Raw genomic sequence first — 109,250 nt, forward strand, 5'->3', positions numbered from 1 at the left:
CACAAGGGATCATGTGCTCCGATTGAGCACGTGACAAGCTGCAGGGGCTTGCCTCCTGAAATTTGAGGCTTTTCCCCAGGTTGTTGCTGGTACTTTTCCATGCTAGCTTCCTTGTTAGCGTACGACTGATTTTACTAGTCTGTACTAACAGAAATGCCTAGCATGTGATGGGGTGTTATAATGCAACAGTGGAATACCCATTCATCCAATTTCAGATGAAAAAGATGTTTCATCCTTTCTGATGTGAGATTCTTGCAAAAATATAACATCAGTTATTTGAAGTTTTAAATAGAATCTTTCTAGGTTTAAGGGTATTTCACATCCCTCTTACATTCCAATATCCTTAAATTCAGCATGTGAAAAATTTAAATACAGTATAATTATACATAGAAACCATAGAAAATAAGCCACCCTCAAAAGATTAAATAGTAGCATTATAGAGATATAGATAAATAATACATGGCTACAAAGAATTATTAAGAAAATAATCTAACCAGGAACAAAAGAAGCTGTACCTAGAATTAAAAACATAAAACAAAAATACTTACACAAAAAGAAATTAAACCAACAAAATAAACAAAAACAACGACTTCCATAGAGAACAAGTTCACCACCCAACCCCCTTAGCCCCCATCCTCCTATCCTTCCTTGTTAATAAAAATAAAAATTAACATCAGTGCGTTTAGAATAAGACCCAGCAGAGGGCAATGCTGACTAACCCAAAACAAAACGAAGTAACTCTACCTAAGAAAGTGTGGTCACTTCAAGATGGCAATAATCAGTCAATGCACAGTTAAAAATGTCAGTGCTGGTCAGGATCCATAAAGTGCTTGATCTGGTTGGAGATGGTCAGACAGAAAACTGCAGGAAACAAAAAACAAAATTAAGTGATTCCTTTAGGCAAGGCTTCAGCCAAGGAAAAGTCCTTCCTCAAAGAGATTGCAGCAGGTATAAGATTGTGGAAGATTTGAATTTTATGACCTTTAAATTTCATTGAAGAGATCTCATGTGCCTATCTCAAAACCATGTTGTGAATTACAACCCTGCAAAATTTGACAATAATCTGAGGATTCAGGGGGAAAAAAGAGACAATGTAAAATGAGAAAGATGTTGGAGCAGCTTCAAAAGACAAAGGATGCAACTGTGGTTTATAAGAAGACAAAAGAGTCATGGTAGTTGGTAAATCACAGCTTTGAGAACTGATGCTGACCAGTTTCTTTGGCTTGTGAAGTGTGCTGTCTGGCAAAAGCATGGATCAGGGATGTGACAGAACAATTTTTAAGACTTATCAGGTCCATGACAACTTTCATGAATATTCCCTTTTTTGGGTCTGTTTGGACAGTAAGTGTGTAATACCTCTGAAATCATAGCAAGTTTTAGGGTCTATGTATATTAAATAGGTACAGTAATACCTTGGTTCACGAATGCTTCTGTTCATGAACAATTCGGTTCGTGAACAGCAGCGTTCGCAAAATTTTGCTTCTGTTTGCGAACTCCGCATTGGGTGACGAACATGACCCGTGGCCATCTTCCCTGCTCTGACACATGGTCGTGGCCTCCTCTAGGCGAGATTGCGGTTGCAGACAGACACTTGCTGTGAAGCTTTTTGGTATGCTTTTTAGCACATACAGTACATCCAGCATGGCTCCAAAGAAAGTGCAGAGCAAGCATGGTGGTAAAAAGAAAGTGCAGAGCTTTGAATGAAGGTGACAAGAATGTGCAGAGCAATAATGAAGGTAACAAGAAAGTGCAGAGCAAGAATGGTAAGAAGAAGGTTTTGAAGAAAATAACCATTGAATTGAAGAAGGAAATTGTAGAAAAGCATGAGTGTGGTATTCGTGTGACTGATCTGGCCTCGGAGTACAAGATGGCGAAGTTGACTGTCTCAACTATTTTGAAGAATAAAGATGCCACCAAAGGAACTGATGTGGCAAAAGGAGTAACGATGTTAACCAAGCAGAGGACACAAGTGCTGGAAGAGGTGAAAAAACATTTGTTAGTGTGGTTGAATGAGAAACAGCTGGCAGATGATTGCGTTAGTGAAGCTATGATCTGTGAAAAAGCCAGGAAATTGCACAGTGATTTACTGCAAAAAAAACCCTCTACAAGTGCAACAAGTGAAGAATTTAAAGCCAGTAGAGGGTGGTTTGATAAATTCCGCAAGAGAAGTGGCATCCACAGTGTGACAAGACATGGTGAGGCTTCCAGTTCTGACAAGGCTGCTGCAGAAGCCTACAAGAAAGAATTTGAGGAATTCATGAAGGCAGAAGGATACGTCGCTCAACAACTGTTCAACTGTGATGAAACGGCTCTTCTGGAAGAAGATGCTGAACAGAACCTATATCATGCAGGAGGAAAAAGCACTGCCGGGGCACAAGCCCATGAAGGACAGATTGACCCTTTTGCTGTGTGCGAACGCAAGTGCCGAGCTGAAGATTAAGCCACTACTGGTGTACCATTCCCAGACCCCTCGTGCATTCAAGGAACAGAATGTGAACAAGGCCAGACTGCCTGTCATGTGGAGGGCCAATGCGAAAGCTTGGGTCACAAGGCAATTGTTCATGGAATGGCTGCACGAGGTGTTCACACCCACCATTAAAAAATATCTTTCTGACAACCAACTGCCTGAAAGGTCCCTTCTTCTGATGGACAATGGTCTGACACACCCTCCAGCCTTGGTGGATGATATGGACACTGAGTATAACTTCATAAAGGTCAAATTCCTCCCCCCCAACACAACACCTCTTCTGCAGCCCATGGACCAGCAAGTGATCTGCAACTTCAAGAAGCTGTACACAAAGGCGCTCTTCACCAGGTGTTTTAATGTCACTGAAGAGATATCCTTGACTCTGAAAGAATTCTGGAAGAAACATTTCAATGTCTTCCACTGCATCAACCTCACTGACAAAGCCTGGGAAGATGTCAGGTACCGGACCTTAAACTCAGCTTGGAGGAAACTGTGGCCAGAATGTGTCACTGAACGTGACTTTGAAGGGTCTGATGCAGAGGTAGTGGAGGAGATTGTGTCCATCTGCAAGAGTATGGGTTTGGACATCGATGGTGCAGACATAGAGGAGCTTGTTGAGGACCATAAGGAGGAGCTGACCACGGAAGAACTTGCTGAACTCCAGAGTGAGCAGCAGAAGGTACTTGTTGAGCATTCCACTGAGGAAGAGGAAGACAGGGAGGAGGTTAGCAGTGATGTGATAAAATCCATTATGGAAAAATGGAATGAGTGCTAGGATTTCTTTGAGAAGCACCACCCCAACATAACTGTAAAGAACAGAGTGTTGAATCTGATGAACAATAATGTGTTCTCTCATTTCCGGAGGGTTATGCGGTGCAGGAAAAAACAAGTGACATTAGACAGATTTTTTGCCAAAACTGAGCCTGCAGCTAAGAGACAAAGAAGAGAGGAAACCCCTGAAGGAGATCTCCCCGATGTCCTTATGGAGGGGGACTCTCCCTCCAAACAATAATCGCCTCCCCACCCGCCTTCCTGTCCTCCACGCCAGAAGTCGCCTCAAGCAAGGTTAGCGTTCTCTCTCTTCATACCGTACTGTACTGTACTTTGTTTCATATTTTTGTGGTTAAAAAAAAAATACATATGGTTCAGAACGGATTAACCTGATTTACATTGAACCTTATGGGGAAATTTGATTCAGTTTGCGACCAATTCAGCTCGCAACCAGAATCGTGGAATGGATTAACTTTGTGAACCGAGGTACCACTCTATATTAAATCTTCATTCCCAGCCTTGAAAGCTGCCAGGCGCATTTGGTCATTAATAGGTAATCAGTAACATTTTGATCCTGAATCACAGGAGAAATTGACTTTGTAACATAACCTAATTTGAAAATACTGGGGAAGATTTTTTTAATAGAATGCTTGGGCTAAACAAGGGATCAATGCTTTAAATCAGTTGATTTCTTATAAAGACCTTATATACAATTCCATTTTTAGATTACATCAACAGAAGCATAATTTCTAAACTGCAGAAAGTAATAATTTTATTTTATTTTGCTGAGGTCAGATCTCATCTCAAGTATGGTGTTCAGTTCTGGATACCTCACTTTAAAATGAATTCAGAGAAATTGGGACAGGTTCAGATAATGGCAAGGAAGATGATCAAGAGACCATAACATTAAATTGTATAAAGAGAGATAAAAAGAGCTGGGTCTGAAAAAAGACAGCTGAAGGGGATATGATAAAATACTTCAAATACCTGAAAGGTATCACATAAAAGAAGATTAAGACCTATTCTCTCTTGTTTCATGATAAGAACACAGAATGGATTTAAGTCGCAGGAAGGTAGATTCCAACTGAATGTTAAAAAACAAAATTATAACAATAAGAGCAGTTTGGCAATGGAATGAGTTAACCAAAGAGCTGGCAGGCTTTCCTTCACTGAATACATTCAGGCAGAGGATAGGCAGTCATCTGTCTGTGATGCTTTAATTTGGTTCCTCTACTGAGTAGGTACAACTCTATGAGTACATGAGTTTTTTTATAATTTAACCAATGGAGAAAACACACAGACAGCTAGTTTTACTTTACAGCCATCTGGGTATTTTAATTGGTAGGATTCAAGCTTCTGTATCTGTATCTTTTCCTGGAACCAACGTTCCAGGATAATGCAAAACATAACTTATGCATAACTGAATTCCTCTGAAACAGCATCGTATGCTCAGACGCTTGGGGACTGCAAAAAGCCTCTGTTCTTTCTGCCACTTGCATCTTTGAGAGCCAAACTGTTTTCAATTCAGTGGCCGGATTCGCACATCATAATAAGTCATGAATTGCTTAACCAGTTTTCTTGAATAAGGGATGATTGGCTGGACTCCCCCACACACTAAGTCACAATGAAGCAAACTACATTATGGCTTAATGTAGCAGACAGCTGCAATAATTCTAAATAATGTTAATTTGGTGTGACTGTTTTTACACTTGCAAATAGCTCTCATGCGAAGGAGAACCATTATTGAAACAACAGAAATTTGGGAAGATGAGTTTAATCTTTTCCCCTCATGACATGTTGACAATGAAAATCACCTCTGGGAAATGTTATTTGCATTATGAGAAAAACTCTGATTTACACTAGTGGAACTTCCTCCAACTTAAAGAAAAGCTTAGGTAGAAGGATCAGTTTTCAGCCTTATCATAGTGTTAAAAGAAAGGGCTATACATCTGATTCAGTGCAACATGGTCCAGTCCTGGTTTCTTTCTCTTTAGCTGTGATTTGCGGTTGTAAAATATCCACTCAATTTAAGTGATGCACAAGGTGCCACAATATTATTTGGCTGTGTGCATCTTACAAAGAATTATATTGTTGCCTCACTTCATTTTGATTTCTAATGAGGAACTTGGTGTTCCCTTTGATTTCCTTTCAAAACAATCACAAAAACAAAACAAAATCCCATTATTTTTCTATTTAATGCTTAAAGAAAATATATACCATAACAAACTTAACTCAAGTTGTCTTAACTGGTACATCTTTCAATAACTGAAACCATATATTTCCCTTAACTCAGAATTTGTAAAGATGTTGAAGGTAAGTATAAAGACATGATCTCTTTCCTGGAATGTCCCTATGCTCTCTCATAATTAGAAGTTTGCAGGAACACTATTTGTGAGACTATAGTTTACATAATCTTCAGAAACTGAAGAAGCTGAAATGCCTTCTTTGCCTTGGCCTGGGAACACAGATCCCAAAGAGGTTTCATATTTAAAACAAATCTTTCTCATGCAATAAATGATGATTTCTTTCCAAAGTACAGTAATAAGTAATGCATCCAAAAGCACTAGTCCAAATTATAAAGCCTTGTTGAGGATGTAACTGGCCATTAACTTGACTGCTAGCATTATCTCTTGACAAGTTGGCTTGATCTGGGATTCAGGCAGAAGAAATCCATGTTTGCCCTTATCACGAAGCTCAAAGGTGAAGGAGTATTTGATCCCCTGCTTGAATGCCCAGTCATCAGAACAACCGGAGGAAGGATCTGTAAAGCAAGGCACAACAAATGGAATGACAGGAAACATGGCAGGAAAAAAAAGAGGGAAAGAAAAATAGAATAATAAAAATGAAGATAAGATACTGGTATTTGAATAACTGTAAGAGGAGGAGACTGTTGTTCAGTTGCAGAGTCCACAAGTAAAGTTGCATGTTTAAGATTAGATACTTCCATTTTTAAAATAGGATCAGGTATCAAAAGTTATGAAAGCTCTCTGACAACCTGGATAGCTGCCACTGGCCACAGGAATAAAAATTGGTCTAGATGGAAAAACAGTTTATGTAGAATGCTATAGGAACCTATAATTCATTTCCAAGAAAAGGAATTTTATGGTTCAGTTGCCTGGTTCTTCTCTAAAGGGAGAGAAACAAATAAATTCATTCCTGAACTCAACAGTGTGGGAGTGATCTAATATTAATCCCTTTGATCTGTCCTCCCCCTCTTAGTACTCCATTTAAACACCTGAAATTTCATGCTTCCACTGGTTATCTCAATTTTCATCCAAATCTATTTTGACTGTCTTGATCTGTGTTTCACCTCTGCATTCCATATACACTACCCTCACAAAATGTCACACATGAAGTCTTTTCAGGCTACCTTTGTTGCAACTGACTTATTCATGTGGTTTTTTGATTGAGCCTCTGGGTCCTCTTCCTATTTTAGTGGCTTGAATCACACATAATACAAGTTACAAGATAGATTGTGCTTAGTTTATGGGGATATGTGAACTCTCAACAGTTCCTTGAAAAAATATATTATATTGTAGACAGTACAGTTAGTCCTCAGTAAACAACCATAATTGAGACTGGGAACTCTGTTGCTAAAGGATGTGGTCATAAAGTGAAAAATCATGATCATGATGACTTACGATGGCAGTTCTGGCAGTTCTGGTTGTGGTCATTAAGTGAATTGCATGTGGTCATTAAGTGCAATGTCATGTGATTGCAACTTGCAACTTCCTGCTGGCATCCCCATTGACTTTGTTTGTTGGAAGCTGGCAGTGAAGGTTCCAGATAGCAATCACATGACATGGGGGTGCTGTGATGGCTGCAACTTCGAGGACCAGCCGTAAGTTTCCTTCTTTATCACTGTTGTAACTTTGAAAGGTCGCTGAATGAGTGGTCATTAACTGAGGACTACCTGTAAGTGCTACATCTCCATCCTACAGTTTTCTCTTCCACACATAGGAAGAAAGCCCTAACACTATCCTGCATTACTTATAAAATGATGTAATATGTTTTTATAAGGATATGTAAAATACATACAGATGGTAGATGCTGATGTCCCGTACTTGTACACTTTACCATATAGGCTGGCTATAGCTTTGGCAGCTGTTTTCGCAAGTTCATTCTAGTATCAAACAAAGAAGAGACCAGCATCAGTTGGAGCAAAATACATATATTTTAAAAGTAAGCTTTCTGTATTTTTTTTTAGCCACAGAATCTATCATACCTGGATGATTTTTGCTTACCACAATTCTGTTTCATTGAGTTTCTCATCTTATTGACCTCATATTCTTTTCATTTCCACTGCTTATGAATTCAGCAAGAAAAAGTTCACACAAATATTCATATGAATTGTTTTAATTTTAGCTTGTTCTAGAAATGTGCAGTTCTAATGTTCCTGGTGTGAACTTCTTGCAAGCACATTTTTCTATTATAAAATGCATATTTGAAGGCATTTTTCCTAAAGCACACATTTTTGTGCACATTTTTTGAATTACAGTGGTACCTCGGGTTACGAATTTAATCCGTTCCGTGACTCTGGTCACAACCCGATTTGTTCGCAACCCAAAGCAAATTTTCCCATAAGGTTCAATGTAATTACCGTTAATCCATTCCAGCGTCCGCGGACCACGCGTCAAGGGCAGAAAAACGGCCGTGGACCACGTGGCAGGGCGGAAAAACGGCCGCGGACCGTGCGGCAGGGCAGAAAAACGGCCGTGGACCGCGCAGCAGGGCGGAAAAACGGCCATGGACCACGTGGCACGGGCGGAAAAATGGCCGCGGACCACGTGGCACGGGCGGAAAATGGCCGCGGACCACGTGTCATGGCGGAAAATGGCTGCGGATCTGGTTTGTACCCCGAGGCAGAGTTCGCAAACCAAGGTAAATTTTTGCAGCTGGAGCTGGTCGCAACCCAAAAAGTTCGTAAGCAGAGGCGTTCGTAACCCAAGGTACCACTGTAGTAGGTGAGGGGCAGGAGAAAAAGCAACCTTGATTTAATTTAATGTTATGTAATTAAAATTATGTTCATATAACTACTTGCCATTCATTTAAAAATACTCCTTCATCACATTAAATTTAACAATTTGGTGTTAATGTTTGGTAGGGATGAGAAACCACATGCAGTCCTAGGATCTCTGGATGTGCATCTCTTTGATAGATGTGTGAAAAAGACAATGATAGGGTTCCATCTCAAGATAACTAAAGAGATGAGTTGTCTGAGCACAAAGCAGATTGAATCAGATTAGGAATGTTAGCAAATGGGACAACTGCAATGCCTTCGTACCAGTTCATTATAATTAGCTGTTTTCTCATAGGTATAACCAAAAGGAAACAATATCATCTGAGAGTAAGAATGCATGGTCAGATAGGCCTTGATCGAAGAAAGGTGGCTACGGATGAATGATGCAACTGCTTTAGTTTCTGGTTCAGATTCTGGTGCAGATCCACAGTATATTTCTTCACAGGGATTTTTGGAAGCATCAACAGCTGTTGGTGGAAAGACACTTTAATTTCAGTTTATTACACATTTAAGTTGATCCTGGCTAGCAAAGAGAATAGTGAAAAAGGTTTGTTTGCTTGCCTTGAATCAAAACATTTTCTGCCGACCTGCGCTGATGAAGATATGACTTAGCATGTTAATTTGATTAATAGATAATAAACTGCCGGCCTTACTAGGTAGACCATATAGGAAACATAACCAGATGCGCTAATTCTACTTTATTGTAAAGCTACATTAACCGAATCTTGCAAGTCTGAAAGTACAATTCTCCCGCCATCTCCTTTATAGCCCAAGAAACTAGGGAGGGTCCCTTCTGAGCCTCTTGCCTTTCCTGCTATCCAGTTGCGGGCTATGTAGTCTCTTATCTGACCATTTCCTAGGCAGTGTCTCTTGGCCCTGTCTCCCAAGGTCTCCCAAAGTCTTTCGCACATACCACTACATAAACAGAACTATTGAAATTTGTTCAAATAACTCTTAGGGTTTGCCTGCGCAATTTTTTGCAAGTTTATTCAAAAGTAAGTCCCAATGTATTCAGTAGGGATTACTTCCAGTAAATGTCCATAGGATTACACTCTAGAGGTAGTTTAAATATTATACTAAAATATTACACTTGGAAATATTTTATTAGAACACTTGAAAGTATTTTAAGACATGGCAACTGAATAGGATACAATTTCCATACATTATTACATATATAACAGATAGAGGCTTATCTCTGTGTGTGCACATACATATACATGCATTTTATAGTGCTTAGTCATTATGTACAGTAATGCTTCAATATGAAACGATGCTTTTTTAAATGTGGATTTTTAGTCTTCAAGGAGTTCTAGTAATTGATATTTGATGCCCTATATCAGTGGAGGTAAAAGACTTTTTTAGAAAATGCAGCTGGTATCCAGATAAATAATGAGTGTAGTATAAAAATAAAACACTATCTTCATCAGCCAGAAAAGATTAAAAAAACAACAACACAAACACATCCAAGAAAAAAGCATGGAAAAATAAACAAAATAAAATAAAATAAAATAAAGGATTCCCCCCCCCCACTTAATTGGAAGCCTGACACTACAGTTTTGGTGGCAAGTTATATCACTAATTTGGGGTGACAAACTGCAATAGGAATCTGGGGAGTGTACAGTGGAATCATGTGAGTGACATGTGACATATGAGCTACTTTCCCTATTCTAGATATATAAGCTAAAATGGAAGAATAAAAGACCAGAGTTCTTTGTTTCTCACAGCAATTACGAAATGAGTGTAAACACTGGAGCAACCTTTCTAGGCCTGGTGCTACGGTAACAAATATTAAAAGGGTTTCTTTCATCCCTTAGGGCAGTGTTGTCCAAACTTGGCCACTTTAAGATGAGTGGACTTCAACTCCCAGAATTCCCCAGCCAGCCATGCTGGCTGGCGAATTCTGGGAGTTGAAGTCCACTCATCTTAAAGTGGCCAAGTTTGGACAACACTGTCTTAGGGCTTGGTATGGTTATAGACATTTCAGTTACATAGTAAAACAGAGGAGATGACATTTTATAACATTTCATTTTCCTCAAAGCTTCTAAATTCTTTAGATGGGGGGTATTTTATACTTGAGACAGTCATTCCTATCTGCATAAAATAAGCTTTCTCTGTCATCTTTTTTTTAATGATTTTAGTTTATAAGCTTATCTTTTCCATAAAGACCAAGGCCCAGAACTCTACCATGACCCTAACCCTAACCCCTTATATACTTCCAATGTTGTCTTATAACTTGTCTTACTGCTATTAAGAGCAAAGAATTAATGTTTGACTGTTTACAATTTGTTCTCCACACTAAATATATTTAGAAGTTTCACTTGTAGTATTTGCTTAATATTGTGCTTTTGTTATCAGTCCTATTTCTGTGAAGATTTCTATCCAAAATGTATGTACTACATTATGAGAGTAACAAAAATGAAGGCCCGTTCTTATATCTTTTTATCTCCAACATAAAACTGGCTGTTTATCATACGAGAAAGTACAACTGTGGTAAGATACCATCTACAAAATATTTTAAAGAACATTGCTTATATTTTTGCTGATAATGAAAATGAAGCATAGCAAGATCCATGATTTTTCCTCAGTCTTAGCTCCTAAGTTCATTAAATATGCTATTTTCAACCCAACCCTTTTTTATTTACTTCAAAAATCTAGTAGCAATCTAAGTAATTTTACTGAAACACCCTCTGGATTAGTCACATGAAAACTAATAACATGTAGGTACAGATTGAGTTACAAAGTCTACTTACTGCCCCATGCAATATCAAAGTTCCTATTGATGTCAACACCAATGCAGTTACTCTGGGATGTATTGGAACGATTCTTTCTCCAGAAGCGATCCTGCTTGACAAAAATCATTAGGGACCTCCATCTGACCCGTAGACATTGCTGTACTTTTTTGTTTGTTTATACTAATTATGAGTGGACTGCATTAATTTGGCTATAGTGCTCACTGCAGAAAAACAGTATAATTAAAAAGAGGGCAGTGAGTTCAGTGAGCTTTCTTTTGATAGCCTGATTCTCTTGCTTACAGTAAGAGAATCAGACTATCAGAAGAAAGGACTTTTACGGTACAGTAAGGAGTTGCTTACTGTAACTCCTTGCTATGCTGTTTAGATAAAAGGTTTATTCAGGTGTTCTGTAAAAGAATGCAGGCAAGGAGAAGTGAGGCATCCTCTGATCCATTAGGCAACTATCCCTGATGAGGACCCCACAGATGGAAAAAGCCCCATCCAAACTTTGGTTCTGTCAAGCTGCCCTGACAAGAGTGATCTCCAATATTTCACAACTCATCTTGACTTTTGACCTTGGCTTGGCAGAAAGTTCATAGACATGGCTTGACTAGTATTTCAAACCCCAAATAAGACATATAGAACAATTGATATCCCACTGCATTAAAAAATATCAGGAGCTTTTATATGTTCAAGAGGGTTTAAATCAAAAGATGCCTTAATTTTGCCCTTCTGAATTAATTGCTTTTTGATGCAGTCCTTAGTGGCCTTAAAGTCAGTCTGGTTCTTGCCTTAGCAGGATCCATCCTTACAAGGTTGGTATCTGAGATGGTTAGATATCTTGATAAGTTTCATTCATGGCAGTACAACTAATTCATTAAAGTATACTCCCAATAATTGTTTCTTCACACATTTTCATTTAGTGGGTCATTGATCTTAATGAGCATCCATTCCTGTCCTTCACTACTAATTTCATATTGATAGAAACATTCTGTGGCTTGATAACTATAACTACATTCAGTGAAATAAGTGCATTTAGATTTGCTTCACTGCAAATTCTTTGCAGACTTTTCTCATTAATGCCAGGGACATTAAACAGGCCAAGACCCAAGATCCAATCAATAGTCCCCCTACCCCCAACCTTCATGCATTCTTTTTTAGAGTCCTGAAGAAATATGTGTGTGTATGTCTGTCTGCCTGTCTGTCTATCATCTATTATCTATCATCAGATTTACAGTATGTGGCCACCCATCTCACACGAGGTGACTCTGGGCAGCATACAACAAAACCAACCATTAAAATTGAATATAAAAGATAACTAGAACAATTAAACCATCAAAATAAATAAAAACAAGATTGTGAGAGGGTTATGTCATATGCGGTGCAACCAATGTACAAGCTGTCTGCTGTCAGGGGATCTCCAGGCCTGATGAAAAGCACATATTTTGAGGGCTTTCTGAAAGGCCATAAGGGTTGGGGCTAATCTCACCCCAGGGGAGATGATGTTCCAGAGGGCAGGCACCACAGCAGCAAATGCTCATCTCCTGGGAAGTCCTTAGCAGACGGGCCTGCAACATGCCTCTCCTGCTGGACCTGATGTGACAGGTAGAAGTAATTGGGGAGAGGCAGTCCCTCAGATAACCTGATCCCATGCCATGTAGGGCTTAAAAAGTCAAAACCAGCACCTTGAATTGCACCCAGAACAAACCAGCAACCAATGCAGCTTACGGAGCAGAGGTGTAACATCTGTCCTTCTAGGAACACCCATAACTGCCCGTGCCGCTGCATATGATTTTTTTTCTTCATAGTCTCTTTGATTTTGGGTAGAAGCTGGTTAAGTTAATTAGAAAGATCTGCAACAAATAAATATAATTGAAAAGAGATATCGAATTGAGATGAATCTGGTGGCCTGGAGTTATGTTATAGTTTTATGAAGGTATTATTATTATTAATGTATATTGATAATATTATTGATATGTCTGATAACTTTTGATCTATTGTAATTTGTTATATATATTTTAGGTTATGTTTATCTGTGCCTTGCAGTAGAGATATTTGCAACCATTTCTGCCTTCTACTCATTTTTTTTTTTTTTGCTTTAAACAGCTTCTTCTATTCTTATCAGAGAATGTAAGGTGATGCCTCCAGTTGGATTGGATATAGACACAGAGTAGTTTACAGAAATGAATGGGATGGATTAGTTATAACTAACTTTTTTTCAAAACATTTCAGTGGTCTGTTCTACTTTTGATCAAATAAATACACTGAACATGTTTTTTTAGTATGCAAAATTTCTATTCTATTCAGAATTGAAATATCATCAAAGGATGTTTCACTTTGATGTACTCCTCACTTCAGAATGGCAGAAAATTCTGCATTCATAGTCAAAGTGGTCTCCAAAGTTATAACATAGGACAAGGGTCCTATGAAGCTCTAGGGTCACAGGTGCCCATGCCTGATATACAACACAAAACTGGAGATCTACTGATCTAGGCCATTCAAAATGTGTCAGAAGGCCAGCAGGACTTAAGATCTAACAGATTTTCAAACCTGTCCCCCCCTCCCCTGATGCTTTGTGAAATTATGGATTGTCAGCCTTTGAAACAGCAGGCAAGAGAGAGGGGATTTCTGATGTATGCTTTTTTTTTCCTCCCACAAATAAAGTTGATCTTTAATTGATGGTATTGCATACACCATGGAATGCTGCCCCAAGGATCATAGGAATGTAGCTTAAGTGCTAGATGTAGATTCTGCTGTTAAAAAGTATGGTCAGTACCTGAGTCCAGCTCCAGATATAGCCATCTATATTGACTACAGGAACGATGTAGAAATTCATATTATCCAATATGTATGTCATGTTGCTGTCCTTTCCATAGGTTCTGATGGCCTGATGATTAATTTAGAAAAAGAATACTTTTTTTAAAAAAAGTAGATTACTCTGTGATCCTATATACTCAAAAGTTAGGCTCAGTTGGACTCACAACTGAAGTGTACCTAAAATTGCAGCATTCTTCATCATACTATATACTTCATAGAATCTATTTTTCATATTAATCACCATGGGCTTCTCTGAGAATACAGAAATGTGATTCACATTCCTGTTTGTTTAGTGGGATACAAGGACTTTGATTTTTGGAGTTACCAACTCATCTGTAGCACGCAAGGATAGTCACGAAGGAGTATTTGCTGGCTAGGGATATTAGGAATTTAGTTCAACACATTTGCAGAGCATCAGTTAGGGGAAGGCTACTGTAACAAATTTAAGAAAAAAGGAATATTTGTTAATTAACCTCTTTCACAAACCACTGACAAAAGGCAGGAGAAATCCACTCTCGTGCGTGAATACCACAATCCATGAAGATGGCCTTTCCCTCTCCACTCTTCTTTCCAATCTGCTTTGAAAACATTTTCCAAAGTTAAAAAAAAAAGTTTTAAGAAAGTACACTTCAATACAAAACTTTCCCTTCAGATGCATCCACTCCATTCTGCAATCTTCATATTTAACTATGTATCATTGCGTTGTCACATCATGCTTATTCTATTGTGCAAAACAACATAATAAGCCAAAGATGCATAACTTGAAGTGGCCCTGAAAGTCTTGTTTGTGAGACTTAAGAGCTCCTCCAAAAGTTGCTGAGTTGTGATGTTCATTGTGACAAAAAAGGACTGTTCTTATATGCATGGAAAAATTGTATTGCTTACATTTAATTAATTTAGGTGATATGTGTTGTAAATGAAATGAATACAAATTAAATTTTTGTCTTGACAACACTCACTATTCATCCTGATCCCATCTGCTATGTAAAATATAAATATGTAAAATATACAGGTAATGAAGTATGGAGTTTTTGTTTGGTCCTCAGTTCAGAAAAAAGTTATACCCTTGTGTTCTTGGCCATAAGCCAGCCATGATTTGCTAACCACAGCGGCTGGACTAATGCAATATACTAAACTAAAACTGAACAAATTGCATGGTTGCTTCGCATGATGTGTAACTTCATCTTGTGGAGAGCTGGAAGAAGAACTCAGATTGAATCAATTATGCCTACTAATACAAATACATTATTACATATATGTATTTTGCTATATCTCTCTTGTAGCACTTCAAGAATGGAATTTTCTTTACTGTGCTAATTTGTGCCTGTTAGTGATTAATTTATTATAGAATTAATCTATAGAGAAGGCAGTAGATTCAAGGCATTTCCTTATCTCTCTTCTAGTAACAATTAAAGCTTTGGCGTAAGTCATATCAAAGCTTCTATGTAGCCTTTAAAGAATGGGTCTGTAATGTTTTCAAGCCATGAAGGATACCCACTTCTTCCTTTCTGGTTATCTTGTCTCCTTATTAGCTGTAAAGAAATTCTTTTGGCATTTGGGATCTTCTGCTAGTGTACGTGCAAGGCTGAACTATGTTTGATCAACATCCTATATAAGTTCAGTGTAACTTTGAGGCTCTTGCTGTTGGCTCATCTGAATCCAAGAAACCAGTGACTCACTATAACCTGCCATCTTTGGAACTAATAAAACATTTGTCTGAATCCTCTCCAGATGGTAGGGTGAGTTTTTCACCACAGTTTCAGCTGTTCTTTGCTTATTTTCCTGAAAAGGTTTTCATACCTGAAGAAGGAATATGGGTCGATTCTCAAAAGTGTTTCCAATCTGGAAACGGGAAACCAGTGTTGAGTTCCTTTTTGCAATTCTGGCAGTCCAGTCAGAAATCTGGATAAAAGAATAACAAGAGTTGCTTGAAAAGTATCTGATGAAGGGACCTACAGCTCATGAATTTTTATGCCATTAAATACATTATTTTAATTGGACAATGTGCTGCCAGACTCCTGTTTTTGGGGGTTGTTTTTTTTTGGTACCGTAGATTAATGCAGCTGTGTTCCTACAAGTTCAGTAAGATGATTTTCTGACTGTAGATAAGGTATGTAGTACCAGGCCATTAAATAACAACTGATCCCATACCTGTTACCACAGCCTTCCCCATACTAATGTCTTCCAGGTTTGTGGTACTACAACTCTTCAAATTCCCAATATACTGGCTAAAATTTGGGGAACTGTGGCCTTAATGCAGCTGAGGGGCATTGAAATAAGGAAGACTAATCTAGCATCTGCTGAAGGATGCCATCTTCACTGGCTTCCAGTCATCCATTTAAGTTGCTAAGATCAGAAAATATGCCTGGTCTGATCTTTAACAGCAGGTTTATCTATAGAAATTTGTAAGTAATACTTTTTACAGCATAGAAATATGCTGTAAACTCCCAGAATTCCCATGTATTCCCATGCTGGCTGGGGAATTCTGGGAGCTGAAGTCCACACAACTTGGCAACACACAAGTTGGTTGCCAAAACTTGGCAACACACAAGTTGCCAAGTTTGAAAAACACGGCTTTAGATGAAGCTTCTGCTAAATGCAGTAGAATAGAAACTGTAAAAACATTGGCACCCCTTTTGAAGAACACTGGACAATGGGATGATAATCTTACAGGACTAATTCCTCAGTTCATGTAGTTGTGGCTGTAGCTTACTCCTTGCATGGTTACACCTCTGAAATGTGTCAAGTACTAAAAACATGCATGTCCCATCCAGTGTGAAAAATGTTTGTATGTATATTTGATGGAATCCTTTCCAATTAGGTGATAGTCTAAACTAGGCCTGGTTTTAGCCACCAGCTGCACCTTTTATGCTTCACAGGATGCATGTACACCCAAGTGGCAAAGTCAAATACAGTTACAAACAAGTAAAAATGGACCAGAGTCTCTCCAATAAATGGGTATTCTTTCTGCTGAAGAATACTTCCTTTTTAGAGTATCACATAGGTCCTGTACCTCATCCCATTCATTATATTTTACGTAGCTGTATCCGTGGGAAAGATTCTTGTCACCATCAAGTTGATTTTCAATGTCTTCTTGTAGATTTTGAAATAATATTCTACATGATAAAAATAACAAGAAAATTATACTCTCTCTGGGCTAATTTTATTTCTGAGATTTAGAGGCCACTTGATTCCAAAATGACTTTGGGCGGCTTAAATCAAGTAAAAACAATAAAGAAAACAATGAAAAACAGCAAGAAATCCCATGCATTCAGACAAATCCACTCCCTCTAGCAAAAATGTTGCCTATAAACTTTTATTTATTTTACATTGATTCAATATATATTCATTTAACATGCACTATAATTTATACGGTTTACAGATTTTGTACAACCTTGAATTTCAGAATCATAGGGCCCATCCAACATAAATTAACTAATCCACAAATTGGCAACAGGCCTAGATGTGACAAAGGTATTCCATTGCTTTCAGTGTTATTTTAGTCATTCATATTTGTTAGAGCAGGCCAATTTATCTTAAAGATAAATTATTATTTTTTAAAAAGCCAGTCTTCTTTTCAGATAAACGTCATGTTGACTTCACAGGGAAATTTGCATGTTAGCCCTGCAGCCCTGCTCCACTTTATCTGGGAATGAATTTTTTGCACAATCCAGGAGAGTTGCTTTTTTCAGCCAGGGTGCTACAGTGAAGAAGAAATTTTAGAATTCCCAGCCAAGAGCACCATCTTGTAATAAGGGAGAATTAATTAATTGAAACACTGATACATAAATGTATCTTTTATACACATGTCACATGTGCAATCTCTACACAATTTCAAAGGTGTGTAGTCACAGACCTGAGAAATAGCTAGGTTTAACCTACTTGTAATGTATGCCATTCTGCTTCAAGAGACTCTCAACAGTATTACTTTGTTCAGCACTGACATGGAAATCCACTTCCATCTGTCTGACTATATGCAGTGCCGAATCTGGGTACCAAAAATCCATCTGCGTAGAAAGAAATGCAAAAAGACTTGTTACTGAGGTCAACATGGAAATTAAAGTTATGTCCAAAAGAACTGCTGCTTCTTGGGAAGTTTATTTCTCTTCAGATCTATTTCTGAGAGTAGAACTAAATTCAGATTTGTGTAAATATTCAGAAATATTAATTGATTGGTGTAAGCTTAGGCTGAATTTGGGGAAATAATTCATTTCTTAAATAAGCAAAGCTCTTATCTGATATGGAGAGGTGTGAAGACATAAACAAGTTCATATGCAATGACAAGTCATAGTTGAATGCTTTGAGAAGATAGAAAGGTAAATCTATTTCTAATAAATTTTGATTGATTATGTGCCATCAATTCATTTTCTACTCCTAGCGACCACATACTAATCAATTTTAGTTTTATATAAATTCATTGTGTCCTTTTTTGGGCATCTGTCTGCTAAAACAGCACGAAAATTCAATTATATGTTATTATATTTTAAAAATATAGCTCACTGTAAAATATACATTTAATTTTTTGTTTACATTCTGAAAGCCACATTTTTAGAAATAGAAAACCAAAGAACTTCATTCTGATCTATTACTCCCTGGATTGGGAATCAGAGTGCAATACTTAAAAGCGCAGATCCAACAAAATGCTCAAAGATCCCTAGCACTGTGATGAAAAACCTGGATAGGTTTCAGGCGCACTTGCTTCCTTTTCTCTTCTTGACTGCAATTATAAGAATGAAATTGAAAGTCTTCATTTCTTGTTTAATCCAGTCATGTTTTGGTTTTGCATCTAAGACAAACTCTCCTTCATGTAAATAATGTTTTAATTAAACAATAAAAAATCGAACTATGACAACCTACTATATGCAGGTTTGGGATACCTTTTCATTGTAAAGTCAGCTGAAACCTATTTGAGTCCATTTTCCAGTGTTAAACATATCAGAGCCTAACATAGGCAGGACCAGAGCTAAAAGTGGGCAGAGTTTCAAAAAAGACATTTCCATCCTAGCATTCTCTTTCCCCACCTGTGAAGTTGGGGGACAGTGCAAGAAGAAATAAACATTAATAACTTAGCATGAGTCTGGTGAGAGGTGGTAACTGCTGGAGTATGCAATGGTTATGGTGGAAAATCCTATACACTAGTAAGACCATTAGATGGCAGCATTATATCAGAAATACAGAGGGTACAACTCCCCCCCCCCATTTTTTTTTAAACCTGCTTATTCTATGCTGGTATGCATGTTTATTATGAGCCCTGTTATGCCAGACAAAGTTGCCTTTACCAAGGAAATGTCTTTTAAAGCTTGCTGTTTGGATCCTTTATTATCTGCTGTGCAATCTGCCCACTTAACAGTAGTTTGGGCAGAATCTGGGTGTCTGGAGTAAAATGCCAGAGGATCTCATTGGATCCATGGGAGATTTCATGGAAGGCCAATGGCTAGGAGTTGGCATGGAGCTGCAAAGTGGTTGGGTCACATCATGTCATGCTCATGGACATGGCTGGTATTTTCTGGAGTTTATTTTCATTCTACTGCAGTTTTACCATGATGGAAAGCTAAAAACCAGTGCTGTTGAAGGCTTCTGTGGATCATAAAATGGGTTGCGGCAATAAGCGGCTTAGAGATTACAGCTTCTTCAGTCCCTCTGCGAATCAGCTCAGATTCCTAATGACAGTTAATAGTTAAATTAAACCAGGAAGAGAACTTTCCAAACAGCCTTATATTTTTTGTGTATTTCTTGGAAGGAAACCTTGTTTTGAAAATAGATTCTGTGGCCAAGTTCTGCCACAGATCCAGCCCTTGGTAATGAAAAAAGATAGAGAGAATCTTTATGCAATGCAATTAAATTGGGATGATATATTTGGACTTTTTGGTTTCTCTTATTTGGTTCTCATTTCACATTACATGCTAAAGACCTTGAGTTGCAAAGAATTTTTTTCCCCCTAAAATCCAGATTGTACACAGGCAATAAGACATGATGAAAGAAAGCCCATGAAAATGTCAAGGCTTTTTGGTCATGTTTATATTCTACTTACAAAGCATTATTTGGACAGAAGTAAAATCAGGATTTACTGAGCTATTAAAAGAGCATGGAAAAGATCTGAAGCCAAACACCTATTTTCTTATTACATACACTAGATCATTTTATAAGTTTTGAACATTTTCCCCTTGTGATTTACAAAAGCCGTATTAGGCTGGGAAAAGTTTGTGTATGTGAATGAAAACAGAGTCTCAGCAGATGGAACTGTGTGGCTGATATTGCCTGGGCTGGGAAGTTAAGCAGGGTCAAGCCTGTTTAGTACTTGGATGGGAGACCTTTAAAGACTATCAGGGCTGTTAACTGGACTGGCCAGTGAGCTGCCTAGGATAATCAGGTATAAAATAGGCAGCCATGTAAGTTTTCTAAATAAATAAAAACACCCCAGCATAAGTCAAAGTGAAACCACATTTATACTGCTGCCAAGAAAACCGCATGTCCATGAAATCACCGGGAATCGAACTAAACTTGAAAGAGACTTTATTTAAGACAATGTGAATCTTTCAAATTGGATTTTCATGCCACTGTGGCATAAATTTAATTCTCATTATTTTAATTCTAAATTTATGAGAATTTTAAATTCTCATAAATTTAATTCTCTTAAGGACTGTATAAGGGAGAGGAGCGGGGGGAGAGAGAGAGAGAGAGAGAGAAACCCACAGGAAATTGTGAGGATATTCATATGGGCAATTGCTAATGTTTGCATCTTCATTTTTCACAATCATTTTCAGGTAGACTTCTCAAGTATATTTATTAATGCTCATTATGAAAATATGTGTTTCACCACCCTTAACTAAAATGAGAGGTAACATTCAGTGGATAACAGTAAGATCCACTATGTTACATAGTCTTCTCCTGTTTCTCTGATTTTAGAAATTATCTTATTGAGATTTTAAATTTCTGGGCCAGAATTTTTCTGTTGCATCATCTAGATGTTTACAATGTATGATGAATAAAATCTCTGTTCCAAAAAAGAAAAGCTTGCAAGGTTAATAAGAAGGATACTGCAAAGTACCACAAAGGCTTTGGAATAAAGGACAGTTTTTTTAACTGGGTTTACTAGGTATTCTTTTTTTCCTTTTTCCTTTATCCATATTTGTAAATACAAAGAAAGTACAAAAAAGCAAATATTGAAATACAAAGAAAGTTTAAAAAGCAAGATGATACCAAAAAACCTCTGCTACATTTGAATAAAAAACATACTGAAAAAAGAAAAAAAACTTTTTATTGATATATCCTCCCTTCCATTTGTATCCCCAACCACTAACCACAGTTTAGATATTTAAACTGTGTGTTAAACATTAGTAATTGTTGTTAGTTTCTCTTTGAGTCCTAAAAACCATATTCCAGATGTCTAAATCTGCCTTGCTCTGTGATATATTGTGTATAAGGGAGCCATTCCTGCTTTAATTAAACTTCTATTGTGGATATATGCTGGCATTTTAACAATCCTTTGAATATAAAAAAAAATTGGAAGCGTCCAAAACAATTCATTCTCTTCCATTAGGCAAATAATCTGTACTGTATGTATATATAGAGGTTTCTGTATGCACACACACACACATACATAATGCTTTAGTAAGTGGAAAACATTAATATATTTTTGAATAAGTATGCTTTTTACAAAATTCCTTAAGATAAAGGGGCACAAAGCATCTGAGCTGCAAATTTTTCTCACCTGTATAAGGCTTGCCAAGGATTTCATGAAGCTTACTTGGTTTTCATTTTGAGGTTTCACACGAAACACCTTTGCACTTTAGAACAGAAAGTCAAAGTTTGAGTACCATACTAAGGCATGGAAGCAAACAAGCCAAAAACCCACAAAACCCTTTAATGATGTAAAAGGCTGTACCTGTCAAAACGCAGAGCAGAAGTGAAAAAACACGTAATGGTCATCAAGCCCAGAGCCAACAGGGACATCATGGTCCTTTCTCTTTGCTGTTGTTCATCTCTGACATTTTTACTCTTCTGCTTGTTGATCAGATAGTATCCACAGAGGCATTCATTGGATGATGTGAGGTTCTGTTGTTGTATCTACATTTAGATTTCAAGCAATTTTATCATGGGTATTGGAATCTTTTGTAATACTTATTACCACCTTTAAAAAGTTGGGAAAATGGCTCTCACAATGATGCGTATCATCAGTGAGAAAACATTCCCATGGACACAGAATGCATTTGTACTTGTGTATATTGAGAGTGCAACTCTGAAAATTCTCATGTAGGTAGCCCCAATGCATCTATAGGACATCACAGTTTGGGGAAGACTTTTTGTCTCATTCTCAGGTGCTTTTGAATTTATTTAAGGCCTCATTTGATTATATTTTTGCCCTTACTTTGTTATTATAAAGCAATGGTAAGTACTGTTGTACTTTCACATCTCTCCATCTTTCTGCAGACCCTATGGCTGTCCCATCCCTGATCTGAACTCCCTCCACACCCAACCAAATTTTATTTCTTAGATTTATATCTTGCATTAGCCCAGGAGCTCAAGATATCATATATAGCACTCTTTCCACCTGAGTTTCCTCACAACAACAACTCTTGTGAGGTAGGTTGGGCTGAGAAAGAGTAAGAGATCTATTTGGGTTTAATGGAAACGTGGGAAATTAACGAGGCTGCAGGTCATTGGAGGGTTCCTTGTTCAGAGTAAAACAGGCTGCTTCATCATACTTCTGGACTACATTGCAGCTGAGATAAGTGCCCGAAGAACACATATGTTTCAGGTTAAAATATGCTAAAATTATAGATAACCTTTACGTTAAAGGAGATAACTGGGACACATCATAATTGGCCAACCAAATAGAGTATAGCTCATGAGGTGCCATGGGTCAATGCCGATTATGCAGGCTTTTATAAGATAAACAGTGGACTGTATAATCCATGGTTTGACTTCCAGTTTAGAATACAGGGAAAATTTTGTCAGAATCTGTCTTTTGGGGAAAATAGCCCATGCTTAATTGGGAGTGACATCGAGAGAGAGAGAGAGAATGTTTTTTCTAAAAAAACCTATTTGCTGATTTTTCTTCCTTCTAAGTGAATTCAAGAAAATAGAGCTTTAATTTGGTCTCTTGGGAGTATAGTTAAATGAAGTTAGAGTTGTAAACTGCTAGACTTCTATTTCCCTGCCTGTTCCTTGCTTTTTAGGATAACTCTCCTTCACCTTAATTTCTCCTTCACCTTAATTCCCTTCTCCCATCTAGGTTTCTTGCCTCTTGACTGCAGTTATTCAGAATACAAACCAGGAAGAATTTAATTCTTCTGGGTAAACCAGCCTTGGGAAGGAACATGACCTCATGGTACTATTTTTATTTTATATATGTTTAGGATCAGCATTGTGCAATCAAGTATTTTTTTATCATATACAAGCAGACTGAGTTAGAGTTTTTAAAGATATATTTTATTTTTAACTGGTTATCAGCCCTTATCCACATATTTTTGAACTGACATATTTATTTGCTGGGCAGTTTCTGATACCCCTAACTCATAGTAAAGACTTCTCAACTTCAGGATGCCTTTAGTCATGACTTCTTACTCAGCGTATAGGAACTGGATACAGAAAGAGTTGTCTTTTGACTAAGCACCTGCTGTGCCTTTTGACCTGATTCAGTGTAGTCCTGTTCTCTTTTATAGTTTTTAAACTGTTTATAACTTTAAGCAGCTACTTTTACAGGCTTTTACTGAATTGCTCTTGTTTTAATGGTTTTCAATGCACTGGAAACGGTTTTTAATTGCTTTTTTTTGCTTTGGGGTTGTTTTTAATGATGAGAACTGGATGAACTTTTAAACAAACAAACAAATAAAAGAGAAGTTCAGATGTTTTGGATGACAGTTCCCACTAGCCTTAGCCAATAAGATCAGTAATCAGGGATGCTGGGAGTGGTACTTCAAAATATCCATGGGGCACAAGTTTCAAAAAAAGTTGATGTGCTTTTTTGCATGTGTTGAAGGATGCGGAGAAGCCAGAGTCTTCCTAGGGCAATTCCAAGTGCATAACCAGGGAAGAAACCAGATAAAACATTAAGTGTCCCTTGCAGTTAATATACATTTATATGAATATAAATAGCAGTAACAGTATGTTTGACAGCTACTGGGATCTCAAGAAGTGGAGTGAGGCTTGGTCTTTTGTTTTCCTGGTAGGGTTATAATGAAATCAATCCCTTTCAAACTGCTCTTTGCTTTGGGAAGAAATTCCCACTTATGCCAGGAAGAGTCCTCTATAGCTTTTAAGTGCTCCTGCTAACAATTACATAAAATCATTTAAATATCCTTATTTTCCATTTTTAAATAATTTTTCATTTTTATTTCCATATTCCATTTTGCAGCATTTCCAGGATGGTTTTCCAAGCCAAGAGAAAATAAAAATGCAAATAAAATGTAAACTACATTTTCCAAACAGGATAATAAATGCATTAACCTCCATTAAAAAGCCTGGGTGGCTCCTAAAAAAAACCATTGCCTAGTGTTGAAAAGGTAATGCTGATGGTACCAGGAATTCCATAAATGGAATGCTCTCCAGTGTTTTTACAATTTGCTTTACCTCAAATGGCCAGAGGAGCTGAAGACAGGGTGACATGACAGCTATTATTTCTGTTCTTGGATTTTAAGTCACATACTGCTTTAAAAAGGATCACCTGTACTCTCTCTCGTACTTGGGATGGCCAGAACCAGTTAAATTATTTTAATACTGTGCATAAATGTTCTGGGAAACCAGGCCAGTCTGACAGCATTTTGATTTAGTGGTATCTTCAGTATCTTCTCCATGTGTAACCACAGCCATTCTAGATGTTTCTACTTCTCAGATAACTGTGATCAGGCAATACCTATGCTGAAGCAGCTGCAGATGTATAAACTGATCAAAGTTGGCACAGATACTAACTGAGCCTTTGGTGAGAAATGGCAGTTGCTTTTTAATGAGATGGGTGGTGACAAATTTGATAAATAACTAAATAACTAAATAAAATAAATCCTAGCATAGGTTATCCCTCTGAGCAGCTAAGTGTGTTTCTGTATTAAAACAGGCCTGAATAAAACAAGTGCTGGTAATCAGCTTTTGTCTAAAAACACTTAGCCACCTCATATTAGATTATCTTTTTCAAGAAATGACTAATCCAACTAATTAAAATCAAACAAGCACCAATTCTTCTCTAAAGACACCCATCTCTTAGCTAAAATAGGTGAGGGGATTAACCTTGACCACAGTTGTTGCATGAGATGATGGCTGAAAGGGCCCTATAAGGATTGTGCTGATACAGTTGGAAACATTTAAATATCTATCTGTCCTGATTTTTTCTCTCTCCAGATGCTACTGCTTCCCTTCAGATGTTTTCACCTTTTCAATTAAATATGTGCAGTTGAACCCTTTGTATAAATTTGAGCAGGTACCCTCTAGTTCTTTTCCTGTTTCTCCTAAATATCTTCAGAGGCTACGCAGTAGACATGATTTCTCAAGAAGACAAGGTCAGAATGTGAGGAATTCTCTACTATGTACTCAATTATCCCCATCCCAATCAAAAGGTATGAAATTCAAGTTGGAAATTAACTGTACCCCTTCAGAATGATTCGGATTGTGGTATATCTGTACAGGAAGAATGTCTAAAGGCCATTTTCCTTTAAATTAGTGCTTGTATATCTGTGTGTCATAGTAACTGAAGAATGCTTTCCCAACATTCTTTAGGGAGCTCCATCTCTCATCTTCCCAGTAGCTGGCTGACTCTAGCGGAATAGGTATCTATTTGATAAACCTGTAATCTCTCTCATTCTGACAGAAATTCCACCACGGTTGCTAATTGATCAGAAACAATGTGGTCAGATACTTTGCAGAATATCACAAAATGAACACCTTAGTGCATTAAATTATATGGCTGGACCATGATATTTTGCTGAAATGGGCAAAGTAAAAGAGTGCCCTCCAAGAAGATTCTGCATGGCTGGTGATTGAAGCTTATTTCAATACTGAAATTGGGAAAACATCTTCTGCTATGCTTAATAATGTGCTTAGCAGATAATTTAGAAGATAGGTTCTTTTCAGCATCTTGCTACTGCTTTGTATCACTCCACATTTGTTCCTGAGGTGACCATCTCACTATGCGTATAAGACAGCCATACAGTAAACTGCTTGTCTCCCATGCTGAAACTGTCTGTAAATGAAGACATCTTAAAAATGTGCTTCCCAGATTTCAATCTTTTCTTCAGTTTTGGCCAGGTGCTCTGTCTGGATGTGCCACTGATAGATGTTTTATATGAGCCTCTGTCTGTTGACTTCCCCTCGTATTTGACACCACCCATACTGTACATCACCAATTCACTGGTAATCAGACAAACAAACAAACACTCACCTCAACTTTACCTTCCTGTCATTTGGGCTTGAAAGGGAAAATGGCAGAACTCTGGTCAATTTCACTGATGGTTTTTAAAAAATGTAAAATGTCCCCTGTTGGCTGATGAAGAGTTACTAAACTTGCACAATGTTTGGTGACTTAGTTGGCCAAATAAAAACATTGTCCTGATGAGTATGAAGGATGTTAAGGTTATATTTCAATCATGGTTGAAATTTCCATGCAGCAGAACAAGGTATAATAGCACTTTGATTTAGGAATATATTTTTCAGAAAAAGTATACGGCTTGATGCACAGGATTTATCAAGAGAACTACTGTAGTAGCAATGCAGAAGACCATTGCTATTTTGACCAGTTTAGGTGACATAGTTTGATTCCTCCTGCACATATTAAGAAAGCTCACTTTTACTTAAAAGTGGTGGATGGGGGAGGAAAACCCTCAGAATTGTTTAGGTTAAGCACTAGCTTATCTATACAGTTCCCAGGCTCTGGAATCTTTTGATGAGATGGTATAACATCTGGTCAAGGTCACTTTCAAAGCCCCTGACTCCAAAACAGAGTCATGGGATTGCAGTGCCAGACTTCGATTAAAAAGCCCTGGTATTGCCCCTGGAATTTGGAGTGTGGACACAGCCCTTGGGACTAGGCACTCTGTTATTTAAGCCAGCATTTCTCAACCTTGGCTGCTTTAAGTTGTATGGACTTCTGGGAGTTGAAGTCCACACAGCTTAAAGCAGCCAAAGTCGAGGAACACTGATCTAAGCCATCTTGGGGTCTCTCCACTGCTGCCTTATGGTAGCTCCCGACAGTAGGGGAAGAGTGTTATCATTTTGCTTGGTATGTTATGCTTTTATATTATGCTTATGTATTCCTGTTTAAACCTGTTTGGTAGAGCTGACAATAAAACCTAAAATCTCCTTACCTACTGGGTCTCGGGGTCTCCTTACCCATTGTCTCTGGGTCTAAAAGAACTAAAAGCACCAATTGCCTGGGCACCTGATCACTGCCTTGACAATTGGCAAAACAACTACTGCTAAGCAAGTTTTTGTAAAAGGAAGGAATAACCATAATCAGGCAGATAGAGAATAAAATATGCATTCATTCAAATTTCCTTTTGCTACTTTAGTTAAAATAAGACCATAGGTTCGTTTATCAGAGCCAAAATGAATTTTATCCCTCCCTTTAACAACAAATTGGATCTAATTTAGGTAGCTGTTTTGCTAGATTGTATATGAAATGTAGATTAGCTGTTGCAAAGTGGATGAATGGTGGCACATTAAGTGGTGAACTGAACATGAGGATGCAATGAACCCATTAATACTGAATTACTAAATTGCAATATTAGATGCTTTGAAACAATCCTTTTATTGTGCAATTATCTTGCCTCATTCCCAGAATTGTATTGAGGGGGAGAGTCCAAACATCATTGTCTTCCCTTTGTAACTCTCACATGTTTTCCCATCTTTTTTCTTAACACAAAACAAATGGTTCAGGAGGAAAAGATGGAATAGCCTTACAATGCCTTCTGATTGATAGTGGCAAGACTTGTTCCCAATGTCAGAAAGAACTCAGCAGCAAAGGTGATTTGGGGACAGCTATATAGAAGCTAATTTCAGATATTTTAGGAAAGGATCATAAGGCCACACCCACACATATCAAGCTGTCGGGAACTGAGTCCTCCTTTCTTCATAACCTTCCATTGAACTATGATCTAAGTGTGCTACTTTTGATCTTCATCTGACTGACACTCTACTTGCAAGGAAGGTTTGCTAAGGGACTGGTGGATGGGGTGAGAAAGATGAATTGTATTTCTGTGTTTATGATATTTCTATATGTATATTTCAGCCACATGAAATAACATCAAAGCAAAGTAGGTCTGACATGGTTCAGAGTTTGTGTGCCCAGAGATGTAAAAGGCTATGTGCTAGATGAGCAGGCCAGGCCAGAAAATCAGAGATACCTTAATTAAGGGGCAAATCCAGAAATTCACTAAGAGGTGAGTTCAAGATTGCTCAGCAAATGTCTTCCATATGCTTGAATAAAATGAATCTAGCAGGAAATTTGTCCCTAAAATATTAAAAACTGCATTTTCAAAGTTTAATTATTATTGAAAACCATCAAAAGGAAAAGACAACAAAATATCAGTGGAATAGAAAAATCAGAAAAGGTAACCTATAATTACAGGTAGAATCGAGCCAATTTCAGAGCCCAAGGAGAAAATGGCAGCCAAGGAAGAGAGAATTTCTTTTGTAAGTAAGTCTGAGCAAGTCTTCATTGAACAGTGCTGACAATGTGATTGGCAATTACTTTGATTGCCAGCATGGTTTCCTTACAGGTAGGTTTTATCTGACTTTCAGGCAGGAGGAAATTGTATTGGCCACGGTCACGAAGCTCAAAGACGAATGAATATTTTATGCCTTCATCGTAAGCCCAGTCTACGGAAGTTCCGGAACAAGGGTCTGAAAAGCAGACAATGTTAAAAACAATGGGACACAAGAGGAATGGTGAAATAGGAAATGGCTATGTGAAATTAGGCTGAAAAATAGACAGAGTTACCTCTATTGGTTCAAATAAAACAGAAGGAGGACTAGTATAGGCACATAACATAGGTATTGCTGTTTTAGGGCACCCTACTACCTGTGTCTTTATTGGTACTTTCCAAAATCATGCTTAAATTAGCTGCTTGCATTCTGAAGCAAAAGTCATACATATTCCTTGCTAAATGCCAGTCAAGATTGGGACTCCTGTATATATAATGGAGTAAAAAAAATGAAAGGTACACTTAATCATTACCTACATCTTTAAGACAACATCTTCATCTGATTTAACACTTTTGGTCTGTTAAGTCTAACCTGATATAACCTGTTTGATTAATTGAAATGGTAATACATTTTCATATGAACAAAAGAGTAAGCCTGTATTTTGTAGGATTATGGCTCTTCTGATATTTAGCTATAGGTTCTTGTAAAATTTAGAACTCTAGGAATTTATCCTCACAGGAGTAAGGTCTTATTCATCTCTGGACGTCACCTTTCCCAGAGTTGGTTTGGAGTTGGGTGGCACTTAAATTGAATTAAATTAATTAATTAAATAAATGAGTAAAGAAACAAACAATCCAGATAGTGATTTCTGGCCATCTCTTGAGCAGCCTATGCACTGGCATTTACACGGGGCTGTCTATGAACAAGCATTGATAGGAGACAAATTTCTGAAAAATTTCTCCAGGTCTTTGTCACTCTTGGAAAACCTATTTGAATGTTTTCTTAATTGCTTCTGAAAGTGACGAAACCCATAATCTATGTGCTGCGTGGCATGTCTGTTTGTCCACTGAAGAGACTGCTTACCATGCCTCCTACCTCCCAGCTTCTAATTAGCATTTCAGTTACTCCAGGTTAAAAGCTAAGTGGGGTCAGTTCTGGCTAGTATTTAGATGAGAGGCCATCAGAAATTAGAGGGCTATATAGACTAGTTTAAAAAAAATCTCAGAAGACTATGGCAAAGTATTTCTACATTTTCTTTTACAAGAAAACTATGTAGATGTGTCAATGTATGGTCTAGGAATCAAGTTCAGTTTGAGTGAGTCTTTATCCTAATTACATTCCATTGTGATCCTTGCTGCAGAAAAGCCTTCAGATGCAATTCTACTGGCATGCTGGTCTCACAGGGTTTGCTGCTATGTGGTTTGGTTAGGATACTACTATCCTCAAGGCTTTCTAGATCTTTTTATTGGGATTCATTCTGTAGTGAAAGCCAGTTTAGTGTAGTGGTTAAGGCATCAGGCTAAAAACCAGGAGACCGGGAGTTCTAGTCCTGCCTTAGGCACAGGGCCAGCTGGGTGACCTTGGGCCAGTTACTCTCTCTCAGTCCTGGGAAGGAGGCAATGGCAAACCACTTCTGAAATCTTGCCAAGAAAACTGCAGGGACTCATCCAGGCAGTCACTAGGAGTCAACAATCACTTGAAGGAACCTCCCCCCAGCAAAACCCCATAGAACAAAACAAAACAAAACAAAACCTGTTATGCAAATCTGGTGCCAGAGTGAACAGAAAACTTTTGAGATTTTTCTGCACGTTTGTTAATAGTTTTAGAAAATGATCTCTCTAGAAACTATGGGGAAGAATGCTTTACAAACTGCCTGACAAATGTAAACAAATGCACATGGACAAATAAATATTTAGCTGTGTGTACTGTATGGGCTGGAGACTATACATTTGCTTCTCTTGTCATGAAAGGATGTTAGTTAACTCATAGGACGCTGAAAACTCTGTGGGTAGAATACCCAGTCATTGGCTGGCTTGAAACAGAAAAAGTGAGCACTAGCATTCTCTTTGCTCAGCTAATGGTTAGCTCACGCTGAGCACTGATTGACTGAAGGAGTGCCCTGCAAGCTCCAGACATGCAAATATAAAAGAGAGCTTGTTGAAAACAGTTGAGATCTACAGATAAACAGAATTAGATAGAAAAAAAATATCATGGGTTGGTTTTAACATATGTTGCAAATGTTTGGCCAGTGGGAAAGCTGGTGGCATGGCCAGCCTACTATCTTCTTGTTGAGTTTCTTCCTCCAGTGGAGGAAACATTACATAAGAAACTGCTGCACATTAATGACATTTGGTGTTAGACATGGGAATTTATTGTGCTACAATGTCATATGATGTGGTATTTCTTTGTAAAGATTACATCGGACAGCTGGAAGTTCAAATAATCAGTTGCAGTGAGAAAAGGGTAATTTAACAGTTAGCTGAAAGGCTGATATGAAAGTACACAATCAGATTTTGCTACAATCATAGAGAGCAAAAGGAAAATAGTACAAATGTCACTGTTTTTCACTTCAAGGCAGAAGTGGACAGAGTTCGGCAAAGCTTGCTCAAGAAAAAATATCTGAGGGATGAGAAACCAAGAAGTTTGTAATGATAGGCTTTAAATTAAACTTCATTTCCTGCAATTTTAAGATCTGTAAGAGATGAACTGCTTGAATGGAAAGCAACAAACTAATTTTATAAGGAATTAAAAAGTAAAATGAAATTCACAGTTTTATTTAATGCTGATTGATTTTGGAGAATCAATAGGTCAAAGTGGTTAAGAAATATAAAATATATTTTTATGATTAAAAATGAAATAAATTCATCAGAAAATATTGTGTTTTTATTGCTCCCTCAAAGGACACTGAAAAAGATTTTTTTTTAAATTTTAGATTTTTTTGTGTTGGCATTGTAAGAAATTTGAAGACTCTTTAATTCATATAATCTTGTCTTGTCCAGCTGTGGCCTCATTTTGGTTTTAAATCACTATCCATATCAATACAATTTTGTGAAGAAATATTACACTTAAGGACCTTAATCTGATATTGAACTACGTTCATAAAACATGGAATTTGTCATCTTATAAAAATATTTGCCTCTATTGAGCCTGGGGTACAGCAAAGAGAATATTTTTTAATGTAAATTTACCCTCTTGATTTTAAGGAATGGATCTAGGATAGGAGTCTATTATCTACTTTGAAAAATCTCTGCATTCTAAAATACAAAGATGAAGAAATATGCTTCTATGTGTAGATTTAATGATAAGGATTGAATTAATTATATATCGCTACAAATGGATATTATATGTATTTTTACTTTGTCTTTTCTGTTAATTATTTTTTTCCTTTTTTGTCACATTTAATATATTTTAATCACCATAATATAGCTAGGTTTTTTTTAAAAAAAACAACTGCATAGCTTTTTTTCTGTTAATGTAGTTTTTTGTATTTCACTCTTTTTTTAAAAAAAGAGATCTGTTTGGAGCATAAACAAACAAAAGAAAAGTGAACTTGCACTTAGACAGTACTCAGGGTAGCTTATGGTAATTAAAAATACAAATAATAAAACTTTAGAATATAAACAAATTACTTAAAGTCAAAGCAAAATGAATCACTATCATTAAATTTAATCACCCCTTAACAGCTTGGGCCTTTTCACAATTTTCCTAAATCCTGGGGGAGTGGGGTCCAAATTCTCTCTATGCATACAGTACAGATATGGGGGGTGCATTCCATACTTTGGGCCCACACAAGAGAAGGTCTATTTCCATGTATTAGATAGCAGAGGTTATGACAGGTAGCAAGGTAACTTCAGAAGAGCCTCCAGGGCTGATCTAAATGACTGGGTAGTTAGCAGAAGAGATGGTTTCTCAGACAAGTCCTGGAGAGAACAGTCTTATTTACTGAATGGGTGGAGGAATCCACAGCAGAACCTCCACTATATATTAGTTTCCTAGAGCTACAGCGTCAGGCAGGGATAAAGATATTTTTAGATGAAGAGATATTTCTGTAAGTTGTATACATGGAGGAGCCTTTTCCATGCTCTATCTGAATATTTGAAATCATCAGATGGACTGAAATGCTTCATTCAAGGCAATAAAGCTGTTAAGCCAAAATACAATCCCAACAGTTAACTCAGTAACACTATCTTCAGGAGAGAGCCAGTCTGGTGTAGTGGTTAAGGCACCAGGTTAGAAACCAGGAGAGTGTGAGTTCTAGTCCCATCTTAGGGGCAAAGCCAGCTGGGTGACCTTAGGCAAGTCATTCTCAGAAGAAGGCAATGGCAATCACTTCCAAAAAAGCTTGCCAAGAAAACTGCAGAGACTAGTCCAGGCAGTTGCTAAGAGTCAACACTGACTTGAAGACAAAACAAAACAAATGAATTTCAGGAAACAAAAAACAAAAAAAAAATGAAGAAAAAGACCCCCATAGTAGTTAAAGTAAAAGCTTATGTGAGAAGAAAGCATATGTGCAGAGGGGAAGCTCAAATGATCTTCTTGTCTCCAGAAGTCTCAGAATCTAAAAAAGACCCTGACTGTGAGGTACTTGTGGAGTTTGAGCTTTTTAAAAAAAAAAGAAATAAAAAAGTGTTTTTTTTACTTTGAAATCTGTCAAAGAAATGTTGGGGTCAGATTAGAGGAATGGGGAGGTCTAGGATTCTGTATGTTCCCAGCATAACTCCAGCCTCTCTCCACTTGTTGAGTATGAGGCATGGTTCAGATCTGGTGGCAGAAATTTCCACGTTCACACTGGGGATGTTTGAGCCATAAATCCTCTTCTGCCCAAGATGAATGATGTTTGCACCATCCTACAATGACTTAGTAGCATTCTCCCTTACGTATTTATAAGTTACAGAATATAATATCCCAACATGTCAAAGCAGATTTGCAGACTTCTCACTGTAAAAAGCATCTAAAGAATTTTGAAGCACAGTTTTGCTAAGACTAATACTTACAAATTGTGGTTGCAATTGCTCCATATACATAGTTTGTATTATAGAGGCTATATAGAGCATCCACAGCTTCCTTAGCCAATTCATTCTGTATTTGAAAAGAAGAAATATTAGATCAATAATCCAAATTCTCCTTTCTTTCTTGGCAAATTCAACTATATACAAATTCAATGATATCCCAATCACTTTCAGGAATAGTTATTTGTTCATCTAGCCCAGTATGACAAGCATCTGAGGTCCTACTTAACACCTGCTATCTGATCCCTATGTATTGACACAAGTGAATTAAATTTTGGTTGATTTTAAAGCTCTTGGACAATCCTAGATTTGGGCCCTAGTCCAGAGGTAATTACACAGAATGGAGCATTGATGTGACTAGAGGCCATAGGCAATGAATTTGGATTCTCACTTCTGTTGAAAGACAGTTGGGAATTTTATCTCTATCCAAGCTGTATAATTTGGACAGGAAACGTGCTGAATGATTCGTGCTTCATCTAGAGATGTGTTGTCATACAGATGTATGTCTAATATGCCCCATGTCCCCTGCTGAGTCTGCAGAGATAGTCTGCATGCAAGCCAGGTTCTGAATATAGCTCCCCATTTGTGTATTGGAGCATGCATGTAAATGCATTTTTAATCCTTAATAATACAAGGCCTAGGACCTTTCATTTGAAGGCATGCTGACTTCTATGTCTGTTTAGATGAAAGGTAGGTAATACACTTTTCTTTGTTGTATCTGTCCAAGGCAGTTCTTTAAAATAATCTGCTGAGCCTTTTTCTTCCTGTTTTGTTCTGTCAGAAATACAAAGATAATCTACAAAGATGGGCCTTTCTCAGCAGTTACATTCCCATTACGCAAGGCTCTCCCTAAAGAACTTAGCCTGGTGCCAACTTTTTCCATGCCAAGAGAAAACATTTTTATATACCGACACATTTTAACATATTTTACTGAATTAATTAAGTTTCCCCTGTTTTGAAGTCTTCTCTGCTATTTTTGTAATTGTTTTATCCTTTGAAATCTGATACGATGAAAAGCTGTATAAAAATGTACCTAAATTCTTTATGAGAACGTTAATATTATTATGTATTTGTTGGCAGATGACATTGCATCTTTTTTAACTTGGAGAAAAATGAATTTCGGAGATGGGAAATGAAATCCTAATTTTAGACAATTAGCATTTATTACATCCTGCAGTCTTAGCAGTCTTCTCCAACTTGATACCCTCCAGATATGTTGGGTTGGCAAATCCCAGAAATCAATCTCATTGGAAGGCAACTTGTAAGAGAGACCTTGTGCGTGGAACCTTTACCCATGGAGTAGATCAGCTATATATTTTGTGATCCATTGATTTGTGAAGCTTTAAACAGATGTAGGCTATTTGTATGATATGAGTCTGGCTCAATCCTATTCTATTCTATTCTATTCTATTCTATTCTATTCTATTCTATTCTATTCTATTCTATTCTATTCTATTCTATTCTATTCTATTCTATTCTTCTTAGTTGTATTAATCACTGACTTTGGAGTGATTTGGAGTAAACTGTTGGAGGTGCCTTTGACTGGTGCTTGCTGCTTTCAGGAGGTGGCTATGCTTCATCCCAACAAGTGAGAACAGTTTTGTTACATGTTTCTTGTTGGTTTATTTGCATCCTATTGCTTCTCTTCTTATGAGCTATGGCCAAGAGGGCATTTTTATTTATAGGTAAATAATAACCCCCTCTCAACCGCACCTTCTGTTTTTCGCTACATGTGAATTCAGTGGCCAATCTGAATGTTGTAGATGAGGAATAATTGTCTGGTTATTCCTGTCATTTTGCTCTATTAATTTAGAAGGTGGACTTTTGATGGTCATTGAGCAACTCAGTGCTTCAGGCTATAAAAGGAAATTGTTTCTTAGTCTGAGGTGATTGCCAAAATACAGACTATTTTAAAAACTAGCATGTACTTTGTGATAGTATATACTTGTTGGGAAGCTGGAGCAGTGGTTTTTACCAGACTTTTTTCTTGAGCTGGATGGTGTCAAGACTGGCATTGTTGAGCACCTGCCAAAGCTCCTGCTTCACAACGGGCCCCCTGCCAATCTCAGGACTTCTTGGCCCTGCTATAGCAACAGCTGCTGCTTCTCCTCCTCCTTGAATTTGCTCTACATGTGCTATCTCTCACCAAACAAGCAAGCAAGCAAGCAGGCAGAGAAGGATGGGGAAGAAACTGCAAAATGGTATGATCTGCCAAAATGGAATCTTCTGCGATCATTCACAGAATCCACTGAGGTCTGTCCTGAAATAGCACTCAGCTCAAAAATTGCATTAAAATGCATACATTGGGGAAACCGTAAAGAAGAGAAAAGAAAAAAGTCTCTTGGGGAAAGTCTGTTTCATTCCTAAGCCACCTAGAGTGTTTGCCAACTCAAAAAACTCTAGGTGGCTTACAACAGTATGAAACAATAAAACAAGGCACAAATCGGGAAACATGGTTTGAATACTTAAAATTAAATTAAAAACTTAAAAAGGGCAGCAGAAACTTTGGACTCCAAAGGTGCAATGAAAAAAATACAGTCTTCATCATTTTTCTGAAGGCAGGGAGAGGAAATTGAATATCGGGTGGCAGGCTGTTTCATGGGGCTAGAACAGTGTTTTTCAAACTTGGCAACTTTAAGATGTGTGAATTTCAACTCCCAGAATTCCCCAGCCAGCTGGCTGGGGAATTCTGGGAGTTGAAGTCCATGCATCTTAAAGTTGCCAAGTTTGAAAAACACTGGGCTAGAGCAGTGACAGAAAAGGCCTTCTTCCTCACTTCCACCTCCTGACTTCCTGTGGACAGGAATGCAAATCATCCCTTCCTGCTTTGACCATGTAGAGCAGGCAGATTTTACTTGGGGCAGAAGATCTTAAAGGTAACCTGAACCCATGTTATATAAGGCTTTGGAGATAATTATCAGAACTTTGAATTGGGCTCTGAAACAAATAAGCAGCTAGTGTGCTACCCACCATGCTGGTGTCAGTCTGCTAAAACAGCTGACCGCCCCAGGTGCTGGGCCACCACTTTCTGTATTAGCTGAACTTTCTGAGTTGTCTTTAAAGGCAGACTCAGTTTGAGCATATTGCAGTCAACTAGTCTGGAGGTAATAAAAACACGAGTTTCTGTTGCCATGACCCTCAACTCCAAAACCAATTGCTGCACCCAACAAGGTAGGATGAAGCCTCCCAACTGCATTCTAAGTAAGTCTGTATTAGGGAAAGCTGCATGTAAAATGCTTATCTTTGATAAAGTTGCATCCAAAATGCATAAATTAGGGACAGTTAAATATAAGCATGTAGAAAGATGTATTTAGAGTTTTAAATTCTAGAACAACTGAGGATGTTTTTGCAAATACTTAAAAGAATGATGCTGTTTTCACACTGGATATAAATGGATTCACATCTTCCTTCTCAGAGGCCACAGAACAAAAGCCAGGGGTGGTGAAACCCAACATTATATTTAACAATAAGGCATAAGATCATCTTGGAGAAAGTCTACCTATATAATTGCTAAGGGTCCACATCTTAATGGCACATCATCATCAATCAATCAATCAATCAATCAATCAATCAATAAGGCACAAGAGGGCAGCCTTCTATACAGTTTTGTTGACTTCCTGCCCTCTTTAGATTTCTTTCATGGATGATACTGGCAGGAGTCAAGTTATCCTTAGTAAACAAAACAGTTACTAGAACTGCTGATACAGGACTCTTGGAAAGGGAAAACACATTTCTGACAATGAAAGACCATGCAACCCTCTCCTTATATTCTCTTTAAAGTTCTTTCATATGGGCCTTTGGGAAAGAAAACACTATAGCCTGGACTAATCTGCTTTCATGCATATTTAAACATGACAGGGAGTAGAGCTGAGATCCAAAGTAGATGTAAGTTAAGACCGTTTGTTTGTCGGTTGGAGTCTGGGGACAGGGGGCAGGCTTTCTGAAGAAGCTTGTGGGCTGATTGGGGAACCTCTACTTGCTATCTTTCGGCTGATATCTTTCTTTATAGGGCTGTGCAGTTCAGATAATGCCCAGAGAGAGAACCAAGAGACTCTCTGAAGCAGCTGAGTGAAGGAGATGGCTGCTTTAATGCTCTATGGAGAGATGTTGTACTTGAACTAAAATGCTTTTTAAAAGCACCTCTTTTGAATGCTTTGCATAGCTCTATTCCTTTGTTTTAAAGAAAGGGTGGGTTATCCAGGTGGTCGTTGTTTTTTGTTTTTCATCAGGATAGGATTTTATTCAGACAAAGGCTCCCACAACCAAAGTAAGATGGTGATTTTTTTTCATTCTCCTGCTCCTTACAGCTTCCTATATCATAGTTAAATTGCTTTGGATGTTGGTTCACTCTATTTTGAAGCAGATTTCAGGTGACCAGGGAAAGGGAGATGATAGCAAAAATAACCTTCTGCTCCTGAAAGTATGAATTTCTCTTGGTTTGAAAACCCTGATGCTATTTCTTATTACTGACAAGATGAGCGCAACTTTTTGAGATGGCCAGGAACCATATTAAAGTTTGAGAGGAGGCAAGGAGAGTGGAAGATGTCAGGATTTTCCTTATTTTTTAAAACATGACATTGGGCCAGTTTTAGGGCTTCCACTGCAGTTTTCATTTATTTCTAATCTCGAAATAGCAAGAAAATGTCCTGCTGATATTCACTGTGGCTATCTAGTCCATCTAGTTATTTTTTAGCTCACAGGAGAGCTCAGGAGACTGCATATGGTCTTAGAGCTGCCCATTTTTGTTGCAGATTGATGAAAACATCCCTTTTTCTACATACCAGTTTGCCATGATTGGGTGCTTTTTCTTCCGTATAGCCATAAGGAAACAACAGCATCTGAGAGTAGGCATGGATGGTTATATATCCTTTGATACAGGCAAGGTGTGCGCGAATAAAGCTTGTGACTGCCTTTGTTTCTGGCTCAGATTCTGCTGAGGAACCACAATATACCGGCTCGCAAGGATCATGTAATCTATCTTCTGTGTCTACTGCAAGGAAAAATGTTAAGAAGAGATGCTTCTATCAAAGCTATTTGTATTTCTTCCCAATTCTGGTTCACAGGATGGTCTTTCATAATTTGTGCTTTATGTAACAATGCCTAAGAACTGAATTTGTGATATCAAGTTCATGTGACCCTTGAAACGTTGGTCATTTATGGAACCACACAGTTTGAGAACCCCAATCTTACAGGCATAGTTGTGATTCTTTTTTTGAACAGATACAGCTTTTTGAAAGATGGATTGGCACATCCTGATTATTAACTACTTTGCTATTTCTCATCATGTAGGGCTAACAGGACAAATTATTATTGCCATTGATTGTTGTCTTAGAGATTGCCCTTGATTCTGCTATGCATCCTATACATTAATATATTCTAGAGAAATATTAACTTCCATCCTGAAGGGACCTTGGAATCTACCGCTTTTATCCCAAAATGACTAAAGTAGCACTGTGTTATTGTGACCCAGACTCCAGACCTTTTGTATGTACATGTGAAATCACAATGCACATATAAAAGTGCCAAAGCTTCTGATGCATCAGTATGATGCTCCTTTCACCATTTGTTTCCCCTTCACCACCCTGCAGATGTTGTTGCTTCCTTCAACTTATTCTGGGGTTGATATTTGTTTGTGGGATGCAAGGAAATCACATCCCTGCCTCGGATATATCATACATTCTACTTACAGCCCCAAGAAGCTTTGAAATTCCTGTTCAGGTCAGTGCCAATGCAATCACTGTTGGAGTTATTGGAACGATTCTTTCTCCACATGCGATCCTGTAAGGCAAACATGATTGAAGTCTATTATTTCTAATTTCTTTACTTCTTAATTCTGAAAGTATTATCTACTTGTTTGCAAACTATGTACAACTAATGTAGGTCGGGTAGAAAAGGACTATGGTCCCATCACTGCTTCCAAGCATGTTCTCTTTTGCATTATCTGCCAATGGTATAACATACAAGTGACATATATGGTTTGCTAACCTTTAATTTTTATCACTATATACATTAACTCTTGGGATTGCTTATATATTACATTTATTAGATTTCAAATCTGGACATGTTGTTTGTCAGTGGTCTGGATGAGCATAATCCCACTGTCCTACTATGCTGGTATCTAAGTAAGGATGATATTTGAGTAGTTCAAAGATGTACTCATATGAGAGGAAACTAATAAGCACCTATGTGCTGCTTATTATGCAGTGTAATTTCTTATGGATTTCTTCCTGTTCTGAACGAGGAAGGGTGTTATTTATTTATCATATTTATATAGCCGCCCATCTCACACAAGGTGACTCTTGTGTTATAATCAGTTATAATCTGCAAAAGATCAGATAATAGTATACTCATTTGCTTTAATTTGCATGTTGCATTTTTTTAAACCCTTGGAAGTAATTAACTGATATGAAGACTAATGAACCCCTAACTTATGGCCTTTTGCTGTCTTTCAGTTAAAGAAAGGATTACATGAGGAACCAGCTATGCTTTTAATACTATACATGACAGAGAAAAGAATACCAGAGGATAGATATATTCCTCTACGATTAATGTGATTTTTTTTGGTGTATGTTAGAACACAAATAATCTTTACAGATAAAAATTATATTCTAACACACATATAGTCACCAACCGTCCTTTGAAAATTTCTGCTGCCACCACAATTCATTTTAGCAAAAGAAATAGTGTTTTCTAGAAAGGAAAGAAATATGAATAGTACTTTGGTCCATGACCAGACATAACCATCAATGTTGAACACTGGAAGAACATAGAAGTTCATGTTGTCTAATAGTTTTGTCATGTCCTTGTCTATTCTGTAAGTCCTGACAGCCTGCAACAGAAAAATACATTCATATATATAAAAAAAATCTCAACAAGTTGAGAAGTTTGGCAAGATTACAATAGTTATTTTTTAAAGTATATTTTAATTCTGCCCTTCCCCCATCTATCTATAGCAGTTTACAATAATTAAAACTATAATGTAAACAATCAATTACAGTTATTTTACAGTATTTATTTATTTATTTATTTATTTATTTATTTATTTTTCCTGGCATCTAAATGATGTCAGAATTAATCCTGAGCAAATTTCTTTTGGGAAGGAAAGCAAAGAACCCTCTTTCTTGAATGCCCTCTCCTGTTTCACTGAGAAAACTTCCAGGAGGGTTTCAGAAGATTATTTGGGGGCTGGAGAGATTGGTATGGAAGAATCTGAAACAAGACTTGGGGAATTAGACCAAGAGTCTATCTAGCCCAACATTCTGTATCAAACCTGTGACTAGCCAGATGCCTGCAGGAAACTCATAAGCAAGGGTAGAAAGCATACTTTTTAATATGAGGCCTAAATCAGCAGATTTATAATAACTTGTACCTTTCAGTTCCCCTCAAATAGCTGCTTCCTATAAAAATTTGCTATCTAAAAAGTTAAGGAAACAAAAAGAACATATTGTCTGCAGCAGCCCAGATAAGTAGAGATTAATACCAGACAAACAATCAAGCAGAAAACAATACCTTAATCAAGGAACTACCAAGGAGAAAATCACACTCCCACCAAAACTGGTGGGGCAAGCTACTGTATATAAACAGGGAGTAAACCCCACCCTTACTCGCACTGATCATGTTACCTACTTGGGTAATTAAATGTCTGCATACAAACAACCAAGCTCAGAGAGTACCAAGGACTCCACAGCTCAACCCTGAGCTACAGATATTCTCTCTATTGGAGCTGTTTTTTATTGCTGAATATGCTCACATGAAAACTGATGTTGCAGTGCCTGTCCTATCTTATCCTAAATATTTAATCTAGGGTGAATAAATTGGTGAGTTCATGGACAGTGTTGATTGAGCATATTTAACTAACCTCCTTTACAAACCATTGGCAGAAGGCTGGTGAAATCCACTCTCGTGCATGGACGCCACAATCCATAAATATAACTTTCTTCTGGCCACTTTGTTTCCCAACCTGTTTCCGGGGAAGATGAGATTTTATAATATTCTTCTGTTTACTCTGCACAGTAATTGATTTGTTTCTGGTGCTAGGATTAATTTGCATTTCCTTTGATTTGCCTACTTTTCCCAGCTTTTAATGAAATTCTCAGTTTAAAATTGCTTATTATAGGGAACTACATGTGTAAAACCATATAGTGAGAAAGTTGTATACTAAAATACATGTACATTTTCTTACTTTTTTAACAATACAGATAAGATGAACATTTGATGGAGTTTATAATGAAAAACATATGAAACTGAATGAACTAGAGGTAGGTTAAATCACATTTTCCATTGTAGATAAGTTTTTCCTGGTGTTAGTGAATGCAGCTCAATACTACAACTATTTGTTAATCTACTTTCTTATTATGCATTAGTGTAGATGTACACTTATTACTTGACTACTTGAATCAGACTAAAACTTATACCTTAAGGACATACATAGGTCTTTCCTCATAAGTCTTTCCAATCTCGATCTTGGAGATCAGTTTGGGATTCTTGTTGGCCATTCGTTCCATCCACGCAGTGATCTAAGTGGACCACATAATAATAAAATAAATATTAAAGTGATAGAATAAGTTTTGTTACTTTAAATTATCTAAGTAACTTAAAATAATCTTCTAGTACAGACTACCTTTTCCCATTCATTATATCTTGTATAGGAGTACTTCTTACGGAAAAGTTTCCCTCCATCAAACTGTTTTTCAATTTCTTCTTGTAGATTGTGGAATAAAATTCTGTGACAGGAAACATAATTACATTAAATATGCAGCTTTGCCCTCCCTGCACTCTTGTTTTTTTTTTTTCAGGATTTCTTTGGCCCAAGTCTACCCTACAGGCTCACATACATACATTAAAAAGTAGTCCTTCCTTCTCTCCCTTTCTCTTTATTAAAATGTACATTATAAACACAGTCTATGTGTTTTGCTTACATTAATCTGTAAATTTATAGAAGGAGTAGAGACAGCCAAGGGAATCTGTGTAGCGGTCAAAAAGTAAAGGTGGCATCCACAGTTGAATGATTAAAGCCCCACCCCCTTTTTAAACAGGGATAAGGCTTTGATTGCACAGTTGTGGTTGCCATCCTATTTTTTTTTCTTTTTGACAGATGTCCCTGAAGATAGGATTCAGCCCAATGATGCATTGTTTTTCACCCCCTGTGTGTTGCTGGAGGCAAATCTCAAGCCCTTCCCCTCCCCATGATATCACATAGCTCTTGGGCAGTTGATTCAAGGCCCTTGGAAGCAGTTTTTCCCTAGGAACTTTTGGATGAAATCTTCTCCAGCACCTTTTGAGAAGCACTGGCTCACTTTTTGTTTGCAGTTGAAATGTTTATATTTCCAGCTTAATAGTTTATTTTTTCTCAAATTTAGTCCATTGTATGATTTCTCAGTTTAGATAGCCCAGTTTGAAATCCATTTTTGTATGACTGCAATTTATAAATTTACTGGTGTGGCCTTTCATGACTGGCATCAATGAAGCAGTGATGAGCTTTTAGGCTGAAGACAGACCAATCGTCTTGAAATATCTTCAAAATGGATCAATCAGGTGAGGAACCAATCAGGAACTGACTTTCTTGGACTCCCAAGACATGGAGCAATCAGAGATCAGCTTGCCAGGTTTCTATATAAGAGCCCAGTCAGCCCAGTTCAGTTGCCTGTGTGCTGCTGAGAGGTTTACCATGAAGCAGCTCACTCTGCCTCTGAAGATGCCAGCTACAGCTGATGGCAAAACATCAGAACAAAAGAAAATTAGACCATGGCCATTCAGCCCAAAAGCTCATCAGTGCTTCAATTTATAAATTCTTGAAATAAATAGATGATGGATGGAACATAGATGGTTTATAGCCCGTATGTGAATCCTGGTGAACAGGTTCTTTTCTATCTACAAACGGAAGGAAAATACTAGATTTAAAATAATATGGTGAGCCTTTCTGAAATATGTTTTTAAACTGAGATATGTTTTTAAACTGAGAATGGTGAGAAATTGACTAATATGGATTTGTCATGGGCTGTCATATTAGTAAGTGCACCAGAAATACAATGTCATGTTATTCTATGCAACCTTTAATACTTTACTTCTAGTTAAGACAGGAAGTAGAGCAGCTTGGTAGAGGCAGAAATCAATATCTGATTCTGTGATATCCAGAAAGGACACATGCCCAGTGATGATGACATAAATTAGCTATTTCTATTATAAATGTACTGTTCAGTGCTGCAAAATAACTGAAAAATGAATGCCTGCTTAAGTATCATTTACTGTTTGCTAACTTCCTATTTTTCTGGTTTGTACTGGATTGCCCTCATTAAATAGAAATGATATTTAGATGAAATCAGTGGCAGAACTCCCACTGCTTCGAATGTCTCTGGATTTTAAAATCTGTAGTTATTGCAATACTACATCACAAGAGACAGTCAGGAAGTTGAATTGATATATTATTCAAGGAGCAGTAGTAAGAGAAGAGGGATATGGCTGTTTAAAAGAGAAAGCATGTCAAGCCTTTATGTTTATATAGAGAAAAGATAGATTGAAATCAAGCAGAATGAATGGAGAAATAGAATCTTAAATTGATTACCCTTTACTCAGGAACAGGGGGTTGGCTAGCTCCCTAGAGGCCTGGTGTTGCTACTATCGGCCTGCTGGATTTTTTTTTTCCTTTTATTTTGTAAACGTGTGCTGTTATAAATTTTAATTGTATATTTATTTATTGTTTTAATATGTTGTGAGCTGCCCAGAGACCCCCATTGGGAGATGGGCGGGGACAAGTTTAATAGATAAATAAATAAATAAATAAACAGCATTGACTTTAAAGCGACTTATGTTGTACATATGTACAAACATACTATCATATATGTAGATGTAGCACAATATATAATTTTAAAAACTGGATTAAACTAAGAGTGCAAAAGTATAGCCCACCATCAATCCTATTTCCCTCACATCTCAGCCTCTTTTTTTTTGTTCCTTTGTTCGTAATTTTCAAAGTTTGAAAGGAAGGTTAAAGAGCAAAATGGATGCCTTAAGCTTTGAAGAGGCTTAAAGCATCTGTTCTTCCCCTTAAAGCCCCTGACCTCCTATTCAGAAATGGGTCTTGGCCCCATCTACTTTTAAAGTGTGGTCCTTGATATGTTGTGTACTCTGGATTAAAGAGAGGTTCATTTAAGTTGGTTTAAATTCTCTTTAATTTATTGGCATGTTCTCACTCTTCATCTCTCTCCCCTTCCTTCTGTCTCCTAAACACATTTGTATAATTCTATTTGGATTGCATTTACATTTTTAATTAAATTGCTGATAATTTATTTGTAATCATTGTAGTAAACGTAACATACAATCTCATGAATCTGAATCGTGAACCACATACTTGTACTGCATTTGATTTTGCTCCAGGAACTTTTCAGCAAAGTTTGTCTGATCTGAGCTGACTCGGAAATCCACTTCTTTTCCAATGAGAACATGATGAACTGAATGAGGATGCCAAAAGTCAAGCTGGGCAAAAAAAATGTGTCAAGTTCATTTTTAAGAATGGAAACACAAAATAGGAATCGTGTAGTAAATGTATTTCTAGCTGTTAGAGAGAAACAACTTTCTTTCTCTTCCAAGGTAGAAGACATTTTGTTATTCTGAGACATTCTGAGACAGAATAGAATATTGTATTCTACCAACTGGCCCTAACCAGATTAACTGAATCCAACTTCAGCACTAATGATAAGGCATCTTCCATCTTCCTGTACCAAGAGATACCAGGAGATACAGAGGTCCAACATTTTACTGCCACAACCTACAGCATCAGCTGGTCAATGTAGCCACTTCACCATACCTAATAATAGGGTCATCCTGATTTATTTTCCTTACAAATGAATTCATCATCTCTATGTCTACCTGAGTATAGGAAAACAAAACTGACTACAGGTAGTCTCATTTAATGACCACTTGTTCAATGACTGAAGTTATGACAGTGCTGAATGAATAGTACTATGACCTGTCCTCAAAGTAACAATTATCATTGTTAACCAAGGACTACCTGTAAAAAACAGATAGCTTTGGGAGAAAAAAAGTGCCGATTGATAATATGAGGCCATTGAATGACAGTATGAAGCTACTAATAAAGTTGTATTGAGGGGATTCCTTCATGTACTGTTTTCTACTTTCTATATTCTAGCATATCTTCTAAAATAATAAAATGTCAAATAATACCCACATATTTGAATATTTGCCCCTTACAACATATCTTCATTAGTCTTCCAGTATTTGATGTAAATATTTTACAGTATATTAATGGTTGTTATCATCCATTAATAACCATGTTATCATCACCAAGATCAGAACAATAAAAAATGCCAAAGAGCTTCATGCAGTTTTTGTTTTGAGGTATAGTTTCACTGCAAGATTTTACATTTAAAATTAACATATAAAGATTTGGGTATTTGTTTAAGCTAAAATAGACTTCTTGGCACATCTGCACATATATAAAGAGGTTACCAGAATACCAGAAACAACTTCTCTTCATTTGCAGCTATCATTATGCATTGAGAGCACATTTACATAAGTGAAACATTTTTTATTTGCAAAAGCTGTTAAAATGATATGAAAAAAGATATGGTACATATGGTAAAAACCCCTCACCTGTATCATAGAGGCCAGGTCCTTCAAATCATTTAGTTGGTTTTCATTCTGAACTTTCACTCGAAATACTTTTTCACTTCAATAAAAGTAAAGCGTAATTAAAAAACAAGAACCATACCCTCAAAGTCATATTCTGTTCCATTTCCTTCCTCTCTCCATTGCAATGAGCTGTATGGTTGTAAATCATTCCATGAGGCTTACAGTGCTGTGCCAGATTGCATCTATTAATTGCTTATATGCTGACTTAGTGAAGCTAGTAAAACTAGTAAGTTTGCTTTCAGGAAATAAGCACAATGAGAAACATCTACCTGTCAAAACGACGTCTGAGAACAACCACCTGAGGTGTTAAAAGGAGCCCTAAAAATGAAAGAATGAACCTCATGATTCTGCTATGGCTGTAAAACTAGATCCCTACTTCTTATATATATGTGGTGCTATGAGCACCACAAGTAGTCAGGTGACTTCCTCTAAAGCTTTCACTGGATAGTATAATATGGGTTAATGCACTTTTAGTCTTAAAGTCATTACTACCAAATATGAGCAATGAAGGTTACAAGAATAACCAGAACTCAAACAGATGACAAAAGTGTCGTGTGGAAATGAGGTTGTATGGTGGAAGATAAATAGCTTTGTAGGATACTTCAGTACATACAAACCTAGATAGGTGTGACTCAGAATAATTTTGTTGTAATGTTTTTATGTTTTTAACTTTGTAAGCTGCTCAGAGTCATGTATGTGAGATGGATGGCTATATAAATTTGCCATATATATATATATATATATATATATATATATATATATATAAATAAATAAATAAATTTCAGTTTATTTTTGCTCCATTTGCTGGCCACTTTATCCTGGAACGTGTTCCCTCTGGGTGAAGGTAAGCCAACCCCTTGTGGCTGTATGGAAACTATTCAATTTAATCCTGGGACTTTGATCCAGAAATGTCCCAATCTTGTCTGGATTGCTGTGAATACAGTTTGGTCCAATTTGATGCCATGATCTGGACTGAGATCTGGAAAAGCAGAGTTTATATATGGCAATATGGCCAATCAGAGCATCGGCTGCTTTTGAACTAAAGCATATAACTACAACATTAAATAGGTATTGAATCAGGTCATAAATAGGCATTTATAAATTGGTATGTGGACTTATATTGGACAGTTTTGGAGAAATTCTACTGACACAGTGCTTTATATAATCAACAGATTCCTGGCTACATGAAGAAAGGTCAAGAATGGAGTGTGCATACCATATATCCTCTACAAATACACACACATGCACACACAGTATTAATATCCAAAGAATGCTAGTGTGTCTGCAGAAAAAAAATGACTACTTTGCTTTCCCTTTTTCACATATAGAGAAATATGTGGGAGAGACTACCAGTCTCCCACAGTGCTTTTAAGAGGGCTGTTGACCCTTGTATGATACTTCAAACAAATCTACTCTATTCATCTAAATAGGAAGATTTGAAGAACTTCAGCAGTTATGGTTTATATTCCTTCTTGACTAGTTATCCATTTCTTTCTTCTAGTCTGTCTGCTCTATCCTTAATGCCTTCATTCACACTCTGATTCTTTCCTTACAAGTTTGGTTTAACCAGCTTGAATAATTGAGGAACATCAAACTTTCCTCCCATTATTTTTAGCACATCCACCATTATTGGAAAATCACCTTTGCGAACTGCTTAATGTTTTGACTCAAAGTTCTCCATAGATCTTGTCTGTTTTATTTATGTACACTATCTTTTGGTTGAGTTTCATACAGTATCTCAAAAACATCTGAAATAGATAAGCCTGGAAAGAGGAAGAAATGACCAGCCTTCTAGGAAATCTAGATTAGATCATAGAACATGTGTCAATTGCATAAGAATCTGACTAGGGCCAATCTGGAGGTCTGTTGTGATGTAACATAGCTCTTGTACAAGTAGGAATTTCCAAAGTCTAATTTTTCCTTGCTGCAACAACACTTTTGTTTAGCCTTTCCTGACCTAGCTAGGGAATTCTGGGAATTGAACTCTATCATATGATGGGTATGCTGGCTGAGGAAGACTGATTTGTCCCATTCCATTCCATTCCATTCCATTCCATTCCATTCCATTCCATTCCATTCCATTCCATTGTGCTATAATGCAGGGAATTTTGAGTGTACCAATAGAAGCGAATATGTGTAGCTCAGGGTTGAACTGTGGAGTCCTTGGGGTTCTCTGAGCTTGGCTGTTTTCTTGCAAATGTTTCGTTACTGGATGTTACCTAGCCGGGTAATGAAGTGTTTGCAAAAAAACAGCCAAGCTCAGAGAACCCCAAGGACTCCACAACTGAGTGTGCTGTAATGCAGGGAATTTTGCCAAAAGGAGGATGCAAGAAGGCCATTCCAGGATAGAATTCTGTTTACTATAGTTGTATATAGTTATATTGCCAGCTAAAGCAATTTAAGCCTAAAGCTGGCCCTGCATGCATCTACTGATCCACCCATGTGAATTCTAACTTCCTCACAACAATGATTTTTTAAAACAATAGCTTACTAGGGAGGCTGGCAGACATACAGCTACAACTTTTTGAGACCCCAGAACAATTACAGTGGCCCAGAAAAGACAGAAAGTGTACAAAACCAATGATGAATTAAATTTTCTTTAATCAGCCTGGAAAGCTTTTTTTTTTTTTTTTTAGTACAGATGTTTAAGGACATAGTCAGCAATATATTTAACAGCAATCAGGGTTTCTTCACAGGTTGGCTTTATTTGAGATTCAGGAAGAGCGAAACCATATCGGCCTGTATCACGAAGTTCGAAGGTGAAGGAATATTTTATACCCTGATCATAAGCCCAATCATCAGACCCACCAGCAGCAGGATCTGTAAATAGGAAAGAATGGGATACATATGCTAAAAAATAAAGGACAGGCAAATAGAACTGATTTTCATAAGTTTAACGTATGGTATCAGTGACTTCACATCCTCCAAGATGTGGTTGGTCTTTAATACCCATAATTTCCAGTATATATGGCTACACTGGATGCCTACTCTTCACCTGGAGAACATGAGATTGAGAAAGGCTGTATTTCTTCCAACATCATTATGCAGTATATGTGACACACTAATGATGATATTTTTCACACTCAACAGATAATTTTACCATGCTTGATTCCTTTGCTTTTTAATCAGTCATGGAATTTCATATTAAAGCTAATAAACTAAAACAGTATAGCCTTACTTGCTTTCATATATATCACAGTCATGCATCATATTCTGAAAAATGGGGGAAGTCTTTCTCTGGTAACACCTCTGCAGATCACATATATTGTACTCACATAGTCCTCAAGAGGCCTGAATCACAAATGATGCTTTGGCAGTACAATATAACTGGGGAGATATTGGTGAACCAACATGCTCAGGCAAATAATAACATTAATATGAGAAATACAGCATCATGCCATATTTTACTCCCCATTCTTTCTGTTTAATAGTAAAGGACTGATTTAGAAAGTTAAGAAGCAATTGCATAGAGCAGGAAGGACAATACAGTGACCGTGGGAATCAAGAGGTCTGTAAATCCAACAGATGTCATCTATTAATTTTTTTTTAATTAAAATGGCTGAAGTCTTGTGAGATTTTATGAGAATTCAGTCGCCTTTATGTTGAAGAAAACGTTGAGTTTTTAAATGACTCATTTTTAAATGTGTTGGGTGGGAAAAGCGGGAGAAGTGGGAGAAATCCCTGTAACTATGCATTCTCTGTAATGTTCTAATTACAGCTTTTTATGAACAATAACCATATCATTACCACAGTTGTATTGTTGTTAGTGTCATACTTACAAATTGTTGTAGCTCCTGGACCATACGTGTACTGGGTGCCATACAGTGTTGCTAGTTCTCGAATGGCTGCTTTAGCAATAGCATTCTTTAGAGAAAAAATACATTGAGTTAGACCATATGTAAGGTTTTTGAGGACATAAGGCTAGCATTAAGTGAGGGAAGTGTGCTGGGAGAATTTTTCTGGATCCCCGCCATTTTGAACTCAATCTTTCTTTTGCTTGCTTCTTCCCCACATCAGATTTGGTCCCATTCTGCTTTTCCAACACTTGTCAGACAGACAGAACCCTGAGCCCAAGGGCAGGACAAGAACCATGAAAGGTCTACAGAGAAAGATCCAAACTCAAAATAAGAGGGAATTTCTAGACTGTTAGAGCTATTAAGCCAGTGCTTAAGCCAGTGCTGTCCAAACTTGGCCACTTTAAGATGAGTGGACTTCAACTCCCAGAATTCCCCAGCCAGCCATGCTGGCTGGGGAATTCTGGGAGTTGAAGTCCACTCATCTTAAAGTGGCCAAGTTTGGACAACACTGAGTTAGACATTCAGATGCCTTGCTCAAAATGGAAGCCAACATGGGAAGAAGACTTTTATTTTGGGAACTAGGTATCATATCTTTTATTACTGTACTCAGCCCTTAATTCCAGAGCTTCAGAGAGAATGTCAAACAACGAAGATGCTTGTGGCGCTTCGAACACAAACTAATTTATTCTCACATAAGCATTAGTGTTGTGACAGAAGGTTTATCTCTGAAAATTTTATTTTCATGACAGGTCTGTCTATATCTGCTATGATTCAAACAGCACATCAGTCACATTAATTAGTTGTTTTCCACTGTAATAATAGCAGTAGCGAACTACTCTGAATACCTAGCATGCCTTTACAAGCACAGGTGTAAAACTGAACAAACATTCCAAAGCATGATTCAGACATTACTAAATTATTCTAAAGCAATATTCAAGCAGGCTGGGATTATGCTGAGAGCACCTCCCTGATGTCACAAAGATGATGTCTCTATATGCAGTATGATATTTCTAGAGATAGAAATTTAGCAAATACAGATGCATAAAGGAATATTGCAAGTAACAAGAAATCAGGGTAATGTAGAGTTCCTGCTTGTATGGAAGCCTTTATATGTATATGCAAATGTCTCTTCTTCATGCATTACTAGGCAGATGTCAAAGGAAGGACTACATCATCTGCACAGTGATGGGAATGATACTACTGTATATGTGACGCTTCCATACCACCTCAAGCATTCCTTAAAATAATGCTTATTTATACAGATGTCCGTATATACATTTGTTTTGCACATGAAGACATTCAGGCGGTGGGGGGCTATAGCATGGACATGATGCTGGGAAGAAGTTCTAAATAGTATGGCCCCATTCCTGTTAAAACAAAACAAAACTAAACTAAAAATGAACTTGCTATGACACTTATACTCCTTGATAATTTTTCACAAGTTGCTTCTTAACCTTATATTTAATGTATCTTAAACAGTTACAGTATAGTAGCTTCTCAATGTTAATGGATGAAACATCTTCATCACTGTTGCTCAAATGGTCAGCTTTGCTGCAGTAAAAACTACAGGTTGAATGTGGCCAAGAAGCTAATTTAGATCTGTCAGATAGCATTTGACCCAAACTGATAAGACTTGGAAAGGAGCATTGTGAAAGGATGCAAGCAGAAGGTCTCACGTTCAATCCCTGCTTCTCTGCGTGGGGCTAAACAGGCTCTTGCCTGAAGTCCTGGAGAGTGCTGCTTGCCTGCTAATACTGGGTAAGTGAACTAAATATCTGATGTAACTGAGGCATTTTATCTGGATTATGGGAAAAAATGGACTCCCTCGATCCAACAGTGACATCTGTTATCACTCTCTATCTCTCTGTCATCTTTTAAAGTAAAATCTCTTTCAAGTCAATATGACTACATGGATATGTCCATACAGTTTCCTTGGTAACAATACAGAGATGATTAGCCATGTCTTCCTTTACAAAAAGTTATATTAATTGGTTCAATACTTTGACTCTAATTTTCCAAAGTTCTCATCTGGCTCTTGCATGAGCACTTAGGGTCCATTTTCCATTTGGGGCTGACCCCAGAATTTCTTGCCCAAAACACATCCTCATTTCTGATGGGGATTGTAGAATGATCCTATCTGAAAACTGTTTTCAAATAAAAACCATATAATGATAGCTGGTATTGTCTAATAGACATGTACATTCAAACACACCTAAAGAAGATTAAATATCTAAAATTTCCCATCACAACATCTATTAATTAGGAGAGAAAAGATAGACCAGGCTGGTTTTGGATCTAGAAGAAACTAATTAGGTGTTTTCTTAGGGTTGGAAATTATTTCATCAGGATTGCCTGCATTTCTACAGAGGATTTTATTTTTACAGTTTTTAACTTACAACCAGTTTCTATCCCACTATGAATTTCTAAGCGTTTTTCCTGTTCAAGTACAAGGAGAGTTAAATGTATTTTGATTCACATTTGCTGGAACCGATGGACCATAGGATGATCTAAACTGGAACCTAAGTCAAAGTATGAGCACCTTCTGGATAAAACTTGCAATATTTCTGAGAAAAAAAGTGATTAAATAAACAGAGGTTTTAAGTAGCCCAGTATAAATGTTAAGAGAATGATGAAGGAAAGTCTGATTACAAAGACAAGGCAGGCAATTTACAAAAGAATATTATTCAAATATTGTGAATTCAAGAGGGAAATGTAATATTAGAATATCATTTATGGGTGATGTGCATCTATCCATGCATGCATGAATGAGGGATGCAATAAAATAAATGGTGAAAAATTGGGGAATGTATTTTTTACTAATCAAATTCTTCTTCCCAGAAGTTACCAGTGGTGAGAGTTCTAGAGTGAATCTTGAGTTTCTTGTCCAGCAGGATGTGTGCATGCGTATGTGTGTAGAATGTTTTTATCTTTGTTTATCCAATAAACAGAACTATTTGCTTGGATTTTAGTCTCTTTGCCAAAAAATATGTACCATATATATACGTATATGCATGAAAGCATGCTGAAATACTAGAATATGATTCATGGTTCACTTGAGAGCATCTGAAGATATATTGCAAATAGCATGGATTCTTGTTAGCTACTTCTTTTCTAAAAGCCGCTGGCTCTTGGTGGAATGTAGATTATGCAAGTTATTCTAGTCTGTAATAAACAAGGACCACAGAAAGGGACAGGAGAATTGGTCAAGACAGCTTTACTCAGTTTTTAATTTTTCCAGTGTTAAGTTCATTCCACTCTTTCTGCATCAACTTCCTAAAAAAACTGTACTCAAAATTTGTACTCATTTGTACTCATCAAAAATGTACTCTGCATTTTTCATCATTTTTTAAATGGCATTTGTGAAAATGCTGTCCCCAATTTAATTTCCCCTAATTTTTTTTTTGTGCTCACTTTGTGCTAACATACACTTTTCATACTCCATTACAAATTACTTCACAAAATTAAGAAAATATGAAAATATTTAACTGAATCACCAGCAGGTTTGGGAAGAGCAAACTGAGTCAGGTTATATTATATCATGGAACCAAATGGTTTATGGAAAATAAAACTAGTTCTCAGCATAGGCATTCACAAGGAGGGGAAAGGGGGGAAAATAACAGAATGTGCATTACAACGCTGTGACACAACCTCTGCCTTTTACATTCTTGTGTGCAATGTCACACATTTCATCATTTTGGCATCAATATAATTAAGAACGGATGCCTGTGCTTCTGGATTCTGCTATTTAAAAATGTTGAATTAAGCCCAGGGATTTTGATTTTGACACTGTTATAGTTTTCTCTTAAATAAGTTATTAATGGGAGGGGGGAGGAGGAAGATGCATTTATCATTTTAGGGGATATTGCAGATACTGAGAACTTTGCTATACAGGGAGTCCCCAGGTTAAGAACACCCAGGTTACAGATGACCCATAGTTAAGAATGGAGCCTATTGCAGCAAAATTCAAGTTAAATACACAATGATTTGAGTTAAAAACACAATGGTTCATGTTAATTACACAATACTACTTACAGTATATAGTATTACACAATAATACTGTTCCGGTTTACATACAAATTTGACTTAAGGACAGCCAATGGGAACGGAACTTGTTCTTAAACTGGGGACTACCTGTACAGAAATTAATTCTTACTCTACCAAAAAGGCATATTCTCAGCACTGCAGATATTTGCAGAGCAGCTAAAGAATTGGATTTTTCCTTTTTTCCTGCTCTTGATCTCTATTTATTAATTGGAAACCCTGAAAAACTATCTGTGGCAGGTGATGTGAATCCAAATTATATGTATGTAGGCTCTGTTCAGGCTATCAGATAAACTCATGGAAGGTGTAAATAGGGAGAGAAGATAGGGGCTTGATTTACCCATTTCTCCATCTCCATTCATTCAATAAACATTTGAAAAGGTATCTTTCAGAAATATAACGGCATTAAACCAAGTTCTAAAAGATTAGTATGGAAGGGGATGTTCATAAAGAGGCGTGTCAAAGATTGTGGTTTGACTACTTATATGTTTATTCAGAAGGAAGTCCTATGTGGTTCATTTGGACTTATTTGCAAAAAAGTGTGCAGAATAGTACAGTTCCACTGGACAAATTGAAATGTATTTCCAATGATATATGCATTAGAGAAGAGACTAATCAGACAATTGCCAGTTTTCTTTATCGTATTTCATGTCAGAACAGAAATGGAATAAGATAACATTTTGATAAATTTTACTTTATCATTTTTAAAAAGGGTTATAGTCAGTTTAATTTATTATTCAGAAATAAGCTAAATAGCTCTTGTCACGTCCTAGTACGAATTTTGAACAGAAGCTGAACTCACAGTCTCTTCTCTAATGCATGTATCATTAGAAATACATTTCAATTTGTCCAGTGGAACTGTACTATTCTGCACACTTTTTTGCAAATAAGTCCAAATGAACCACATAGGACTTCCTTCTGAATAAACATACATGTCTCTCCAACAAGCTTGATCCAGCCAGCTACTAATCCAGTTAAACTTTGATTTGGTTGACAGTCACCTCTAAGAACTAACTAATCAAATCCACTGACCACTGAGACACTTTGAAATTGTGTTTTATCAGGTGCCGGTCCACACGGCAAACAGTTTTGGAAATTTTGGCTTTTCAATAGATTTCAAATTCATAAAATGGCAAGGGAATTTGCTGTTCAAAAAGATAGTGAAAAAATGCTAAAATTCCCACTAGTTGTGCTCAAATCCTTGGGTCTACCTAACATAACTTTTGGAACCTGTTCTATATTTCTATTTTGATTTAGACCAAGCAAGAATATTTGCAATTAAAAATTGCTTTGTCAAATGAAAGGCAGAAAGAGGGGAAAATGGATTCAGGTCTTTGGAATAGTCCTTGTTAAAACATTGTGGTTTAAGGAGAAAAATGTATATAATCTAACATAACGCCATCAAATAAAAATTATCCCAGATCTCAGAGCAGCCTAGTCATGGTCTATGCAGGCCAGCCTCACAGAGTTTGCTGTCAGAATTAATATTTAAGTTTGGGTCCCATGACAGGAAAGTGATTTTTGTCTACTCATACTAACTTTTAAAGTTAAGTTAAAAATGAATATAATGTAAAAGAAGAACTTCACATAAGAAAATATTATTTGTTCAGAAGAAAAGGGAAATGAAACATACTCTTTAGTACATCAGTGATACATCTGCATATATCTGAGCATACAAAGTCAGGCCATTTCTGGATCAATGTCTCTAACCCTGCCTAACCCCAAACAGTAAGCATTTTGGGGTTGATTTGCCTGTACCTTCATTACTATTCCCTGTCTTCCCTCTATGGTACATTCCCTTTGCTATTTAAACAAGGTGAGAATGGGTGAAGACACAGCTAGTCATGGGAAAGAAAGTTATTTGAAAAAATATTGCGAAATATATACTTAGACAACCACTCTAAGAAAGTATCAGCTAGTACTTCCCCCATCCCTTCATGATACATCCATAGGTCTGCTGTAAATTTAAGAATAGTCCTTTATAGTCAAAGCAATCTGTCTGGATGGGAGTGGGAAGGAGACTACATATCCCCTGGAGCCTGGTTTAATGTTTACATTTGGTCTTTCAAAGGAATGGAGCTCAGGTGGGAAGAAGGAAGACTGCCTGTTTAGAAAAATAGAGATGTAGCAAACTAAGCTGAGGCACTGCAGAGTTGTGGAACAAGTTGGAAGGTGAGGGAAAGCATCTTTCATTGGACTTCAGCTGTCCAAATACCTGTCTTCTAGGAAGGGAAATTATTTGGTGATCTTTGGCCTTTGAAAGATCTAGCAAACAAATTGTTTTAATGGGTAAAATATCTTTTTCTGGTATAAAAAGAAGTGCAACAGAGAAGCATGGCTTCTGAGCTATATCATAGCTGGCATGCAAATTTGAGGGTTAATGAATCAATCCAGTTCTATATTCTGTAAGGCCCCAGTCTTAACTCTAATGGGCTGGATTTCTTTCATAATCTACTTCAATTCAGTCCATATACACCTTCTTTAATTAAAACTCTCTCTCTCTCTCTCTCTCATTAAAACTTGGCATTTGAAATGCAAGAAACTCAAGGGGGAAAACACTTGTTCTAAGCTGATTCAGCAATAGACAGGAAACAAATATATCGCAAAATTGAATCTTCCCAAATTATAGCCCAAGATAAATCATTTGATGAAAGGTTCACAGCTAATACAATTTTAACTTTACCCTCACTGAGTTCTACTTACCAGTTCTGCATTGCTTGGTGTTACATTATAAGTATAAGAATATGGATAGAGCAGCATCTGGGAGTAAGAGTGAATGGTCAAGTAAGCCTTGATAGTTGAGCGGTTTCTACGAATGAAATCAGCCAAAGCTCTGGTCTCCTTTTCCGATTCAGGTTTACTACCACAATAGGTATCATCACAGGGTCTTTTTGAAGCACCAACACCTGAATACAACAGGAAAAGTAATTACACATAATAAAGGGTTGGTCTAAAAGGCAGAAGAAGTGTCCCTTTCAGGCTTCCTAATGATTTCAAGTAAGGTTAAGTCTCTTGAATAAGTGTCATTGGGCTGGCTAATAACAGGCTGGAACATTTGTATAGCATTTTGAAATGTTCAGAACCTTTCATCTGTCTGTAGTTCTATCAATGACTGGATTCAGACATGATAAGTCATGGTTGTTTTAGCTATAGGTTGTTGCAATACTATAATGGCTGAGTGCACAGAACATGCTAAAGAATGTTACAACTCAACATGGTGTATGAAGTAGATGGAGGAAGGGTGACAGATAGTGGGCTACACAAGGACACGTTGTGGCATCAAGGCAGAAGGAAGATTCGAACTGGGAAAGACCTGATCTTTTTAATCACTCCACTACATATCATGTTAGGTCTCAAGCTCAAGTAATGGAGTAACAAGTTATTTTTAAAAGCAGTTTGGAAGTAATATTTATTTTACCACCCTTTCATGTTCACTACTTCACCATTCTAAACGGCACCTCCACAAGTCGTCTTCTTCACAACCAAATGTGTTTCCTTTCTTCTACTTCTCCAGTCAAACTCATTCTCCAAAAGCTATTTTCATTTTCTGAATGTGGAAAAAACTGGCAGTACTCTGAAGTAGTGCAGTTAGCTAACTGTGTAGTTAATTTTTCAGAGATGGCCTGATGGATGTAGGAAAATGGACAGAGGCCACTGTTATTACAAAATGGTATCCCTGTGTGATAGGGTACATGAACTGTGAAGGGGGCTATATAAATTATGGGCTTACCTCCACTGAAACACCCAACAGTCATGCATCTCACCATCCATGTTTGGAGCACATAAAAAGGGATTCTATGAAACATACTAAAGTATATTCATTTAACTCATCAATGTGAGGGGCTATTTTGGTCTAATCAGAATCCCCCTCTTGCATGGAAGAGCTTGACATCTTCCCTAATCAGTATACACTGATGCAGATGTGGACAAGTAGCCTGCACAGTTGTGTATCCCCCCACATTGACTGTAGGGATATATGTAACTGAACTCTTTTTCTATCCTATTGTGAATGATAATTCACAATGTTTCTTAGTTTGTTTGACATGCAATTTTTAGGAACAGGCATCTACTGTAAAGAAAAATTGGCACCAGTAGTTCAATATATTTTATATATTGATTTCTTCCCATCTCCCATGTATACAATAGCAGGTGAGAGAATTATCTCCGTCAGTTTTATTGTTGCATAATGTTACCTGTTATTATTGCTCTAACCTTATAGCTTAACAATGAGAGTATATCTTTATGTATATATAGCTCTGGGTTTAATCCCTAAAATCTCCAATTAAAACAATTTCAAATGTCAGGTGTGAGGAAGGCCTCTTCCTAAGTCCTTGAAAATTGGAACCTGCCAGAGCAGATCATGCCCAGTTGACCAGCTTGGTGCCCTTTGATGTCAAGATCATACAGAAACACCAACCTCAGGTTGTATTTTGGCTTCCTTCCTGTTTAATATTTATATAAGTTGCAAGGCCTGAAAATGACAACAACTCTGGAGGGTACCATGTGGTGAAGGCTGAGATAGACCAATGGCATATAGCACTGTGAAATCTATATTTTTGCCAGTAATTTAATAAGGTTGTGACAGTCCTATGAAGAAGGTCCTTTGTAATTCATTGGAGTGCATATAGCACTACTTTTTGAACCTTTAAAACAGCTACGTCTTTTGCAGGTTCAAGGCCACTTTGGAAGCTGCTTCCAGCTCTCTCCACATGAGTGTGACTGCACAGCCATTTGGCTTTGTGAAGCTGCACCCAGCAGTTTTAATAAATCCAAAAGCAGAACTGGGTATTTGCTCATGTGCATTTTGAAGCCCCTCTTTTGAGGGATTTGCAAAGCTTTATTATTTTTTATTATTTTTTACTTTACCATGGGGCACTATTTTTGTTGTGTCAATCTATGTATGACTGAGTCTATTTCATATTGCTTTGCCACATTACTTGCAGGGTGAAGATGCTTGACATGAACAAAAATTTGTTCACACCTGTCATAGTTCAGCAAAAGTAACCGAGCAAAATTACTTTGCTCACTGTTTTCCAGAAATACATTGTTTATGTGGGAGGAAGCCACACTGAATTCAAAGTGAAGAGTACATAGCATTATACTCACAGACTCAAATTTTATTTCAGTTGTACATGTCTATATTTTTTGGTGTCTAATAAGTTGTTTTCTCTGAAAAGAGGAAGAAACTTTTTGCTTCTTGCTGACAGAGAGAAAGAACATGTAACTTACATGGAAGAAACTGAATAGGGTTGAACTCCAAACCACAGAGCACTTCCTTCTTAGAGATAATTAATATTCCTCTAATTTATATTTCAGTATATTTCCACAGCAGAATTTGATCTTATATTCTTGGTCTCATTTCTCTGAAAACTTATGTTAGGGGATTCAATTAGTCAAGTATTCTTTGTTTTGATGGGACTGTGTTAAGGATTTAGAACTCACCTAGGGCTGATGTTACTAAACTCTAAGAATTCAGCACGAGCCACTTAAAAATTGGAGCATTTTTTTTTCCTTCTTAGGGCACAGGATACTTACTGCACCATCCAGAATTAAAATTTCTGTTGGGATCAGTACCAATACAGCTAGTGCCAGCGTTTACAGAACGGGTCTTTCTCCACATGCGAGACTGAAATGGAACAGATTTGTGAATGTACCTTTTGAAAGATAATTGATATAATAATCACAACCTGATGATTCATTTTGGGAATTATTTACCTTTGTCCAAGTGTAGACATAACCATCGATATTCAAGACAGGCAAGATATAGAAGTCTAAGTTGTTCAGAAGCTGAGTCATAAGGGTTTCTTTCCCATACGTCCGAACAGCCTATATACAACCCAAAGAGATAGCTGGTTAGGGTAAACCTAAAAGACTGTTACATTTTCATGATTACCAAATAGTATTACATGTTTTTGGCATAGGATTAGGAACATAAAGAACAAAAATGTTGAGAAATACGAATAGCAACTGCAGCAGTGGCAGCAGCAGCTAATGAATTAAGAGTGCTAGTAGAAACTTCATCTGCTTGCCAATTAATATGTTTGGCAATAACGAGAATGCCAATGGCTAAATGAACATAGATGGAGAAGATTGATAAAGAGCCCTAGAAGTGATATCCTTCTGGAATTAGGATATTACTGAAAGACTATGAAGAGCTCCTTTTAGTATTCTATGTCTATCTATCTGCAATATTAATTGATGGATTAAGGTTCTGAATAGATAGAGAAAAAAAACCATAGTATGAGATGTCATTTTCATTATAAATTCTACATATACTTATCTAATGCAAATATTATTCAAGTACGTATATATTTCTAATACATTTATGTGACTATCTTTTTTTTAACCTACTGTCTTTTGTATAAATGAGTCCCATATTTCATTATACTTGTCCATACAAAGTCTAGGCCTATAGGCAATCCACTCATAAGTGGCAAGTGCAGTCAGGTCTTCAATCCATTGAGTAAATGGGATGATACATTTATCTTTCCAATGCTGCAATATCTGTCTTTTAGCCATAGTAAGGGCACAGAGAATCACTTACGTTGTCCAGTAAAGTTCCATTTACTAGGTATGTAATTCAAGAGAATATTATTCTTGTCGTACTTTTTTCACTTTTTTGTAAAGCACTTTTTATGTTTTTTTTTCTTGGATGATATATGTATCTCCATCATTATTATCATTGTGTTTTGCTTTTTTGCTTTTTCTTTGTTGTTATTAATTAAAAAGCAAAAAATAAATAAAAACTAAAATGAATAACAGATTATAGTGATAATTTTGACTATGTTAGAAATTCATTGTATGGTTTTTCTCAGTATTCAAAATATATGTGACAATTAGTAAACATATGAAGTATTTAATAGATGATAATGATGGAGTCTTTGATTTTATCCAGTGAGGTAAAAAAGGACTGTTCCAAATATTAAGCTTGATAACTATAATATTGTAAATAAGGTAAAACTTTGTTCTCTGCTGCATTACTGGAAGAGATAAGGAAATAATATTTCTAAAGAGATGAATCTGAATAGCAATTGCATCACCAAAGAAATGTGGTTTTCACTTTCCAAGCTGCTTCTGCACATTTAAAGGAACAAGAAAAGAATTTGTATCCTGTCACCAGGGCAAATCTGTAAATGCTCTAGATCCATTTACAGTCTGTACTTTACTGGGTCAAAGGAGGGCAGGTTTAGCAAGTCTTGCAAAGATTTAAACAGTCAGTGGGAGAAGGAAGTAGAGGGAGCTCTTACAGAGTAAAACTAATTGCTCCTGGTCAGCTGGTTTCTGTGAAATGACACAAGAGATTACATCAACAAGTGATCATGGGAGTGGATGAGATCTGATACAGTATCTAGGAAGGCCTTAGCACAGAAAAGTTCAGGGTTGGGTAAAGGTAGGGATTTCCTAACACTATTTGCATGGCATTGACCACAATTGGGTCACTGAGAACTTTCACACTTTTGAAAAGTCTGGAAAAAAGATGAGAATAGCTGCTCCCCCTCTGACAGAGTCGTTAGTGATTGTGTGCCGCTGACACATTGGAGTGAGTCAGTTGCCTGGGGAATTACTTGGTCTTTACATTGTGAAGATGGCCAAAGTCAAATGTGTTAGCTCGCCTGATATGAATTTTACTTGCTTGCTGCTGCTATCACTTTCTTTTTTTAAAAAGAAAAATGGCAGTGCAAGGATCTTTATTGAATGTGAGAATCAAAATAGGCAGATGTTGCATTGTAAGATTATTTGGACAAAAATCCCCAGTAAAATTTTAGTAAAGACAGAATAGGCTTCTCTAACTTGATCTCATGGGCAATCTATGTAGTTTTCTTAGCAACAGTGTGAAAGTGGCTTCTCATAGCCTTTTTCTGGATTTTTTTCTTACTTCTTAGCCTAATCTAGAGCACTGATATCTTCCAGTAATCTTCTACTGTAGTACTAACCAGGTCCACCTGTGCTTAGGTTTCTGAGATTAGGCAGTGTTGGTTACTACATGCTGCCAACTGATGACAACTTTACAGCTGCAAATATTACAGCTTTGTGCATAAAAAGAGAGAGTGTGGTGTAGTGGTAAAGATGGACTTAACTGTTGAAGTTCACTGGGTGAAGTGATCCAACCATGCTCTCTTAACCCAACCTACTTACAGAGTTTTTGTTGTAGGGAAAAATTGGAAGAGAGAATGCTATGTACCCCACCTTGAGCTCCTAGAAGAAAGGCAGGAACAACAACAATGACGACAACAACAACAACAACAACAACAACACAACTGAAACTTTTTCTGTGCCTTCATAAAGGCCTATGGTCAACTCAGTGAAAGGAACTGAATCTGGCAGCGATTCAATTCCAGAAAGAAGACGACCAGGTTTTTCTCTAGCTGGATGTTGCCCGAAGGGGCTGCAGATCTGAAGAAATGGAATAAATATAGTCTACAAAGCTCTCACTTGCTAGGCCTTTTGTGAACCATGATTACTAAGACAGTGTCAGATTTGTGTATGTGTGTGTCTTCTGAAATAGGTGTACATGTAACCCCTAAAAGCAAACAGGTACTGAGAGTCACCAGAACTGAAAGACAAATGTTTCAGCATGCATGGGCAGCACTCAGATTTTAAAAAAAACTATCCCAAATCCTTAAAAAGCCTAAGGAGCCAATAAACTAAATAGTGACATTAAAAAACAGAACAGAAGAGGCTGCTACTTAACAGTTTTAACGTACTCTGGAGAATGTGCAGCTTCTTTAACTTATCTTAGAAGTGTACATTAATTATTAAATACATTTCATATGGAACAGTCTGCTCATTATATTCTAATTATAATCTAATGATACACTTTTACAAGATCCCCCATTTCTTATTCTATTTGAACTTTCCTGCCCCCACTGGACTGTGTACATCCCTTTCTGTAATTGCAACAAATTTTGTCTTAACAGTGATTAGGATAAACTTTGCAAATGGGGTAATCAGGACTTTTTTTTTTTAGCAATAGCAAATTCCAGGGATTTAGCCCAATGTCATGCTCACAGTCTCATTATGCGATTACTTCATGGCAATTAAAAAAAAAAAACGGCTCCAAAATGGAGATCAAATGAGAAATCAAAGTAGAACAGTAGTTTAAAGGAGAGAGAGGAACTTTGGAATAATAATGAGAATATGTTGAGAGACTGTAAATACATTTTCTGTAATTTCACAATCCCACCCAATTCCATTTTCAGTTGGATCAATGATTTCTGCCATAGATATTTTCTCACCAACCTCTCGCACAAACCACTGACAGAAAGCAGGCGAGATCCATTCTCTGGCATGGAAGCCACAATCTATAAAGATAGCTTTTTTATTTGTACCAGGCTTTCCCACCTATAAAAGAAAAAGAATGAATGGATGAATGAATGAATGAATGAATGAATGAAGAAGGAAAGAAGAAAAGAAAGAGCGAGCTCTATTGGATACGAATGCTTAATGTTACCTCCTCCAGTAGTAGTTCCAGTCTCACTTGAGTTCATCTGGAGAGTGGTTCCCCTCTTTTTTCTTTTTCTTTTTTTGGATGGAACCTATTTCTAAGTTTATTTTCTCATTTCTACAAAAATGACATGTTCAAAGTGGCCATATTTTATCCTGGCTGATTATAGTGTATCTTTAGAGCCTCGCTACCTCTACTATGTTGCTTTTATATAATTCTGCCTCTTACATAAATAGTCAGGTATAAAGTATCCAGATGCAAAGGAAGACAGGGCTCCCTTATCTTTAAATGTAGTTCACAAGAGGGACGTTTATTGTGCAGAAGTATGACAAGCTCCATCTGGTGAAGTTCCCAACCATTAAAGGCGCAAGGGCACTGTTTTTTTCCAGCTTTCTAGTAATGCAATATCTGTCAAAGTTGTTGCTGGTTTGTTTGTTTGCTTTTTACATGTTACAAAACTCAGAAGTCAGTTCACATAGAAAAGCCTCATGTTTGTAGCATTATTCATGTACTCAGACTGGATCGCAATTTTAAATTTTAGCAAATTACACATCATATCACAAAAGTGCAACGTTGACTCATTGGCTGGAGAAAAGCACATAAAGAACACGGAGGTTTGAAGAACTCTACAATTAAGGACTGTTTTATTCAAATCTGGTCACCATTTCTTATACTAAGAAAGTATTAGATAGCTATTTGTTTGAATTAATAAAGTTTTTCCTAACATACCTTTGGCTAGGCTAGTGTTTTTCTGTGTAGAAATATTGACTATGAATGAATGAATGACTGAATGAAATATACATGCATACATACATACATACATACATACATAGTGCCTTTGAGTCAGTCTTGACTCCTGGTGACTGCTTGGACAAGTCCTTGCAGTTCTCTTGGCAAGATTTCAGAAGTGGCTTAGACATTTGATAGGTCTCCTTAAGATTTCATCTGCATTTGTATAATAAGAATTATATTACTATGTAATGATACTAGATAATGATACTTATTCTGTATTTCCTTTTTCTAATTTTCTGTTTTATCTTCCAAATCTTGGGAGAAGAGCAAAATAACAACAACAATAAGAATAACAATTCACTGGTATGTTTGTTGGTATGTATAAAGGACAATTTAGGAGTGTGAGGTAGATTAAAAACAGGTTTGGCTTGAAACAGGGAGTGGCAACTAAAATCTCATCTTTGGGCTTCTGTCCAGGTTTTCTACACAGCATGGGATATTATCAGGCCAAACCATTTATTGAACAGCGGGTAGCAGACCCAGAGTGCCAAATGGATCTAGCCAGGACCTGAAACTTTATGGCCAGTGAACCCAACAATACTTTGCCTCCTCTATGGCATACCTAACTAAACTCAAAGTACCTAAACACAAAAGGGCTTTATTGTGGCATGATGTCATGCCCTCCCCTCAGCTGTCCTTGAAGGCCGATACAGGAAGAAATCTTACCCAGAGAGACAATGCCCCTGTGACTCTGGACACATGGAAACACAGAGCATGTTCTCTAGTTCCTGTATTACAGAGACATTTGTACTAGCCTTATCTCACAATTACTGCATAAATATCCAGGGCACACAGGACAATTTTACACCACCCTGTTGCTTTCAGATACCAACCCTCCTACAACATACAGTGTTGCCAGGTTCTGTGCAGTAGTGCTCAAAACTTGTTGGATGATGACCTGTGCTATTAATTAGATTTAATGAGCACCTAGTTCATCATTTCAGAGTGCTTTGTAACCTGATATAGTCTTCCACATACTAACCTTTTATGCACCCCTACACCCAACTAATTCTCCTATCCCTTCTTTTAGTTTCTTGCTTTTTATATATACTTTTAGCTTTTAATTATATATCTTTTATATCTTCTATCTTTTCATGATTTTTAGTTTTTTATTTTTATATATCCTTTATGCTTTTTTAATGACTGTACCCCACACTCCTTATGTTGGTCTGTGACCATAATAAAGATTTGATTTGATTTGAACAGGTTTGGAGTGCTTGTGTTTTCCATGAGGGACAGCTTTATTTTTGAAGTGTGGGCATTGGCAATAGCATAGGTCTCGTCCCCCACTTCCAGTTATGTCACAGCTGAATTCCATGGACATACTGAGGATGGAGGGAAATAGTAGCCAGGAGCTAAGGGCAATTCTGCTTATGCTGTTTTCAAGTCAGTTTTTAAAACAACTTTGAAAAGTTTAAAAGAAAACACATATTTGTTTATTAAGAAATGTATATACTCCCTGTTCCCTTAGCAGCTCTGGGCAGTTTACAAAGACGCAATAAAAATATCCATGAAAACAGTGTTAAAAGAAGAACAGATATAATACACAAAGTAAAACAGGAACATCCAAAGGCTTGGATAAATAAGTATGTTTTAAGCCTCCCTCCAAGTGGTAACAAGGAGGGTGCTTGCTTCATCTCCAAGGTCAATGATCACAAGAACATACGGTTAGTAATGAAGCCTACACCATGACCATATGATTGCATCTTTAGGCTTGGCCCATCATCACTCAAGTTGCTTTGCCTCATGCGTCATTGGCTGCAACAACTCAGTATGCGAGGGGATTCTGAGATGGGGAAAGGGGTGTTTAGAAGAAGCCCCTTACCAAGTGCTCCAGAGATGACTCAAACAGGTCACTGGAATCCAATGAATTATCTGGAATCTGATCAGATTCATTAAGCCCTGTGGGTGACCAACATGATCTGGTCCTTGACCCTGGAGTGGGGAATGTGCTACAACTATTTAAAGTTCAACAGGAAGCAAATTTGTCCTTGCCACAGGTACCATTTCTGGGACTCATCTTTTGCTGTCAAAATATGTTTGAAATATTTCAATCTAGTTCTGAAAAGGAATGAAATATACCCCATAATTCATTGCCTTTTAATGGAGCAGTGAATTTTGGGAGGGGACATCTTTTTGCAATAAATTGGGTAAAGGTGATAATTTTGATAGCAGCTAGTTGCTTAAGATCCGGTCTGATTTTTTCTTATGTGAATATGCAGCCTCCTGTGTACTGTTATTTATACTAGCCTTCTTCTCCCTAACACCTTCCAGATGTTGCACTACAATTTTCATCATCCTCAGCTGGCATATTTTAGTGATGGGGGAGTTTGTTGCTCAATATATCTGGAAGCCTAGTGGTGCAGGATTCCAGCTCACATGGAGGTGTTTACATATATATAAAGGCAATCATGCTGAATCTCGACAGACAACTAGCTTTTCAGGGCTGTTTCTAGTGTTATCTGAAGCAGGAAGTAGCTGCTTACCATTGTTTGCATGTTCAATTCTACAGGCAAATATGTCAGCTGAACAGGGCTAGGTGTTGCTTTGATATGGTTTAATGAGGGTGATCAAAGAAAGAACTCTGCAAACCAAAGGCAAAATTCTGCAAGTCCTGGTACTGTGAATCTTTCATTCAGTTTTGCAGAGCAGCTGGGTCACAGCTGCATAGAAGCCAAACTGAAATGAAAGGAGGAAATGCAGCTGTAGTGCTTGGTTTATTGCACCCTTAGGAAAAGCTCTTGCAAGTCAGCCCTGTGGTTCTCTAATAATGATGTAGGGCCTATTCTCATGACCTTTTAAAGCAAATGTCAGTAAGAAGAAAAGTCTATCCCATGCTGATCTTATCAGCTCCTCACTTCCCTGAATGGAGAGACATTCCAGCCAATATGACCAGAGCCTGGCTTCCTTTTCCAGGGAGGATCACTGGAGACTTTCAGTGTTCTACAACAGTTATCCACAAAAATACAAGTAGAACAGAACTGGAGACAAAGAGCATAAGCAGTCTTAGCACACAGTAGGTTTACTGTTCCACATATGATCCATAGAAAGAGATATCTGCGTCCCCAAGAAGTGTTTCAATCTGCAGGTTACAGCTGAACTTTCTCTCTACTACTCAGTGTGCACCCCTGTTTCAAACTGCACTTTAACACAAGGACTTTTAAGTCCCACTATTTAGTAATTGGTGGTGGTGGGGAAATAAAATGGTGAAACACCTTTCCAAGTATTTCTCTAATAAGTAAGTCTCAACTTTTTTTTCAGTCTATGGGCTGCAACGCATCCTTTAGAGCAGTGTTTCCTGGCTAGGGAATTCTGGGAGTTGAAGTGCACACATCTAAAAGTTGACAAGGTTGAAAAACACTGCTCTAGACTGATTGATTGGTTGCAGGAAGACTTTTGGAAGTGGGGGGTGGGGGTGGTCGGGGCCAATTTTTTATATTTTTGAAAATATGTTTAAGACTGGAAAAGGCTTTGCCTTTCTCCTCTGACTTTAGTGTGCTTGCATCCAAAATTAGCCATTTTGAGGTTGGTTTTGAATGATGAAATCTTGGGCTTCTTTGGGATCTTCAGATAGGATGCTGGCTGCTCACCCTTGCCATAAAGAGCAAAGGTCTTGTCTAAACTTCAGATCCATTAACGTGCTAGTTTTCTAATAAAGGGAGTTGCTGGCATGGCTTGACTAATATTTATATCACCAACGTTTAGCTAATTCATCTGTATTGAGCAATGGAGCATGCATGTATGTTGCATGCCATGAACTTACTGGAGCCTCCTCAGATGCAGCCTAGTAATGGGACTCATGGAACAAAGGCAGAATCTGACCTGAATTTGGAGTGAAATGGTGCCAAAAGCTCAGGTTGGCTTGAAGTGGTAGGAAATTAGCATAATACTGCCATATACTGAAATTATCATGCAAATTGGATCATAGATAGGAAATAGTCACTTTGGGATTTGAATACAATAGCTTTTTCTTCCTAACAAAGATGCAAATTTTAAGTCTTCTCAGTCTCATCTTTTATGATGGATTTACAGGAAATTCTCCTATTACTGGGGAAACTTTGTATTCTGTTTCTGGATGATTAACATAAGGTGTACATCAGAATCTGATGAAACTCAGGTCCAGATGCAAAGAGGGTTATTCCAATTGAAATCAGAATGCTTCCTGCAATCAGGTGAATAGAGCCAATTCAATTTTAGCATTTCAGAAATGGGGGACAATTTTATTATTTTCACTACATGTATTTTTGTTGATTCTAAGAGGTAGACTCTATACTAGTTAATTAATAGGGTATTGTACAGATGTCCTTATGGGATTCTCCTCCCTCCCTCTTAACATTTAGGGTAGTATTGCCAGCACAGATCAAAATTACTACATGGTGGCCAAGGAACGACTTGTGCTTTCCTTCCAACATGGTGAAATAACAAGGTTTTGTTTTGTTTTGTTTTTGTGTTAAGAAGTAAACCTGATTAATTGTTTGCATCCCATTGGAGAAAGAGAGAAAGAGAGAGAGAGAGAGAAGGAACCGAAGTTTATAGATCACTTTATAGCAAATATGTTTACAAATAACAGATGGAGTACACAATTAAACAAAAGTAAATTACCATTTACCTTGCTTACAGGAATATGGTTGAATTTTTATGTGCAAACTGTCAAAAGCTTTTATTACAGACTGTGCTATTTAGAAAGATTTTACTATCAATCAAAATGGATGAAGAATGTTTCCATAAAGGAATTTATAAAATCTATGTTGGTTTCCTAAAGCAATTTAAAAAAAAAAATACAAATACAAATCCAGAGCTTGTGAGAGCTTAATAAATGTTGCTGTTTGCTACTTGCCAAGAGGGAACCTGATAGATTGGCCTTTGAATAAAAAAAAATGAATACCTTCAGGAGGGGCATTGAACGTCCCTCAAAGGTTGTTCCTATCTGCAGTCGGGAAACAAGGCCTGGATTTTGATTGGCAATATCAGCTGTCCAAGCATTTATCTGTCAAGTAAAAAATAGATCAGTGCATTTCATGACATAAAGAAATGATGTAAGGAATAACTTAGCCTAATGGTTTGTGCAGATTAGTGTTGTCTACATAAGAGGTGGAAAATATTTTTTATTTTCTTGAGGAATACAGACCAATGTAGACCAGTGGGCAGTGCCCAAGGAGGCTGAATTATATACTTATCTTTGTTTGGTGCACAACTGAAAGACCAAAAAGAACTAGACATTTCCCTTTACCATCTTCCCCTTTACCAGGGGAAGTAACCTGGGGACAAGTGGGATAGTGTAAGTTAGAAGTGCACAAACTGAGGCCACACGATTGCCTGTTGTCCCCCACAGCCTTGAGAACTTCCAGAAGCAGCAATCCAATTTAACACTTTAATGAGACAGAACCAGGAAATTATTAAATACATGACTAGAAACAATCAAATTAACAAGAAATAATTTTGATTCAATAGAAAGCCAATTAAATTAAATAAATTAAGGTTTTGTCCTGGTTCCACACTTTACTCAAAGGCCAAATGCAGCCCTTCACCTGAAGAAGAAACATGCACGCCTGATAAATGGTATCAGTAACTTGGAAGACAGTCAATAATTAGTGTGCATCATGAGAATCTGGAGTTCTGGATTATCATATCTGGAAGTGCATTTTTGGTTTTCCAATCCTGTTCTGTATTAACTGGTTGGAGCTTCCCAGGTTTGAGAGAAGGAGAGAGACCTTTCTCAACTAGGAAGTTTTAACTAAAGATTCTAGGGTTGAGCTTGGAATTTATTATGTAGAAGAGCATTTGTGCTACTCCTCAGCTGCATGTGCTCAATGCCTGAGAGAAGACTTTGAAGAGCAGAGTAATATTTCAAAGCAAAACTGCCAAGCAGAAAGTGAAGCAGGATTTTCACATGTGAATTTTCTTTACCATTTCCCACTTGTTATATTTTTCATACTGGTATCCAGTGGCCCGAGCATGATTGTCCAGTTGGGTATCAAGGGCAGCCTGAAGATTATCAATTAAAATTCTGCAATGAAGCAATAATACAGATTGGTCAAAATGGGTTATTTCAATTTCTATTCCTAATGTGCTTTCCAGATTTCTTGGGGTCTGATTTTCCTCCCCATGTTAAGCATTAGATCTATGTAAGTCAGGCCCAATTTGTTTGATTTGAATTTCCAGTTCCAATGTATGAAGTAGATTGATTTGATTTGAAAGTCCAATTTGGTTTTGATAGAAAGGTTCCCAACCAAGCATTCTCCAGATATGTAGAGGAACCAATATATTTAGGAACTCCTAACCTTAATGGTTGTAGCATATGTTGGGAGTTGCAATCTCAATATATCTGGAGGGCATCAGAATGGGAAAGGCTGGGAAAGGTGCAGCATCTTATCCTTGTTCACTGAAACTTACATTTGGAGAATATGAGAGACAACGTTTGCAATGCATCCCAACCTTCATAATACTGTAATTAACAATGATCTAGTTATATTGACATGATGTCAGGGCATTGCAGATGCATATCAAAGGCTGCTATCTTGAATTACTATAGCAAGGACACTTCTCTGAAGTTTGTCAGGGACAATCTTTCAAAGAGCTCTGTGGTGCAGGCTGAATTGTGTACATTCATCACTGAAGGAGGTAGTATCTCAGCACATGGTGAAATAACTCTTCCCTTTGACACCATGACAATCCTACATAGTCAAGGACTACAGTACTACAAGATTACCAACCGAGACCAAAAAGATAATTCATTAGTGCATAACTAATGGATGAATCCCAACTTCCACAGTGTACTTTCCATTTTCTGTCCAGTACAAGTGATTTTTGCAATGTTGAAAAAAATAATGTAATGAAGTGCTAAATTAAGTAGCTTTGTGTGAAATTTGAGGACTCTATTTTGTTGCTCCATTTCTCCATCTTCTTGGATCTGATATTCTCTGAGGTGCTACTCTTGCTATCTATTTTTTTTAATTCCACCTTTTTGATTGCATCCTGGAACTAGCCACCACTCTTGTTTCTGGTTGACTATTTTATGCTAAATCTCAGACATAATGACTTGTCAGTTTAAAAAGACCTAACTGTGCAGAGATTCAGTTCTTTGCAGAGTCCTAATCACACCAAGGGTTCACAGGATCCTTCAAATATATGGCACTACTTACAATGAGTGTAGACAAAAATATTACTAATATCTATGATTGATCACAATTTATCTCTGATCAAACCCCATTGTATTAAGACTACAGATGAACAAGACACATATTTTATATTCAGTTAGTGCCAACTTACCCCTTTTCACACACTTCTGAGCCAAAACTAAAACTGAAACTAAAGGATTCCTTAAAATGTGTTCAGCATTTCTCTGAATTTTGTTATGACTTAGTGTTTTTAGAACATAAATTCAAAAGGCATATATTAAACAGATTTGCACGCTAAATGTATATACTAATGAAAGTAGCATGCAGACATTTATTTATATTTATTTATATTTCAAATTTAGATACTGGCCATCTCACAAAGAAGTGACATGTGTTACATTAGGAAAAATCGTTTGCAGAAAGCATACGTGAGGCAATATTACATACTATAATGTATGTTAGTAGACATATGTGGTAAAAACAGATTAATTTTCATGAGAATCTTAAAAAATTCCAACAAGTTGAAACTGATGTGAAAACAAGACAAATCAAATTGAAGATTAGGGTAAAAAAAAAAAAAAAGAACTAGAAAAGGACCAGAACTGTCAAATGCATCCAACTCTAATCCATAATTTTGTTTTATTCATGGTACAGTCTACATGGAGATTTGTGTACTATTGAACCACTTATATGTATGTAGTAAAACACTGAAAAAAACCAAGCAAACATACTCATAGTTCAATCCATGACGCTGCAGAATGCTCTCAACTTCAGGACACCTGTTTGCTTCAATTCGGAAATCAACAGTCATTCCTGCTTTCACTTGTGCAACAGAATCTGGTTGCCAGAAATCAACCTGAAGAGAGAAGGCAGGAAGACCATAACAAAAAAGGATGCATGATTTCAAGCTGGCTCAGTCATTTCCATCAATGTCCTTATCATTTGGGTTTATGGGGTTAAAGTTTTTAAAATGGGGTAAATGATAGTTGCAATTGGGTACCACAATAGAGTTTATAATTTATTTATTCAATATATATCACATCTTTCCTCTTGCAGCTCAAACCACTGTACATTCAGGATGTACACACTGCAAAAGATGAAGATATGCTTAGAAGTTTTTGCAAGTGACAACACCTCTCTCCTATTCATTTAAATAACTCAAATTTAATTCACTCATGAAAAAGCCTGAAAAAAAATATTTGGGCTACTTCATTGAATAGTAAATAAGTCCTACATTCATGTGATGTCAGCTCCTGGTCAGCTGATTTCTGTGAAATGACACAAGAGATTACAACCACAAGTGATCCTGGATGAGATTCTGATACAGTATCTAGGAATCGCCATAGCACAAAAAAGGGCAGGGTTGGGTAAAGGTAAGGATTTCCTAACACTATTTGCATGGCATTGACCACAATTGGATCACTGTGTACTAATAGAAGAGAATATGTATAGCTCAGGGTTGAACTGTGAAGTCCTTGGGATTCTCTGAGCTTGGTTGTTTTCTTGCAAACCTTTCATTACCCGGCTATGTAACATCTTCAGTGGTAGAATAGTATGGAGTTTGCTCTCTGTTTATATACAATAGCATGCCCTGCCAGTTTTGATGGGGGTGTGGGTTTTATTTTGTTTTATCTTTTTCCCATTTGGTAGTTCCTTAGAGGGCTTTAGTGGTTTGTGTGCTACAGAGATGCCCTCCAAAACATCTTAAGCAAACCAAAAGACCCAGTAGCCCAAGAATAAAAAACAGGAGTCATCTACAACATACAGTGTAAGGACTGTAACAACCACTATGTAGGACAGACAGGCAGAAGGCTAGCAAAGCGCATCCACAAACACCAACTAGCACTCAGAAGACATGATAAAAACACCTTAATCTCACAACACATGGACAGACTTAACCATAGTTTCAACTGGGAAACTGTCAGCATCTTAGACCAAGCTAATTCCAGGGAATTCCTGGAAGCTTGGTACTCAGACAAGGCAGCCATCAACAGGCACATAGAGATAAACAACATCTACACACTATTCAAAAAAGACAATAAAAGGAAAACAAAAGACCAGAACATCTCACCAGTAATCATCACCCAGATAAGCAGAGATTAACACCAAAATTATCACCAGACATACAATCAAGCAGTAAACAATGCCCTAATCAAGGAACTACCAGAGGGGAAAAAAATTGAACAAAACAAAACCCCCACCCCCACCAACACTGGCAGGGCATGACACTGTATATAAACAGAGAACAAACCCCATTCCATTCTAGCACTGAAGATGTTATCTAGCCGGGTAACAAAACATTTGCAAGAAAACAACCAAGCTCAGAGAACCCCAAGGACTACACTGTGTACTCCAACACTTTTGAAATGTCTGAAAAGAAGATGAGGATAGGTGCTCCCTCTCTGACAGAGTCATTAATGATTGTGTGTTGCTGACACATTGGGGTGAGTTAGTTGCCTGGGGAATGACTTGGTCATTATGTTGTGAAGATGGCCAAAGTCAAATGTGTTAGCTTGCCTGATATGAATTTTATTTGCCTGCTGCTGCTACCACTTTCCTTTCCTGAAAGAAAAAATACAGTGCAAGGTTCTTAACTGAATGTGAGAGTCAAAACAGGCAGATGTTGCATTGTAAGATTATTTGGACAAAAATGCCCAATAAAAGTTTAATAAAGACAGAAAAGTCTTCTCTAATTTGATCTCATGGACAGTCTATGTAGTTTTCTTAGCAACAGTGTGAAAGTGGCTTCTCATAGCCTTTTTCTGGATTTTTTCTGACATCTTAATCTAGCCTAGAGCATTGATATTTCTCAGATTTGGAGCACTTCTTCCAATCATTTAAAAAGTGTGCACAGCCCTATTGAACATAGCACTCCTTCCTCCAGAGCAACAGCAGCAATCTTGAGAGTTAAGCTGGGATGACTGGTACAAAATTATCTGCAAGCTTCCGTAAGTGAAGATAGATGAGATTCAGGTTTTTCTTGTCCTAGTCCAGTGTGTCACTCACTAGACTTTCACTAGCTCTCCTCAATGCACTTCAGGCTCAACAGTATTCTCCTCTGCTCTCCTTCCTACTCTTCCTAGGTAGGTAATTCTATAATGTAGTTATGGCTATATACAAGGAGTTGTCCCTTTTCCCAGTCCAACCCAGTTTGCATACTGGGACATAGAGGAGAACTGTCCACATGAGAAAATACAGTCCTATAAATATCCTGTCTGGAATTAATACAAATCACTATTTTGACCATTAGATGGACCATTTCTACATTTGTTGAAAAATACGTCTGTATATTAAAGTCTCAGAACAACTGGAACACCCGTGACAATCTTTAAAATGCTCTCCAATGAGAACTAAAACGTAGAAGTGGTTTTTAGCACTAAGAAACAAATAAACAAAAACCCTATGAATGTATCGCCTCATTGTGACATATGTATTCTTTTTAAATGAGAGGCCTGTAGCCTCTTTTCGTTTGGATGCACTGAATGGTTCTATACAGATATCTTGTGACTAAAGCATTTCTAAAAGGTGCCTGGTATCTAAGCAGTGAACAAATATTATTGCTTTGGGGATTATAACCCATAAACAAGGACAGCTATCATCTAAATACACCATGACAAATATGAATGATCTCCTTAGATCATATATGGTTGTCTGACATAACAATTAAAAATAACTGTACCTCCATCCTTGCTTTTGTTGTGGCTTCACTTTATTTATTTAAGCTTTTCTCTTTCACTTCACTCCCATGATTGTATCATTCCATTCCTTAAATGGGTGCTTTTTATTATGGACTTTTGGTGCAACTCAGTCACAAGGATAACACAAGGTAAAATTTGTTTATCCAGAATTTACAGAAAAAACATTGGAAAGCTTAAGGCTTTGAGAGTCAGATTCAGGAGAACATATTTTGTTGCAGTTTTCCTCTATGGTCTGGAAAGAACGAAGAATAGCTTAATTCTAATGTTTACTCAGACATGATGTAATGGCATTTTATTCCCAAGAAAGCATACATGGGATTGCAGTTCCTTGGTGTTAAAGACTATTATTTAATGGTCAAATGTATAGGTGTGAAACAGATGTGCATATGCCAGCACTGTATGGATAAGCAAATTTTTATGAATTGTTAGTGCAGGAATGCTATTGTTTGACACCATTTAGTAGGGCTAGGCATGGTTCAAAAATGAGTTGGAGGAAACATTTTGGACCCTGGGTGAGCATCTGTCAGCTATTAGTTAAAGAGCCTGACTTTTTTCAGGCTTCTGTGTGTGAAACCTTCCTTCCTTCCTTCCTTCCTTCCTTCCTTCCTTCCTTCCTTCCTTCCTTCCTTCCTTCCTTCCTTCCTTCCTTCCTTCCTTCCTTCCTTCCTTTTCCTTGACTTTTAATTAAGTGCTTTGAATGTTAGCTGATTTCTCACTCCCATACTAGGAAACCAAGAACTGGTCATAGGAAAGGAAAGGAAAAAGACAAAAGAAAGTCCCAGTAATAATTCCACAATTCTAATTTGATATCTTTCATTTTCTAAAGTAGATTGATATGTAGTATCTTTACAACACATTTATTTCAGTAATTTTATTTGGAATCTGTGATGTTCATTTTGCTTAAAATAAATTCTGATATATGAGCTGGACCTCGTGTTGTTATAACTGAAGTAGCCTCTTTGAAATTATTGAGACTTAAATGTACACAGATTAATTATAGATTATAGGCAACATAAATAGTGACTATTCCAATACTGTTTCCCAGCTGAGTTGGATTTCTAATTATATCAGTTTTTCTGATGAAAAATTTATGCACTAGAAGCAAACTGATCCTACTCCAGTATTTAGAGTATTGTTTGGAAACAATCTGGTCCAGTTGTTTCTTGGACCAGAGATGGGACACCTGTAGCTTGTAGCTGGCCAAATATTCCCAGGTGAGTCCTTATAATTGTGTGGCATAAGGACCACAGTAACTACCTAGCAACTAGGTCATTATGATTTCTACCAATCTCTCCCTTTCTCTCATCAGATGGTTATCAAACAATGCATCCAGTTTGTTTATGAACATACTTACAATGTAACATAGCATATGCCTCAACCATTGGCTTCAGAGATGTGAAAAGCAAAACTCAAGAGTTTTCAAACTCTAATGTAGAATGGAGCTAGGTGTGGGACAGAGCCTGAAATGCCCTATGGTCAATGAAAAGCCCTTCTAACATCTGTATATCATTGTTAAGTGCCACGTCTCATGGCACATTACAGTGTCCCCCCCCCCCTTTGCAGCTATTTCTCAACATCAAAGCTAAATGTAGATATTGAAAACAGATCTGCTATCTCTGATGGTTTTTTTCTCATGCCATAATCTGTTTAGATCAAGGTCACAAAACACAAATTTGGAATGGACAAGAGGTTCACTGAACATTCATGGGAAAAAAAAAACAAACAGGAGGAGAAGTTGATGATGAGCTGAGACTTTAGCAAGCAACCTCTTAAAAGAGCCACATAGGACACCAGTTCTTCCCATGATTGCATACTTTCTTTGTACAGCCCATCATTTTTTTGAGAGAGATTGGTTTCATTTCAATTTTTAAAGTAATGAAAGGAAACATACAGGTTTTGTACTTAGTCATTTCTGATGGTGTATTTTTCAGTGGTTTAAAGACTGTTCATATAGCACCATGAACATATATGGCACTTTACAGAGTGATGTATGGAAATACATCAGATGCCAACCTGGAGAAATGGATAATCCCACTTGTATAAGGGGGATAGCACTAAGGGGAGATGAAAGGGAAGGAACTGACCACAAAAGAAGAATATGTGTGCTCTGCAGCCATGTGTTCTTGGGCTTTGTTTAAGTTTGGAGAAAGCAGCATGTTCAAAACATTCATGAGAAGTAGAAATATTATCTTTATGATTTTTCAAAACAGCACTACACATAGCGCTTGCAACAAAGCCTTGCATGCACTATCAACTTCTAGTAGATGTGCTCCTGTTCAGAGTTCTAGCTAGTCAGTCAAGTCTTCTGTTAAGATAGTCTTCTCTATATTATGCCTAAGCGTTTTCTCTATTTCTCTTTCCAGTGGATAGTCAAAATTCCATGGCTATTATTGGACATATTTTTTCAGAGGGCTGCTTCTTTAAAAATTAAAAGGTTGCATTTCTTAAATTTCAGGATTCACAAGAATACAACAACCCATGTTGTTATTATCATGAAAATTGTTATAGCTCTGAAATTGTTCACAGCGACTGCATGAGTTCCTTTCAATAAACCCCCCAAACAATCCAGTCCTACAATAGTAATTATCAAAATCTCCTTATTAAAGTGATCATTTGAAACTCTTGAAAGGAAGAGAATCCTGGATTATTCCAACAGCTCAGTCCTATGCATAATTTTTCAAGAATATGTGTCACTAGTTACAGTGTAATTATACCCAAATGAGTATAGGATCTCAAGCTTAGCAACTTCTTTGATAACCTAGTTGGACATATTGAGAAGCTCCAAACAGCTGAACTACCACCTTCCTTTTACAATTCTGATACTTCTCTTCAGCCCCATAGGGATCAGAGTGATTACAGGTACTGTAAATAAAGCGTGTTTTCTTTTGTATGAAAGGAGAAAAGATTAGCTACTTGCCTCTCCTTTGTGATTATTGTCAGTGACCATAATAACAAGTTCTTCACTATTTTGTAAGGTACAGAAAGACTAACCTTGCATCAGGATTGGGAGAAACAAATCTCGCTGAAATTTTGGGTCGTTTCAAGCTACTAAGTCAAGCAACAAATAAAATGTTACTGGGGTTGAGCTGCTATGCTCTTTAAAAAGAAGTGGTGGGAAATAAAGGGAGTCTGTTAGTTACTTGATTTCCACTCAGTTTTCCAAAGTTTAGGGGAAAAAACCCAAAACAAACAAAAAAACAAACATTCAACATAGTTTGCCAAAATTAAAATTGAACCTGTTTGTTCCTTTTTGATGGCTGGCAAACCAAAGGGAAGAGATCATATGGGGTTGTAGAGCTGCTGGGCTGGCAAATTTCTCAAAGGACATCTTGTTCAAGGCCCCCACAAATTTGGCAATGCCACTGTGTTCCATTACTTAAAGTTCCAGATGTCAGTATGTGCTGCTTTTCCCAGTTCAGCCATCTATATTCTGAGAACAATGAATGGCTCACCTCATCATTTATTAGTATATGACATGCTATAAAATGAACTTTATTTTAAGCAGTATGATTTTCCCCACCATATTTCATATTGGAAGTTACCTGCATATTATTGGCTAAGTAAATGAGAGCATGTACTTCATCTTCATTTTGAGGTGTTACACGGTAAACCTTTTCCCTAAAGAAAATAGCAGAAAGACACTACTTATAACAGAAAAATCATCGTGATATTCTGAAATGTTCTGAAATAATATTTTATGTTCTTACTTACCCATCAAATCTGTGAACAGTTGCCTCAACAAAAGCTGAGGTGGCACCTATGAGAAGAAGTAAAGGCCACATCTTGGTTCTTCTGTGAAATGGTAAGGTGGCAGTAGAGTCTTTGCTCGCTTTTATAATATTGTGTCTCTTATCTTTCCCAAACTCAACTGTTAAAAGCAGATCATTTGTCCATTGATTGATTACTTTCCTGACCTTGCTTTGTTTGATAGACTATTTCTTCAGATAAGCTCACCTGTGGAAACAGGCAAGAAAATCTCACACGCTAAACGATTAGAGGGTTATTTTCATACAAAAAAAGTAAATCATGCTGTTCTAAATAAAAATTAAAAATATGAGCAGGGAACTTTTGAACTATTCAAAGATATACACAAATGTAAAGTTCTTAGGATTTCTTCAGCAGACTGACTGAGTGCTGAAGTGGGAGTGGCGACAGAGAAAACTGATGTGAAAGAGGAGTTTGCACAGTTTACATGAGAGAATAAGCATGGATCCCAGTGGATTACATTTTATTAGTTGGCATGCAGTTTTCTCAGTTATTAAAGTGGATTATTCCCCTTTCTTTTAAAAATATAAATTTATATAAAATATAAATGGATTTATTTTGATTAACCTACCTCAAGCAAAACACCCATCCTGGGTTCACATATAGTACTAAGCCATAGTTTGTTTAACCATGTTTTCTTGAATAAACCACAAGAGACTGGATTCACATATAAGTCATAATTTATAGTCTACAAACCACAATGGATACATTCACACAATGTGCTTTTTGTGATATTGGGCATTAAGTACAACCTAAGGAACCTGACAGTGTACTGCATACCTTCCTGCACAGCAGGTATCTTCCTGAGTTCTTGAACTTTATCTCAGGGCTAGTGGTAGAATTCCTCTGGCTTTTAGTGCTAGAAGACTTCAACCTTCATGTTCTGGGGAAACTTGGGGAAGGCTTGGGGATTTATGGATATCATGGCAACCATGGGCTTGTCTCAGACTATCTTGAGCCCAACTCATATAGGTAGCTACATTTTAAATCATTTTCACTTCCAAGCAGGTAATCTAAAACTGTGTTTTGGTCAGATTATTGTTCTCCTTGAATTTCATACCACTAGTAATCTCTGCAAGGTGGGAAGACCACTTAGGATTATCTACTGAGGTGCTTAATGGATCCAGATGAATTAAAAAACAATGTTTCTTCCTAAATGAGTGGTATCAGTGAATTACAGTGGGGGAAGAGGGGTCATACAGGTGATTGCTCACTTGTGGGCTACTGCAGGGATCATTGCTCCCATGATTTTAAATGTCTACCTGAAACTGTTGGAAATGGTTATCCACAAGTTTGGGATGAAGCATCATCCATATGCTGATGATACTCAGTTGTACATCAGCCATTGGGGCAAGTTGGGACATGAAGGAAGTCTTGAACCAGTGTCTGGAGATTGTAAGGGACTGGATGGGGAGAAAGAAGCTGAGACTGAATCCCAGTAAGGTGGAGGTGCTGTTTGTCCTGAAACCATCTTGCATTTTGCTTGCTCCAGTGATAGCTCTGGATGGGGAGATACTTTCCCTAAAAGAACAGGTCTGCAATTTGGGGGTCCACCTAGACTCAAAGCTATTGTTCCTACTCAATAGTCAGGTAAAGGGGTGACAAGGGGGACCTTTGCTCAGCTCAGCTTATTTACCAATTGTACCACCTTTTGGAGCATGAGGCTCTGGCAATAGTTACCCACACCCTTATCACCTCTATTCTAGCATCTACCACAATGTGTTCTGTGTGAGGCTTTAAAAACTACAATTGATATAAAATAAAGAATCAGCAGCCCACATGCTGGTGGGTAAGAGTTATCAGTGCCACACATCAGTTCTGCAGGTGTTGCATTGGCTTCCAATAGGCTTCTGAGTACTATTCAGGGTGCTGGTTTTGACCCTCAAAGGTGTTTATAGTTTGGCACCTGGGTCTTATAGGACTAATTTCTTTAGGTACAACCAACCTATCTGGCTCATTGGTTTCAAGCTATTGTTGAGAGTGTCTCCTACCCCGTGCACTCTAGAGATGAGGAAAAGAGAAAAAGTACATAGTTTTTCAGCAATTCATCATCCCTATGTAATACCCTATCCCAAGAGATATGGCAGTGCCCCCTGTTGATGTTTCAGAAGGCCTTTCTCAAATCAGACCTTTCTGCAGCACCTTTAATGGGTAATATTATGGTTTTAAAATTATTTTTAGTGCTAATACTTACTGGGATGCACTGTAATTTAGATTTGTATCTGTTTTTAGATTATGCTTTGTATGTGTACTCTTACAAACCTCTATAAGTCAGTAATATGCAAACACTACAAAGAGACCTGAAATCAACCATATTAATGATGTAATGTGATCCCAGGCATCATGTTCAGATATTATAGCTGTCTAGAATTTGTTAGCTCAGACTACATGGATGCTTGTCATTATTTAAATAAACATTCCCCAAATAAATATTAATTTACAGTTAAAAAGACCTAGTTTTATAGCATAACAGGCAGTTTGTCAACTGTCTCTTGCTTGGAGTCTGACCAACTAAACTTGGAGACTCTATGAACTATGATAAACTGCCAGCATGGTATCCCAGAGACTTAAAAACTTTTAATGTGAAAATAATAAAATCCATATCATTTAATGCAATTGTTTTAGGCTCACAAACACAGTGAACAGACAACAATGCAGAATGATCAAGAGCCCAGAACTTACAATAAATAAATGATGAAAAGGAGTAATCAAACAAATTGTAGATGTCATTGTTCCCTGTTGAGCAGCAACAAGAGACTCAGAAATGTAAGACTGTCAGGTTTTCCTGCATTTGAATGCAATTTTAGGGGATTCTTTGTGCTTTTATAAACAGCTGGAGACCATTTTTGAAAAAAAAACTATAACACATCATTAGCCCTGGTAGCTATGAAGCTGCCATGCTATATGGAATATTGTAATTTTTGATGACAGACACCTTGTCATCAAAGATTATATCAGAAACACTTCCTGACATGGGATGCCATTGAAGTTGTTCATTTTATATAGAATGTATGACTATTTGTCAAATCATCTCAGAAAATAGTTCTAAATGGATTTTGGTTCCCCCATGACTGTAATAAATAATGATGTTCCATATAGCTTTGGTAAAGGACCATCAGAAAATTTGGAAGGGCCATTTAGTAATTACCAGCCTGTAGCACAACTCCCAATCAAGACTGCATACCTTTTTTCTTCTATATACCATTTTTACTCAATTGGAAGGTAAGGCATTTTCCCCCCAAAATGGAGTGAGGTTCATGTTAATTCACTGAGAATGAAAAATGTTGAAAGGGAGGAGAGAAAAAGGGTGGGATGTGGAATTGATTGCAGACATCACAACTGAAAGCATGGATGCTTTTAAAGATGAGTTGTTACTAGTGCTACCTGAAAGCGTGGGGTGCATTCTTTTGTTTGCTTTGTGGTTTTAGCTCTTTTTGTAATGCTTACACAAAATGCTTCTCATTCCCCCCTCCCCTTTTCTGCCCTATACCTCAGCTCCATCCAGATTTCTTTTCTCTTCCACCTTCCTTCCCTTTGCAGTTCAATTACCACATAAATTTCAATAAATAAATAAATAATCAATCAATCTTACCCAACTCTATCCTGTATTATTATTGTGGAGTCCTTGGAGTTCTCTTGAACTTGGTTGTTTCCTTGCAAACATTTCATTACCCGGCTGGGTAACGTCTTCAGTGCTAGAATGGAGTGGGGTTTGCTCTCTGTTTATATACAGTAGTTTGCCCTGTCAGTGTTGGTGGGGTGTGGTTTTTTTTTTTTCCTTGGTAGTTCCTTGATTAGGCTGTGGTTTACTGCTTGATTGTCTGAGTTGGTAGTTCCTTGATTAGGGTATTGTTTACTGCTTGATTGTTTATCTGGTGTCTGGTTAATCAAGATTAACACCAAGATTAACATTAGACAAACAGTCAAGCAGTAAACAATACCCTAATCAAGGAACTACCAACTCAGACAATCAAGCAGTAAACCACAGCCTAATCAAGGAACTGCGAAGGCGGGGGGCGGGGGGGGAGACTCACCCCCACCAACATTGGCAGGGCAAGCTACTGTATATAAATGGAGAATAAATCCCACTCAGTTCTAGCACTGAGGATGTTACCTAGCTGGGTAACAAAACGTTTGCAAGAAAACAGCCAAGCTCAGAGAACCCCAACGACTCCACAGTTCAACCCTGAGCTACATATATTTTCTTCTATTGTATTCTTATTCTTTTTATTTTTGTTATAGGGACAGAGGGGATGTGTGCACATGTATTTTGTATTTCTCAGGGTTATGAGAGAGAGTACAGGTAGACAATTAATTTATTCTATAAGTGGGGCACCATATTGCATAGGCAATTAATTTTAATCAGTAGCCAGTAAGTTTATATACTTTTTATGTCTTAGTCCTTCTCATTTTTAGAACATGTCTTTTGGAAGGGGCAATTCAACCTAGAGAAGGCAGAGATATCTAGGTCCCAAACCTTGTAAGGCTTTAAAAGTGACAACCAACTTCTTGAATTGCACCTGAAAGTTAACTAGCAGTCAAAACAGCTCTTATAATAGTAATATTACATAGATGAAATATAGTAAACCCATAACTAGCTGGGTTACTGCATGTTGAACCAAATGCTTCCAAGTGATTTTAAAGACAGCCCCCTACAGACCAAATTGCAGTAGTCCAGATGTGAGGTGACCAAGGCATGAGTGACTGCACAAAGCCACCTCTTCCAGAAATGTCTGCAATGAACAAGTTGTAACTGAAGCGAATATGTGTAGCTCAGGGTTGAACTGTGGAGTCCTTGGAGTTCTCTGAGCTTGGTTGTTCTCTTGCAAATGTTTCATTACCCAGCTAGGTAACATCTTTAGTGCTAGAACTGAGTGGGATTTACTCTCTGTTTATATACAGTAGCTTGCCCTGCCAGTGTTGGTGGGGATGGGTCCCCCCCCCCCACTTCTAGCACTGAAGATGTTACCTAGCCGGGTAATGAAATGTTTGCAAGAAAACAACCAAGCTCAGAGAACTCCAAGGACTCCAAAGATGGAAGTGTGCAGCATCCCTCTTGGCTGTAGCCTCTACCTGCTGTTCAACCAGGAGCCACAAATCCAAGAAGACCCCCAGATCACAAGCCAGGTCCAATCAGGGGAGTGGAACCTCGTCAAAATCAAAGATGGACTATCTCTGAACTCACCTGGCTTTTAAATCCACAGCTGCTTCATCTTTCTAGGATTCAGTTGAAGCCTGTTTTTCCCTATCCAGACCCTGACAGCCACTCAGCAATGGGTTAGGGCATCCTCATACAGTAGCTGTCTGAATTAGCCGAAGGGCTTTCACATAAGTAATGGGTGCAAATTTAATTCTCTTGCTCCAACATTAACTGCTCACTCAGCTGAGGCTTTTTCCATGTCTTGAAATTTTTTGGGAATATAGCAATATGAAGTAATGTTGTATCACTCCCAAAGTTTCCAGGAATTGGAGCTGGTGGGTCCTATGGAGAGAGTCTCATGCTGCTTCATGCCAACTGCATTTCCCAGAATGATAAATGAAATGATGTTGAATTCTTCCCAAGGAAGTCCATGGTGGACAGCTGCAGAAAACTTTGGAAAAGCATCAGATATTTCTTGGAGTGCCTAAGGAGCAGTGAGATGTGGTAGGAAAAAAAAAATACGGAGAGAGCCTTGGGTTGCTATAACTGGTGGAAGGCACTTAATCAAGAGGTCAATACTTCTTTTTTCATTGCTTTTTAAGACTCACTTGCAAGACTGAGTAAAGTAACCAACAATCCCACATTACTGGAAATGTTAGAGAGATTTTTCCCTTACTCCAAATTCCTGGGGGTGATTTCTTCACCTTTACTTAATGAAAGATCAAACCACATATTTTAAAAAGTAGCTCAGTTTTAGTTGAGTTGTAAATCATCATGGCTGCTGAAATGTTTTCAACCTACAGCTGTTTAGATGGTTACTTAGAAGAATTCCTCTTACCTGCTATACATGAGTTTGCTGCTGGTGCATGTAATTACTTATAAATTCTGTTAATGTTTATTGAGATTGAAGTGAGGGATGCTATAGTTATTGTTTTCCAGTGTTCATAACAATCTCTAGTCTGTAGAATTTAAATGTTGGGCCTGTTATCCCAAATAGGCATATATTTAAGATGCATAAACATCAACACTAAAGCACCATATAACATACAGTCAGTCATTTCACTAAGCGTAGCTACAGAAATGTTTTTGATCTGTTGACATACTTTAGAAAATTGTTTTTTTTTTTGTTTTTTTTTTAGCAAAAGCCTTTGTCACCATATTGTGCTTCAGCAGTCTTCCATCAGTCTCATTCTAGCTTGGGGTGATGTGAGTTGTAATACAGGATATCTGAAGAACGAGGGGCTGGCTAAAGCTAACTTTAACTCACGAACAAGATTTTGGCTTTTCAGTCAGTAGAAAAGAGTCTGTTGCAAAGTAAATAAACACAGTGTACAGATAGTGGAGTCAGCAACCATGTGCCATATTGGCAATAGTAGTGTTGCTATGAAAACAAAGGTTAACAAGCACAGTCATATTTCCAGCTTTCTGAGTGTTTGTCAGTATACCCTCCTAGTTGATGGGATGTGGGATCTCAAGGTTAGAGATCCTAGCTTGCATAGAAGAGCCTGGGTATAATTGGGGTAAAACTGGGCTTTAGTTATACCTATGATAACTAATCTCAGTTAACTTGAGTCAGTCAAAGTATGGAAGCATGATTTCTGAACAATATAAATATGATGCTAGGCATGGACTTTGTTAATATGTGGCATCTTCAAGTGGTATATGCTGGAAATAAAGCATGTATGAGAATAAATGGGAATGCTTAGCAAATAGTTCAACACTGAGCAGGGAGTAAGATATATAAGGTCCTTTTGGTGGTTTAGTGTATTGATGATAAATGTAGAAGGAACGCTTATGGTGATGTTAGAGGTGCGTGTTTGGGAATCTGAATGTATGTACCTCTGTATGCAGCCAATGCTCTCTTGTTGGCCAAGGAATGATTTGCAGTGAATTTTAGAATACATGTGAAAACAAGGAATATGAATCTGAAAATTTATTAAAGATCAAAATAGTTAAATTTGATAGGGAAATAGAGTGAATGGTTGCAAGATACAACTAAATGGAGAAAAACTAGAGCAAGTAGATGAATTTAAATACTTTAGTAGAATGTTTATTAAAGATGGGGAAATGGATGAAGAAATTTTCTACCAATGGTAATAGTAAGTAATGTGTTGCAAACAATTCATGTTTGTCAAAAGATGCTGTGTATAAAAGCATGCTTCTGCCTATTTTGTCATAATGGAAACAAGAGTTGGGAAATGAGAGTTGGGGGAAACATAAAGGTAAGTTGAACACAGTGAGGATGGGTTACTTAAGAGTGTATAGTAAAACAAGATATAGAGTCAAGAATAAATGGGTGATGAACGAATCTGGACTGAATGCAAAAATGGTAAGTACAAAAGAAGTATGTTAAGATGATTTTGTCATATAGAAAGAATGAATTACAAAACAAATATATGAATGAAGAGTGAAGAGCTGAGAGGAAAGGGAAGATCAAGAAAGTTTTAGTTGGATGGATTTGATAAAATCTTCCAAAAGAAAGTGGCAAGAAATTTGAAGACCCCAAAACAATGTATGAAGTAGTGTTAGTAAGTGGTAGAAGCAAGGAAGGTTTGTAAAGATAGAAAGGTATACAGACAGATAATAAATAGTCATTGGTGAAAACTAGGCTTAGATACATACTTCCCTTATCTTTTATCTCATGCCTTTAATTTCTTTGGCTTATTATTTCTTTCTTTTTGTGTCTTTGGCTCAAAAGGGAACAGCGCGATAGGTATGTATCCATGTATACGTTTATGGATGTGAAAATGCTGAAGTGTAATATTAGTTTGAAATTGTAACCAACATGAATATTTATGCCAGACTTGGGAAAATTCCCCTTTTGATTAGGATTTCTGAAGTATAGGCTATCACCAATGCTGCAGCTAGGAAAGAAAGAAAGCAAACAAAGAGACAGATAAGCCCTCTATAAACCTCACATCTGCATTTCTCTTTCTCATACATACACACACACACACACACACACACACAAGGAGGAAATACAGGTTGGAAACTCCATAGTTCTGGTCATTGTGCTGCTGAAAGATACTGTAAAGTTAGAAAAGGTCACAGAAAATGTCAGTTCCAAATATGGGCTAGAAAAGCTTGCCTATGAAGAGAGATTATGGTGTTTGTAGCTGTTTAGTTTAGAGCATGAAGAAAATCCATGTGGTCACTAAGAGTCAACTTTGACTTGATGGTGTATAATCAGTTCAGAGCAAAACTGAATAAGTAATGATGTGACAAAAGGATATAAAATCTTACTTGATGGGGAAAACATGACAAAGTGTTTAACTCTTCCACAATGTTAAATTTAAAACAGATTTCTTCTCATATTCTTATAAAATGAGGATATACTAATTTACACATAAATTTACAAATACTTCCTATCATTCAAGTAGAAATTCAATACAGTTCATGCTGTATGGTGATGATGATGACCTACACAGTCTAAGTGTTGATGGATTAACTTTTCTTCCTAGAAATCTTGGATTTGGACTTGAAAGCCTTCGAAATAGGGGATACCTTGATAGAGAGGACTATTACTGTCAAGTAGGATACATGGCTCTGAAGTAGTCACCCACACCCCTTACAGGAGATTTATACTTCCATATCCTCACATAATTCTCTGTTCTATTATTCCTTCCTTCTTTTCGTTCTCTGTGGTGTGGGGCATGTGCTAATTCTGTTGCATGTCTGGAGGATGTACTGTAGAGTTGGATTATTCAACCATCCAAAACATAGGTGGAACAGAATTACTTGCCCTCAGAATTATTTGCCAACTGCCATCACAAATCCTCTAGAGGAATTATTTTCAGATAGCAGAGTGTCATGTTTTTAATTCCATTTCAGAAAGAAAAAGGAAGGGAGAGGTACCTTTCAGTTTTCAGAGGGTGTAGGAAAACACTTCAGTACAAGTACAAAACCTTGACCCATGCCATAACCTGCTGTTTTGCATTTGGTGAGGGAGAGGTTTTCAGTCGGCTGAATTGTCAAAATTCATCACTGATAAGATAAGAAACGGCAGCTTATTTTTCTTTGTAAAGCATTGCTCTTGAATACACTCCAGAGGCCTTTGAGAGTTCTTTGAAGAGGCTGCATGTCGCTTAGGGGAGACCTTCTCTCTACTTTTGTATTATTAATACTCTATCCTTTTAATTCAGCTCAAAGGACACTTTTTTAATCTCTCCAACTTTAGTGTTTGGAGACCAAGATGGCCTATTTTAGTAACTTCAGTGAGGTACTTTCTCCTCTCTGACTCATTGTGTATCAATATAGCATTCTGCGCTAATAATATCCTTATGACAATTGGTGCCATTATGTCTGTTTTGTTCTGACTGGACAAGGCTGTAAGAACTTCTTCCTTTTTAATACTTCCTATATTAAGATTCCACATATGCATTTTGCTCACACTTCAGGTACTCCACTAATTTTATGATTAATTAGGATTTTTTTTTTTTGCAGCTTGCCCAATCCTAGGGGCTTTATCTCTCTATATACACATATATGTACACCCTTTCCAAATTAATGTCAACAAAATATTTAAAAACATGTTTTAAAAAAGCATTCTGCAATAAAATTAAGACCTATTGCCAAATGCCTGCCCAAATAAGGACATTAGAATATTTCTATGACTAATGATCTAACTGGTGAATTGCTAAGAGTTAGAGTTATAGAATTATGGAGTTGCTATCAAGACTTTATTTTCAAAGAACTATACATAAATCATATAAGCAGAACTGGGCCGATCACTGAGTCCCACATGACTTTGTAAATATTTTAATAACAAAAGAAAATGGGATGGGTGTCTACCATCTCTGAGGAACATTGGCTTTGATGCTTTGTGCAGCTTACATGATCCCAGTAGCTACATTCCATATCCTAAAAATCCACAAGTTGTGAGGAAGATGAAGTATGCTGAATCTGAAATCTTTCTCACTCTTTACTCCCTGGGACTGTTTGAAATGTTACATAGGGTTGTTTTCAGATTTCATTGGTAAACATATTGACTGGATTTATAAATTGTGTTAGGTTATGATTTAGTTATCCATGGTTTATTAAATAAACCACCATTTACTAAACTCAATCCTAAACTCACAGCAACCAGGTTCACATAACCTTTTAAGTTAAAGCCAGACAAAAACCATATTGTGGTTTCAGAAATGTGGGAACCCAACCATTGACTTTTTATAATAATTATGTTTTAAGATTTTGAAAGTAAAATGAAGTTCTGTGGAGTCCTTGGGGTTCTCTGAGCTTGGTTCTTTTCTTGAAAATGTTTCATTACCCAGCTAGGTAACATCTTATGATCTTCTTCCTCATGACTGTGTAAGGTATATATGGTTTTGCTAAATTTTCTCTGTCCTAGTTATTCTAGAAGCTATTTAATCAATACGAACTTTGGATATTCCTAAGTTCACTAAAGCAATCTTTCCAAACCAGGTGCCCTCCAGATGTACTTCAACTCCAACAATCCCTAGCCAGCATTGGATAAGACTGAAAGAACTCTAGGAACATATAATTGATAATCCCACCCAAAAAGATGCGTCTAACACAAGGCTGGATAACTTTTGGCCTCTTCCAGATAGAGATGGAATTCCAGTAATGGGACGACGTGAGCTTTCCACAGATCACACAATATTGTAATTAAATTCTTACCATCACAGTAATTACCAAATCATCAATTTCTCATTGATTTTCCATAAAGCAACAAGGACATTGGGTTTTTAAGCAGGAATTGCCACTGAACAATTTTTTTTCAAGAAGCAGCCTGTGGATCTCATTGGCTGGGTATATTATTAGCTTAACCAACCTCCCACCTTCAGTGATGCTGCATGGTGGTGTAGCACTTAAAAATTAATCTTCATGCCAGCATAAAATGGAAAGGAGATTTTGTCACAGAAATGCTGCCAATTCACTTTCATTATTTTTTATAACAGGGAAAGGAAGAAAGAAAGGGACTTAGTAATTAGCCAGCCAGCTCTGATGAACTGCCTGCTCTCTGTACTCAGCTGTAGGCAACAAAGGCAAGCACTGATTGGTTGTCAATTTTATATGAGCTGTATAAACTCATGAACAGCCCATGCTCACAGCATCATGAACTCTGCAATTGGTAAAATAATCCAGATAGGTCTCAGTTGCATTTAAAATAGAATCAGAAGATTTGGGAAACACCTGAGCATTCCTACTTGTCAGCCTAAGGACCAAACTGATCATGGACTGAGTTGTTATGGGCCATCTACTGGTAATGGGGAATGTTACTGCCTCAAATGTATAGAGCCAGTCTGGCATGCACTCCTATATGTACCAAATTACTACAAATTTATGTACGCTCTGGGTAGGCTTTGTTAACTCAGCTAATCCATGCAGAAGAGCTAGGGATGACTTGTTCACCCCTATCATTGTTTAAAGCTCACTACTTCATCTGCTATGGTACAGGTAAAGATAGATCCCTATAAGCATGCAAATGCATATAATTGCATATGGTTATATTTCTCTGTATGTATTCCACAGCTTCTTACAGAGTAAAACCTTAGTGGCATAGCTACATCTTCTAAAACTATCATTTGCTTCTTCCATGGATCTACCACAGAGAAACTGTTGAGTATCTGATGTCTTAGCCTTCAGATGGTGTCTAAGAGTTAACAAATTAAGTGGTCTAGCATGGACTTCACCTGATGAGAAAGTAGTATCTATTGCTTTTTTATTGGCTCTGGGAAGCCTGGGAATAGTCAAAGGTGAAAATGTTAATACTTGCAAAAATTTAATTAACTGTAGCAAAATCATTCTAGAGTTTCCAGGAAAGAAATTGGCCTCCCTTGTGTCTCTTTGGAAGTCCTGAAGGAACTGTAACAAACACCAAATAGATTCTAAGAAATCACCAGGGACTGATATCGGAGAGAAGGGAGATGTCAAGCACTTTCCCCAGGATATATATGGGGGAGGGGAAGGGAATTCTGAAATTAGCTTCAAATAAAAAACCTTCTTATGAACAAGTACTGTAATGCTGTGCAAAATACTATTAAAACTAACCTAGCATCTGGCACAGTTTATTACCTTGTCATTAATGATTATCTTGAGTCTTTTGGGAAGATAAAGGACTTGTATATGGTACATGATATTTACAGCCTGTAACTCTGTCCTAATCTATGGAATTGTTTTAAAAATCTGCTCTCTAAGATGATTTTAGTGAGGAAGCTAAGGCTCTAATTGTAGACACAAGTATCCAAGGCTAAGTCCCATATACTCTATAGGTTTACTTTGAATAAACAGAATAGCCCTACTGGATCAGGCCAAGGACAATTTTAGTCTAGCATTTTGTTTCTTACAGTGGCCAACAAACAGGAAAATTCATATACTATTCTACAGTTGCAAAAATTTGGAGATTGAGATTTATTAAGTTTGGACAACATGTTAGGCTAACATGGTTGGCCACTTTATGGTTCCTATTTTTTCAATCCTGATTTCTGGTTTTCAGGGTTTTGACTCTCAGGGCACATTGAAACAAGCTAGTCTTTTCTCAGTTGTGTGAGGTAATTGTGCATTAAGGAGGAATTCCTTCAGAATTTGAAAGGGATTCAACATAACTGTTAGGGTTGAGAAGTAGAAGTGAATAGTTGATCATGTCCTTGGGACTTTCTGACTTAGTGTTTGAATTCCCTCTTTAGCTCTGTCACTAAGTTATTTTTAATCAAAAGGCTGCTTTGTAGCTCATGCAGATGTTTATAGATATTGCAGGACTCTGAAATTTGTGATTGACTGTGACTAATTGAATTTACACTTTCTTTCAGCATATGGCAATAGGGCATATATCGGCCTTCCTTTACCAAAAAAATTGATTGCTACGAAATTGGTTACTATGAAATTTTATCTGTTTATCGCCAAACTGATCTTTCTTATGAACTGTATGCAAGACTTATCAGTGGAAAGCAAGCTGAAATGTATTGACCCAAATTACTTAATAACTACTACATTTTTGCTTAGTGCTGTAAAATTTTGTTTATATTGTATGTCCCACTGAACTACAATGGGAGCTACTCCAGAAAAATTGGTTTAGGATTTCAGTGTTCATAAATTTTTCTGAACTTATATCAGCAAGCTTTTCACATTTTTCAGAACTAAACTTTTAAAATCTTCTTGAAGAGGAAAAAAACAGAGGATGACTCATTTTGTCCTGAGTTGAAATTTCTCCACCATAATTTACAATCCTGTTTTGTTTTCTATGCTAGCCGGCCTTCACAGATAATGTAAATTACAAAAGGCCTCTTCACTGTCTGTTGTTTGTGATCTGGTGGTGTGATAACATTGACTGCAAGAGGAGTACCTTCAACTCCAGATAGTTTCAACATGTGATAGGTGACCTTTTGCTGGAAGCAGTTTTCAAGCTAGCTCAGCAGTGGGTCAGCCAGCACTGCAGGCTGTTGATCAGAGAATTCCTTTTTAAAGGCAAGTAAAAAGGCAGTTGGCACTGCCTGTAAGAAGGCTTGAAGTCTCACTGAAATGAATCAGATCTCATCATCCACAGAAGGCGTGTGTGGAGAAAGTTCCTCCTACTTTGTGTTCCTGTCTCTGATGAAGGAAATGAACGTAGGCCCAAATTCTTGCATAAAACCAGTGGCATCTGCAGGAAGGACAATAAAGTCAAGATGGTGGGCATGACTATGTGATCAAAGGGCCACCCCATTTAATGTGTGTTGTTCCATGCATAAAAAAGACACAGAGGTTTGATCAGGCAGTTGTGCCTCCCATCCTGTTTTTTTTTTTTTTTTAACTTCCTTAAAGACATGCTGTATAAAATCAAACAGAATTCTGCAAACGTATACAATTCTTGCTCTATATACTCCCTGCCCACGCAAGATAAATACTAAGAACTAGGGTACATTATTGACATAACTAACTAACTAACAAAAGGCAGAATCTGAGAAATAAAGACCTACATGCTTTGCTTTAGGACCTGCAGAATCTACATTTGATATCTGCAGTATTTAAAAAAAAAAATCATCAGAATACCATACATAAAATCTAGCATCGAGTAAAATATCCTTCAAATCCATCCCAAATGCAATTAGCCTTCAGATATATTAACTATAAGTGTTAATCCAATCATGTAATATTCTGTTCTTTAATGAGTAAAAGATATTCAAGAGCAGCACAATATAATAAAATAAATAAATGATATTCAGTTTAAAACACCATTTAAAGCAGCTGTCATCAGAATATGGAATAGTGTTAGGAATTTGTGTTTTGCATTTTAGTCAGTACTGGGGTTGGCACCAGGCAGCACTGTGTTATATGGGAAATCTGTTGGGTGATAGATCCTACTGCCTACTGATACTACAAGACAATCTTATACTGTAAGAGGAAGGGACCCATAAGGAGTGATTTTGTCCAGAACTTCCTTTAAGTGGGAGCTAGCCCTGTTTGCAATTATATTGTTTCATTCACACACAAATTGTGCTGGAACTTAAATTAATTTTAAAAAAAGAGTCATATGGGACCTACTGCAAGAAAATGAATTCAGAGTTCCACTTCTTGTTCTGTTCCCAGCAAAAATCCTCCAAAAATCACAGGATGAAATCGTTATACTGTATTGTCCATTGAGTACTGATAAAGGATATGATCAGTGACAAGAAATGTATGTTGGAGCCTCATGTTGGAAAGTTCTTAAGGTGCTGAAGCTTTTCTTTAATCCAAGAATGCAAGCTAAGGCCCCAGTAGCCAGAAATTTAAAGAAACATTTCTTTGATAGGTTGGAGGAGCTTTGTTGGTGGCAATTCTGATCAGAGAATAAGAGCTGTTTAGATTTAAAATTCAACCACCTCTTGACTGCAATAGCTTTAACTTCTCTTTTTGACAGAAATATGCCAGTTAGTGTCATTAGGGAAGGGAAGGAGAGAGCAATTGCTTTTAGTTTGATAAACTCTAATTGTATTTAGTTCAGCATCTTCTCTGCAGACCTCTCTTGCATAGTAAGAGTTGTGATGGAACTGGGCAGATTAAATGAACAGACAAACAAAAGAGAGAGAAGCATTCTCCACTCCTTTTGGTATACTGACAACCCCGTATGGGATGTATAGTTGGGCTGGAGGGGTATGGATGGCAGAAGCCAACTATGGCCCTGGTTATCTTGAGACCAAGCTTAAGGTAAGTGGATCAGAGGGTCAAAATTTTGTAATTGGTTTATCAGGAAAAAATAAATTTGGAGCCTCTATGGTTCCCCCTGATGGTGCTACTTTGGTCTCCCTGCCCATCTATTCCCTTCTCCCTGTTTGCATTACTATTGCTATGAACAGTTGCTGGTTGATAAGGTTGGGAAGGTATTTAAACAGGAATATGACTGGACTCATACCTCAGGGTTTCTAACAGCAGACTATATTATGCAAATAATAAATGCAGTTTGTGTAATATGATGGGGACAATCTGCATTCTAAATGGGATTCCCTAGATATAATTAATAAAGGCGGGCCAATGTTTATTCTCCAGACAGGCTTATGATAATTTCTGTTCCTCGGTTCTTCCTGTGTGCCATGTTCCCCATTAGCACTAGGGCTGCAACCAGCCCATAGAGCAGATGTTATTAGATAGATAAAACAAAACAGGTGAATAACACTGTATTTAAATGTGTAAGAAAAGTAGACAAGCAGAAGGATGATAAAGTACAATGTCTCATAGCAATCCCAGGTGATGGGCCATAGCTGACAAGAAAGTCTATGTAGATTTGGGGTTAAGCCAAGCTAGGAACTGCCAATTTTTAGACTCCCAGAAAGGGATTTTGAAATTATGGTGGATAGCTCAATGAAATGTCAACAAAATGTGTGGCTGCTATTAAAAAAAAAGTCAAGTTCCATGCTTAGAATCATTAGGGAATTGAAAATAAAGTAGCCAATGTAGCCATGCCCTTATATGGATCTATGGTGAGACTGTGTTTGGAATACTATATATAGTTCTAGTACCCACATCCCAGCAAGGATGTTATGCTGGAAAAGGTGTAAAAAAAGGGGGGGAGGTCAATCACAATGGTATTTGCAGCTTTTTTAGTTTGGAATTAAGGCAGGCAAGGGGAAACATGATAGAGCAATGAAATTATACATACTATGGAAAATATGGATATTTTAAATAGGGAGAAAGTTTATTTCTCTTTTCTCTCACTTTGTTGTAACTGAGCTAAATGGGGGAAATATGATTGCTAAAATGAAATACTTCTTTTCATAGTGCATAGTTAAAATGTAGAACATGATGCCATCAGATATGGTAATGACTACCAATTGAGATAAAAATGAAATTGGATAACTTCATGGAGGATTTGACTACTAATCTTGATGCCTGTTTATTATCAACACGCAGCAGAACTTAAATGTCAGTTGAGATAGGAAGAATATCACTCTCCAATTCATGTTTGTGACTTTTTTGAATGCAAATGGTTGGCCACTGTACTATACAGAATGCAGGATTAATTGAGCTATTGTTTTGATGTGTGAGGGCTCTGCAATGGTTTAATGAGATGTATGGCTTCAGTGGCAGCTTATTATTAGCACCAATTGATTTGAGGTGATGGTTAGAAGATGTAAACTCTACAGGATCATCTTACTGTTTCACAGGCCCATACCTGATCAAAAATGCTTATATCATATTATCATTACTAATTTTCCCAAGGTATATAAGAATTTGAACTGATATAAAAGCAGTGAACATTTGGATACCTTTAACCTTAAAATTCATTTTATAGCATGCAGATGTTTAATTTTACACCACGTTTCTTCAAACTGATGCCTTCTATATGCTAAGGGACTTCATCTTCCACCATGGTCTAAACCAGTGTGGCTGGCTGGGGAATTCTGGAAGTTGAAGCCCACATATCTTAGAGTTGCCATGGTTGAGAAACACGGGTCTAAACCTTGCTACCCAGGCAATCAGGCATTCTCTTGGGGTATCAGCTGTATAACATTCCCCTTTACATAGGCAGAACCAAATTCAGTGTGAGGTTATCCACAATGAAGGTGGATGAACCCCTACTGAAAATCTGTATAAGCCCTGCCAAATATAATATGTGGATAAACAAATATGAATATTGCAAGGTTATTTGTTTTATTGGCTGTGGATTTATTTATTTCATGGTTCACCTCAATGATATTGTCATCCAAACTCTGTCTTTGTAATTAAATATTTCCTCTTGCTTGCTTCTATGAACTCAAACTGAAGCAATATTCAGTTGACACGATGGAGCCATAACCTCCCTTCATATCTCCAGGGAATGACTTCCTCTCTTCAGCCTAATCATATATTGAGTAGCTTGTTTTCCAAATACCACATTCTTGACCTTAAAAAGAAAAAAGCATAACACAGATAATTTAACTGGCCATTAAAATGTTCCAATTTGTACTTAAATCTATAGGGATTAATCTTGCTAAATGCATATTTCCCTTCTGCCTTCCCCCAACCCCACATATCTGACTTTTGGCAGCTAAAGTCCATCTTGCTTCTGAAATAAGAAATAAACATTAGTGGTCTATGACCCACTTACCCCAGTTCCTTTTTCCTGGGATTCCAGACAGGGAAATCTTCACACAGAAGAACAATAATATGAGAAAAGGCTTTTTTCTGTTCTTTTCACAATAAAATGTTTGGATATCCACTGTGGGAACTTTTTCACAGAACTTCATGTACTCAAGTGAAGTAAGAAATAGCTCAGTTTGCATTTATCACAAAGATATTTCATATTTTAAGAGCCAATGCACTAACAGAAATTCAATATATGTTGACACTTTTGGTTTTCTTCTTTTATTTTTGCATAAGTTGCAAGCATTTTTTTTAAAATATAGCTTTTCTTTTCTCCCTCCCCCAAGCTTTCCGTCTCTCACACACATTATAATTTGATCCGATATATATTTTTTGCTTTGCATAAGCATTTAAAGTAATTTGATACAAAAGCCACATGAGGTTATGCTTGTTTTTTTCTTTTTAAGTTGGAAATCAGCTATTAATCACTGTTAAAAAAGTAAATGTATAGATTATTGCAGTTTCATTAATTTTAGTATTGTCAGAGTTAAATGATATGTTGTTGACAGCTTGAAATGAGGAATATTAAGGAATTTATTGAAGAAAGTGAAAAAGAAGATACAAAAGCTGGTATGCTTCTCAATATGTTTTTTTAAAAATATGTCAGCAGTGAACACCAATCCTATGTAAATAGGCAGAAATGAAGTTGAAGAGTAAGTCTTCCTAATCTTTCTAGGCTCAAAAATTCACAGAATTGTGACTTTAGCCATAAAATAAAAATGTCTGTTTTGACATGTTTAGGCAAAATATTCAAGTGCAGAGATATTATGCTAACAATGGAGGTATATATTATCAAGGTTATGGTTTTCCCAATTGTAACATATGGATCTTCAGAAAGGTGGGACAATGAAAAATGGATGCCTTTGAATTATGGTATTGGAAAAAATGTTGAGAATACCTTGGACTACAAGAATAACAAATCATTCAATACTATATGAAGTGAAAGCAGACTGCTTGCCTGAAGCACTAATAATGAAGCTAAAATTTAGATATTTTGGACACAAAGGGAAGACAGGCTGGCAAAAGACAAATTTTCTTGGCAAAATGATGTCCATCAGGTCACCAATTGTTGGAAGGGACTAAACAACTGAACAACAAGTATATATTTGCTTTTATTTTTACATCAGCATCCAGGGTCTTGTTTGGTTGTGAAACTGGGCACACGGTGCTCATATTTTTTAATGAATATGCATGAGATTTGGTTCTACTAACCTACTAGTAGAATTAGAAAATGCTAACTGAAAACTTGACATTTTTCCTTCCAAACACAAGAGCAGACCAGTGTAGCAAAACCATAATTTTAAAAGCTGTGGTACTGTACTTCGAATACAGGAAGCAGTCCTAAATTGGGTGAGATCCTTGGTTCACTTAGCTTAGTATTTTAGGTACTGACTGATACTAGTTCTCCTGAGTTTTAAAAGGGTTTTAAATGGGATGTTTATCTTCCTTCTTGAAGATGAAGAAGACTGAATATGGACTCCTCTCTACAATGAGCTTACCACTCAGCTGTGGCCTTTCTGTACCTGATTCACCCTGTCCGCTTTCTCAACTTTTAAATCATATAATCCAACAAAGCCTTGGCAAAGTAAGGTTAAATGCAAAATGCAATCTTGCATTTATGAAAAGATGGTACATAAATCTAGATAGACGGAGTATAGCTAGCCAGACTCTGATGTAAGTTGCACATGTTTAAATCCCAATTCAGTGGGGCTGTGTTGGTGAAAGCAGAGCTTGGCTTATGGAATACAACAATGAGCATTTACATGAATACAAATACAAAAGCAAAAAAGAGGATACATTTAGCCGCAGGTTGGTTACTTTTTGTTAACTGAGTAATGAGGCAATTAAGCAACATTCTGAAAACTGGATTGTTAAGAAGTTCCAAAGACAGCAAAATAATTATTTAAAATGCTAGTTTAATAGAGCAATACTATTACATACAATAATAAATACAATACTTAGGATGGAAAGCAGGGTAGAGATCTGGTAGGGAGATGGGGGCGGGGATTTCATTTGGGAAAAAAAGAAGATAAAATTAAATTTTAAGATGTTTTGAAAATTCCAGAATTTCAGGAGCTGTAAAGGTAAGAATAGGATGCCTCATCAAACTTCTGTTTAAAGCTATGATGACATATTTTTAAAAATTCTCAAACTTCTTTTCTAGATTACTAGTTCATGCTATTTACAGTGAAATCTTCTGAATTTCATTCATAAATCTATATAGGATTGCAGCCTTGCAGGCTAAATATTTTTTTCTGTGAAGTGAAACGCTGCTGACTTAAATTCAAGGAGGAAGAGAGAAAGATCTGCATTGAATCACCAGGTTGAATATTGTAACTATCCTGAAACCTTGGATAGTGGCTGAATGTTGATTTTATTTTTATTTTGATTTGTAGTTCTATTGCTGTTTCTCATTTAAAACAACTGCTAGGTCTCTTGTTTATTTGCTGTTTTATTATGATGAAGTGTGCACTTAAATCTGACTACTTGCCATTTTGAATGAAACATGTAAAGATTTTCTAAAGCAATAACAGCAAATGAAAATTGAGGGGAAGGGAGATCCTTTATACTCTGAACTTTGTATACAGCACGTGTACATTTCCTCCTTCCATGATAATAATGTGCCTTTAAATAATATATCCTTGACAAATGTAAGTTGTCCTAGTTATCTAAATTTGTTTGAATATGTACTTCAGCTCATCACCTCATGTTTGTGTCAGTGTAATCATCATATAAATTTGTCCATCAGCATAGCACAAAGAAAATGAAATGCTCAACATCCATAATTTTCTGCAGATCAGTTCCGTGGGGCTGTAGCAACTGGCGTGACCATTCTCTTCTTGCAGCTGCTCGTTGGTTAGGAGATGGCAACCCTTTATCAAAGAGCTTCAAATGCTGGTATTAAAATCTTGCTATTTTTGTTGTGGTCGTTCATAGAGTAAGATGATATTGTAGGCAGGAATGGATTTGTCAAATTACAGCTGCCATCTATGTCCTATTATCTCAAATAACAAATCTCCCATTGGTTTTAATGACCACCTTAGGTATTGCATCTCATGGGGACAGTCTCATGACACTTATTTCAGCAATGTGACATAGTCATGCAATGCAGCCAGCTTTCTGCCTGTGGAACTGAGTTGATCCAGAAGATGGGTATCTGGCTTTTAAAATCTTCTATACATGATTCTGCAGTGCAACAAATTAGACAAAACTTCACAACATTGTCAATACACTACTAGCAAGTTGTGGTCCCTGTAGCACTAATAAAAATTATCTGGACGTTTTCAAAGCTAAAGATTATTTTGCTTGTTTGTGGATCCCACAAACATGTTTTCGTAAGAAAGCAAACATTTCCTACCCAGCCTTATTAGTGACATATGAATACCTCAGGGGTAAGGCTATTTGGTGTCTTACAGGGCTACCAGATTTAAGCTGTAAAACTCGAGACCACACCTAGATGGCAGCACAGAGATTGCTGTCATTTAATGATGATCTAGATTTTTGTAGCCCAGAACTGATGTTCTAGAACAGGGTTCCTCAATCTCAGCAACTTTAAGATGGGTGGACTTCAACTCCCAGCTGGCTGGGGAATTCTGAGACTTGAAGTCCACCCATCTTAAAGTTGCTGAGGTTGAGGAACCCTGTTCTAGATGCTTCAGACTCTGTTAGCCCCAGCCAGTTTGACTAAGGGCAGAGGAAATAGTCCTAAATATATAGAGGCATGGATGTAAAAGAAATCCTCCATAGATTCTATGGGAGCAACCTGATTTCACTGCTAAATGAATGACAGGAATGAACTGAATTCATTTGCTGGGGGTGGGGAGGTAAACATCCCTGCCACCCATTTGTTTATATAAAACACATCTAGAAAATTAATTTCTGAAAGCTGTTTACAAAGAACTTACATTTAGATGCGCTGATGTTCTTTGGTATGTTGCACTACATACATTTTAGGGAAACTGCCTCCAATATTTCTGTATATTAGGAAAAACTGTGACAATTTATTAAGATAAACATATTGTTGTGGCATATCTACCTTCACCACTTCAACTCAGAAATTTCTTAAGGGTATAAATAAAATATTCACTTAGATTTAATTTCTATAGGAAATAACTCTGCAAAATCATTTGCGAGAACCACGGAGATCTCAAATATCAAAAACAAACATGAAACAGAATTTATAATATACTGACCTTTATTTCTTTCACATTTTTCTTCTTTGCCAACACATCTCTTTGCTTTAGTTGATAATGTTTCCACTTCTGGTGTCCCATATAATCTTTTCTCTTTACTTGGGTTATGCGTTTGCCACCTTTGTATGACACAATATTAGTGCTGAGCAGTAAAGTGAATGTTATTACTTCAAAGAAGCATTACTTGCTGACAAGAATTAATTAGAATTCTAAATTGTTACAGAAGTCTTCTATTCTACAGTGAGAGCTTTAGTGAAATGATGGAAATGGATAATTAGCAGCCGCTATTCTGTCTGTTCAGTTTGGATAGTCCATAAAAGATTTGATGCTTCCTTTTCCTGAAATAAACAAAAACAGCTTCTGAACTGTCAGAAAACAACAGCAGTTCTTGAAGGCTAATCATTAGCAGTCTTTGTCATGGACATATAATTATTTCACAAATTCTGCTTCAATCAGGGGAAAATATGCTTAAGTGCCAATAAAAAAAGTTTTAAATCTATTATAATTTTTTCACTGGCAAGGGGGAAACACATTTCTCCACTGGGTGCGGGGGGGGGGACGACACTTTTTTTTTTATGCACTTTCCCTATATAGCACACCTAAGAGAATCTTCTTTAACCTGATGCCCTCCAGATGGATTGAACAATCTAGCAAGCATGCTGGCTGGGCATTCTGGGACTTGCATCTGAAAAGCACCAAGCTGGGAATCTTTTTTTTCAGCAACTGGAAGGAGATTAGATGGCCTAATGGGTTTGGTCAAATGGATTCTAGGTTTGTTAGAACCGTGCTCCTCTGACACAAATATGATCCTCCACAAGGATCATGTTAATGTAGTCCCTGGCAAGACATCACACCCAAAACTGAAAATCTGCCAAGAATTCCCCAACTTCATACATGAATTGTGCTTTGCCTGAGTCAAAGACCTTTCCTGCTTTTGTAACATATGTGTTTAGAACCATAAAAATGATGAGTGAAAAAATTAATGGGCCTTTGTCCCAAGGAAGGAATCAGAATAAATTGCCACCTTTTCTAATCTACCGTATTTTTCCGACCATAAGACAATACTTTTTTCTAAAATCCTTACGCTAAAAATTGAAGGGCGTCTTATTCAAGGAAGTCAACCGAGAAGAGAACCACGCGGTTGCAAAACTGTCCATACTTTGTGTCTGCAAACCGGCTTCCTCCTATTGCTAGCCTCCAATCATGAGTGACATAGCTTGAGTCTGCAAACGGACTTCCTCCAATCACAAGCCTTATGTAACTGACATCAGCTGATGCTGAACAAACCAATTGGAGGAAGTCTGTTTGCAGAGACAAGCTATCGGCAGTTTCGCTCGTGATTGAATGTAATCAGTTATGCAAAACAGCATGGAAATAGAGCTGCAGAGAGACGGTTTGGACCTCTCCCACTGAGTGTATCAGGTAAATGTTAACTAATTACTAAATAAAAATGTGTTCTGCACTGTCTTTAAAATATTGATTTCTTAATTTTGGGTTGGAAAAATGGGGATTGTCTTGTACATGGGGGTGTCTCATTGACGGAAAAATATGGTAATTCTATTTTTTCTGCCAAATTACATATTCTTAACTACTGTAGTATCTTTAATGAAGCTGTACACTTAAACATGAAATGTTTCATTAAAAGAGAGGGTGAGCTGCCTCAGTTGATGCTACCAAGCATGGGCTAGATTCAAGTTTAAAAAGAAAAGGGGGGGAAAAAAAAAACCCTTTTATCCTGGACATGTGGCACTATACTTTCTTTCTTCTGAATTTGGCCAATAATTATCTAGGTCACTACTGGATTCAACAAAGATAATTTGTTGTAAATACTATGCATAATACTATAGCATTCTTGATTTTCAGGCAAAGCCATACAGCTTCATTTGCAAAAGGCTTGTTTAGCTTAGAAACATAAATAAAATGATGCTTACACTGCACTACTGAAAAGTACTATACAAGCAATATACATTCTTTCAATAGCCAGCCTGGACTTCCATAATGAGTTTTGTTACTTTGACAAATATTTATGGTAGCTCCTCCTCTCTGCAAGTTGCAGTGGCATAAATGAAGAGCTTGTCTCTTGTGGGGCAATTGTCTGAACTGGAGAGGCTCACACACATACTTGGCTTCCACATGAACTGGAACCCTGATGTATCAGAACTGTAGCTCATATGAAAGTGTTCATGTATAGGCAAAGGCCTCATACAGATACAATATGCTGTATCTGTGGAGGCCATATTGTATCTGCGGAGACTGTCTCTTCAGTGATTTGGTGTGGGGAAGACTACTTACATGTTGGCTTCAACATGGAAATGTATCACCTGAACACAACAACAAAAAGTGATATGCTTCAGTTTTACAATACTTTCTGATATAACAAATAAGAATCAAAGATATTATGTTGTTGAAGTCTCTTATACCCTTGGAGTGTTGCTTTCTATATGTGTTGGATTGCATCATGTTTTTGGATGGTGGTGACAGACGTTGTATCCAGGACATCTGAAGCGCACTGGATGATAGAATGCTGCCTTATACCATTTGCTAATTAAGAAAAAGGTAAAACTTAGCATATATGTTATCTTTTAGGAAAATGCACATTTTTTTCCCAGCTGGAATTAGTATTTGACTACTTGTCCTCTGTGGCCTTAAACTAAAGCAACAAGGTAGTTTGATGTACAAATTAAAGTTTAGGTAAATATGAATTGCCTCAGTCTTTTTCATGTTGGGAATATTTACTATAAACTAGATGTATTTATTCTTTTATAATGGCAAAAAAAAAAAAAGTCTGGCCTAAAGAGGAAGCTGGTTTTCTTATTCATAACTACATTAAAAGAATGCTCTAAAATACAGGAGTTGGAAACTAATAGAGAAAACAGGTGGAGAAAATAAAAGACCCAATGATAGAATCTTTTAGGCCTGATTATGTTAAATGGTGGACACACAAAGTGAAGAGCATGAACTTGAATCCATATGGTGGCTGCTGTATATACTGGGAAGCCAAATCAAATGCAGCACTTTAGTCAATCAACTGCCATCACACATGGATGGGTGAGCATCACAGCTTAATTTCTTTCCTGAATTAGCCAGTCTCTTGGGCTCACACAATATAGTAAGCCACAAAAAAAGTAACAAAGATTAAAACTAATCAAGCTCAGCATCTTACGTGAATGCAGCCAATAAGTGTCTAACCGATCTAATCAAGAAGACTAATGTCCATAGTTATTATGGCAGACATAGTTTAGTTCTATGGCAGGCATAGTATAGAATAGTTTTCACATTCCCCAGACAATATTTCTATTGTAATATGCAGCAATGTATTGAACTTTGTGATGGAGACCAATCCACAAAGCACTAGTTTTATAAGCTGGCCTAGAATTCCCCTGAAGTGACTCTGTGGCTTGCATTGTGGCAGTCCTGCACAGCTCTTGATCCAGTAAGCATAGTCTACCATGGAAAATATAAGGAAATGATCTAAGAGTCAATGAATCCTAGGCGATGCTATATTGACAGTGTTTGTGCTGTGCCCTAATTTATAAGGAAAAACAACAATTGGGTGTCTAAGTCATAGGCAATTACAGACATTAATAGAAACAATAGATTAGAATGGGCAGAACAAAACATTCAATAGATTGGCTAAGAGATGAAAATAGATTTTATGGTAATTCCTGAATACTTGATTGATTTAAAGCTTGCAAAGTTATAATTTTAACAAGGAAAACATGAAGACAGTGACTTCCGGCATTCATTCCAATGAATAATAGCTCCACTCTGGGTCATGTAATTGGGAAGGAAGAGGGAGGAAAGCTCAGAAAGGGGCAGTTGATAGCATTCTAAGCCACTACCCAACCACTTTTCCTACAGGGATGTACAAATTTCCTTCATTCTATGTAAATTTGCTATTATGCAATTGATAATTTTCATCCAAGAATGTGTTTCATGAAAAAAAAAGACTTCTTATACAATTTGTGGCAGCATAGTCAGTTTGCACTAAAGGTCTGGAAACGTGCCAAGACTTCTTACCAAAACTTGCTTGAACATTTTTCTCCCAAATCCCATTTCTCCCTTCCCTTACACTTTTATAACTCTGCTGTGTAGTTCTTCTACTTGTGCATCCTGTCTTCCACTTATTTCTGTATCTGCAATAGCTACTACTGTTACTATGGGGGTCAAAATGGCCATCAACATCTTGTCCAACCCCCTTATCCAAAATGAAAAGGAAAAGGATCTCTCTAGAAACCAATTTGGACATATTAGGTCACACTAAAGCTAACAAAGGATCCTCAGCCCTAGGTCAAGTTTTTAACCTGGGTGAATCTACTGTGTGGAACATAACAAAAATGCTAATAAAAATTTGTAGTGCCATGATGCATTCTATCTCTTTGTCTGCCATAATAACTATGGACATTAGGAATCCAGTTGAAGAAAAGATGGAGAAAGTGTTTTCACTATACATAGAAGATGAGACAAGGAACCCCCCCCCCCCGAGTAATGTAGTATTTAAGAAGAAGTCTCTAAAAATGTATGAACACATTTGTCAGTGCATTTGGGTTACAAAATTTGACACCATATCCCCCAATCCCTTTTTTCCACTGATTCAGTGTCTCACTATATGTAAGGTTTTTGAGGACATAAGGCTAGCATTAAGCGAGGGAAGTCTGTGCTGGGAGAATTTTTCTGGATCCATGCCATTTTGAACTCAATCTTTCTTTTGCTTGCTTCTTCCCCACATCAGATTTGGTCCAATTCTGCTCTTCCAACACTTGTCAGACAGACAGAACCCTGAGCCCAAGGGCAGGACAAGAACCATGAATGAAAGGTCTACAGAGGAAGATCCAAACTCAAAATAAGAGGGAATTTCCAGACTGTTAGAGCTGTTAAGCCAGTGTTATCCAAACTTGGCCACTTTAAGATGAGTGGACTTCAACTCCCAGAATTCCCCAGCCAGCCATGCTGGCTGGCGAATTCTGGGAGTTGAAGTCCACTCATCTTAAAGTGGCCAAGTTTGGACAACACTGTATTAAGCAGTGGAACAGCCTGCCTCCTACAGACATGGGTGCTCCATCATTGGAGGTTTTCAAGCAAAGGCTAGACAGCTGTCTGTCTGGGGAGGGAATTGAACTACAAGGTACTTTCAGCCCTATAATTTTAGGAGGCTCTTTACATAGTATCTTCCCAACATTCAATTGGATTGGAAAAAATAAAAAGGCTGGGAAAGTGCACAGACCAAGTGTCTTGGATGTTTTTCTATCCCTTTTATCAGCAGTAGACATAATGTGAGTGTGTTTCTGCTGTCTCCTTGTGTTATCTCTGTGTGTATGTGCACACTGGGAAGTACAAGGTTGAGTGCATATGCTCTTTGGCTGGTCAAACACCTACACCAAATTTGGTCTTGTTTGTTCACTTTTCGGAAAGTTAGTCAGCTCGTAGACAGAATCTCAAACTCCTTTTCATGTTTATTTCCAACATTCAACTGGATTGGAAAGAATAAGAATCGTGCTACTAGGAAGTTAAGTAAAAATTTGCAGAACAGCATAAATGGCATCTGGGGTGTGTGAGATGGGTCATTCTGACAAAAACTGCGTTGTGCTGTTGTAACATGAGCCTAGTCCCCTTTGTACATATTGTGACTTTGTGTAATTGTCCAAAAGGTGGGGAGTGATGTGATAGTGTGGTGCTGCTTTCATCACTTTCTCAAAAGCAGCCGTAGATGCAAATGCCCATGATGCAGAATGAATAACCTGAAAAGTTCTCAGCTGATGATTTAAATGGATAGCCTGTTTTGGAACTGAGATGCTGTAGGACTGGACTGTGTTTTCCATCAAGGCTCCTGATTAATTTAAAAGTACTTCAAGTCCTATGAAAACTGATATCAACAATAACTCTAAGGGGAGGGTTGGGCTGAGAAAGAGTGACTGGCCCAAAGTCACCCAGCTGGTTTTCATGCCTAAGGCAGGACTAGAACTCACAGTCTCCTGGATTCTAGCCTGGTGCCTTAACCACTAGACCAAACTGGCTCTCAGTTTTTAAAGAAGTACTATCAATCAAATCATATTCTACTATAATCACTGGACCCAATCTCTGCTATTATTCAGGCCTTTCTCCTTCATGGAAGTCTTTGAGCCCTTTTCACTCATGGCTTTTCCCAGAATAAAATGAATTACTTAATTTCAAAGATGAAACTAGTAAAGCATAAACTATATAGGTGGAAGACAGACTGTTCTAAGTTTCTTTGCATGAAGTATGGCTTCCCATTTTTGTTCCTTGTTTAGGACTTTAAAATCCATAAATGTGGTCAAGTATATAAAGTTGGGAGATTCTACTGGGCTTGGCAAGTGTGCAGGCCCGTAGCAGATATTTGTGTGTTCTTGGAGGAAAGCCTGGATGGGAGAACATTTTTTTTAAATTTATTTTTTAAATTAAATTAAATTAATTTAAATTAATTTAAATTAATTTAAATTAATTAAATTAAAATTAAATTAAAATAAAATAAATTTATTTTAAATTAATACATTGCAATTAATCAAATTGCAATGTAATTAACTAGCTAGCCAAAGAACAGATTTGTTAGGCTTTCTCAGTCAGGCATATTTTGAAAACTGTTTGTTTTAGGAATATTTATTTTGAGGTGATGTCTGCTGTGAAATGTTTTTCACCTATACATAGACTCCTAGTGTACAGGATTGCCTTTCACTCCTTCATTTGGCAACAGTATTTGCTCAATGGTGGCATAGAAGTGCCACATTTCAGATTTTATATATATAAAATAGGAACTAGCATTTCAAAATAACAGACTATACCAGTGATTACATGACAAATGTAAACTTTTGTTGTTTAAACCAGTGTAACCAAGGTTGACTTGGCAACTTGAAAATGTGTGGACTTCAACTCCCAGAATTCCCCAGCCAGCAACATCTTCAAGCTGCCAAGGTTGAAAAACACTGGTTTAAACCCTCTCTTATTCTCTGTCTGTTAACTTTTAATAACAACTTAAATGCTCACTATTTTCAACAGGAAAGAAACAATTGTAAAAGTGTTTCTCCATTAAAAAGTCTTTTGTTTTTATGAGCACAATGTCTTTTACATGGATAGTACAAACAGTAGCATCAAATATGTCACAGATGCAGCCTCATATCAACAGATTTTTCAGCTGAATTTAGTTCCTGGTGTCTCCCAGGATTCAACAGTTTTCTTTGAGGTTGTTCGCGGTGCTTTACTTCCAAGTCTATTTTCCATCCCTAGAATCTCCTTCTGGTCTTTCATCTAAATACCTACCAACATTTATCCTGCTTAGCTTGTTTTCAGAGCAACTGAGGTTGATTAGATGTTTCTACTTGGCTAGAATTTGCAAACTGCATATGCAGCAAATGCACTGCAAAATACTTTTCATATTTAGCACACACTGTGATCATATATACTTAATAGAAACAAAATACCTTAATCAGCGCTGTAACAGCTCGGAATCAGGTATTATTGTTCATTATGTCTCAGACAATCAAGAAAAGTATATTATAACTGGTCAGGTGAAATATGTTGCTTTAGTGGAAAAAAAAAAGAAGTCAATATAGAGTTCAATTTCCTGAAACATATTTGAAGACTGTTTTTTTAACCCAGGATTTTCCATTAGACTTATTAATGAACCTTTGCACAAGCTTCTGTTTTGTACTAACTGTCTCTGCATAAATTTTAAAATTCAAATATCTTTATGTTCTGCAACTGTTGATTGATTTCAGCAACTGTTTATTTATGGATGATGTTTGAATGCCTCCCTATTACAGAGAGATAATGGTTAAACAAGTAACATTAAAAATTCAGAACCAAATGAAACACAGTAAAAAACAAGCATTCAGCAATTTAAACATTTTAAAAGAAAATCCAAAGAGCCCAGATCATGTGAGTTATTTTAGAAGCTGGGGTCAAGAGAAAGGTCTTCTCCTGGCACTGAAGAAAGCAAACGTAGTTCTGAATATGCCTTCTTTGAAGGTCTTCCTGTATCTTGGACGCTAGTATACTATGGTGGTTCTTCTCTTTATTTGACACTTAAAGACAGGGCTTGTTTAGTAGGAAGTTTGAGTTCACATGGAGAAAGTGATCTTTCAGAAACCTAGTCCCAAGGAACTTAGTTTCTAAGATGCTAGTAACAAATCCAAGGACAATCTTTTTAAATGAAATAGCCATTTCCACTAAAGTGAGTGTGCCAGTAAATGGAAGACTTTCATGTAAGCATTCCAATGTACATGGATCTCTGCTCTAGCATGAGTCCTTTTTATTAGGTTGCTGAAAGAAATGACTATATCTGCTTCTTTGAAGAAATATCATTGGCTGGCTCTGGGCTTAATTGGCAACATGATCCATAATAGCACAAATGTGAGAACATTTATGATATTTTGAAATGCTAATATATATGAACTTTGTTTTTCACAGCTTTCATAAGATATAGAATCTATATTATATAAATGTCTTTTCAGCTATGCAGTTGACATTAGCTACTACATTCTGAGCCAACAAAGATACTCCAGACATTACCATTTTGTTTAGTTTTGATGTTAGATGTATCAAACATGAAACTGAACTTCAGATACAATGAATATTTGGTATATATGCAATGATGGAACTATTAGAAGAAATTTAAATC

The 109,250-nt window shown here is 37.1% G+C and overlaps 3 protein-coding genes across 3 annotated transcripts; all 3 read right to left on the reverse strand.

Annotated features, from left to right (window-relative positions):
* Nucleotides 1–3,488: 3,488 nt before the first annotated feature.
* LOC103063807 (carboxypeptidase B-like) lies at nucleotides 3,489–21,869 on the reverse strand. The gene is made up of 11 exons (XM_007428324.3): nucleotides 21,693–21,869; nucleotides 21,519–21,594; nucleotides 17,690–17,814; nucleotides 16,821–16,923; nucleotides 15,608–15,709; nucleotides 14,281–14,382; nucleotides 13,767–13,877; nucleotides 11,009–11,099; nucleotides 8,523–8,725; nucleotides 7,277–7,361; nucleotides 3,489–5,999 (listed from the first exon to the last, which is right to left on the reverse strand). Exons 1-11 carry the CDS (start codon nucleotides 21,761–21,763, stop codon nucleotides 5,812–5,814), a joined length of 1,257 nt encoding a protein of 418 aa, XP_007428386.2. The 5' UTR covers nucleotides 21,764–21,869; the 3' UTR covers nucleotides 3,489–5,811.
* A 4,707-nt stretch (nucleotides 21,870–26,576) lies between these two features.
* LOC103064043 (mast cell carboxypeptidase A) lies at nucleotides 26,577–46,496 on the reverse strand. The gene is made up of 11 exons (XM_007428325.4): nucleotides 46,365–46,496; nucleotides 46,057–46,132; nucleotides 44,795–44,919; nucleotides 42,068–42,170; nucleotides 41,862–41,963; nucleotides 41,306–41,407; nucleotides 40,166–40,276; nucleotides 39,135–39,225; nucleotides 38,229–38,437; nucleotides 33,433–33,517; nucleotides 26,577–28,636 (listed from the first exon to the last, which is right to left on the reverse strand). The coding sequence occupies exons 1-11, from the start codon at nucleotides 46,436–46,438 to the stop codon at nucleotides 28,449–28,451; spliced, it is 1,266 nt and encodes a 421-aa protein (XP_007428387.1). The 5' UTR covers nucleotides 46,439–46,496; the 3' UTR covers nucleotides 26,577–28,448.
* Nucleotides 46,497–48,676: 2,180 nt separating this feature from the next.
* LOC103064521 (carboxypeptidase B) lies at nucleotides 48,677–78,823 on the reverse strand. The gene is made up of 11 exons (XM_007428327.4): nucleotides 78,698–78,823; nucleotides 78,529–78,604; nucleotides 72,020–72,144; nucleotides 70,078–70,177; nucleotides 69,056–69,157; nucleotides 63,174–63,275; nucleotides 59,649–59,759; nucleotides 59,469–59,559; nucleotides 56,637–56,839; nucleotides 49,875–49,959; nucleotides 48,677–48,915 (listed from the first exon to the last, which is right to left on the reverse strand). The coding sequence occupies exons 1-11, from the start codon at nucleotides 78,766–78,768 to the stop codon at nucleotides 48,728–48,730; spliced, it is 1,254 nt and encodes a 417-aa protein (XP_007428389.2). The 5' UTR covers nucleotides 78,769–78,823; the 3' UTR covers nucleotides 48,677–48,727.
* Nucleotides 78,824–109,250: the final 30,427 nt, after the last annotated feature.

This window comes from Python bivittatus, unplaced genomic scaffold, assembly GCF_059951505.1.
Source record: "Python bivittatus isolate LINGU-HERP-01145 unplaced genomic scaffold, Pbiv_v1 ctg000980_np1212, whole genome shotgun sequence".
In the NCBI taxonomy this organism is placed as follows: Eukaryota; Metazoa; Chordata; class Lepidosauria; order Squamata; family Pythonidae; genus Python; species Python bivittatus.

What these genes read in the sequence shown, in the direction of transcription:
- LOC103063807 (XM_007428324.3), bottom strand. Translation starts at nt 21,763, where the DNA reads ATGATGTCCCTGTTGGCTCTGGGCTTGATGACCATTACGTGTTTTTTC. An exon ending in GACCCATATTCCTTCTTCAG is followed by an intron (nt 14,383 to 15,607) that starts GTATGAAAACCT and finishes TTTTCAAAGCAG; the next exon opens with ATTGGAAAGAAGAGTGGAGA. An exon ending in ATATCTGGAGCTGGACTCAG is followed by an intron (nt 11,100 to 13,766) that starts GTACTGACCATA and finishes TTTGTCAAGCAG; the next exon opens with GATCGCTTCTGGAGAAAGAA.
- LOC103064043 (XM_007428325.4), bottom strand. Translation starts at nt 46,438, where the DNA reads ATGAGGTTCATTCTTTCATTTTTAGGGCTCCTTTTAACACCTCAGGTG. An exon ending in GACCTATGTATGTCCTTAAG is followed by an intron (nt 41,408 to 41,861) that starts GTATAAGTTTTA and finishes CCCCGGAAACAG; the next exon opens with GTTGGGAAACAAAGTGGCCA. An exon ending in GCCAATGGTTTGTAAAGGAG is followed by an intron (nt 40,277 to 41,305) that starts GTTAGTTAAATA and finishes TTTCTGTTGCAG; the next exon opens with GCTGTCAGGACTTACAGAAT.
- LOC103064521 (XM_007428327.4), bottom strand. Translation starts at nt 78,768, where the DNA reads ATGTGGCCTTTACTTCTTCTCATAGGTGCCACCTCAGCTTTTGTTGAG. An exon ending in GTCAGTGGTTTGTGCGAGAG is followed by an intron (nt 59,760 to 63,173) that starts GTTGGTGAGAAA and finishes GGTTGTATATAG; the next exon opens with GCTGTTCGGACGTATGGGAA. An exon ending in CACCAAGCAATGCAGAACTG is followed by an intron (nt 49,960 to 56,636) that starts GTAAGTAGAACT and finishes TTTTCTCTAAAG; the next exon opens with AATGCTATTGCTAAAGCAGC.